General features: G+C 49.7%; 6 protein-coding genes and 1 long non-coding RNA gene across 12 annotated transcripts in view; 2 read left to right on the top strand and 5 right to left on the bottom strand.

The window, feature by feature from the left end:
• Positions 1 to 10,452: 10,452 nt before the first annotated feature.
• MAG (myelin associated glycoprotein) lies at positions 10,453 to 24,133 on the bottom strand. 2 transcript variants are annotated; one of them, XM_047709456.1, is made up of 12 exons: positions 24,063 to 24,133; positions 22,194 to 22,253; positions 21,631 to 21,699; positions 21,076 to 21,444; positions 19,589 to 19,885; positions 19,224 to 19,481; positions 17,801 to 18,061; positions 13,288 to 13,575; positions 12,828 to 12,924; positions 11,946 to 12,045; positions 11,644 to 11,682; positions 10,868 to 10,974 (listed from the first exon to the last, which is right to left on the bottom strand). In XM_047709456.1, the coding sequence occupies exons 3-11, from the start codon at positions 21,674 to 21,676 to the stop codon at positions 11,656 to 11,658; spliced, it is 1,743 nt and encodes a 580-aa protein (XP_047565412.1). In that variant the 5' UTR covers positions 21,677 to 21,699; positions 22,194 to 22,253; positions 24,063 to 24,133; the 3' UTR covers positions 10,868 to 10,974; positions 11,644 to 11,655. The 2 variants fall into 2 exon arrangements, with proteins under 2 accessions (XP_047565411.1, XP_047565412.1); XM_047709455.1 differs by lacking the exon at positions 11,644 to 11,682 and having other exon boundaries at positions 10,453 to 10,974.
• A 3,152-nt stretch (positions 24,134 to 27,285) lies between these two features.
• On the bottom strand, positions 27,286 to 28,947 carry HAMP (hepcidin antimicrobial peptide). Its single transcript, XM_047709671.1, has 3 exons — positions 28,633 to 28,947; positions 27,586 to 27,645; positions 27,286 to 27,500 (listed from the first exon to the last, which is right to left on the bottom strand). The coding sequence occupies exons 1-3, from the start codon at positions 28,717 to 28,719 to the stop codon at positions 27,399 to 27,401; spliced, it is 249 nt and encodes an 82-aa protein (XP_047565627.1). The 5' UTR covers positions 28,720 to 28,947; the 3' UTR covers positions 27,286 to 27,398.
• A 1,918-nt stretch (positions 28,948 to 30,865) lies between these two features.
• On the bottom strand, positions 30,866 to 40,855 carry USF2 (upstream transcription factor 2, c-fos interacting). 2 transcript variants are annotated; one of them, XM_047709595.1, is made up of 10 exons: positions 40,687 to 40,852; positions 40,371 to 40,417; positions 40,148 to 40,266; positions 39,812 to 40,012; positions 39,245 to 39,395; positions 39,030 to 39,117; positions 38,697 to 38,755; positions 31,916 to 32,010; positions 31,620 to 31,748; positions 30,866 to 31,511 (listed from the first exon to the last, which is right to left on the bottom strand). In XM_047709595.1, exons 1-10 carry the CDS (start codon positions 40,746 to 40,748, stop codon positions 31,422 to 31,424), a joined length of 1,041 nt encoding a protein of 346 aa, XP_047565551.1. In that variant the 5' UTR covers positions 40,749 to 40,852; the 3' UTR covers positions 30,866 to 31,421. The 2 variants fall into 2 exon arrangements, with proteins under 2 accessions (XP_047565551.1, XP_047565552.1); XM_047709596.1 differs by lacking the exon at positions 39,812 to 40,012 and having other exon boundaries at positions 40,687 to 40,855.
• A 1,083-nt stretch (positions 40,856 to 41,938) lies between these two features.
• On the bottom strand, positions 41,939 to 56,694 carry LSR (lipolysis stimulated lipoprotein receptor). 4 transcript variants are annotated; one of them, XM_047709453.1, is made up of 10 exons: positions 56,426 to 56,694; positions 54,271 to 54,615; positions 49,211 to 49,330; positions 46,856 to 46,912; positions 46,189 to 46,335; positions 43,491 to 43,652; positions 43,279 to 43,338; positions 43,048 to 43,179; positions 42,161 to 42,789; positions 41,939 to 42,070 (listed from the first exon to the last, which is right to left on the bottom strand). In XM_047709453.1, the coding sequence occupies exons 2-10, from the start codon at positions 54,524 to 54,526 to the stop codon at positions 42,035 to 42,037; spliced, it is 1,599 nt and encodes a 532-aa protein (XP_047565409.1). In that variant the 5' UTR covers positions 54,527 to 54,615; positions 56,426 to 56,694; the 3' UTR covers positions 41,939 to 42,034. The 4 variants fall into 4 exon arrangements, with proteins under 4 accessions (XP_047565409.1, XP_047565406.1, XP_047565408.1 ...); XM_047709450.1 differs by lacking the exon at positions 56,426 to 56,694 and adding an exon at positions 55,797 to 56,176; XM_047709452.1 differs by lacking the exons at positions 43,279 to 43,338; positions 56,426 to 56,694 and adding an exon at positions 55,797 to 56,179.
• Positions 56,695 to 65,872: 9,178 nt separating this feature from the next.
• Positions 65,873 to 67,860, top strand: LOC125088445 (protein FAM187B-like). Its single transcript, XM_047709642.1, has one exon. The coding sequence runs from the start codon at positions 66,338 to 66,340 to the stop codon at positions 67,052 to 67,054; it is 717 nt and encodes a 238-aa protein (XP_047565598.1). The 5' UTR covers positions 65,873 to 66,337; the 3' UTR covers positions 67,055 to 67,860.
• A 15,764-nt stretch (positions 67,861 to 83,624) lies between these two features.
• Positions 83,625 to 87,340, top strand: LOC125088425 (protein FAM187B-like). The gene is made up of 2 exons (XM_047709594.1): positions 83,625 to 84,429; positions 86,816 to 87,340. Exons 1-2 carry the CDS (start codon positions 83,717 to 83,719, stop codon positions 87,201 to 87,203), a joined length of 1,101 nt encoding a protein of 366 aa, XP_047565550.1. The 5' UTR covers positions 83,625 to 83,716; the 3' UTR covers positions 87,204 to 87,340.
• Positions 87,341 to 114,424: 27,084 nt separating this feature from the next.
• Positions 114,425 to 115,571, bottom strand: part of LOC125088478 (uncharacterized) — a 3,212-nt gene continuing 2,065 nt past the window's right edge. Inside the window, exon 3 of the long non-coding RNA XR_007123714.1 lies at positions 114,425 to 114,531. This is a non-coding gene — a long non-coding RNA (uncharacterized LOC125088478). The remainder of the gene's footprint in view (positions 114,532 to 115,571) is intronic.

The raw sequence follows: 115,571 nt of genomic DNA, 5'->3' as shown, positions 1-115,571 counted from the left end.
ACCCCTGACAAAGATTTTAAAGCAGCTATTATAAAAATGCTTCAGTGAGCAATTACAAACATACTTGAAACAAGTGAAAGAGAGTCAGCAAAGAAAGAAGATATAAAGAAGAATCAAAAGGATATTTTAGAACTAAAAAAATACGAGTGAAATAAAAACCTTAACGAATGGGCTCTTCAGTAGAATGGGGATTATAGAAATAACATCAGTGAAATGGGACATAGAACAATAGGATTTAACCAATTTGAACAGGAGAGAGAAAATAAACTAAAAAAAAAAAAATGAACAGAGCCTCAGGAGCATGTGTGGCTAGTATGACAGAAGATCTAACATTAAAGTCATTGGAGTCTCAGAAGGAGAGGAGAAAGAGGGTGAGGCTGAGAAAACATTTGAAGAACTAATATCCCTCATTTGATGAAACAAACAAACAAACCCATACATCAGATTCAAGAAGCTGAATTAATCTCAAACAAGATAAACCCAAAGAAATCTATGACAAGACACATAATAGTCAATATGTATGTAGGGATAGAAACAAAAATTTAAAAATTTTGAAATAATTAAAATCTTGTAGAGTATATTCTTTAATTATAATGGAATCAAACTAGAAATCAATAAGAGGAAAATCTCCAAAGAGTTGGAAACTAAACAGCACAATTCTAAATAATCTATGGGTCAAAGAGGAAATCTCAAGAGAAATGTAAAAAAAAAAATACATTGAACTGAAAGAAAACGAAAATAGAACTTATCAAATTTTGTGAGGCACAGCTAAGTTCAGGAGGGAAATTTATAGCATCGAATGCTTACATTAAAAGACGAAAAGCTTCAGGGGCACCTGCTTAAGTAGGCTCAGTAGGTTAAGCTTCTGAATCTTGATTTCATTTCAAGTCATGATCTCAGGGTCATGGTATTGAACCTACGTCAGGCTCCACACTCAGCAGGGAGTTTGGTTCAGATTCTCTCTCTACCTCTCCCTTTGCCCCTCCTCTAGCTCGCATGCTCTCTCTCTCAAATAAATAAATCTTTTTTAAAAAGAAGAAGAAAAGCCTCAAATGAACAATATAAGGTTCCATCTCTAGAAGCTAGGAAATAAGAGAAAAATAAACCCAAAACAAGCATAAGGAAGGAAATAGTAAATACAAAGGCAGAAATCAATGAAACAGAAAAGAGAGAAATAATAGAGATAATTAAATGTCTATTTCATGAAAAGATCAATAAAACTGACAAATCTCTAGTAAGGCTGACAAAAAAAAAGAGAGAAGACAAATTGTTAACATCAATTCGTCATGATAGGTCCTGCAGACCTCAAAAAGGTACTAAGAGAATACTATGAACAAGCTATGCACATAAATTCTAAAATAAAGATTAAATGGATCAATTCCTCAAAAAATAAAAACTACCACAACTCACCAGATGTCAATTAGGTAATTTTTGTGTTTTTTTAATATTTTATTTATTTATTTGAGAGAGAAAAAGCACAAGCAGGGCAGAGGGAGAGGAACAAGCAGATTCCCAGCTGAGCAGAAAACCTAATGTGGGGCTTGATCCCAGGACCCCAGGATCATGACCTGAGCCAAAGGCAGATGCGTTACCAACAGAGCCAGCCAGGTGCCCCTCAGTTAGGTAATTTGAATAGCCCTATAACTACTAAGGTAATTTAAAACATGAAAAAAAAATCTCCAGGCACATATGGCTTTACTGGAGAATTCAGGCTAATGTTTGAAGAAATAACACCAATTCAACATAACTCTTCCAGAAAATAGGAGAGGGAACACTTCTTAACTCATTCTCTGAAGCCAGGATTACCCTGATACAAACAAATAAACAAATATAAAAGACAAAACAGTATAAAGGAAAACTACAGACCAATATTCCTCATGAATATGGGGGACAAAAAATTTTACCAAAATACTAGCAGATAGAATTCAGCAATATATGAAAAGAATTATACATTATGACCAAGTGACTATTATTCCAGGGATGCAAGGCTGATTCACTATTTGAAAATCAAACAATGTAATATGTTAATAGGATAAAGAAGAAAAATCAGATGCTCATATAAATTGTTGTAGGAAAAAAAATTTGACAAAATTCAACACCCGTTTATGAAAAGAACTCTCTGGAAACCAGGAATAGAGATCCTCAACTTGACCATCTATAACTAACCTTAAAAAAAAAACACCAAGGATGATATGTCAACACTGAAAGACTGAATACTTTCCCCCCTCAGATTAGGAACAAGGCAAGGATGCCCACTGTCACCACTCTACTCAGTATAGTACTGGAAGTTTAGCCAAGTTACAGAATACACGATCAACACAAAAATTAGTCACTTTTTAAATATTGACAATGAGCACATGAAAGCTGAAATGTAAAATACAATTCCATTTATAATGGCTTTTTAAAAAGAAATAATTAGATGTAATAAATTTAACAAAACCTATATAAGACTTGTATACTGAAAATGACAAAACAATGCTGAAACAATAAAAGAAGACCTAAATAAATACCAGATTCATGAACTGGAAGACTAAATAAAATAAAGATGTCAATTCTCCCAAAGTTGACAAGCAGATTTCATGCAACTACTTTCAAAATCCCAGCAAACATTTGTGTAGCTATAGACAAGATTACTCTGAAGTTTATATAGAAAGAGAACTAGAATAGATTATTTTTTAAAAGATTTATTTATTTATTTTAGAGAAAGAACATGTGCATAAGCAGGGGAGAGGCAGAGGGAGAGAACCCTCAAGCAGACTCACTGCTGAGCATGGAGCCTGATAGGGGGCTCGATCCCAAGACCCTGAGATCATGACTTGAGCTGAAATCAAGAGTCAGTCATTCAACTGACTGAGCCACCGAAGCACCCCTAGATAGAACATTTCTGAAGAAGAATAATGGGGTGGTCACTCTACCCTTATTTCAAAGCTTATTTTAAAGTAAAGCCAGTAATCAAAACTGTGTGGTACTGGTGGGGGGAATAAATACATAGGTCAGCTGAATGAACTAGAGAACACACATGTGGCCAACTAATTTTTTATAAAGAAGCAAAAGGAATCCAGTGGAAGAAATGTAAGTCTTTTCAACAAATGTTGCTGGAGCAATTGGCTATATCCATAAGCAAAACATGAACCTCAACCCAAACCTCACACTTTATACAAAAAGGAGTTCAAAGTATGGATCACAGATTTGTGTACAAAACATCAAACTATAAAACTTTTAGAAGGTAACATGGGGAGAAATCTTTGGGAATAGGGCCTGATGAAGCATTCCTAGACACGACACCAAAAGCATAACCCCAAAAATCTATAAATTGAACTTCATCAAAATTAAAAATTTGTTCGGTTTTTGTTTTGTTTTGTTTTGCTCTGTAAAAGACCTTGTTAAGACAATGAAAGACCAACTACAGACTGGAAGAGAATATGTGGATATCTAGAATGCATATATATAAAGAACTCTCAAAACATTAAAAAAAAATCAATCAAATTAGAAGATGGTGTTAATCCTAAAAATAAACCAGTAAGTTGCTTTACCAGCAAAAATTAGTTTATTCGGGAATAACAGAATTGCAGTGTACAAGCAAGTTATGGTAAAACCACAGGCAAATGCAACAAACAAAGGAGAGGAACGTTATTTTATGGACAAGGAAGAAGTTAAAAGGAGTTGTTGGGAACAAAAGTCTGTTGGAGAAAAACACAAGTCCAGGGTGATAAACGTTTCTCATTGGATGAGTTGCAGTGGTAGTTGATTTCTTGTAGGATGTGAAATGCACATCTTTTCTCCACTTGGGGCCTGTAAATTGAGGATTCTTACCTGTTGAGAATTCTTCTTTTGGGGTTTGTAGTTAACCACGCTTTGTGTAATTGACATTGAGTTGTATGGCTCCCCCCTTTCAATTTCCCCTTCTAGCCTCCCTGCTCTGTTTTAGTGAGGTTTTTCTTCAATAATTTTCACAATGGGCAAAAGACATGAGGAAACATTTCCATGAAGATGATATATATAGATGGAAAATAATCATATAAAAAGATGTTCACACTGGGTGTTGAATGCAACTGATGAATCACTGAATTCTACCCCTGAAACTAATAATAAAAAGTAAATAAGTAAAATAAAAAGATGTTCAACAGTCACTAGCCTTTAGAGAAATGCAAATTATGACCAAAATGAGGTAATAGTACCACCCACCTATTATTGTTAGACAGCTAAAATAAAAAACAGTGGCAATATAAAATGCTGGAAAGGATGTGCAGTAACTGAATCTTTTATATATTGCTGGTAGGAGTGTAAAATTCTCCACCCACTTTGGAAAACAATCTCAAAACAGTTCCTCAGAAGGTTAAATGTAGAATTACCGTATAACTCTGCACTTCCACTCCTAGGTATATGCCCAAGAGAAAAACATAACCATCCAGAAATTTGAACACAAATGTGCATAGTGGCGTTATTCATAAAAGGCAAAAAGTAGGAACAGCCCAGGTGTCCTTCAAATGATGAATGGGTAAAGAAAACGTGGTAAATCCACATAATAAAATTTTTGTCAAGAAAAAGAAATAAAGTACTGATAGATACTACCACACAGCTGAACATGGAAACATTAAGTGGAAGAAGCTGATCACAAAAGGCCACATATTGTGCGATTCCATTTATATGAAATGTCTAGAAAAGGAAAATCTATAGAGATGCAAAGTAGATTTAATGATTGCCTAGAGCTGGGGTCGGGGTTCTGGGAGGAAATGGGAGGTGACTGCTAATGTGTATGGGTTTATTTTGGGGGTGATGAAATGTTTTAAAATTGATTATGGTTGGAGGTGCCTGACTGTCTCAGTCAGTAGAATATGAGACTCTTGCTCTCCAGCTCATGAGTTTGAGCCCCACGTGTGGCTTGGCGTTTATTTAAAATAAAACATTCTAAAATTGATTGTGTTGATGCTTGCACAACTTTGTGAATATAAACCACTGTGAGCATAAAACCACTGAAGTGTGCACTGTAAGTAAGTGGATTGTATGGGCAATTAGAAAACGGGCTAAAGTCTTGAAGAGACATTTCACCAAAGGGGATACACAGATGGCTAATAAATACATAAAGAGATGATCAACATCACTAGCCATCAGTGAAATGCAAATCAAGACCGTGGTAAGATATCACTACATAGCTATTAGAACAGCCAAAATAAAAAACTAGCAACAATACCATGTATCAGTGACAGATACAGTGAAACTGGATCATTTATACATTGCTGCTAAGAATATAAATGGTACAGCCACTCCAGAACATTAGGTTGTGGGGTTTTTGAAAAATGAACAAAATACATCTACCATATGACACATCAATTGCATTCCTAGGCATTTATCCCCCCAAAATGAAAACTTATGTCCACATACAAACCTTTACACAATTGTTCACAGCAGCTTTATTTGTAATAGCCAAAAACTGGCAATAACCAGCACGTCTCTTAGTAAGTGAAGAGTTAAATTGTGATCCATCCATACCATGGAGTAGCAAGAGCAGGGCATAATATTGATAATGATTCTGAAGGGCATTATACTAAGAAAAAAAAAGTCAACCTCAAAAGGTCATGCACCATATGATTCCTTTTATGTAACATTCCTGAAATGACAAAATGATAGAGATAGAAAACAGATTGCTGGTTGCCAGGGGCAAAAGGAAGTAGGTTTGACTGCAAGGAAAAGCCTTGTAGTAAGGGACAAATTCTGGATCTTGCTGGTTGTGATAGTCACATACATCTAGATATGTGATCAAAGGACTTGGAACTGTACCCACACTGTACTAATGCCACACTCCTGGTTTTCATACTGTACCATCATTGTGTAAGACATGGACACACAGGAACTCTATTCTATCTGTGCAACTTCCTGTGAATCTATAATTATTTCGAAATTAAAAGTACTATTTTTACAACTTCCTGTGATTCTATAATTATTTCAAAATCAATAGTTAAAATCCCCAGCAATCTCAATGGGGACTCCAGCTGGGGAACAGGGTCCCAAAGGTCTCTGACAGGAGACCCACTTGGGACTTAAATCCCTGATCATCACCTAGAAGGAGGGCCTGAGGCCTCTGCTGGCATACTCCAGGCATTGCTCAGTCTTCTAACAAGAGGAAACTGGGCAATAGGCTCACAGATGTGCCTTGATTTCTGGAGACCAAGGGCTAATGGAAGAGGCCAGGGTGGAAGCAGGACTCTGTAACTTTGGTGCCTTTACTCATCCTTCCATCTTTTCCTCCAAAGACGTAGATGGTCTCCATTTTGGGTGACCAAGCGTTCTAAAATACTTTCTGCAACTGGTGATTCCTTCCTGTTGATGATTCTTCCACTGAGGCCTGTAATTGACAATTCTTCCTGTAATTGACATTGGGTGGTATGCCTACTCTTCTGTGGTGGGTGACCACCATTTTGGGTGACATCCCCTCGCACCGGGGAAGCAGTGGAATCAGGCAACTAGGTACCCCCTGTGAGCCATGTGACCCCTCTAAGCCCCCTCCCCAGGACACAATTTGAACCCAGGAGATGGGTTCAAATCCCAGTCCTGCCAGTAACAGCCATGACATCCCTTAGTTTCTCTTCTAAGAGAGATGATGGGATTGGATATTGGCAGGATTGACCTGGTGGGTATGCCATGAGAAATCATGAGCACAGCAAGTCCTTTGCATGGTGGCTGTCGTGGAATGTGTGCTCTGTCACAGTGAGCTATTAGTATTATGGATATCGTCCCTTGTTCGGCTTGACCAACACTCCATGGTGGCTTTGAGTCACACACCTCTGGTTACTCGGCCCTAGCCTGGACTTGATGGAGAGACCCTATTGTTTCCCTCCCATTCCCCAGGGAAGATATTCCAGGAAGACCAGCCTCTGCGGTGGGATCTTCTGCTTGTCTGCCACCGTGTCTGTGAGGCCGGTGAGGCTGAGCTTGCCTCCTGTCCAGGGAGCAGGCAGGAGTTGGAAACCAGGAGGGTGGGGTAGAGAGAGGCTTGGCTGCTCCTGAGCAGTGCTGTGAGTCCCCTGCCCTGGCCCAGGGGGAGGCTTTGGAATAGCCCGCCCTGGCCTGGAGCCCTTTCATCATGAGGATAAGAGAGCTGCCTGCCCCAGACACTGTCCTCAGGACGGGATTGGGGGCCACCAATGGCTTGTCTCAGCCAGGGGGCACCTGGGAGGTTGGCGGGAGAAGAGGGAAAGGAGATCCATGTTGTCATGACCCTGGCCTGGTGCTCGGGCATCCTCCTTCCTACACAGGGTGGCCTGTCCCTGCCAACACAAGACCTGCTCACCTCTACTCGAGCCCAGACAGATGTCTTCTCGTGCACCTGTCCCCATCTCTCTGAAGCACTGTACCATGGGTTCTGACTCTTTCTCAGCTCATCATTTCCCAAGGGAGAGGTGCCAGCCGACTTTTCCTATTGACGGGGCTGGAGTAGAGCACACTTGTATTCTCCACCATCTTGTTCCTTCCACCATCTTTGGCAGCTGAGGAAGTGGCTATCTTGGACTCCCTCTTTCCCTCTCTCCAGCTTTAGCAAGCTCCATCAGTTCCTCTTACGAAAGAGGTCCTGACCTGTCCCCTCTCACCATCTCCACTTCCTCTCTCTTGGCCTTCTGAGCCCTCTGCCTGCACCTGCTGAGCTCATTATCCCCAGAGCTACAAGCAGGGTCCTAGAAACCTCAGCCCCTCCGAAACATTCCTGCGCATATCATCCTCCCTGACAGCCCAGTTCACTCTGAGTAAAAGCCTGAGTCCTAACCTACAGGGCCTTCTGTGATCAGGCACCCTTGGGCAACTGCTCTGTTTACCAGCCACCTCCAGGCATGCTGGTTCCCTCCTTGTTCCTGAGCATATCAAGTACCTTCCCATCATGGGCCTTTGCACCTGATCTTGGCTTTTCCCTGGATCTACATTCCCCAGAAAGGGACAGAATTCCCTCCCTTGCTTCCTTCTGCTCTCTACTCAAATGCTCTCAACTCTTTGTAAAACAGCAGCCTTGCCCAGCGCTTTCCGTTCTCGCCTGCTTAATTAATTAGCACTCTCACTATCTGACCAACACTTGTTTATCTGATTGTCATCTGTCTGTTCCACAGAATGTCAGCTCCACAAGGTCAGAGAGTGTTTCTTCTTGGTCCCTGTGATAGCCCTAGAGCCCAGCATAGTCCTGGCACAGAGTAGGTGCTCAGTAAACATGTTTTGCTGGAACAGATGAATTCTGGGGGAGTCCAGGAGAGGGGTGGAATGTGATACTCCTGAATTTTGGTCCTCCTTGTGTGTCATCACCAAAAGTTCATCCCTCCTATGAGATGGTCTTTGCCTCAGATCACTTCATTTTTCCTAAACTTTAGAGGTTTGCCTATGACCTTCAGGACTTTTGTCCTGTCTGTGAAACTTTATTTCATACATCTCTTTAAATCAATCACTTGACTGATTTTTAAGCTTAGTCTCCTCCTAAGCTTTTGTTTAAAAAAAAAAAAAAATCACCCGTTTGGCATGCTGGTGTCCTTTTGTTCTGGTAAGTGCTGAGTTGAACATACATATTCAGGTAAAAGTTGCTCTGCCCTCCTCCCGGGATCAGCGGGCTCATCAGCATGGTGCTTGGGTGGCGCTTTGGGCAGCACGGGGTTACTGGAGTCTCTCATTATTGACACTGCTCTGCTCCTCAGGGCGAAGTCCTTAGGAGCATTCCTCCCAGGCCAGACCTGCTGGAGCCAGGGTCTGTTGTCAGAAGACAGGTGTGTCAGGGCGGGGTCCCCGTGCGTGTGCGCAGGAGATCCGGTGGGGACTACTCCCGCAGCTGCTGGGCAGCCCCTACTAGGCTCTGCCCAATCCTGGACCACTGCTTGGCCTTATTTTCAGCGCCTGAAATTTTGCCAAATATGTTCCCACTGAGAGCCTTCACACACAATGTCCCTGTGGGATTTCCTGTCAGTGGGACACCTCCCTGGCTCCTGAGACCCCCAGACACACCTCCATTCTGTGCTCTGAAAGCCCCCCTTGCCCTGGTCCCGGGAGCAGGTGTCACGGGTTGAAGTCTGGCGTTGTGCATGAAGTCCTTGATTCAATGTCTTCCTCTCTATAGGATAGAGTCCCGCCAGGAAAGAGCCCGGGCAGGCCTTGGGGTCGGTCCCCTCCTGGCCACTCCCAGCCCCACTAGCACCCACAGCTCTTGTCCTGCAAGTCGACCTCCCATTCTAGCCGAGATGGCCTCACCGCCTTCCCTGCCCATGTGGTTTGGTGAGTCCTGTCCTCAGTCTCCACTGTGGCCTCTGTGGTATCCTCTGCCCTCTTCAAAACCCAGGGGAAAACAGCCCTGTTGAGGAACCACTCCCACATGGCAACTCTACTCTCAGGGATCCCTCAGTGCTCTCGGGCCAGTGAGCTCAGGTGCTTTTCACCAAGATGGCGGGGCGCACGGTGGGAGAGCTCTGGGCTCAAGTCAGGGCTGTGCAGTTACCACCTGGGGGACCTCAGCTTCTCTAGGTTCTCAAACATCCGTGCATCAGAATCACCTGGAGGACTTGTCAAAACAAGTTTTGGGTTCCTGCCGTCCGGCATGGGACCTTAAGAATGGGCCTTTCTTAATTTATTTATTTATTTGAGAGAGAGCACACATGAGCGGCGGGTGGTGGTGGGGAGAGGAAGAGGGAGAAGCAGACTCCTCACCGAGCAGGGAGCCCAAGGTGGAGCTCAATTCCAGGACTCTGAGATCATGACCTGAGCTGAAGGCAGACGCTTAACCGACTGAGCCACCCAGGTGCCCAAGAATGTGCCTTTCTAACGAGTTCCCAGTTGATATGGATGCTGCTGGTGTGGGACCCCACTTTGAGAGCCATTGTCATGCTAGTTAGGGAAGGGAAGGGGAGATTGATAATGTAGATCAGGTAGAACCATGGGGCACATAACAACTCTTAGTTATTAATATCATCCATACCAGAGAGTCTGGCCCTCTTCAGATTGCCAACAGGGGTTAGGGAAAAGAGAAGAATGGAGTCTAGGGCCTGGCCACTCTATTTCCTAGCTCTGGGGCCCTAGGAAAATCCCCTAGCTTCTCTGAGCCCCAGTGCCATCTTCGCGGCCTTGTCCTGTTCCTTACCCCAGATGGCCTGAGCTTCCTGAAGGGGCTCCGTACACAGCTGGTGCCTACTTAATGTTTCTTAAACCAAAAAAAGTAAAGTTGGGCAGGCTGAGGCTGTGAAATATGGCGTGAATGTGAGGGATGGCGGTCAAATCAGCACAGGCTCACGAAACACCCCGACCGGCAGGGGGCGTGAGGGGATGTGAGTGAGTGAAGGGGCCAGACCCAGCCCACAGCTGCCAGTCAGGGTGGTGGCCTTGGACTCGGGGCTAGAATTCCTGGGCCTTTGTCCCTGCACAGGACCTCGCAGAGGGCGAGGAGAGGGGTGGCAGGCTTCGCTAGGATGGATCAGGAACCATCAGGATCTAGACAAGTGGTTGGTTTCATGGCATTTATTTCGCGTCCCTCTGTACAGGCCCTGGGGCCGGGTATGGGGGCAGGAGACCAGGCAGGGGGTAGCAATAAATAACATGGACGGACAGACGGAGCTCCCCTCCAGACAGATGAGGTTAAAGGAGGTTAGAGAGGAGCCACAGTGTGGGGTGGGTGCTGGCAGGGCCGGGGACAGCTGGGAAGGAGGGGAGGCCAGGCCCCCAGGACCTCACTGTCACCTGCCCCCTTCCTTTACGGCCCCAGCCCCCACCACTCTGGGGAGCAAGGGAGCCCATAACCAGTAGGGGCCAGTGAGGGTCCTGAGGGAGGGGTGGCCGCACAGGCAGCCCCCAGCTCCCTCACTTGACACGGATTTCAGCATACTCGGCCAGCTCCTCCGTCAGGGTGTAGCTGTCCTTGGTGGGTCGTTTGCCCAGGTCCGAGTGAGAATAGCTCAAGTCCAGCTCTGGGGGCTCCCCGCGAAGGCCCAGCAGCCTCCTCTCAGATCCCAGTCGCCTCTCGCTCTGCAAACAGAAAGAGCCCAATAGAAGGGTCTTGTTCCACCTTTTCCAGGGCCAACAGCTGCAATCACATTCACCCCCACGGCTCCAAAGTCAAGTCCCAAAGCTCCGTGTAGACCTCCTTTCTCAAGGCCCGCCAGTGCGGCTTGGGGCCTTTGCCCATGCTGGTGCCCCCACGCACGACAGCCTCTTCATTGCTAAGCCTGAGAGTCACCCACAAATTCAGTGTGTCCAGGAAGACCTCTTCAACATAAGAATTTGGGGCACAGGCGATTCAACCCATAGCCTCTTGTCAGATTAAAGTCACCTGGTTGGGATCCCGCCTTTCCAAATGTGTAAGTGCCTGGTTCCATATGACCTTCCCCCTGTTTAGGTTTGGGGTGATTTCCCTCCTCAGTCTGGGAGATCCTGCAGGGGTGACTTCAGCTTCCCTGTCCTGTGCTCCACCCCGTCCCCACCCCTACATGGGGCCTTTGGACACAGACATGGGACAGTGGCCACAGACAGAAGGGAGCAGCAACAGGACAGAATAGACAAGGCCAGGAGAGCTGGGCAGGGCCAGACTTAGCCAGGGAACATCCTGGACACCTGACGAGAACGCACACACATGCACGCCAACCCCGAGGCCCACCAGGGCCCAGAGGCGGGCACACTGAGGTCCCTGGATCCTACCTCCTGGGGCGCTCATTCCAGGGTAGAGACCTCTCTGGACTATTGGAGAAGGAAATGCAGTCATAGACCCGGGTGGGGAGGAGGGGGCTGCCCTCTGCTGAGCCCCTCAGCCCCCATCCCAGCCTCAGCCTGAACACCCCTCCCAGCCCCGGTGCAGCCCGCCCTCCACGCTTCCTCCCTTTCCCTTCTGAAGGGGCCAGCCTCCCCACTGTCCCTTGGCCTCCCAGGCCCTCCCAGGCCCTCAGGGTCCCCGGCACCCAGGTTTTCCAGCTAGTCTGGAGCCACAGGGCTCCAGCCCTCACCTCATATTTCTCTGGTGCCCCAGAGATGCGGAAGTCGCTGCTGAACAGAACCGGGGGGTTGTCCCCCGCCGAGAAGCTGGGGCTCTCTGTCACGTTCTTTCTGCAGGGCAGGACACATCAGCCCCAGCAGGAGTCCCAGGCCTCCCTCTCTGCTCCCTTTCTGGACCCCATCTACCTGAGGAGTTTGGCTCAACGGACCCCAGGGCAGTTCCCACCCATCTCTCTAAGACGGCATAGATGGCCCTTCAGAATGACCAGCCTCTTCCTGTCCCCTGTGCCCATCCCTCCATCAGGTTCTTGGCCTCTGCAACTTTTGGGGACCCCAGCTTAGTTTCTTGGGGTTCTTCTCATGTGCTCTGGCTCTGTCCTCCCCTCTTGCTCCAGGACATGGAGCAAAGGGATGAATTTGTTTTCAGGGAAGCTGATGTGTGTGCCACAAGGAGGGAGAATAGCAGAGTTGTTGTGGGGGGTGGTCTGGGGCTGGGGAGTGTCCTTTTGCTAGAGATGATGTGTGTAATCACCCAGGCCCTGGAACCGACGGTGACCGGCCCCGTGGCTATGAGCCAGGGGTCGCTGGCTCTCCCCTACTGCACTGGAGCGTGTGCAGGAGGGTTCCTAGAGGGCAAGGGGCTGTGGCCACAGAACGTGGGGACCGGGTAACCAACAGGGGAAAGTGCCCGGCCCGGGGAACTGGCCCACCCCGAAATGTTAGCAGGAGCCCCTCTCCTCCATGCAGCCAAACATGCACAGAGCAGAATCACCCTCCCGAACACAGACAGGGCTGCCCTCGCTTGGCCACCTGCTACCTCTAACTAATCTCCCCACCTCCCCAGCCCTAGGAGAGTCCCCAACCCCCCAGATGAGCCCTGGCAAGCCACTCACTTTCTGCGTGTCTGGGTGATGTAGCAGACGATGGCAATTAGGATGGCAAAGGCTACCACAGCTCCCACGGGGCCGATCTTGGCCCACATCAGGCGGTCTGAGGACAGAAGATCCAGGCACCCTCAGGAATGCTGGTGGTAGTGAGGACACTCGGGGTCTTGGGAGATGGGCTGGGGCAGAGATGATGGTGAAAACGTTTCCAGAGCTGGCACAGCCTTGCACTGCCTGACTGGCCCAGAGGGCTTAGTGGCCAGAGGGTCCAGGAGAGGGCCCATGAAGCACAGGCAAACCCAGGGCAGCCTCTTCTTACCAACTGGAAAGGGCATCTTTACCACTTGCTCTACCTGCGTCGCCCGACCCGAGCTGGGTGGCTGATGGTCAGCCTCGGGGAGGGAAGCCTGGATCCAAGAGAAGCCCCCTCCACCCCTGTGACTCCCCGCCCCCCGACCACAGCACTCACGGGCTCCCTGAAAGGGCAGCTCCAGACTCTTGGTGCCATAGAGGTTGTGGACCGTGCAAATGACCCGGGGTGGGGCCTGGGCCTGCCCCCGCAGCGTGAGGATGCTGGTGAGCAGGAGGCCACTGCGCTCCGAGTACACAAACTCCCGCTCTGTCTCATTCACAGTCACGTTGCGTGAGGGCAGCTCGAAGGCCACGGACGGCTCCGGGTTGGATTTCACCACGCATAGGCACTGCACCGTGTCCCGGGCTGCTGCACAGTGGGACTCCAGGAGGATCATGGGGGCAACTGCAGGAGCAAGAAGTACCAGGACTCAGGGGACTGGCGCCAACCGGAGGCTGAGCCTCAGGGGACTCTGTGGCGGAGCAGGTGGTAGCTGTCTCGGAGACGAGCTGCATTTCCCCCTTCGCGCTACCTCTGGCCCCCTCTCTTTGTTCACCTTGTCAAACAAGTGAGATCACGAGGCTCCCTGCTCAAAACCCTCCTTCCGTTGCCCCCAGGTCACTGACAATGATATCCAAATTCTTTCCCTGGCTTGGCAAGGCCCCGCGGGACCCAGCCGCACGGGTCTTCTCTTGCCATGGCTCCTGACCTGTCACACTGGCCTCCTCGGTCTTTCTAAAGCTCATGGAGCTTCTTCCCAGCTCAGGGTCTTGGAGATTCTCCCTCACCCTGGAACACTCCCCTAACACCTGTTGAACTCAGTCCCTCCCTCTCTGCCCGGGGCTCTACTCAGGTGATATCTTCTCTGACCACTCACGGAAATTGTGCCTCGCTTCACTAACCATTCGCTCCCCGTCCTGTTTGGGTTTTGCTCCCCAGCACTTATCCCTACCCATGTGAGATACCCACATGGCTGGGCTCTTGCTGCCGTCAAGACCGGTTCTCACTCTGTCTACTCTCCATCCGCATCCTTAGAACCCGCCTTTCACATAGCGGAGTTCTGCGAAGACTGGCATGGGCTACTGAATCCTGCCGGCTCCCCTTCCTGGCCACCTGCAGATGCCCCTGCTGACTCCCTCAAGCCCCCTTGCACCCTGACTGTCCCTCCGTCCTGGGCTCTTCCACTGCCACTGACACCAACCCCCACCCTCCATCCAAAGTCATTGTGCTGAGCTTTCCTTTGCTGCTGTTCGTATTACAAAAATGGTACTGGTCTGGGTTTTGTGGGGTTTTTTTTTGGGGGGGGGTGTTGATTTCTTTCATTTTCTAAAATATGATAATATAATAGAACATCGAATGTTGCTTTTCAAAACTATGTTCTCTCCCCTCCTGAAGAATCCAGCACTGGAGCCTGCTCACTCTAGACTGAGCTCTGGTTCTCAGTTCTGACCGGAACCCCCCTGCACATGGCCAAAAGACCCTCGGGCCACCTACCCCCACTTACTTCCAATTTCCAGTAAAAAAAAGAATATGCAAGTAACAGTGACGGGCCAGGAAGTCACATGACCCAATTCGAGCTCAAGATGGTTCCAGCTGGAACCTCAATGTGTACTTGCATCTAAATCTAGTAATTTAAAAATATATAGCCCGAAATCTGTACAGGCAAACATGCACTATGTCTTGTTGTAGTGTTAACGAATTAGCACCCCGCAGAATAATGACAAACCCGAACCAACAGCTGTTACATTTTTTAGAAACCCTTTCATTCAAGACCACACCCCTCTGCTCCAGGGACAGCGTCTGCCCTCAACCCCTTGCCACCACCCTGCCTCCATGTTGCTCAGTATCTCTGCAGCTTTCCAGGCAGCGGGGGAGACCTGGGGAACCCTGACTGACCCTATACAAACCCCCAGTCCCACAAAGAATAGGGAGTTTGGGATGGGACAGCTTTGGCAGAGCCTAGCTCTGCCGTTTACTGGCCCTGATCAGGCCACTTGGCTTCGCTGGGCCTCCAAGGTGGAGTTTTCATCTGTGCAAATAGGAGTATTGGTCCTTTCTCTCAAGGGACTATGAGAACTTCGAAGGTTGGCTCACAAGTGTGTTCTAAAGGCTTAACATCCTTCCCAAGGATTCAGGATGAGATAAATGGAACCATTCCAGCAGGGGGAGCACGTGAGCAAAGCCTTGGCCGCAGGAACTCCGGGAGGGCCAGGAGCCTGGAGTCCAAGGGAGAGATTAGTGGGAAATGATTTTCGGAGCAAATGGTGTCAGGCACTGTGGGCATTCAGCATAACTTCCAGACTCTTCACAGCCTTCTTTGGGGTTAGTTATGGTTATCATATACCCGTTTTTCAGTGTAGAGGCTCCGCAAAAGTGAAGTCACTTGTCTGGGATCATGCTGCCGCACGATGGAGACAGAGCAGGGATTCTGACCCAGGTGGGTTCAGCTCTGTCTGGTGCTGGACACCAGCTCACACTTCGGTTTCCTTCTTAAACTGGGATGAAGAACAGTCCCTCACAATCATGTTGTAATGAGACCAAAATAGGTCAGCGTGCGCAGAGGGCTTAGATTAGTCCCCTGCGTGCGAGCACTCAGTAGAGGCGAGAGCCTTGCCGCATGTCCCTCACCATGCTGGGCCCCGGCTCAATGGGTGAGAAGGACGCCCCACTCTAGGAGCACCTGCCATTGTCAGTGGGCACCAAATCCCTGGTGAGAGGGGACATGGACTTCTGGGACAGAGAGGAGCCTGAGGGATGCCGTGGCCAGAAGCCTGAGGCCTCCCTGCCAGGGCACGCCTGTGACCCAGGCCTGGGTGAAGCTGGCAGGGCTCAGCAGGTGGGGCGAGGGCCGGTGGCGGTGGGGCACAGCTGCTCCTCGGCTCCAGCAGGCTGAAGGCCTTCCACTCCAAATCCGTTGGTTTGTTTCCAAAAAGAAGCCTGATTAAGTAAGTCCTTGGGCGCCGCGGGCTGCAGAGCAACAAAGCAGCCAGAGGTTTAAGAGCTGGGCCAGAGAAAAGTCCAGAAGACTCCTGGCTCTGACCGACCCTCCGAGCTACATGGTCTTGGGGGATTCTGACCTTTGTCTTCTGCTCCGTCAAAGAGGGGATGATGATAACGTGTACCTGCCTCACAGGGTGACCACACGGGCTCAGGAGAAGAACACTGCAGGGCTCGGGGTCCTGCCCAGAGGAGACCATGAATGACCGTTTGCTGCCGCCCCTCTCACTGTCCAGGAGAGCCTGTGACTCCAATGTACGTGAGACCCTATGGTGTTCAGGCTCAGGGGTTTCCACCCGATTCTCAGGGGGCTCTCTGACCCTCAGACTTATGAGGCCACTGGCTTGGGGTGTGACAGGGAAAAGGGGTGTAGCAGAAGGAGGAAGCTAGCCCAGGAGGGCGAGGATGGAGAAAGCAGAGCACCCCACAACGCATGATCACCTTGGGTACTGCGAGCGAGCAGGGGCTGGGAGGGAGCGTGCCCCAGAGTGAAAGGTTAGCACAGCGGTGCATGGCCATCCCTTTGCCTTGGAAAGTGGCACTCGAAATAGCCTGTCTCTGTCACCTACTGATTATCACCACATTCAGAGTACTGAGTCTAAGTGGTGCTCACTACCTTCTGGCAAACCTGGGGGGTGGGGACCACTGGAGGTAGAATAACGGAGGCAGGGACTGGTCAGGTTTGGAAACTAGTGCCAGAAACCAGGCCGGAGCTGAAGAGGAAGCAGAGGAGATGGCCACATGGGGGTGACATTCCAGAGGGAGTTGCTGCAGGAGAGGGAGTGGAAACTACTCGCTGGGGGCTACAGCCCTGCATGGCGGTGGGGGGTGGGGGTGGAGTGGGCGTGTTGGCGGTGTCATCGGTGAAGAGGTTGGGACAGCTGCTGGTTGCCAGTGGAATGATAAGCTTCATTTCCAAGACTTCCAAGCTTTCTACATGCATCCCTCCCATCCCATTTCTCTGGCTAAACTCCACCTGTTCGTCAGCTTGGTGTCCTCTTGGTCCTCTCCCCCACGTTCCCCACAGTCACACTGCCCTTGGCACATAGCAACAGCTCGATCAGTGTATTCTGATGTAACAACAGGATGAGGTCAACTACGGCGGAACAGTGAAGCCAGACTGTCTGGATGTGAACTGTTCTCTGGCTGTGTGACCTTGGGTAATGGCATAACCTCTCTGGGCCTCCGTTTGCTTCTCTGGAAACTGGAGACAGTAACAGCACCTCCCTCCTGGGAATGTCATGTGGTTGAAATGAATGTTTCCCCGTACAAAGCTTCCAGCAATGCCTGGTATGTAGCAATGCAACACAAGGGTTGGATGTCCTGGTTACTGGTGATTGCAAAGGGGGCAGAGGCCACAGGAACCAGAAATCTCCTTGGTCAAAAGCGCACCCCAGGATGTGGAAACACAGTACTCTCAGGTGGGACTTTCAGTTTGTTGCTGTGGATTCAGCTTCCCTACCTTGCCCATTCTCATCTGCTGGGGGAAAGCTGACCCTTGGCTGGAATGCATGGATGCTTCCCAGCAAACCAGGCGCCCCCACTGAACCACCCACCGAGGCGGGGAATGAGGAACGACATGAAGTCCAGCCCGCTTCCGGCAGGACAAGGGGAGAGGAGCGGGGGTACTCACACTCCACGGACAGGTTGAAGGTGGTGGCCCTCTGGCCATACTGGTTCTCAGCCACACACCAGTACTCTCCATCATCCTCGGGAGTGACGGCAGGCAGCTCAAGCTGCAGCTCGCTCTCGTAGATGACCGTGGCCAGAATCTGCTTCTCCTTGAAGATGGTGAGAATAGGATCCGGGTTGCTCTGTGTGGAGCACAAGATGGAGACCGTCTCCCCCTCCACAGCCACCATCGTCCCGTTCACCATCGGCTTCCGGGGTGCATCTGGGAGGGGCAGGACGGCGGGGGGAGCAATGGTCAGAAGCCAAGGGTGCCTCTTCTGCCAGCCAACTCCCATCCCCGATGTGACCCCATATATCCCAATATGAGCACACCAGCTCCGATGGTTCAGATAATCCCTGTCTGGCTATCCTGTTTATAAGAACAGAGGCTCTGTGGCCAGCCCGCTGTGCTCAAATCCCAGCTCCACCCCTTCCCAGCTGTGCGTGGACCCATGTCCTAACCTCTCCGGGCCTCATTTCTCTTATCTGCAAAAGGAGCTTAATAATAGTCCCAACCTCACAGGAGTCACGGAGAACCTAAATGACAGGAGCCGTATTAGCCTGAGCAAGGTGAGATGAAGATTCCCAACCGCGTGAGTGGACACTGTGTTAGTAAATAAATGTAGTTGGCAAGACGGGGATATGGGCTTTGGAGAAAAATAAACATGGTGATGAGAAATCAGGGTAGTTGGAGTTTTAACTAGGACGGTGAGGGAAGGCTTTCCCAAGAAGAGAAGAGGAGGGTCAGGGATAGCCGTGGGGATGTCTGGGGGAAGAGTATTTGTGGAAGGCACTCAGAAACTGCTGAGTGGATGCTGGCGGCAGCTCTCATTATTATTATCCACAGGCCTGGGCATTTTGCCTCAATAAATATTTGTGAATGAGTGAATGAATGAATGACCTCTCCTTGGTTCCTAACAAAGAACCCTATCTGACCAGCGGGGGGTACTCCAGAACATAACACAGTGCCGGCGAGGGGCTGGGTGAGGTCTGGGGTCCCTTGTCCCTTTGCCTGCAACTGCAACGGGGATCATTGGGAAATGCGGATTTCCAGGGCCCAGATCCACTCCCAGACCAGGCAAGGCTGGTCGGAGTTTCACCCGCATTCCTGCGCGGCAGGGACCCATCTGTCTTCCCACCTCACCCGGGGGAGAAGAGTGGTGCGCAGTAGGTGTTCATCAGATGCTTGTGGGACGCAGGAGGGAACGCCTTGACCTGCAGCCCTCCACTCCACCTTGGCCTCCACCTTGGCGGTGCTCGGGTGGGCCCGCCCCCGCTCCCGGCCCTGCCCCCGCCCAGCTCGGCAGGCAGGCGAGGCGCGGGTTTCCCCTCCTCTGTCCTTCCCCTCCTCTGTCCAGCCAGTACCGGACGCGGGGGCCACTCACACATGACACTGAGCCCCACGGTGCCGTTGTCCTGGCCATAGGCGTTCTCTGCCAGGCAGGCGTAGACACCGTCCTCCGCGGCGGTCACCTCTTCCAGATCCAGGAACAGGCTTTCGGCCACGGCCTCCCGGAGCACCGTGCCGTCCCTCATCCAGGTCAGCAGCGGCAGCGGGTTGCTGTCCGCCCCGCAGAGCAGGCTGACGTGTGAGCCCTCGATGGCCTCCACCGAGGCGTTCATTTCCACGATCACCGGGGGGTCTAAGGCCCGTGACAAGAGGAGGGGGCGGGGGTCAGCAAGCTCGGGCCGCAGACCGCGCCCCCGCCCCGCCCCCCACCTCACCCCCCCACCCCGTCCCCAGGCTCACACTTGACGTCCAGGCTGGCGTAGCCCTCGAACTGCAGGGTGGTGTTGGGGAAGGAGGCCTGGCAGCCCAGCCGGTGGCCATTGGCCTCCCTAGTGGGCACGAAGTGTAGCAGCGACACCTGCACCCAGGTGCCCTCGTCCTCGCGCAGCCGACCCAGCACGGTGGGCTCCCCCAGCCCTTCGTGGCCCAGCCAGCTCAGCTCCGGGCGCAGCTCCGGGCAGTTGTCCGGCACCATGCAGCTCACCTCCACTTCAGAGCCTGCCACCACCTCCGGGGGAACCACGATGTTGGGGGTGTCTAGATGAGGGGCAGGGAACAGAAGGGTCGAGGAAACGTTCTTGGTTCACGGTCCCCTGCCCAAAAGAATTCCCTACAACCTTCTCTCTTCCTGGATACCCTTCACCCGGAGGCCCTCCTCCTCCGACCACAGACGTGTAATAATGAAAATCACAGTATAATGGGCTGAATACTTGACAGTAGTTCCTTCGCCAGTCCTTCCGCCAAGCTAGAAGGTGGGTAACGTTAGTTTGCTCAGTTTTTAGATGATGAAACTGGGGCCACAGCTAGTGTGGAGTAGAACCGAGCTTCAAACTCACTCCGGCTTCATCCTCAAGAAATTTCTCTCCTTTCCCATGTCTGCTTTGGTTTATTTTCCTGTCACATATGTGAGTGTGCATGTGTGTGTGCGTGTGTGTGTGTGTGTGTGTGTGTGTGTGTGTGTGATGTCTTGGAGATCTATGTCTGGCTGTGCCAGTGGGGTCTCTTTCTGCACTGGGGCTGTGATCTGGCTCATGAGGACTCCATGCAGATGGGGAACCCGAATCTAGGGGCTCCATGCTATAGGGCCTCTTGGAAATTGGGTGGCGTGCCCTGCTCTGATTGCCAAATCTGGCCCAGAACTGCATGCTCTTTGGCCTAAATTTAGGATTTGTTTTTAAAAATCAGAATCAGCAGCCAATGTTTAGAAATTAGGAGACTGCGCAGAAAAACATGCAGTTCTGGTTTCTCTTAAAAATTCAGACTGAGAGCAGTATGTCCACGCTGTCCCCCAGCACTGGTCACCCAGAGCCAGGCGCAGCTCGGAGGACCCCACAAGGATTCACTCATTGAGCTGTAAGTGCTAGTCTTATCCCCATCTTACAGAGGAGGAAAACAAGGTCCAGCGACATTAAGTAACATGCTCGTGGTCACCCAGACAACCCAGGGCTCCAGAGGCCTTACCTCTAACCCCTGGGCCCCACTGCTTTCCTTCCAGTTGTTTTTAGAAGAAGAGGAAGAACCTTCATTTTTTCCTCTGAGGGCAGCAAGACTGTTTGGGGGCCCTGCTTTGTCTGTTTCTCTCATCTTCCTCCTCTGTGTGGGTGTGGGGGGTGTGCACCCCCAGCCAGACTGAGAAACCCCGGGCCTGGCCATCCCCAACCTCCCTGGAAAGGCGGCAAAGACTTGGTGCCACCCCCGCCCTCCGCGCGTGCGCTCTGGGGACTCACTGATGATATCCAGAACACTGTGCTCCGAGAAGGTGTACTGGTTGTAGCCCCCTAGGTCCCCGCGGAAGTAGTACTTGCCGCCCAGCTCCGGGCTGAGGCTGCTGAGCAGAAGGGTGCAGTTACGCAGGCCAAGGTCCCCCAGGAGGCGGCTGCGGCCCTGGAAACTCTCGTGCACGACTTGGGTTCGAGACTTGAAGACCACCGGGGGGTAGTTTTTTGGGTAGGGGCTGTTGAAGTACCAGACGCCATGCACCACGGCCGGCCGCAGCTCATCAGGGAAGTCGAAGCGGCAGGGGATGGAGACACACGTGCCCTCAAAGGCAGAGATGGATGAGGGCATCCAGGCACCCCAGTGACCACCGCGAGAGGCTGTGGGCATGCAGGACCACTGAGGTGGAGCGACATGTCCTTCCTGGGTCATCACGCCCCACCCCTCAATGCACACAACTCCTGTCACCTTCCACCACCCCCCTGGAGGCTGCAGGGACCCACAAAAACAGCCCCAGCCCACTCAGAGGCCAAGACCCCAGGATCCCCTGCACCCCTAGTCCTTACCTGAAATCATAATCCAAAACAGAGGCAGGGTCGTGAGGAAAATCATTTTGTCCAGCAAGTGAGCGACAGCTGGAGAGGGGAGAGGAGAGCACTAAAGGTGCGGAGAAGAAGTGAAGGGTGCCCCTGGTAAGGCTTCAGGAGGGGGCCTGTTCAGAAGTTGGCTACTGCTGGTATCATTATTTGGAATTACAAACATTTCTAATGTATTGACCATGCATGCCCCAGGCCCTAATGCTTGACTCCGCTGTATTATTCATTCGGTCTCTTTGAGATAGTGGCAGTTAGAACCCGCATTTTATAGCTGCAGTCCAGAGAGGTTAAGGAATTTGCCCAAGGCCACACAGCTGGTAAGTGGCAGAGTTGGGATTCAAACCCCACCTGCCAAGCTCCAGGTCTGCACACTTCATCATCACTTCGTAATGACATGCGGATAATTATCTTCATCATCATCGTACCCCCCCCCCCGGGGCATCTCCAGAAAGTAAGGACAGAGCCAGGGCTGGACCGGCTGTAGGAAGCAGGGGAAACCAGGGGGAAAGAGAAGTTGGAACCCTGCCCCTCACCTCAGTCTCCCTGAGTTGGGAATGCCTTCAGGTCTCACTTGAAGCTGTCAGCCAGCCGACCTGGAATGAGAGCCAGACAGGTGTAGCCCCGGCCAGCCGCCCTCTCTCTGCATCCACTCTGAGTGGTGGCCTGCTGTGAGGCTGCCCACGTGGTCTCTGCTGCCTGGGGACGCTGGGGACACTCCCACACAGCCTGGAAGCTACTCTGTAGTCATGGCCCGCCCGCCCCAAGTTGTGATGGTGAAGAACTTTGGGGAGGAAGGGGGAGCGGCAGCGTGTTGGGGTGGGGGGTGAAGTAGGCCGTGTGGTGAGTGGGGTGAGGGAGCAGATGTCCCACGGCTGAGGGCTGGGGGTGGCGGGCAGGGACCCAGCCCATCAATGACTGGGTTTCACAGCATCAGCATTCCCAACATGCCGCGGGAATTCCTGCCGCCCTCTCCCACCCCACAGATGGCCCCTGCTGTCCCCACCCTCAGCAGAGGCCAGGGCCCGGTACAAAAGAGCCCTGTTCCCTCAGGGTCAGGGTGCCTCATCCTGGGGGACTTCTAGAGGTAGGTGGGATGAAAGGAGAGTCGGGTGGTCCTGGTTGGGCTCGGAGCAGGGCCAGGAAGGACCCTGGGGTTGGGAGTTTGTGAGTCACTGGCACCCGGCTGCTCTGTGGGTCGCCCCAGGGTCAAAGCCATGGTTTCAAGTGGCTGCCTTGCCTGGCCTTCACCGCCCTCTTCCCACGGGCACGGATGCATGCACAGTCAGACACACGCAAATACCGGTCTGAAATGTGACAGATTTAGACCCAACCAGAAGGAACAGGCTCACACAACAGCGACACAGGCATACACCTGGGCAGGGCAGCGAGCCCCCTGCACCCACAGACTGCCCCACACACACAGTCCGGAAGCACCCCCCCCACTGCCCTGCCTCCCACCCCCACACCGCGGGGATGACGTGGGCACGCAGGCACACACGTGCTCACAAAGATGCACAGACCCGCACACACACACACACACACCAAGGGGGTGGCCGAGGACAGACCCACCCGGATGCAGGCTGATGGACACACTGTGACAGGAAAGGATGGGGCCCCCCAGGAGGGCCGGTTACAGGGTCTGGGCACACCTGGGATGCAAGCGGGAAAACCACCTGTTTGTAATGGGGGCAAAGACTGGTTCTTGTCTTAGCTGTTAGGGTGAGCTGTGACTCTCTGAAGGCCCACAGTTCACAAACACATACACTGTACGTCTGTGGTCGTAAAATTTCACGGTGGGATGGGATTAGGAAAGAGAGCTCTAAAATTGTGCCCTAGTGGAATATAATGAAAACAAGCCTGAGGAACGCTGATGTAGATGGAGGCTCACCCAGGGGTGGTGCGTGCGTGCACACGTGTGCGTGCACACACACACACACACACACACACCTGTCATGCGCCCCGTTGCTAACACGGCCTCACTCACAGCTCTCAGCCCCCACAGCTCTCTGCCCCTGCCCCCTCACAGATGGCAGGATCCCTACCCATCCCTCTGCTCCTCTTCCAGCCCCAGACCACTGTCTCCCCAAGTCTGCCCCAAATTCAGGAGCCCCAGGGCAGCTGTTCCTGCAGACCCCAGGGATGCTGAGAAGACCCCTGCGTTCTTCCTCTCTGTGGTTCCTTCCCTAAGCTCGGTCACTGTCCCTGCCACGGTCCCAGCTCATTCCTTGAGCTGTCCTGAGCAGCACCCTGCCCCATCCTAAACTAGTGGCAGCTCCCGGTACCCATCCATGGCCCAGAGCACCTTGCCTCGCACGTGCTTCTGGGCCCCCTTTGCCCCACCCTCTCAGCCCCGGTCCTCCGCTCTCCACCCCGTCGCCGGCCCCTCTCGGCTGAGTACTCACTTGGATGTTCTTGCTTCTGTCCCTCTGCTCCACCAGCCCCGCTCACAGTCCCCTGGCCTCCCAGGGTCCAGGCCCCCACTTGCAAGCCTGTCCCCTCCTCCCGGGTGCCAGGGGCCGCCTGCCTCCAGGGCCCAGCTCCTCCCTGCCCCCGAGGGAGGGGGGCACAAAGGGGCCCTTGTCACCACTGCTGGAACTGGGCAGCCTGATGCCTGGGTTCTACTAGCTCCTTCCTGGAGGGGATGGGGGGAGGCAGCCTCACTTGCTCTCCCTCCTCCATCACTGTGCACCCTGGTCCTGGGTCCCTGGGAGGGTCTTCTAGTATCTCGAAGTCTCAGGCTAAGAAACAAAAGCTGGTTCTCAGTGTCTAGGGAATCTTGGTGGCCGGGACAGGTATGACCTCAGTCCAAAGAGGCCACCGAGGAGCTGAGCAGGAGAGAGGACCTGCCCACTCTTGGCTTCAGCGTCTCTTCCACCCTCTCTTGAATCACGTCCCTGGACCACGTTTGGTGCCCGCATCCTGGTCTCTTTTCCAGACTCTTCTTGCCATCAGAAATGACCTTATGCATTGATTGTCTCCTCTCATGAGAACATGATCTCCAAGAAGATAAGGGCTTCGCCGGCTAATTTCTAACCTGTTTGTAGAATGGCCCCTGGCAGCAGGCTAAGCTTCATAACCACAGGGTGGGCGCACACATTGTTCCTCAAATAGCCAGCGGCACCTTCTGACTGGCAACTTGTGCACTTGCTCCTTCCTCCTGGACAGGCCTCCCCACCCCATCCTGCACCCCACTCTGCCACGGGCCACAGCCCTGCACATCGATTAGGCTCTCAGCCCAGATGCCACTTCCTCTGGAGCCTGCCCTGTCGCTCTTACCATGCCAGGCCCCTCCGTTCAAATACTGCCCTCTCCTTCCACAGCCCTCTGTGCGTTTGCCGACCACACTCCAGAGGCCCTCCTTCCCCACTAGTATGGGAGCTCCCAGAGGGCTGGGTTTCTGCCTGTCTGTCTGCTTTACCCTCTGTCCCCTAGAACAGTGCCTGGTGCCCAGGGGGGCTTATGAAGCACGATGCTTGACAGATTCCCCACTCTACAGTGATCCTCCCTCCCTCCAGCCCAACTGTTCCCCTTAGTCTTGACCTTTGCAAGGTGCTCGTGTGTGGGGGCGGTGGAGGGAGCCATGGTACTGTGATTAAGTGTAGTAATGGTTTGACCATGAGCTGCTCAGTCACATTGGGGTATCTTCTGTCCTTTAGGCCAGAGTGGTTTTTGGGGAGTTGGGGGGGTCCTTTCTCCCAGGGGAGAACCCGGCCGGGGTGGGGAGGGTGAGGGGCAGGGAAATCCCTCAGACCCAAGTGTGTGGATTCAGAGAAGGCTGGATGGAGGGGAAGGGGGAGTGCCACCCCCACCTCAGGCTTCATGATGTCAGACTCTGCCCGTGCCTTTCCCAGACAGAGACAAAGGCCCATTGAGAGTGGGGTGGGGCTTGAACGCCTGGGTCCTAGAGAAGAGAGGGCCCTGGTGCCTGGGCTTTGGAGGAGGCCACTGAGATCCTGGGGTACTCCTATGTCACAGCCTTCAACCTCAACGCCAACCCACTTGGAGTCATGGGCCTGCACAATTTGGGGGTCCATCCCCTCTCTAGGTGTAAACCGTAGGCTGTCCCTGGGGGCAGGACACACTGGCCAGTATGGGGCAACTGTCACTGAAATCTGCAATCCCAGGTCCCCAGGCCCCAGGAGGATGGGGTACTGGAGGCCCTGTGCCTGGCCAAAGGGGGAGCCACTGCTCCGATCCAGCCGAGCCTTTGAAACCAGGCAGGTGTGACAGGGTACCACAGACTGGGTGGCTTACAAAACAGAATTTATGGTCTCACGGTGCTGGAGGCCACAATCTGACATCGAGTTTGGCAGGGTTGGTCCTTCTGAGTGCTGGGGCTGGTGGAAGGATCTGTTCTAGGCTCCTCAGCTCAGCTTCTAGATGATGGTCTTCATGTTCACATGGTCTTCTCCCTGCAGACAGGCCTCTGAGTCCAAATCCCTGCTTTTTACAAGGACAGCAGTCCTCTTGGATCAGGGCCCAACCTACTGACCTCATTTTAACTTGACTATCTCTATAAAGACCCTACCTCTAAATCAGGTCACAGTCGGAGGTACTGGGTGTTAGGGCCTCCACATTTAAATTTGGGAGGGTGGGGGACACACAGTTCAACTCATAACTCATGAGCAGCGACATGGCCCAATGAGCTGAACACTGAAGACTCTTCTAGTTCTTTGGGTGTGACAAGCCCGTCTCCTGATCCCTCTCATGGTCTAACCCAGGCCTCCCCATTGATATTCCACACTGGGCCCAAATAGCCAAGGCCATTTATCACCTTGCTAGTGCTGACGTTTTCTTAGGCGCTAAGAAGACAGTGAAATGCATTGTCTCTGTTTCTGTCAAAAGTGGGGAAATGGGATACATTGATAGGGACATGGTTTCAAGAAGAACAGGAGGGAACTTAACCCCTTGGGGAGGTGAGCAGTCTTCTCCCGCGTGTCTCGCGGGGCGGTATGTCCTTACTGAGCGGATGCCCCTTACCGTGGTCCTCTGAAACCCAGCCAGCACCCTCATTCGGTCACTATGCCTGCCCGGAAAGCCAGTGGTTCTCAGACTTTTTGGTGTCAGGACCCCTTTCTACTATGCAAAATTATCGAGGACTCCCCCCAGAAATTTTGTTTACGTGGGTTCTATTTCTAGCTGCTCCACGTCTTAGAAACTCTTAGAAATGGAGAGCAGGATATTGGGAAAGTACAAGGCACACGGGCACATAGCCTGTTCCTGTCAGAGGGATGAGGTGGATCCCACGTCACAGAGCCTGTTGACCTGCGACAGGAGTGAGAAAGGCACATGACATTCTAGTGGTTTCCACCTGGTGGAGCCCTGCTGGGGGTTCCCTGGACCTTACTTTGAGAACCCTTGTGAGGACACTGAATTTGCCACCCTTGTTTTAAGAAGGCTTTAGGGAGAGGACACCTGGTTTAACTTCTAGCCCCTGCTGTTGCGACATCGGTTTTAGGTCTTCTGAAGAGGGGAAGGAAGGGAAGCGCAGGAAACAGATCTCCTTCGCCAAACCTCAGTGCTGACCCCGGTACCCACCAACCCCGCACACCTGGACCAGACAGGGGCCAGAAGAAGCCTCTGGCATAGGCCTCAGGCAGGAAGAAAAGACAACAGACACTCTAGTGTGGAAAACAACAGACAGAACCATTTTATTCCAAGTCTGGTCACAGAGGGTTGGAGGGCAAGGCAGATAAATACGAGGGTCGGGGAGGATAGGGGGGCAGGCTGGGGAGGCTCTATGTCTTGCAGCAAAACCCACACTTTGATCGCTTACAGCAGTTGCAGCAGAACAGGCAGATGGGGAAGTGGGAGTCTCGTCTCAGCCTCAGGAGCGTGGGCTATGGGGAAGAAGGGAGAGTGAGCAGACCTGGGGCCCAGGCAAGGGCTGGGGAGGCCTGGAAGGGGCGCTGCAGGTGCGCTTACCGTCAAGCCAGGCTCGGCTTCGGCTGTGTCCTGGGCTTGCAGGGCTGTAAGCTGTCTTGTCTGTGGGAGCAGAAGGGGTGGTGAGGATGGCCAGGGCCCAGCGGAACTCTCAGACTTGTCCCTACACACCAGCTCCTCCCCGAGGGTCAGTGTCCTGGGGCTCTGTGGGTATCCTAGGAGCTGCCCCGCCGTCCGGCCTTTTCTCCCCCTTGCTCACACAGCTCTTCCCATAGACGCCCCAGATCTGTCTCCTCTCTCCACAGCTACTCTCCTTGGGAACGTTGCCCTCCCTGGCTTGCTGCCATCCCCACCTGGAACAAGGCTTCCTGGGTCTTGCCCCATACATGGGTTCCCCGTGCCTTATCAGTTGGCTTAAAAGCCTGGGGGGCTCCCCTTGCACGTGGAGCAAAGTCAGTATTTCCACGGTTGTCCACAAGACTCGGCACGTCCCCTCCTCCATCTCCTCTCCAAGTACCGTCCCCTTCACTCAGGACACCTTCTGATCCTTGGGGATGTTCACCACACTTGCCCTCTCCCAGGCCTTTGCTTGCTGTCCCTTTCTCTTTTCTTCCCAGTCCTAGGTCAAATTTCTTTTTCTCACCAAATACTCCCGCTTCGCCGCCAGCCCTTCATCCCGTCTGAAGTCCTCCCCTGACCCCTCCTGGTCCCTCTAGTATCATCATCATTTTCTGTTATCCGTGGAGAGCATTTACCAAGACACAATGATCTCATTTATGTTTTAATGGTTCAGGGACTAATTCCCTGACTGGGATGTAAGCTCCGCAAGACGAAAACTCTACCTTGTTCGCGGGGCACTCCCCACTGTCCAGAATTGGGCTTAGCAAGGAGCAGGCACGCCGCCCGCTGTGGAATTAATCTGGGGCCTCCAGTCCCTGATACTCAGGACCCCCGCTCTGTACTTTGGGCAGCTCCCCGTCCCCCCTTGCCCTGCCGTGGTCTCCAGCTGCCCTCAGCACTGCCCGCCCCAAGGGCCTGGCTCTCCAGTGGTCTCGGTTGCTGAGCTGGACCCAGGCCCTGCAGACTCACCTGGTGCGGAAGAACCGAGCCACTGGCCAGACTGGCCAGGAGGAGGAACAGGAGGCCGGCAGCCTGGATCCGCGGGCTCAGTACCATCGTGCCGTCTGTCTGGCTGTTCGGCTGTCCTGCTGTTAGGTTCAGGACCGGCTGTGGTGTCTGGTCCCCCGTTTCAGTGGCTTTTATGGGTGCTTCTGGAGGAGGCGGGGGTGGTAAGCCCCCCCCCCCGCCCCTTTTGTCCTAACTCATTTCCAAGAAGGTGGTGGCGCCGACAAGACGGGAGATAAGCGGGAACAGAGCGACAGGGAACAGTGTTATGTCACCCTTAGCAGAGGTGTGTCTGGGGGTGGGGCAGACGGGCCACCGAGGAAACACTTTCCCTGACAGGGCATCACCCGGTTGACCTCAGAAAAAGAATTTCCCCCTTTGACCCAGAAGTTGAACAGGTCGATGAGCAGGAGTGAAGTGACCTCCTATTCCCCACCCTTTCTCGATGTCCTCATCCCCTGGGAGGCTGGCCGTCACTTACAGGCCACCCTGGGGGTGCCCAGTGTAATTCCTACTGCTTCAGGCTCCCCTCTCACAGGGCGCAGATCCCAGGAGGAAACACTGGGCAGCCAGACGCACGAGTTTATGTCGGCACAAGCCCCCAGCGTGCGGGTGATTTTCTGAGTATCAGAATTTCTTTTGGAACTTCTGCCTATAGGAGCCGGAAGTATTCGTTAGTTGCTAACACTGGACGCCGCCTCTTTTATGCCAGATGTACTGACCCACGTCCGAGGCACCTGTCCTCCATGCAGCTCCTGCCAGCCCTGTGCTGGGCTCTGCTCTGCATTCAGGGACCCCCGCTGCCTCCTTTGCCGCTAATCCCCCGAGGCCTGGCTGCCCAGACCCTGCTCCCTCTTAGCACAGCGCCCACCCGGTCATCTTCGCTTTCTAGGAGCTGCAGGAAGAGACTGGGGCACTGCTCAAGCTCTCCTGGTCGGAGGCCAGGGCTAGGGTTAGAGCTAGGCTAGAGCTAGGGTTCCAGCCTGAGCTGGCTGACTCAGGGGCCTGTGTTCTCACCATTTGGCTCTCCTGTCTCCCCTCAAGCACAGGAGGGCACAGGGGAGCGTGCTAGACTGGGCCCGCCCTGGCGCTGGGAATCCAGCAGTGGTGGGAGTATTTCAACCCTAGACATTGGCTGACTCTATAAACCTGGGCCTTTTTTCTTGAAAGCTGGTTCTCCAGCATGTCACCGATGGAGAGATGAGGCAGGTGACCTGACCTGGGAACCTCACTCCCACAAACTCTGAGCTGTCTCTGGGTGCATGTAGTCCAGGGAACCACAGCCCTGATTCCAAAGACAGGCCTCTGGCCCGCGGCCTCCCTGACTCACTTGGGGACCACCCAGGCAGGGTCAGCTCCAGCCTAAGGGCCTGTGGGCGATGCTGCCAAGGAACGAACACTCCTCCCAGCCCTGACCTGCTTGCCAAGGCACACTTGAAACCACAGAAGTGGGGGGAGTGGGGTCTGGGAAGTGCAGGCCGCCCCCTGCGCCAAACATCTTCGCTCTAACGGCCTCAGTCAGAGGGGTAAAGGGAGACAGGGCCCGTCAGGGGCCAGACCAGTTGGGAGCATCTGGGATGAGGAGCAGGTGGAGAGGTGGGCCAGGTGAGCAGGAGGACCGGCCTCCGTCCTGGGGGTTGCACGGGGCCTCGCTGCACACTCAGCCCTGGGGAGACGCAGCGGCATCCCCCAGCAGCCCCAGGGAGCACAGCATCGCAGCTGAGGCCAGGTTTCATCACTAGCCGGGGCAGGGGTCACAGTGCAGGCGCCAGAGCCACGGGATGAGGCGACAGGCTGCCGGGCCAAGCCCAGCTTCCTGGCCATCTGCCCTTCCTGGGGGTGGGGGGCTCAAGGCCAGGCTCCACCATTGGCTGGTACAGAGGGGAGGGCTTCAACCCTTAAGGGCAGGGTCAGAAGCCAGTGCTGTTTTTAGTAACAGATGACAGGAGAGACCCCAGCCTCTCCTCCGAAAACATGAGACACGTCCTTGACCCTAGTGCCCCATGCCCCCACACCACATATGCGCACCTGGAGCCTCAAAGGGGATAGTCCTTAATTTCTCCACCCATCTGACCCACCGACAGACCGGGGTCCACAGCCACACACACCGAGGCCATGCTTCCAGAGTTGCCCTCGCAGAGCTCTGCCTGGACGGTGGGCTCCCTCCCCACACCCAAGATGGACAGAGACACAGACAGACAAGGCGGGGCCACATGGGGCCAGTTTATTGCAGTTAAATACCTCTCTCTCTCTCTATTTTTTTTTTGTCCACTTTTCCATAAAGAAAATTAAAACACACACACACTCAAAGGGGAGCAGGGATCCAGAAACAAGAGGTGGGGTGGGACATGGCCTCCCTGCGTAGGTCCAGGCCCCGGGGATGGCCCCCTAAAGACTCCCCTCCTTCCCTAAAGCACCCTGTCTCAGTACCTCTAGAGATCAAGGAGGCAGCGGGATATGGCAGGGTCTCTGTCCTCTTCCCTCGTGCCTCCAGGCAAGACCACTAGAAGTGCTGGGGCTTCATGGGGGCCGGAGAAGGGAGACAGACAGAAGGGGGAGGGAGGATATCGTTTCCCAAGTTGAGGAGAGCAGTGGGTGCTTATCCACAGAAATGCATTATTTCTCCCCGTTTTGTTAAAAATCTACTATAAAAAAACGCAGCTGGGGGAGGGGCGTCTGTCCCTCTCTGTGCTAAGGGCTGGGAAAGGGGCGGCAGCGGCCGGAGGGTCCCCCGCCGCGCAGTGGGGTGGGCGTCACTGCCGCGCGCTCTCGCCCACCATCTCCAGGTTGTGCTGCTGCAGCTGGGCACGGAGCACGGCGTTCTCATTCTTCAGCTCCTCGATCTGGCACACATAACACGACAGGGGGACCCGCCAGGGGACGAGGAGCCAGGGGCTGGCTCCCCACACCTGGGCTGGCTCTGTCCCGGCCCCACCCATCGCGCCCCTCACCTGCTGCCTCAGGAGCTCATTGTCCATCTGCAGCCGCTCGGCCTCCTTAAAGGTCTCCTGCATGCGCTGGTTGGTCTGGCGCAGCTCCCGGATGTAGTCGCAGGCCTTTGACAGGATCCCTCCTTTACTCTGGGGGGTAGGCAAGGGCGCCAGTGAGCGCCACCCGCCAGCTGGCCCTGGATGGTGCCTGCCCAAGCCCAGGGGCCAGGCCAGGCTGACGTTCTCGAAGGGGCAGGGCCCCGGCCCAGGCTGGATGGGGGTCTGAAGGGCCAGGGTGGGAGCGGGGGGGCACCTACCGCTCCCGTCTTGCTGTTGTCTGCGTTACAGTCTGGAATGATTTTGGAAAGTTGGACGATCCAGTTGTTGATCTTGTCCCTCCGCCTCCGCTCCACTGCAAGAGGTAAGAGGAGCGTCGGCGGCAGTGCTCCCCGAACCTTCCTGCGTGCCAGGCACTCTCCCACCATCGTGGACGGGGGCAGCCCAGCAGCGCCCAGACGCAGGCACCTGCGCCCCACGTCCCGCTGCTTCTCGAGAGGAACAAGATCTGGCCTCAAGGGCCACGCACACACCTTTAGGGCAGAATCAACAGCTGGGGACGGCAGGTTCATTTTGTTGACCAGCCTGGCATATTTTAAAAATCGGAGCCAACATTTTAAATTAATGTTACGTGAAATTAAATTTCATGTTGTAATTGGCATCTTCTGAAAAATGGGGAGTTGTGGCTTGTGTTCTTGGGAGGCGGGAATGAGCCAGCGCCCCTTTCCACAGGACCCCGGCGCCTCCATCTGCTCCCCCCACAGCCGCTGCCTTCCATTTTTCAGTGCTCAGGCCTTCCTTTGGGCTCCCCAAGGTTGTTTTTCCTTTATCTTTAAAATCACAGGGACGCCTGGGTGGCTCAGTTGGTTAAGCGGCTGCCTTCGGCTCAGGTCATGATCCCAGCGTCCTGGGATCGAGTCCCACATCAGGCTCCTTGCTTGGCGGGGAGCCTGCTTCTCCCTCTGCCTCTGCCTGCCATTCTGTCTGCCTGTGCTCGCTCTCTCTCCCTCTCTCTCTGACAAAAAAAAAAAAAAAAAAAAAAAATCACAGTCTGACCATGTCTCTCCCCTAGCTAAAATCCCTCTCCAGAGCCCGGGCAGTGAGTCCCAGGCTGCCCAGGCTGGCACTTGTGGCTCTCGGGGGCCTGGCCCCACCAGGCACTGAGTCCCCCAAAAACAATGTGAATTCTACCTTGAAGGCCAGAGCTGACAGGCCAATGGAAGACGACTTCTGAAAAATCCAGACTTGTGATTTAATTCTCTAACACTCAGCAATCTCACCCAAACTCCGTCAGCTGACCTGAGTGGCAGGTACCCCATTCAAATGGGGCACGTGCCTTCCCTCCGGCTTCTCATCGGGCTCATGTGACAGCCTTACGAGACAGCTGCTCGGGGTCTGCCCTCACTGGCGCCTCACACCAGGGTTCAGGGCCCACAGAAGCAAAGCTGGGCTAGAATCTTCCTCACCTTCCAAGCGCAACCCTAGGCGCTGGTGTGGACACGCCCAAGAGGGCCCAGACACCTTCCCCAACCATCACACGCCCTCCTCCTCCCTCCTGCCAGGACAGCTCACAGACAGATGCCGCCTATAGGTGGGATGTGCAAAGCGGGGCAAAGGGGTATCTTCTCGGGGCTGGGCAGTGCTGGTGGGGGTTGCCAGAAGGGGTCTGGGCAAGAGTGAAAAAGAAGGGTGGGCCAGAATCACACCCCTCACTCCTCATGGGCTCTGAGGCTGGTCCCTGCTGTTGACCCCGCTGTTCTCACAAAACATGCCTGGCTGCTCATCGGCTAATCCCATGCTGGCTGCTGGCACTTGGCTCTGCCTGCCCATCTCAAGTCCCCTCCCAAGTCCAGGTACCCCCTGCTCCGGCTTGGATTATGACACCCTCCTCCAGGGAGGGACTCTCCTCCTCCCTGGTCCCTCTTCCTCCCGTGCTCTCCAGGACTCCACTTCAGCCACCGGTCACCCTGGGGTGAGTATGCAATGCCCGGGGCCCATCACTGCTGGGGAGAGTTGCAGCTCCCCACGGAGGATGGCCACGTCCTATAGCCTGCGAACTCTGTGGCTAAATACCTCAGTGGAACTGAGAGTCTGCCCGGGCCTGGCGGCGCTGGCCACCCCATCCCCGAATAGAGCAGTGCGCTCTATGTCCAGGGTTCAGCAGAGGAACGCAATAGCGGTCGGCCTCTCGGCTTCCTGCTCTCCCCTCATGCAGTCTGGCATTCTCAAGCCCGGGCACCAGGCTTCCTACCTTGGATTCCTCCCTTCCAGCCAGCAGAGGGCAGGGGTGTGGGGGTGGGGGGCAGGCACATCTTCTCCAGTTTGCATTCACTTTAAACTTACTGCCTGCCCGGGGCGCCTGGGAAGCTCAGCATCTGACTCATGGCTTCGGCTCAGGTCACAATATCAAAGGGTTGTGGGATTGAGCCCCAGGTTGCGCTTGTACTCAGCAGGGAGTCTGTTTGAGATTCTCTCCCTCTGCACCCCCAAATAAGTAAAATTAAAAAAAAAAAAAACAAAAAAACCAAACAAAAACCAAAAACCCCAAAACCAAAAAACCTTTCTGCCTGCCCGACTGTGTGCAGGGGGGCACCCTGCAAGCCCGGAGTCTGCGGCGGACTCTGGCTCCACCCCACTGGTGCTCGCGGCACCCCATGCGATGCGCGTGAACAGGGGACACGGATACCGCTGGCGTGTTAAGACTGAAGGTTGCACCACATGCCTGGGGGCATGCCAGGGTGAGCCAATGCTTTCTGCATGGCGCTGGGGCGTGGTGGGCCTTCAGAGAAAGACTTGGAGAGGGAACATGTGGGCTGGTTCTGAAGGGAGGGGCATCAGGCAGACAGGCGTGGAACATGCAGAAATGTCTGGATATACTCTGGGGGGGGCAGCTGGGGGTGGGAGAGGCCAGGTTGTAAAGGCCTCAAATGCCCTGCTGATGGGCCCAGGCCCTTTCACCGAGCAGGTAGTGCGGTGGGCAGGCCTGTGGCTAGGGAAGACCATCCTGGCACATTTGAAATAAGATGACCCATCAAGACCAAGGCCACGTCTATTCCAGAGACAAGCTTCAGTTACACCCATAGGATACTGAAAACTAGCCAGAAATGAAATCTTCCAGGAGAGGGGAGAAACGGACAAACTCAGAGACATGCTTAGAGACGTAATGTTCCTCTCTCAGTAACGGAGAGAACAAGCAGACAAAAAAGTCAGGAAAGAAAACCTGACAAATGGGGCGCCTGGGTGGCTCAGTGGGTTAAGCCTCTGCCTTCAGCTCAGGTCATGATGCCGGGGTCCTGGGATCGAGCCCCACATCGGGCTTTCTGCTCAGCAGGGAGCCTGGTTCCCCCTCTCTCTCTGCCTGCCTCTCTGCCAACTTGTCATCTCTCTCTCTCTCTCTCCGTCAAATAAATAAAATCTTTAAAAAAAAAAAAAAAAGAAAGAAAGAAAATCTGATGAGTGTCAACCAACTTGAGCTGGCCGACCCCGAGGGAACACTCCACACTGTGGTAGAGACACACATTCTCTCCAAGCACACATGGAAGCTTTCACAACACAGACCATATTCAGGGCCATAAAATGAGTCTTAACAAATCTCAAAGGACTGACATTATATACTAGGAGTGTGTTTCCGATCAAAACAGAACTAAATTAAAAATCAGTGACGAGAAAATATCCCGAAAAGCCACAGACGTTCCGAAATTAAGCAATGTACTTCTAAATAACCCAGGGGTCAAAGAAGAAATCATTAGGAAAATTGGAAAGTATTTTAAACTGAATGATAATGAAAACCAATATATCCGAAGGGATTCGGCTGAAGCAGCACTGGAGTGAAATTTGCAACTAGAAAGGCTTGTGTTGGGAAAAAAGAAAGGTTTAAATCATCTTGAAAGGCTAGGGAAAAAACTCCAAGCTAATTAAGCCCAAAGTAAGTAGATGGAACGAATTAGCAACATTGAGAGGAGAAACTAATGAAATAGAAAAAGCAATCCCACACGGCATTTGAAAATCAGATTTCACATAAAGATCTGGACTTCTGGCTCCTCAGAGGTCCCCGGTGACAGTGGGCCCAAATTCTGACCTGGCTGCAATGGGCTGGCCCCACAGGCTCCAGTTCCCCACAGGGCTTGGAGATGGACTCCGACGGTCCCAAAAAACAGTGGCAAAGAGGGGGAAAAGGAAAAAGAGAAGCCGATTTGAGGTCTACTTCAGCACAGAATCTTGGGATTTGTAGACGTGGGGGAAGGAGCCCAGGCAGAGTGGAGGGTGGCCCTGACTTTTGGTGCTGGCTTGGGTAATTCTAACAGGGGTGCCTTTTCCCTCTGGGAAAGGAAATGTTGCATGGAGCCTTTGGGGGTAGGGGTGGTGGGATGGACTTTGTTTTGGACAAGCGGAGTTATGAGGTGTCTCAAAGACACCCAGATATGAAGATTTTGAAGGGGTGGTTCAAATTATGGCTCTGGAGTTCAGGAGAGAAGAATGGAGTAGAAACAGCTTTGCACACAGCCGGGGCCAGGGCGACGGGGAGCCCTGGGAGGACTCCCCTTGTTCGAATCACTCTTTTCTGGAGCAATGATGAATGCCTACAACTGGGGACAGGTTTGGGGGACGCTGACCATCCCCGGGATGAAGCCCCATCCCGAAGGCTTCAACTCTCCTGAGGCCAACAGGAGACAGGCCAGACCTTTAGGGATACCAACAGTCAAAGCAGTTTCCAGCCTTGCCCAATGGGAAGAATCACGTGGATAACTTGTTCAAATCTGAGCTCCTGGGCCTTCCTGTGACTTACTCGTTCTAAACCTTGAGAGAACAGCCCTGGAGATCGTGACTGTTAACAAGCGTCCTGGAGCTACTAGAAAGCTCTGCTCTAAGCAGACTGGGAGGGAAAAGCAGAGTGCAGGAAAATGAGAGTGCACAGAGCGGCGAGGAACATTCCCGAAAGGAACAGGCAGGGTCAGAGTCTTGGAGCACAGACAGGAAAGGAAGCCAGTGGATTTGGCAATGAGGTCGTCATGGGTGACCTCAGACGGACCTCTTTTGGTAGAGGAATGAGCCAGATGGCCCAGGGTCCAGGGAGAGTGGGCAGAGGATGGATCAAAGACATGTGCCAGGTTGGGAGACAAGAAAATGGGATGCAACAGGAGTGGAAGGACAAGGTTATGAGAAAGACTGCTGACTGCTTTTTGCAGGATGAGAAAGATTCAAGACTTTGCAGGCGAGAGGCAGAGTGTGCAGAACAGGGTGGAGGGGGGCCCCGAGTCACAGGCCGCAGCCTTACCAGGTGGCCCACTGCGCGGCCACAGGCTTGTGTGTCTGCAGCGGCAGAACTGGCCATGAGCGTCGGGACAAGTCGAGCCAAGGCCATTTCACACACAACTCAACAGGTGCAGGGACTGAGAAGCAGCCCGACGTCACACAGAAGCAGCCGGGCCGGGACTGCGTGGGTAGCCTACTGGAGGCCCCTCAAACACACCGCACCCCAAAACCAAGCTTGGACCCTCCCCGCTTCTCTTCCAACCAACCTGACGCCACCAAGAAACCTTGATTCTCCAGCCTTGGAATCTTCTGCCCCAGGCACTCCCCTACTTCATGCCCTGTCCTGTCTCAGGCTGACAGCTACAGTCACCTCCTCTGATGTCCCAGCCTCTGTTGTCCTGTCACCTCCGTACACAGACCCCTCTGCTGGCTTCCCCTCCGACTAGAATAAAAACCCTAGAGTAGGGATGCTGTTCTTACAAGGCCCCGCGTGACCTGGCCAGCCCTCCCACAGCGCCACCAACTTCCTCCTTCCTTCTCTGAATTCTGCTCTTCTTCAAACACACCCAGTCTACTCTGGCTTGGGCCTGGGGGTCTGCACTTGCTCATCCCTCTGCCTGGGACTCTTCCTCAGGGACCTGGTTGGCCCATTCAGGCGTCTGCTCCAACGTCACGTCTCAGAGAGGCCCACAGAGCGCCCTGCCGCTATCACTCCCCAGCTTCTCGTGGGGCCTTATCTCCTCCTCGGGACCTGTGTGACCTCACATCACACCACAGCCTTGTGTAATCTGTCTCTCTCACCAGGAGGAACACTGTGAGAGCCAAGACCTCATTTGTTCTATTACCCCCAGGACCCGAGGGCCTAAAAGCCAGGCAGATATGGGGTGCAGATGTATTAGAGGCCAAGCCCAGCAAGCTGGACACCTTCAGGACTCTCAAGGCCACACCCTGACATTTAACGCTTGCCTTAGTCCTCCTCGGTCCCCCACCCCCAAGCACTTCACAACCTCTGTCTCGACCAAATCAGCACTCCCCGAAGCAGCCTCATCCCATTCTGCCTTCCCTCCAGCCAGTGTTCTCCTCTGCCTGACAGGTTCCCCCAAAGGCCAACTCTCTGTGAAAGTCACTAGCCTCCTTGATACCACAGACCAGGCTCCAGACCGGCCCAGGGTGCATGCCGCCCAGCCTCCATTCCAACTTCAGGGAACACTCCCAGAGGGATGACTGTCTAGGCATAGTGCTCCCCTGGACATGCATGCTACCATGACAGGGAGGAGGGAACACAGCAGAGGACGAAGGGACAGTATTAAGAACCAAAATGACTTCAAGGTGGGATCCAGTGTTTAATGGAAGGACTTGACGCACCAGCCTTGGCCAGCCAGGGGCACAGCTTCTGGGAGCTGCAATCTCTGACGTGCTCCCCAGCAGACCAGAGTGGCTTCTAGAAGTTAGGTGGGCAGGGGAACAGGGGAACCTGACAGACAAGAGCATGACAGCTGCCACATAGGAAGGCAGTCCTAGGAAAACCAAAGCAAACCAACTTTTCAAGAGAGGCAGAAAATCCCTAAGACGCTGACAGTGAGTTCAAGGTCACTAGCCAGCATGAGAAAACAACCTCCAGTTCACACCTCCTGCTTATCTGTTCCTGACAACGAACTTCTACCTGTTTCTACATTTCCAGCATTCACCAAACATGTCTTAAGCACTCATGGCGTGCTGGCGATCTATGACACAAAGGACCAGGCCTGGTGGTGCCTGTGGGGCCCAGAAACTCCACTCGGACTGTACCTTCGTTGTGCTGGGCCCTCCTCCTTTCATCTCGTGGTGTTCTGGTTCCATCAATTTTCCTAGAAGAGGAAAAAGATAGGCACAGGTTCTTTCAGGTCCCATTTGTCTACCCATCTATTAAGGAGTCAGACTTAAAAATTATCCCTGCAAAGTAAACTTCAGTGCAAAAAGAGGAAAAATGCTAATTCCCTTACTTACACTCAAGAAGCAAAAAGAAATTAGAAAATATACTGACTGATTATTGTGTGCACAACTGTCTGGCTCCCATTCCAGAAAACCTTCCCTTCCTTTGGCCCCCTCACACCAGCTGCTCCTGGGATCCCCTGCACGTACGGGGAGTAGGGGTGTGTCCGGGGTGCAATCGTCCTCTGCGTTCCTGTCTGAAGCACGTCTTGTGGTGTCATCATGACATAGAACTGGCCTGCAGGGAAAGCGGGGGTTAGTGCGAAAACTGGAGGGGAGGAGCAGTTAGAAACAGCTGGGGGAGGGGGCTTCCCTCCCTGCTAGCCTGCTGCCTCCCCTGCCTTCCGCCCTGGCCCTTCCTTTACCTCCGGCCTGCAAGCTCTGGTCTGTGGTCTGTACCGACACAGCTGTAGTATCTCCCACACTGGATGCTGGGAAATAGGCAAACCGGGCCTCCCCACTGACAGCCTCAGCTGCCGGGCTGCCGCCATTGCTGAAGGGATTTTGGATTACGGCCTGGGGAGTAGGAGGACACAGAGGCCACCCTTAGCCATCTTTGTTCACCAACCCATCCCCTTCTTGCCATGTTGGACGTTCCCCACGCCCTCAGGACCATGGGAAACCCCTCTGTGTGTGCCACTCTGCCTTGTCTCCTAGCCCGGGAACTGAGCACAGGCCCAGCAATCATTTGACAGCATGATACATTTTTTCTTTCCTTAAAATGGGGATGATGGTAACAGGGAAGTCTCCTAGACGTGAGAGTGTATTTCAAAGCTCTTGACCCAAGTTTCACCTTGAAGAACTGGGCTCTGACCCACCCCGCCGGATGGTCTAAAGGTAGCATCAGTGTGCCACCTGCCCCACCCTCTGGGGATTCCCAAGAACAGCGTCAGTGTCCCCTCTCCATCCCCCCAGGGCTTGTGGGCACCTACCAGTGGGAAGGGCGCTGCGGGACCTGGGGGCACAGAGGCAGCAGTGGGGCCAGGACGCTGGGATGCCCCATCCACACCCACCTGGGTCACAGCCTGCTGCCCCCCCGCAAAGGCAGCCGTAGACACGACGCTGACGGCGCCAGCCGTGTCTCCCTGGCCATCCAGCTGACCATCAGTCACCTGGACTACGCGGTACGTCACCTGCAGGGGGCGGCAGAGCAGCGAGATCGGCTCTGGGGTCCCGGCCGCAGCCAGGTCTGAGCCCCTCCCAGCTCGCCGGTCGGACCCTCGGCTCAACCCTCCGCTTGCCCGCGGGCTTCGGGCCCGCAGCTTCACCTGTCCTCCATTATTCTCTGTGCGGAACTGGTACTGGATGTTGTGGTCGCCAAACGCCGCCTGCTGGACGCTGGCGATGGCCACCGCAGTCTGCTCCTCCGCCCCAGGGCCGTCCCCGCCTGCGGTCGAAGGGGGGGCATGGTCAGTGGTCACGCGGCCAAGGCGCCCCCAGTCCCCTCCCCGGGCGCAGGCCGCGGCCCCGGTGAGACCCGCGAGCACTCACCTTCCTGCAGCTCGACGCCCTCCTCTGCCTCGGGTCCCTTGTCGTGACTGCGGGGAGCACGGGAAGAAGAGGGGGTCAGGGCCGCCCGCGCCCCCGCCCCTTTGCCCAGGTGCACGGCCCCCGTCTCGTCCGGCCCTGTCTGGAGCTAGGACACCGCTAGGACCCGGGGCCGAGGTTATTAGCGCGGGTCCCCCCTCCCTCGCAGCCTCCATTTTGAGCTGGGCCCAGCGGCCGCTCGGGATCATGGCGGCCCCGGCGCCAGGCCGAAGGGCCCGGGCCAGGCGCGCGGGGGCACGGACCAGTCGGGCACTCTTACCTGGCGGCGGCAGCAGCAGTGGCCGAGGCAGCGGGATCCAGACCCGGGTCCAGCATGTCCATGGGGGGGGTGGGGGCGGGGGGGGCGCGGGGCCCGGGGGGGAGGGGAGGGGAGGGGAGGGAGGGGAGGGGGCGGGCGGCCGGGGGGGGCCCCCGAGCCCGGCGCTCACGCCGCGCGGCAGGAGGGGACGGAGGAGACACGGGAGCCGCTCGCGCTGATCACGGGGACAAACAGTGGGGTCATGTGAGGAGGAGATGCCGCCGCCGCCGCCGCCGCCGCTGCTGCTCCTGCAGCCGCCGCCGCCGCCTCCGCCTGCCCGCCCGCCGGCTCCCGGCGGCTCTCGGCTCCGGGACGCGGCGCAGCCGCCCCCCGCCCGCTGCACGCGGCCCTCGGGCCTCCTTCCCTGAGCAGCGGCCGCCGCCGCCGCGACTTTTTTTTTTTAACCCGGCCCGCCCTGGATGGCTGCCGCCTCTTCCCTGGATCGCCGGCTCGCGAGTCCGCCGCCCGGCCTGGCCCAGTCCGGCGGCGGATCGCTGCTGCAGCCGCCGCTGCTTTCTATTTTTTTCCCCCCTTTTTTTCCTCCTTTACTTGAGCTGCGCGCGCGCGGCGGCGGCGGCGGCGGCGGCGCGAGCCCGGGGCCGACGCGCGCGGGGGGAGGGCAGCCCCCGGGGAGCGCGCGCGCTGTGTGTCTCCGATGGCGGGCGGGCGCGCGCGGGCCCGGGTCTCGGCGGGGCGCGAGGTCGCTGTTGCTGCCTCCGCGGCCGCCAGGCACCCGCCGGCGGGCCGCCCGAGTGGAACGCGGGCCCGGATAGAACGCCGGGGGACCCGGAGGAGGGGCTCTGGTCGCCGGGGACGAGGCAGGCTGCGGGGTTTGGAAACAGTAAAGTAGGTCGGAGTTGGGGGGAGGTGAACCGGGTTGAAGGGGAGAGGAGCGCGCACGCGCGCTCCCGGCAGCCGGTCGGGGGTGCGCGAAGGCGGAGGTCCGGGGCGCATGCGCACGTCCGGGCGGGGTCGGGGCGCGCACGCAGGGCCGGGCGGAGTCAGCGTGGAGCACGTACTCCTGGCCTGGGGTGGAAGGCAAAGCCGGTGCTTTCCTCCTGGCCCAGGATGCAAGTCCTGGGAGAAAGCTGGACACGAGGCCTTTTGCAGACTCGCAGGCATGCAACGCGCACACATAAACACACGACACAGCAGCTGCCGGGCTACCCACTTCGCGCAGCAAAAAAAAAACACCTCCATCTAGACACAGGCCTTGTGATCGAAAGTTTTATTAGTCTCAAGAGGGCAGATCAAGAATAAGTCCCTCAAATTAAAAAAAAAGTACAAAAGGTACATACAAAACGTGAGATCAGACGATTAAGCTTTCCCGACTCAGGGCCAAGTTCTGCAAGGGAGAAAGAAAATGGGTGTGAGCAGGGGAGGCCTGGAGGAGAGGATCCGGGAAGGGTCTTAAAGCAGGAAGGGTTGTTCTCACCTTTTTAAGCCTCCGTTCCCGTGACGCCTGGGAGTCCGTCTCAGAGTAAGGGGGAGGTGCTGGAGGGTAGTAGGGCTCCTCCTCATTTTCCTCCCTGTAAGGTCTCCTCCTCTCACCTGGCCCCTTTTTCCTCAAGGCCTCTTCCAGTAGCCGCCCATCATACTGGAGGTCCCCAGACCTGGGGCCATCCTCCCGAGGGTCCCGGGACCGGTGGTGGCGGGACCTAGGGTCAGCATGAGGGCGGTCTCTAGATCTGAAGTCATCATAGTGGGGATCCCGGGAGTGTGGAAATTCCCTTGGGTCATCTTGATCATAGAGGTCATCTCGGCTTCGGCTTCTGGGTGGTCCATAGGCTTGACCTCTCCTCCCCCTACTTGGGGGAGACCTCCTCCCAGATTCAGCAGAGCCGGGTCGGGTGAGGTCATCCAGAGCATCCACAGATCGGGCACGGGGCCGCCTGGCCCCCCAACCACTCCCTGGCCGCTCTACAGGGGGCTCTTGCTCCCACTGTCTGGGACTCCGAGGGGAGTGACAACCCCATTCCTCATCCCGGATTGGGGTAAGAGCAGGGCCTCGGGAAGGCCGGGATCTCCAGTCGTCCTCGTGGAGGGAGGTGACTTCACTCATGGCTGTAGGGAAGGGGGGATATCACTGACTGCTGGGAGGTCCGGAACTCCAGGGCCCAGGAGAGTCACCCTCTTAGCTCATATACTTTCTAGGGGGCCCTGGACTTCTTATCTTTCAAGTGTTGACATGCAGGGTGTTGTACACTTCTCACTGTGGCCATCGTAGGAAAGGAGGTACTATGTCCAGGATTTCCAGCAAGCATACCTGGAGCTGCTCCCTCCTTACTCAGAAACCCCTCAAACCACAAGGCTCCCACTCACCCCGCTCTACACGGCCATTGGCAGCACCGGGTCGAGAAGGGTCGAAGTTGGCCAGCTCTTTCTCCATGTAGTACAGGACCCGCATGGAGTCGTCCTGCTGGTTGGCCTGAATTCTGTAGCCACTGCGGACTTCTAAGGACACAAGATGGAGGTAATCAGTTTAGGAGGAGAGATGCTGACCCAGCCCCCTCCCATAAAGACACATCCAACCTTGTAACAATTGATTCTCACCAGAGGTCACACTGCTGTCTGTGTCACGAAGCAGGGGTACCTGGGAGCTGTGACCGCCAACTAGGGAAATTTGACTGTCAGTGGCCGCCTGCATGGAGCAAAGCCCTCCAGACCCAGCCTCCAATCCCCTTTCTTCTGGCTCCAGGCCCCTTAGTGCCCAAATGCCCGGCCTACCCCTGCCCCAGCCCCTTTCCAGCTCCCCGAGGCCTCACCTGAGCTGTTCCTGTCGAAGTCGCCAGGGTACCCATTGTAGATGGGGCCCATGGGAATCATGGCCGGTGGGGGTGGGGTCTTGGCAGGGGAGAGGTGAGCATAGGTGCTGGGGGCGTAGATGCTTGGGACGCCTGAGGTGGCTGCTTTGCCTGCAGCATACACTGGGGAGGACACACAGTATAAGAAAGCAGCTGGGAGCCATGCTACCCTTTGCTCTGTTAGAGTGTCAGGAGGGCCATGTGACTGCACCTTCCTCCCAACCCCTGAGCCATGGGGCTTCCCTAGGCACTTGGATTGGTTTCTGGAGGGTTACTGAGACTCAGGCCATCGACTTCATTGATTCCACACCTTGTTTGTGTTTCTTCACATAGTTTTTGGGCAGAGGGGGTTGCAAGCAGCCCATGGCCCCATCTGGCTAGCCACTCTGCTTGTTTGACTGTATGATGGTTTGCCCTCATTTGATGAGGTTTTATCAAAAATCCCAGCTCTCTAGCCACACCATCAGGAGAGGTGGCCACCCTGGCCCGAGTTCTTACAGAGCAATAGGGAGCAAAGATGCCCCTTTAGAGAAAGCCCACGTGCTGGACCCTCTAACCAGATTCCAGTATTCCCCTTTGGCAGCTGGGCCACCATTCCAGAAAATGCATCATCTGGGCAGGGGGAATTCCATGCCCACTCCCCTCTCATGGCAACTGGGTTCTCCAGGCCCAGATGCAGTGGGACTCATTCTGAGGCAAAAGCGTGGGAGCCTCAGCGTTCACTTCCTGTGGCCAAGCAGCCCAGCAACTCCTCAAAGTACCTCTACTGTTTCCAACCCCGGGCCACACCCACTCCCATCCCGCCCCCGCCTGCTAGGCTTGACAGCTCAAGGGCAAATCCTCCTAGCCGTCTTCCTCCCCACAAGAGGCCGGGTTCAGGTGGCTGCTCTCCTGTCAAAGTCACTGGGCCTGATGGAGCAAATCACTTCCTCCCTGGGATCGTGACAGGGAGATGGGAGTCCGGGGAAGCTACTTCCTCTGATTCAATTTGGAAGCAGGAGGAGGCTCAGGGCTCAGCAGCCCCAGGAGGGGCCCCTCAGGAGCTCGGGGGAGCTGGCATTTTATAAGCTGTGGGAGTTGCTGTTCCCAGCTGCCTCGGCAGGGCTGTGGCCCTGGCAAAAGTAACAGGGCCTCTGGCAGGGAGTTAATGGGTCCTCTGTTTGAGGTATCAGGGTCTCTGGATGGAAGGAGCATGGTCTTGGGACAGACACTGGACATCCCGGGCCCAGCCTTAATCAGTAGGGTAACTGCAAACTTGGTTGCAGATCCCCCTCCTGGGGTGGGGGTGGGGGTCCCTCCACACCTGTGATTGAGACCAGCGCCCACCGCCTGAGGCTGAAGCCCTCAACTAGAAAGGAGAGGAGACACAGGAGGGCCAGCATCTGCCTCCAGAGGGCAGTGGATTTTTCCCAGGGCAGCAACACTTGGCGGGACGGGGCTGTCCACTAGGGTGTTCAATGCTCAGGAAATTAGCCAGTATGCATCGAGCAGCGGCCCTGTGCTGGGTGCTCGCACACCGTCCTCCTTTAATGCTCACACCACCACGTGGGAACCCTATAAAGAAGGAAACCATCTCGGAGAGGGAGCTCTGCTTCTCTGAGATCACGCGGTAGCTGAGGCATGGTTCTGATGTGCTTCCTGGCCCTTGGTCACGACCAGTGCTGACAGTAATGTGGCCAACAGCTCAAGGGTGCAGAGCACTCATGCAGGCCAAGCCCCACACTGAGTGCCGGACGCACGAGGGGAAGTCACTGCCTGGGCTTCCCACGTGGGGAACACACCCAGCCAGGCCTCCAGCCTCCACCTGCCCAAGCCAACGATGGCTGCCTGGGATTTCACCCTGAAAGCCTCTTGGACTGAGCAGAGTTGTGGCCCTGCTCGGGCACTCTGGGAGGAACTGGCAACAAAGCCATCCCTGAGGAGGGGAAGTGGGGGCAGTGGCAAGAGGGAGACCCCGCCTTCTCCTCTGCTTCCCTCTTCCCTGTTCTGTTTGTTCTTTCCCCTTCATCTCTGGTCCCACTTCCACCCCCAGCCCCAGGGACCTACTCTGATATGCTAGAGATGTCCTTAGACCAGGGTGCTTGTGTGGATGAGGGATTTTAAAATTGTAAAGATTTTATTAGTGCTGTAAACCTTGTTTTCTTACCTTTTCCATTTAAGAGTTTATTTTTAAAGGGAGCTTTACTGGGGCACCTGGGTGGCTCAGTCAGTTAAGCACCTGCCTTCTGTTCAGGTCATGATCCCGGGGTCCTGGGTTGGAGCTCCCCTGGCCTCAGGTTTCCTGCTCAGCAGGGAGTCTGCTTCTCCCTCTCCTTCGGCCCATCCCGCCCCCACTCCTCTCTCTCAAATAAATAAGAAAAAGGGGAAAAAAAGGAGCTGTACGTCCCAGTGAATGATGTTGTATACTATTTGATAATTTCTCACCATGTGCATAAATGATGCTTTCAAAACACCTCAAAATAAGTGAAAGTTTAAAATGAATACAAAGTTGGAAGCATATGTAAATGATCACCTAAGACAGCAGATCCTCCTTGGCCCACTTTCTCCCAGGCTGATCACCCCATACCCTCCAGACTGAAGGCACCGCCCTGGGAAGCCGGTGCATGGCCATCTCCTGCCCTGGAACCCAAGGGGCACTTGGTAAGTGAGGGGCACTTACGGGCTTCCGGGCAGCAGCACTTGTCCGGGCAGCAAGGGCACCTGACGTAGCAGCAGCAGGTGTGGGGGCAGCACTGACACCAGCAGATGCCCAGGAGGAGGAAGACGAGGAACACAGCCAAGCAGACCACGACCACGAACAGCCAGTCTGCAGAGAGAGGGGAGAACAGGCCCTGAGCAGGAGGCCTGGGAGGGAACAGGAAACATGTCCCTGTTCATGGGGGACGCAGAGTCAGGGGGAGGGCAAGGTGATACTTGAAGCTTCCTGGGACAGCTGCAACACCTGCTGGATTCTCCAGCCAAGTGCAGGGGCCTCGGCAGGAGAGAGGCACCCTCCCCCCAGACCCAGGCCAGCCCGGGAGGGAACCCGCAAGCACGGGGCTCCCCCAGCCAGGCAGAAAACCAGAGGTGACCTGGCCGAAGCAAGAACAGGACGTAACTGACAGGAAGGACAGACAGCCAGCTGCCCGGATCCCACCCTCTAGAAGAGCACCGCAGGCACCAGTCAACAGGAGCCCCCTGTCTACACCCCAGGCCCCTCTGTAGCCAGCCCAGCCCACCCCAAACCCCAGAGCCAGGTCACCAGAGGCCACGGAGTTGGAGTCAGGTGGGGTTAAGGGGGTCCACACAGCGAGCGCAGTTTAGGATGGGGGGGCTCCACCCCGTACCTTCCATAGGCCCCGCCTGAAAACCAGGTAAGAGCTCTGCCACCCCCGAGGTCCTGCCTGGAGGGACAAAAGAGAGACAGATTATGCTGGCAAGGGCCAGCCCAGCCCGCCCCTACCCTGAAGCCTCGTTCCAGCCCTTCAGGGTGAAGGTCTGTCCTGAAGCGGTGGGGGGGGGGGGGGGGTGGCCTAGGAGGGTCCTAGCGCATGGTTCCTTCCCCTCCCTGCCCTCGACCATGTAGGTACTGTTTTCCAGAAGGCTTCCAGCCCATAATTCACCCACTCTCTCATGCCATGGGGAATTCTGTCACCCCAAAGTGTTCCAGAACACATCCCGTGGGTTCTGAAGGTTCAACCTCAAGTGTGGGCACCCCATCTTCTCCACATACACGGGTCCTATCACCCCCAAGGGCTCCATCTCCCGCGAGAGGGCTAGTCCTGTTCCATCAGGCAGGGTAGGCAGTGCCCTAGCACCCAAGAAAATGTTTTCGTTTTATTTCAAAATCTGAAGGAGAAAAATAGCAATATCGAATCCATAATAACGAGTGGTCTTGGCAGCAATGCAATGACAAAACATCTGATTTTTTAACACGAGGGAAGAGGCCCATGAAGGCAGAAGTGCTGACAGCCCATACAAGTCACAGTGTGGCCCAGAGTTCCAGCTCATTTCACGCATTCTGTCCCCCGCACAAATTCCGCAGCCCAGCTAGGGCCTCCCCTTAAGTGCCCCCAGTTCTCTGCATCCCACGAGCATTGTATTGCGGGGACACCCGGCTCTATGCCCGCAAAGCTCTCGCCAGCAGGGCTCACCTCTCTGCGCCACCTGCCCCTGGTTCTAGCATGCAAAGCAGGGGCTCCCAAAGCGCCTTCCTGCCCAGGAGGACAAGACCACTTTCAGAGGAACACCAAGTCCCATTTGCCTTTTTCGCGCTGCTTCTCCCATGGGTGTTCCAAAGGCTCTGTGAGGAGGGGGACGAGAGTGGATTGTGTGCTCTAGTGCCTTATGCTTTAGAAATTGCCTGCTCGGGGTGCCTGGGTGGCTCAGTGGGTTAAAGCCTCTGCCTTCCGCTCAGGTCATGATCCCAGGGTCCTGGGATGGAGCCCCACATCGGGCTCTCTGCTCAGCAGGGAGCCTGCTTCCTCCTCTCTCTCTGCCTACTTCTGATTTCTGTCTGCCAAATAAATAAATAAAATCTTTAAAAAAGAAAAGAAAAGAAATCGCCGGCTCAGGGCGCCTGGGTAGCTCAGTTGGTTAAGCAACTGCCTTTGGCTCAGGTCATGGTCCCGGAGTGCTGGGATTGAGTCCCGCATCGGGCTCCCAGCTCCACGGGGAGTCTGCTTCTCCCTCTGACCTTCTCCTCTCTGAAGCTCTCTCACTGTCTCTCAAATAAATAAAATCTTAAAAAAAAAAAATCGTCTGCTCTCCATTTGTAACATTAAGCAACTATCAACATCCACAAAAATGTATACACAAACTCTCTGAGATCCTCAAGAATTTTTTACGGTGTTAAGCAGGTCCTGATGCTGCGTTTTGGGAACTGCGGACGTAGGCTGTGCGTGTGGCCACACATGGAGTCCTCCAGGGCCCTGCCACTTGCGTTCTGTCACCCACACACAAGCTCTGTCATGATCAGAACACCCTGGTGCACGCCCCCCACCGTCATGTGTGCTCATTCACACATGCGTTTCCTTGCATCATGCATGTGATGATGGCAACGTCCAGCCCAGCAGCACCCACACAGCACGCGTCGCCCAAGACCATATGTGTTGGCTGAGAACAGAGCATCTGGCTAATGGCAGCATCCCAGCCACACGGGGCAGCGGGGCTCAAGGCCAGATGGGGCAGAGCTGCTGGTGGGTATCCCACCCTGCCCTTGAGCACGTGGCAGTGGCCTCACTGTGTCAGCCACACAATGCCAGCCCTTCGGGGCAGAGGGTGAGGTTCCTGAGTTTGGCCAGGGACGTGGGTGAGCTGCGGCCCCCAGGATGGGGCAGGGAGCGGGTTCAGCCTCCCCTCAGTGAGACCCACCATCTTCCCTCCCCACTCACTGCCAATTACCTCTGAAAACTTGGGGATTTTTATCAAAAAAGGAGCCTGGGGAGAGGGAGAGTCTCCCAATTCTCTCCACTCTCAGCTTGGCTCTGGCTTATTTGACATGTTGGAGGGAAGGCTCCCTGCCTGGGGTGCAGGGCAGAGAAGCCCCAGTGACTGGTGGTGCCGTGAGAGGAGAGCGAAGCAGGCGACAGAGTGCAGAGAGTGAGCAGAAAGGCAGAGGGAAGACGTACAGAGGTGCCTGAAGAAGGGCCCTGATCCCATCGCCAACCCCTTCCCAGGCCCTTGTGGCCCAACCCACTCACCCAAGACGATGAGCTCTGCATAGGCTTCATTGTTCCCCTGGAGGTCCTGGGCTGAGACCACAGAGCAGTAATACACACCACTGTCCCCCCAACCTGTCTGGTCAAAGGTCAGGTCAGCATCTGCAACAGGAGAGGGGTGAGGACACCTCGGGGGAGAGGACTGGAGCCCCACGAGCACATCAGAAGGAACGGGGCAGGAGAGTGAGGCTGCAGATGGACGGAGGGAGCATTCAATGATCTGTACCAAGGGCGGGCTACTTTTTAGGCTCGGTTGTAAACACTTACTTAACACAGGGTGTTTCAGCAAGTCTGTGAGGTGAGTCCTGTTACCTTTCCTGTCTTGTAGATAAGAAAAGAGGTCTGGCAAGATGACCTAATCCGCCCCAGCAGAGAATCCTGAATGGGGCTGATCTAGAGCCTGGGTGGCAGACCTAGAGCCATCGTTGTACCCCTTCTCACAGCAAAGCTAACTCCCCCAACATGAACCACCCCAGAGATCAGTATAGCCCCCGGGGCAAGGGGCCTGTGGTGAGGCAGACATAAACAGGCCAGATTCCGGAACCAGGTGCTGCCCAGGCATGGGAAAGAGTGGCTGTGAGAGGGAGCCTAGGGCCGCCCCAGCTCCCGAGTCATCGGCCTCACATTCTAGGTCAGGCGCAGGGCTTGGGACGCTCAGGCGGGTGAGGAGCCTATCAATTAGGGCAGTAATGAAAGTCAGCACATCCGGTTTCCTCTCTGCTCCTCAGGCCCTAATTAGTTAAATCCCTCTGGCCATCCACTCATGTGGGAGCGGGCGGGACTATGGGCAACTGCAGAGGGGAACAGGCCCAGGTGAGCACCCCCAGAGCTCCCCAGTGGCTCTTGCTCCCCGGCTCCGGCTGACCTGCCTCCCTCCCAGCCCCTCGCACCCACTGCCCTTCCCCACGGGGCTTGGAGGTCAGGAACTGGGTGCGCCTCTATCTGCACTGCGCTGCACCCACCAGGGCACCAGTCCGTTGCTGAGGGAATGAAAGAACAGGAGGGAGCCTTCTGCCTTCTTCGAAAGACCTCAGGACTATAGAAAAAACCTCTTGGGGCGCCTGGGTGGGTCAGTCAGTTAAGCATCGGACTCTTGATTTTGATTCAGGTTATGATCTCAGGGTCCTGAGATCAAGACCCAGTCAGGCTGCACGCTCAGCAGGGAGTCTGCTTGAGATGCGCGTGCGCCCCCGCTCTCTTTCTCTCTCTCTTGCTGTGCCCCTCCCCCACACTCACAGTCTTTTTCTAAAAGAAAAAAAAAGAAAGGAAAAAGAAAAACCCTCTGCCAATGTCTTCCTCCACCATTCCAAGTATGTAACCCCAGCCGGCAAGGCCCATGGCAAGATCTGGCTACTGGTTACCACACCGGCCTCAACCCTGTTCTCCTTTGCTCACCAGACTCCAGACACACCAGCCTCCTCACTGTCCCCCAAGATGCTGGGCCCACACCTGCCAGGGCTCGTGCTACTCCCTCTGGCCGGCACTGGTTCCCAGATGCTCACAGGCCTGGTTCCATCCTACAAGCATTGCCCCCACCCGACCGCTGAACTGTGTCCACCGGCAGAGGGGCTGACCTCCCACCTGGGAGAATGAGGGCCCCACGCAAGCAGAATCTGGTCTCTCTTGGCCAGTGCTGAGACCCCCGTGCTTGACACGGACACCTTGGCCAGGACCTGTAAGTAGACCCCTTCCCTCTTCATGCTCCCCTTCCTTCGCTCTTGCCACCTGTTCCAGCATTCTGGACACATATGTGGCTATATTCAAACAGGCACCTGATACACTCATTCAATATTCAATGTGTAATTCCCAAATGCAGCCTAGGTTCCCGGCAGTATGTGAGGCATCTGGTGGTGTACTAGAGAACAATGGTTCTCGAAGTCTGATCTATGGCCCCCGGGGTGCCCCCAGATCTTTTCGGAGCATCCTTGAGGTCAAAGTTATTATCATAATAATACTAAGATGTCATCTGCCTTTTTCATGGACACTCTCACGAGTGGGCCCTGAAGTCTTTCAGAGTCTAGTGTGTGCTGTCACCATGACCTGAATGCAGGAGCAGCTTCGAGAATCCACCTTTTCCTATTCAGGCAGATTTGAAGGAGACGTGCAAAAACATAGAGCTGAAGCAATGCCATACTTTTCATTGAGGTCTTTTGCTGTGTTCTGGAAAATAGGGTTATTTTTTTCATAAAAAGCATGTAATTTATGTCAACCTATAATGAGTTTGTTATTGTCATGTTGAATGTTTTTCAAACTTCCCTCAGTTCGCTAGTTATAAAAACAAGGTTCTTGGAAGAATTTAAGAGAGAGAGAGAGAAAAAAAAAAAAAGCGTAGTGATCCCCCTCCCCATGCCCCCGGGACTTTTGAGAAGCTGACATAAATCCCTGTTCTTACGGAGCTCAGATCCTAACTGGGAGAGAAAGACAAATAAAAAATGTCAACAGATCACATAACACATGGTGATAAGCAGTATGGAGAAAACCGATCAGGGAAGGCAGAGAGAAAGTCCCAGAGCGGAGCGGGGAGTTGTACAAATTTCAGGGGGGACTGGGAGAAACCTTCGTGGTAAGGTGACCTTCCAAGGAGCCATGAAGGGGCGGAGACGTGACTCCCCTCTGCGTCACGCATCCAGCCACCGAGTACTGAGCTGTCCCTGCGCCAGGTCCCCCACCCATGCACTCCTTCATCGAACCCTCATACAACATAGAACCACATGCTCCCCAATCTTTCTGCTTCTCTGTAACACCCCGCTGGCCCATTGATTTTCCACCTATATCCTTAAGTCAGACTCCAACCACATCTCTCCCCAGAGCTCAGGGGCAGGTCCCTGTGCAATGCTGAGGACTTTGATGGGAACCCCCTGCTCCTACAAAAGTTCTGAGGCCAGGAGTTGAAATCTGGGCTCCGGGACTCTTTGTGTTTTGTTTGGCCTGCATAATGTTTGCAAAACCCACACAAAATATGGCCTTCCAGCTTCTTTTGATCAATTCTAAGGCCCGGGCCACCTCCTTCCTGCAAGGCACACCCTGTTCCTGGCCTATGTCTGGTCCTGACATCACTTGGGCTGGGCATTGCCCTCATTGTTTCAGGTGCCAGGAGAAGATGCCGGGTCTTCCGCAGAGAACAGGAGCCAGGCCTTCTTCACAGCCCTGGGTCTCTGCTTCCTTATCTGCATAGAGCAGAGGCAGCCCTCACCTCAGGGGTCCCAGGAGACCCCAGCAGCCTGGCAAGGCAGAAGCATCCCAGTACTCCGCATCACCCAGAGCAGGGACAAATGGACACTGAGCGTGGGCACCATTATAGTTTGCCTAGGACAGCTTTCGGTTAAAACCTGGACAGATGGTGACCCAGGAATACTAGAAGGAGGTCCACTTTTCTCCATCCTCAAAGCTGAAATGCAGGAAGCTCTCTTGGCTCCCAGGCTTCCTGACAGGACGTACACACAATTGATATTTACAAATTATGGCCTGTATCAAACACAAGAGCACTTCAAGGCAGCTTGATCACCAAAAGCTGGGGGCCTCTGGAACACGGAGAGTCTACTGCCAGGAGAGCCTGAGGGTCACTCTGGAATTGTAGACTCAGCAGAGGAGGCATGATTTCAGCCAGCCTTCAAGGGCACTCTCGGTTTTTCAGGTTGTCCTGACCGGGCTGCTGGGCCGTCATGCCTGTCCAGGCCCTAGAGGTCACAGGGCTCTAGGAGAGGGGCCTGTACAGGTTGAACCCCCAAGAAGCTCTCTGACCACTGAACAGCAAGATGCTTTGGGCTGAACTGCTCAGGAAAATTAGGGGCAAGCAGGTCCAGTCCCTCCCCAAACACGACTAAAAGGCTGGGTCCCTGGAAGCCTGTCTTTTGTCCACTGTCTCTAGATGGAGTGAGGGAGTGTGCTCCACGGCCTGCCTGGTCCCTTGGGGTCTGCAAAGGGCCGCTCCCTTCCCCGCTCTGTCCCCATCCCCAAGATTAATACTCTAATCCCAGTGAAAGGCTAAATCCATTAAGGGGGTTGAGGGTTCATCACTTGCCCACTGCCACCCATCACCTTCCTCAAGATTCTTTAGACCCTGGTCCTTCTAAAATCACATTCACGGAAGATCTGGAAGTGTGCACTTCAGAGTCATTATTCCACACAGCACCTGGTCCCAGCTGGCTTCCTTGGTAGCCCTCAGTCCTCCCTGAAACTCTCTCTTTCTCTGCCTCTTTACAGCCTGCCTCACTAGAATGTCACCTTCTTGGGGGCAGGGACCTTGGCTGTCTTGATCACCATATACATCCCCAGCACCAAAGCTCCTGACGCTTAGGAGATGCTGGATAAATACCAGAAGAATGAATGAACGACTCCCCACTCTCCCCTTTGTCCCAATAGGCACTTAGTAACTCTCAGCGTTACAGCTAAGTACATGGCTTCTGAGGTCCGCCTGAGTTCAAATCCCAGCTCCAGCCCCTTCCTGCCTGTGTGCCTAGACAGCCACTTAACTTAGAATCCCTAGCTCTGTTCCTAGCTTTGCAACCCCGCACAAGTCTCTTTACCTCTCTGGACCTCTATAAAATGACCATAGAATCTACTCACACAATTACTGTGTGGTCTAACCTGGATGAGAGCCTGGCCCATAGGAGGCCCTTTTTAAGTTGTTCCTTACATGAATTTTACTTCTTGGTGTTTGTATTCCTATTATTAGAGAACCCCTCCTTCTCTTCATTACCCAATTTTATGTTCCAAGCACTTGACAGCGTGTGTTATCTTGTTCGCCTCCCTGCCTGGAATGTAAGCTCCAGGAGGGAGGGGATTTGATGAATGCGTCTACTGCTCTATTTCCAGCTTCAAAGAGCGCCTGCCTATCTTAGGTGCTCAATAAATCTTTGCTGTTCAATAAAGCACAAATGCATGAATGGATGGATATAAGGAAGGATCCCTCCCTTCATCAATCCTTTCAGGCACTGGTGCTCAAGGGCTGCCCGGTGGGGACACCAGGCAAGGGCACAAGGGAGCCATCAACCCCCCCAGCAAGCCCCGCCCCTCCCGACCCCCTGCCCCGCCCAACATACTTCCTGTGATGGTGATCCTCCGGCCCTGGTAGTAGTCTCCCAGGGTCACGGCATTGCCCTGCTTGGTGGCAACGACCCTGACAGTGCGCACGCTGTCCTGGCACTCCACATAGGGGTTGTAGCCTGGGTTACCCGCTGCCAGCTGGGCACTGAGCTGGTTGTCAGCACTGGCCGGGGAGAAGGCATCGGCGATGCGGTCCCGGCAGAAAGACTTGTACTTCCAGATGACTATGGGTGCCGTAGGGGTCGTGGTCATTTGGTAGGTGCAGGGCAGGGTCACGGGCTGGAATAGGATCACCACGTGGTAGGGGTCTGACACCGTCACCTGGATGGCGCTGGCTGGGGCTGAGGGCGAGAAGAGAGTTGCCAGGGCCTCTGTGAGCTGCAGCAGGAATGAGTGTCGCCCGCTTGACATTTACAAGTGTAATGGCTTTACAGAGTGCCTAGCACACATTGTTTCTTAATCCCTGGAACCGGAGAGGTAAGCTACGATAATCGTGCCCATTTTCTAGACCCATGGGGCTAAAGTGGCAAGTACAAGGTCACACAGCCAGATTTCTTGGAACATCCCGTCCATCCTTCTTCCCAGAGTGTGGCCTCTGAACCCAGCTCCCTCTTCCCTTAGCCATTCTTTCATGGAAAGGACCTCCCTCTGTGGCCTGTACAGGAAGGCACAAATGACCACCACAAAGCCACCCACACTCAAGGCCCAATCGCAAAAACAACCAGTACAGGTCCCAAGTTATGCGGGGCTTTGTGGATGGGGTGCGGTGGTGGGCGCGGAATTGTGGAATTGTTTCACTGAACTGTTTTGCCATGGAGTAGGTAAAGCTCCCATAATGCTCCAGCAGCGTCCCACCTCATCCTCCCCAAAGCCATCTCAAAGGAACACAACAAAAGTGCTTGGGGAGAGATAAAGTCCCCTCCACACCCCCATCCAAACAAACAAACACCCGAGCCAGGTGAAAGCTTGCCAACAGGATGGTTTCACACCAAGTCCATCTCACCAGACCCTTAAGCAGATACTTCGGGACATGGGTGGGGCTGGGGGCTGGGGACTCCCCAGTTCTACACCCACCTGAGGCCTGGGCATGGTTTCTTGAACTCTCTCTCCAGGAAACGTCTAATCCAGCCCTCAAGTACCCGCTCCCCGCTACCCCAAGACTTAGAAATCTTGGGGTGCGCCCAAGTCCCTATCCCGGCCTTGCCCAGTGATCGGGTGGTCCTTCACCCCTACACCACAAAGGGTCCTATTCTCCTTGCAGCTCCAGGGTTCGCGGTCCAGGGAGTTTCACTTCCTGCTATCTCTGAACAAGGGCGGGGGAGCGCTCCCTGACTCCAATGGGGATTTTCCCTCCCTCTGGCACCCAAGGGATTTCCCGAGACCCTGGGGATCAGAAAATCCTAATCTCGGCTCTCCCCCTGCCCCAGCTCTTTAGCCAGCTCGGCGGTGTAGAACTCCATCCATCCCCCTTCTATAGTGCCATCCCGCCGTTCCGCCGCACCAGAGGTCCCGCTCTCCGTACCTGTGCACAAGGTGGTGAGAAAAAGCCACACGAAAAAGGCCGCGCCCCAGCCCTGAAAGGCCGGGTTGGGGCCCATCCACCTAGAAAGCCCGCGGGCCACCGGCGCCATCGCCGCCGTCTGGGCGCGTCCAGCCCGCGAGTCCCCTACTTGGTACCGAGAGGGTAGGGGGCGCGGCGCGCACCAAGGCTGGGAGGGGTGCATGCTCCTCCCCTTCCCGCTTCCGTTCCTTGTCCCTATTCCAAGACCACTCTGCCCTGTTCCAGGACTTTAATGAGAGGAAATAACGTGGATAAGGAGCATCCTTCCAGCTTTCGGGGAGAAACTTGCCTGACCCGCTCTGGCTCTCCGAGCCATTCCACCCCCTGCGCACTCTTGGGAATGGATCGACCCAGGTACACTGGTGAGAGCAGAGGGTTGGGCCAAGGGGTGGGCGGCGGGAGGGGCTCCTCCACCTCCCTCCCCGGAAGTGGGCTGACCCAGGTGCGCTCCGGCCCCAAGGGTCGGAACCAAGTGACCAGCAGGCCGGGAGGGCGCGTGCAGACTGGGTATCCTGTCCCGCCCTCTCCTTCCCGGGTGAGCCGAGCAGAGTGTAACTCACGGGGACCGAGGCCCAACTGGGGTGATTCACCTGTTGAGGGGGGCGGGTCCCTCCTTGCACCTGTCTCCGCTCTGCCCACACCCCTCTCCCCGGCTGGCGATGGACCCGCCTACGTACACCCTGCGGGGAGGGGCGAGTCTAAGCGAGCTTTGGGCTGGGAGAGGCTCCCGTCCGGGGGGCGCCGAGTTGCTACGGGCCTCTGGTGCCTTCCACTTAAATGACTTGCAAGAACCGACTGAAGTTTCCGGAAAGGAAGCTCTGCCCTCTTAGGGACGCCGAGGGGAATCAGGCCCAGGAAAAGTTGAAATTCTCTTTCGGAAGTTTTCCCCGCCTTCCCCGCCCCTTCTCTAGTCGCGGTTCAGCCCCTGGGCATCCCTTGCTCTGGGCGCTTTGGTTCTTAAAGGGGCCGATTGGAGGCGCGTAAGTAGGAATAGGTTTCCTCATAAGGATTGCCGGGGCCTGGGCCACCTGCGCCCTAGGGCGGGGCATGTTGAGGCGCCGGAGCGCGGGGCGTTCAGCGGGGCTCTTCTGCCCCCCGAAGGCGGCGAGGGGAAGCGCCTCCTGGGAAGCCCTAGACGCCTTTTCTGAGAGACTCCCCGGAGGTCGCGAACTGGCCACTGGTGGCGGGTGCAGTGCCCAGGGATGCTTTGTTCGGCTGCATCCTGTTAGAATTCAGGTCAGATCGCTTACATCTGCTCCAAACCTTCCTGCGGCGGCTCCCTTTCCCAGAAGAAGCCAAACTACAGTGACCTGAGCCCTCTCTCACCGCCCCTCCTTTCCCTCCCCCCCCCCCCCCCCCCCCCCCCCCCCCCCCCCCCGCTCACTCAACTTCAGCCACACTGGTGCCCCCCCACCCCACCAACCCCCGCCCGGTTCTGGAATGTCTGTTCCCCTTACTACTCCCTCTGCCCGCACATCCTTCCTGCAAGTGGCCATATGACCTTCCATCTCCTTTAGGGATTTACCTAAAGGTCATTTCTTGTAAAATGTCAACTCTTAGACGTCCCTCCCTCACCTCTTTGTGTGTGTGTGTGTGGTAAAAAACACATACCATCACACTTACCATTTACCCACTTGTGAGTGCACAATTCAGTGGCATTTTTAATTACATTCACAGCCTTACCTAATCCTCCCCTACATGAATTCTATCAATTTAACAATAACTCCCCATTTCTACCTGCACCAGCCCTTGATAACCTCCTTTCTACTTTCTTTACCAAGTTGCCTAATCTGAGTACCTCATATAAGTGGAAAGATGTAACATTTGTTATGTCTGGCTGTAGAGAGCAAAATGGAGTCTCTCAGGTCAAGCAGAAGCCTGTGTCAAGTGATGACTCAAACAGGGAAGGTACCACAGCTAGGGGATACTCCCGGGACCAATGTCACCTGACACAACAGAACTGATAAGGAACAGAACCTGAGAAGGTCTGCAAAGACCCAAAACTGATTCAATCCCTTTGAAAAGGGAAGGATTTTGGCCAGTAAACTCGGACTCTTCAGACCTGACCCCTTTATATCTGACCACTTAAAAAGGCAGCTGCCCCCCAAAGGCTCTGCGCGATTGATCTCCGGACAGAACCGAGATCCTTCCCCGCTTGACCATCAGAAGCTGTGAGTGCAGAGAGCTAACCCGACCAGAATGAGACCCTTATCTCCACTATTTGTTGTGTGGCTTGTCTTCGGTCCTGCTTTGTGCGCTGCATAAGAAGCCAAGTTCAATCCCGTGCTGAGTTGTCATTGGGTTTGGAATCCTGAACCCGCTTTAGAGTTGTGGTTTAACTTTGCTTTATGATTGAACAGAGCTGACCTTGTGGAAAGACACAATCGCGTGTGCGCCTTCATAGTGTGCTCATGACCCTGGCTCATTCGTGTGGTGTTTTCAAGGTTCGTGCATGTTTTAGGATATATCACAATGGAAGTTTCCTCCCGTTTTATGGATGAATAGTATTTCATTGTATGTATATGCCACATTTTGTGTATCTGTTTATCTATTGTTAGACACTTGTGTTGTTTCCACCTTTTGGTTGTGGTTGTGTTAAAGATTGTATTTATTTGAGAAAGCGTGCAAGAGAGTGCGTGCACGTGAGAGAGAGCACAAGCCTGGGAGAGGGGCAGAGGGAGAGGGAGAAGTAGGCTCCCCGCTGAGCAGGGAGCCCTACATGAGACTCAAGTTTATTAACTTTACCTATCTCCAATTTGGATGAATGGATCCTCTTCTTTTTCTTTCTTTTTTTTTTTTTTTTAAAGATTTTATTTATTTATTCGACAGAGAGAGAGATCACAAGTAGGCAGAGAGGCAGGCAGAGAGAGAGGGAGAAGCAGGCTCCCTGCTGAGCAGAGAGCCCGATGTGGGGCTCCATCCCAGGACCCTGAGATCATGACCTGAGCCTAAGGCAAAGGCTTAACCCACTGAGCAACCCAGGTGCCCCTCCTCTTCTTTTTCTTGTCTGATTGCTGTGCTAGGATTTCTAATACAGTGTTGAAAAGCAACAGTGAAAGTAGGCATCCTCCTGACCTTAGAGGGAAAGTATTCAATCTTTCCCCACTGAGTGTGACGTTAGCTGTGGATTTTCCATAATACCCTTTATCAGGTTGAGAATTTTCCCTCTATTCTTGGTTTTCACAGAGTTTTTGTTAGTAAAGGATGTTGGATTTTGTCAAATGTCTTTTCACCATCAATTGAGATAATTGTGATTCTTTTCCTTTCATTCTTTTTAAAAAATTTTTTAAAAATTTAAAAAAATTTTAAAAATATTTTATTTGTTTATTTGAGAGAGAGAGAGAGAGCATGAGTGTGGGGTTGGGGGAGTTAGAAATGCAGAAGCAGGCTCCCCTCCAAGCAGGGAGCCTGACCTGAGGCTCTATCCCAGGCCCTGAGATCATGATCCGAGCCGAAGGCAGATGCTTAACCGACTGAGCCACCCAGACGCCCCTCTTTTCCTTATTCTATTAATGTGATGTATTACTTTGATTAGTTTTCTTATGTTGAACCACCCTTATATTCTTGGATAAATTCCACTTGGTCATGGTGAGTAGTCTTTTAATATGCTGTTGGATTTGCGTTGCTAATATTTTGTTGTGATTTTTGCGTCTATATTCATGAGGAACTTTGGTCTGTAATTTTCTTTTCTTCTGATGTCTTTATCTGGCTTTGGTATCAGGATAGTGTGGGCTACATAGAATGAGTTAGGAAGTGTTTCCCCCCTCTTCAGTTTTTTGGAAGAATTTGAGAAGGATTGATATCAACTCTTCTTTAAATATTTGGTTAATCTGTGACGTCATCTGTTCCTGGGCTTTTCTTTGCTGGGAGGTTTTAATTACTGCTTCAGTCTCTTTCTTGTTATAGATCTATTGAGATTTTCAGTTTTCTTTTTTTTTTGAGTTGGCTTAGGTAAAGTGTATGTTTCAAGGAATATGCCCATTTCTTCTAGGTTATCTAATTTCTTGGCATCTCATTGTTTCTAGTAGTCTCTTGTAATCCTTTTTATTCTGTAGAGTCAATAGAAATGTCCGTGCTTTCGTTTCTGATTTTAGTTATTTGTGTCTTCTTTCTTTTGTTCTTTGTCATTCTAGCCAAAGGTTTGTCAATTTTGTTGATATTTTAAAAAAAAAAAAACCTTATGATTTTGTTATTTTTCTTTTTTTCCCTATTCTCTATTTTATTTGTCTCTGGTCTACTCTTCATTATGTCCTTCCTTCTGCTAGTTGTGAGTTCAGTTTTGTCTTCTTTTTCTAGTTCCTTAAGGTATAATGTCAGGTAACTAATTTAAGATTTTTTTGTAAAATATAGGCATTAAAAGCTATAAATTTCTCTCTGCTGCATCCCACAAGTTTTGGTATATTGCATTTTCATTTATCTCTAAGTATTTTCTAATTCTCCTTGTGACTTTTTGACTCATTGTTTAAGAGTGTTTAATTTCCACAGTTGTAAATTTTCTCTTTCTTCTGTTATTGATTTCTTACGTAATCGCACTGTGATCAGAGGAGACAGTTTGATTCATATCTATTTTTTAAAATCTACTGAGACTAGTTGATGGCCCAACACATGGTATATTCTGGAAAATGTCTCATGTGCACTTGTATTTTCTTGTTGGGTAGAGTGTTTTGTACATGTCTATCAGGGCTGGTTGCTTTATTGTATTGTTCAAGTCTTTCATTTCCTTACTTATTACCTGTTTGTTCTATCCATTGTTGAAAGTAGAATATTAAAGTTTCCAACTGTTATTGTTGAACTACCTATTTCTCTGTGCAATTCTATCCACATTTTGAGGGTCTTTTTTTAGGTTATAGCTTCTTGCTCTGTTGAAAATTTATTAATAAATACTGTCCTTCATAAACAGACATTTCTGCAAAGAAGACATCCAGGTGGCCAACAGACACATGAAAAAGTGCTCCACATCACTTGACATCAGGGAAATACAAATCAAAACCACAATGAGATACCACCTCACACCAGTCAGAATGGCTAAAATTAACAAGTCAGGAAATGACAGATGCTGGCGAGGATGCGGAGAAAGGGGAACCCTCCTACACTATTGGTGGGAATGCAAGCTGGTGCAACCACTCTGGAAAACAGCATGATGATTCCTCAAAAAGGTGAAAATGGAGCTACCCTATGACCCAGCAATCGTACTACTGGGTATTTACCCTAAAGATACAAATGGAGTGATCTGAAGGGGCATGTGCACCCAAATGTTTATAGCAGCAATGTCCATGATAGCCGAACTATGGACAGAACCTAGATGTCCATCAGCAGATGAATGGATAAAGAAGATGTGATACACACACACACACACACACACACACACACACACACACACAAAATGGAATACTATGCAGCCATCAAAAGAAATGAAATCTTGCCATTTGCAACGATGTGGATGGAACTAGAGGGTATTATGCCAAGCAAAATAAGTCAATCAGAGAAAGACAATTATCACATGATCTCCCTGATACAAAGAATTTGAGAGGCAACATGGGAGGTTTGTGGGGTAGGGAAGGAAAAAATGAAACAAGATGGGATTGAGAGGGAGACAAACCATAAGAGACTCTTAATCTCACAAAACGAACTGAGGGTTGCCAGGAGGAGGCGGGTAGGGAGAGGGTGGTTGAGTTATGGACACTGGAGAGGGTATGTGTTATGGTGAGTGCTGTGAAGTGTGCAAACCTGGCAATTCACAGACCTGTATCCCTGGGGCTAATAATACATTATATGTTAATAAAAAATAAACAATTAATTTAAAAAAATAAATACTGTCCTTCCTTGTCTCTTGAAACCGATTTCAGTTGAAAGTCTATTTGTCTGATATTAGCATAGCCATTCCAACTCTCTTTGGTTACAATTTGCATGGAATATCCTTTTCCATCCTTTCACTTTCAACTTACTTGTGTCTTTGAATCTAAAGTGAGTCTCTTGTAGACAGCCTATAGTTGGACCATGTTTTCCTTATCTATTCTGCCAATCTCTGTCTTTTGATTTAAAGAAATTACTGATAAGGAAGGACTTATATTTGCCACTTTGCTGTTTATTTTCTGTATGCCTTATAGCTTTTTTTGGCTCCTCATTTACCCATTGACTACCTTCTTTTGTGTTTAGCTAATGTTTTTATAATAAAATGTTTGATTTCCTTCTCATTTCCTACTGTATGTGTTCTATGGTAATCTTATTTGTGGTAATCCTGGGAATTGCATTACACATAAAACCCTCTAGAGTTATAACACTTTGGTTTGAATTTATACCAGCCTAACATCAATATCATATAAAAACTCTGCTCCTGTCCATCTCTATCACCTCCTTTCCGTTATTGGTATCTCAAACTACACTTTATGTACTGTTTTCCCAATAGCAAAGAGTAATAATTATTTTATGGATTTTCTTATAAGTCATGTAGACCATTAAAAGTGGAATTATAATTATAACTATTATAATGAGCATTATAAAATGCTAGCTTTTATAATTGTCCATATATTTACCTCCGCTGGAGATCTTTATTTCTTCCCATGGCTTATGGTTACTGTTAAGCACCCTTTCAGGGTGCCTGGGTGGCTCAGTGGGTTAAGCTTCTGCCTTCGGCTCAGGTCATGATCTCAGGGTCCTGGGATTAAGCCCCACGTCAGGCTCTCTGCTCAGCAGGGAGCTTGCTTCCTCCCCTGTCTCTCTGCCTGTCTCTCTGCTACTTGTGATCTCTCTCTCTCTCTTTCTGTCAAATAAATAAATATTTTTTTTAAAAAACACCCTTTAATTTCAATTTCTTTCAGGGCAGATCTAGTGGCAACAAACTAACTCTCAGCTTTTGCTTATCTGGGTGTGTTTTAATTCTAATTGTTGGAGGACACTTTTGCTAATTATAGAATTCCTGGTTGTATTTTTTTTTTTTTTCTTTCAGCACTTTGAAAATTTCAACCTGTTACCTTCTGGCCTCCAGGGTTTCTGATGGGGAATCTGCCCAGTCTCTTACTGGGGAACCCTTTATGTAACAAGTAGCTTCTCTCCCTGCTTTCAAGTTTGTCTCTTTTTGGCTTTTACCAGTTTGATTACAGTATGTATTTGTGTGGATCTTTTGAGGTGAATTCTGTTGAAGTTCAGTGAGCTTCTGTGATTTTTAGATTTATGTCTTTCATAAAATTTAGGAAGTCTCTGGCCAATATTTCTTCAAATGTAATTTTGTAACAGCTCTCTCTCTCTCTCTTCTTCGGGGACTCTAACAATACGGACGTGGTCTGCAGGATCATCTTCCATAGGTCCCTTACGTTCTGTTCATCTTCAGTCTCCTTCCCTGCTGTTCCTCAGACTCAATAATTTCAGTTATCCTTCTTCAAGTTCACTGATTGTGTCTTCTGTCTCCTCACATCTGTTCTTAACTGCTTGAATGAATTTTTCATCTCAGTAGTTGTATTTTTCAGCTCTGGAATTTGTTTGGTTCTTTTTTATATTTTCTACATTTCCGGTGATATTTTCATTCTGTTCATGCATCATTTTCCTGTCTCTCACCATATCTTCTCAAGCTCCTTGAGCATTTTAAGACTATTTAAGTCTTTGTCTGGTATGTCTACCACTTGGGCTTCCTTGAGGATATTTTTTCCTTTGAATGAGCCATACTTTTCTGTTTCTTTATACTTTATGATTTTTTGTTGTTGTTGTCCAAAACAGACATTTGACTCTTATGATGTGGTAACTCTGGAAATCATATTTCCCCTCCCCTCCCCAGGGCTTGCTAGCAGTATTTGTTTTTGTAAGGTAACTCTATGCTGGGGATCTGCCTGAGGTGCAAACTTAGACTTCATCTCAGATCTCTTCTGAGTTTGCATTTTTCCCTGGGCTCATGCAATGACTTTCTAAGTTCCCCTACATTATGTATGGTTGCTTACAAATCTCCTAATCCCTAAATGTCTGGCTTCCAAAAGGGGGGAAAGCGGGAGAAAACCCAGAGGCTGTCCCTTTAAATCTCCTGGGAGCTGCTTCAGCCAATGAGGGTCAAACCAATGGTGGTCTGCTTCTGTGTCTGCACTTCTGTGATCAGAGGTAGTAATAGGCAACCAGAATATAGAACCCCGATATCTGGAGGACAAGGTCCTTCTTATGCATTCCCCATTTTATTTACAAAATCTCATCAAATCTTCAAAAGTGCCCTTTGGAGCCAGTACTATTAAAATCCCTATTTTGAAAATGAGGAAACCAGTTCCCAAAGAGAAAGCCATTTGATCAGGATTCCATTGTAGGAAGAGACTTCACTGCAGTTCTTTAAATGTCTGAGAAAGAGAAAAAAACAGCCTCGGATAGCTGGGAGATGACCCGACACTAATAACAGTGTCAGTGTTCCTAGAAGCTAGCCTAGGAACTAGATAGCTAGCCTAGCTATCTAGATCATGTTATGTTGTCGAACATAAACAATTCCACAACACAACAACATCACACAAAGCCTCTCTGTGACTATTGTGAACCAAGAAAAGGTGAGATCAATCTATAATCATGTCTGAAAAGACAAGACAAGAACATGGTCCAAGCCACAAAATACCAAACGTTCTCCTCTCCCAGGTCACATGAGTGACTACTGTCTTAGCTTCACCGCATTCTTCTCAGCTTCTAGATAACGTAGAATTACTCTCACCAAACAAGCATTCTCTTCTACATCTCTCCTATATACAAAGCCCTGATTTTGTTTGTCTTCAATGATTTCTGTAGTCAGAGAAGGTCACACCTCCCCAGTCCTAGAGACACAGTCTGATTGTTAAACCAATCATGGAAATTCTGTTTTCTCTTGGAGATTGGTGTGGGTCTGTACACGGGACCTAATCCTGGCCAATGAGACTTTAGGAGATCTGATGAGATAATTTTGGAAATGATCTCAACTTTATGATATAAAAGAACACTCCTTGTAGTAAACATCATCTGCAGTAATCATTACCGATTTCCTTTTGCCAAAGGTTTCCTGGGCGTGTAGAATTCTGTTTCCTTTGTTGGGTTGGTAGATTGGTGGTAGTGCCCTTTAACTGTTTCTGGTCAGTGGTTTGTGAGCAAGTGACAACTGTCATTTAAGGCCAGAGCATTTAATGGTAGACACGAAATCCTACAGATCTCTCTTTCTTCCTCCTCTGGCATGAAACTAGAAATGTTTGAGATGGCTTTGCTCTATTATCCTGGTTCCCTGAGTGATTATAATGCCAACCCACTGTGGACGAGGAGCTTGAGTGAGAAATAAACATTTGTTTTTGCAAGTCATTGAGATTTGGGGTAAGTTTGCTATAGAAGCAAATAGACTATCTTGAGTGAAACAGAAATCAGTGTCAGGACTGACATGCTGCTGTAACCAAAAATAAAATTGCATGGCATTGGCTTTGACACAGAGCAAAGGGAACAAGAAAATGTCTTTGAAAGCAGCAGGATGGAGACTGTTGCCTGAGATACTTTTAAAGGCAAAATAATATACTTCATGAACTTGCCGCTTTGAGGGAAACAGTTGGAATACAGAATAGGAGTGAAAATTCACTAAAACTGGCCAAATATTGGGAAGACCTTTGAGAGACAAAATCCAATTAGCACTTAGATTCTGCCAAGGATAAAATCAAGGGGACAGCCCAAATTAAATCATCATTAACCATTGTTAAAATCTCTGAATGAATTAAGATACTCCTGGAAAATCCTTAAGATACTCCCAGGTAGGCAAAAGGGCTGAGTGAGAGAGAGATGGAGAATATGGCTCTCCACAGATGCCTGATACAGTGTTTCTGCCATGACAGAGAAAGAGAGAGGGAGAGAGATGGGGAACATCTTTTTTTTTTTAAGATTTTATTTATTTGAGAGAGAGAGAGAGAGCATGAAAGGGGCGGGGGCAGAGGGAGAAGCTGGCTCCCCAATGAGCAGAGGGCCTGATGTGGGACTTGATCCTGGGACTCCAGGATCATGACCTGAGCCGAAGGCAGTCGCTTAACCAACTGAGTCACCGAGGTGCCTGATGGGGAACATCTTGAGCTAAACTGCGGATGTGGGTTTTTGCAATGGAGTTGGCTGGAGGCTTTTAAGAATCCTTAGATCCCAAACTTTGGAAGGCAGGGAGAAGGCCAAAAACACTGCTCATGAGGGAAGGAGGACACCTCTCTCAATGCCACCTCAGATGCAGCCAAGGTCAGTAATGGAAAAAGAGAGATCTCTCTGGAGACGGGAGACATGAGCACAGGGACCAAAGACTTAGAAAACACCTCCATCCCATCTCCATGAGCTGATCTGGTGCTATGCTAATGAAGCAGTCCTCCCCAGTTACGAGACAGGAGGACCTTGCTGTATTTCCTCAGTGGATTTTAGAAATGGTACAGACCAGTGATTTCTGTGTCTCCAGAAAGTGAGGCAGGACCAGGTTTCATTCCACTCAGGACTGAAGCCTGAGTTCTATGGGTGACTTCATAATGCCCAGGGTGGTTCCCAGCATCCTTTTGTAGCAGGCTACCATGTTGGCCTCCCTGTGGCTGCTTAGCCTTTCTCTCCCCACTCTGTGGGCAGAGATATTAATCAGATGTTCCTATAAGAGTCTCTGCCAGCAGGCCCTAGTCTCGGGCAATGATGTTGTCCTGCAATGTGACTACCCCAAGGCACTCTGGTACTTCTCTTCCATTTTGGGGGAAGATCCCTTCCTGCTCTCCTCTGTGCCGAACATAAAGAAACTTCCTGGGGGCAGCCTTCAACTGACCAACCCTCAGCCGTCCCAGACAGGCCTTTATCACTGCCAGGACAGTGACAATGCCCTTGTGGTAGAGTATGAGATTGACTTCCAAGATGTCAGCACCCTGCACATCACCCACAGAGGCCTGGGCCAGAAACCCCTGCAGAACGAGACCCTGAGTCTGGGTGGTCGTGTGCTCGTCTTTACCCACTGGGAGCCCTGGCAGGACTGTAACCGCTGTGGGGAGCCCGGGGAGCGGAAGCGGCTGGGCTTCTGCTACATCGAGGAGCCCCAGGAAAAAGCCATGCCGTGCTGGCTCTACCTGAGAGGGGAGAAGACCCGCTCCAGCCGTCTGCGGACCGAACTGCAGGTGGAAGCCTGTCTTGTACCCTGCGACCATGTCAAGGAAACCAACCAGCCATACTTCATCTTTGACATTTACCCATTGGGCAAGTTGACCAACAACATGTGGCTTACCTGCCCCTTGGCTTCCATCTACAGGTGATCAGACCAGGGCATTAGCCCTGCCTTTGATCCTTGCCTAGGCTCTGTCTCCTATGCCCCCGGGGCAGGGGTTCGCCTTCCAAAGGAAACGCAGGCTCTGTCTCCCAGCCCATAAGCATTCATGGTCAGTCTGTCCAGGAAGGGGTCTCTTCACTGGCTTGTCCAGAGGTTCATTCAGTAGGAACTGCTTGTGTCCATTCTGAGCCAGACTGTGGGCAGGTGGTGCTGGGGACACAGCAGGGACCGGAAAGGTTGAGCCTCTGCCCTCCTAGGCACCTGATATTCAGGAGTGACCAAATGTAAAACCTTGGCTTTGGTCATCCATGCCAACATCATCACTAGTGTTGTTTCTGTGTCCTCACTGGACTCTGACGGATACAATTTGTCTGTCCGTCCTTGCACCGATGTCACAGCATTTTTATTACTATACCTTTATAAAAAGTCATGATATCTGGTATTATAGATTTTCCAGCTTTGTTCTTCAGGATTGTCTTGATTATTCTTGGCCTTTTGTATAAATATTCTGGAATCAGCTTGTAGTTTCCATCCCCCCAAAATCCTATTTTTTAATAAATTGGAACTTCGTTGACTCTAAAGCTAAATTTGGGTAGAATCAATATATTACAATATGCAGATTTCTAATCCACAAACATCATAAATATTCCCATTATGTAAGTTTTGTTTAATTTCTCCCAGTAATGTACAGTTATTAATATAGAGATCTTATGTATATTTTATTATATTTATTCCTGAGTAATTGATTTTTCATGTTATCACAAATTGTATCTTTTTTATGGCTATTTTGCATGGTTTAATAAGTTGGTACATGAAATAAAATAATCCAAGGTTATAAACCGTGTTTTGACTATTGACAAAATTTTAATATACCTGATATTAAAATCCAATTCAAGTCATAGACATATATTATAAATACCACACACACATAATATATATTATACATAGTATTATAATAAAATATATGTTATTATATTATATGTTATATATTATATTATGTTGTACACCTGAAACTAATATAATGTTACATTATATTAGTAATTTGACATTTTGACTTTAACATTCAACCATCCATCACTACAAAATTACAAAAAAATTTTTCTTGTCATAAGAATTTTAAGATTTACTCTTTTTTTTAAAGATTTTTTTTCTTTATTTATTTGACAGACAGAGATCACAAGTAGGCAGAGAGGCAGGCAGAGAGAGAGAGGGAGAAGCAGGCTCCCTGCTGAGCAGAGAGCCCGATGCGGGGCTCAATCCCAGGACCTGGAGATCATGACCTGAGCCGAAGGCAGAGGCTTAAACCACTGAGCCACCCAGGCACCCCAAGATTTACTCTTTTAAAAGCTTTCAAATATGCAAAAAAATATTACTGACCTTTGTCGGCATATTGTGCATTACATCTCCATTTATTTATTTTATAACTGGAAGATTGTACCCCTTGACTCCCTTCACCCACTCCACCCACCCCTCAACCTTCCTCCCCTCTGCCAACCAACCATTTGTTCTTCATAACTATTTTGTTTGTTCATTTGTTTGTTCATTTGCTTGTTCATCAATAAATAAAAAAATCTTATTTTTTTAAAAGATTTTATTCATCTATTTGACAGAGAGAGAGATTACAAGTCGATAGAGAGGCAGGCAGAGGAATTTGGGGGAAGCAGGCTCCCAGCTGAGCAGAGACCCCGATGCAGGGCTTGATCCCAGGACCCTGGGACCATGACCTGAGCTGAAGGCAGAGGCTTAATCCACTGAGCCACCCAGGCGCCCATTGCTTAGTTTTTTAAATTCCATGTATAAGTGGAATCATATGGTATTGGTCTTTCTATCTGATTTATTTCACCTGGCATAATTCCCTTGAGGTCCACCCATAGTGTCGCAAATGGCAAGATTTCATTCTTTTTTAATGGCTGATAGTAGTCTGCTGTGCATATACACTATGTCTTCTTTATCCATTCATCCACTAATGGGCCTTTAGGTTGTTTCTGTATCTTGGCCATTGTAAATAAAGCTGCTGTGGACGTAAGGCTACATATATCTTTTCAAATTAGTGTTTTCATTTCCTTCAGATAAGTTCCTGGGGTGGAACTGCTGGTTCGTATGGTAGCTCTATTTTTAATTTTTTTTGATGAATCTTCATACTGTTTTCCATTGTGGCTGCACCAGTTTGCATTCCTACCAACAGTGCACAAGGGTTGCTTTCTCTGTACATTCTCACCACCACGTACCTCTTCTTATCTTTTAAATAATAACCATTCCAACAGGTGTAATGTGATATCTCATTGTGGGTTGGATTTGAATTTCCCTGATGATGAGTGATGTTGAGGCTCTGCCTGCTCACGGCCTGTTGGCCATATGTATGTCTTCTTTGGAAAAAGGTCTATTCAGATGCTCTCTCTAGTTTTAAATTGGGTTATTTGGTTTTTTTTTGTTTGGGTTTTTGGGGTTTTTTGTTTGGGTTTTTGGGTTTTGGGGGTTTTATTGTTGTTTTTGTTTGTTTGTTTTTCCTATTGTTATTGAGTTGCATAAGTTCTTTATATATTTTGGATATTAACTCCTTATTGGAAAAATATTTTTCAAATATTTTCTCCTATTCCGTAGGTTGCCTTTTCATCTTGTTGATGGTTTTCTTTGCTGTATAGAGCATTTTAGCTTAACGTAGTCCCACTTATTTTTACTTTTGTTGTCTTTTGCTTTTGGAGTCAAATCCAAAGATTTGTTGCCAAGACCAACGTCAAAGAGCTAAATGCCTATATTTTCTTCTAGGAGTTTTATGGTTTCAGGTCCTATACTTGGGTCTTTAATCCATTTGAGTTAATTTTTGTGTATCGTGTAACATAGGGGTCTAGCTTCATTTTTTTGCATGTGGCTGTCCAGTTTTTTCCAACAATATTTATTAAAGAGACTGTCCTTTCCTCATTTTCTATTCCTCTTTTAAGTTTTTATTTTGATGAAGTCCAATTTATCAGCTTTTCCCTTTTTTTTTTTTTAAGATTTCATTTACTTATTTGACAGAAGAGAGAGCACAAGCAGGAGGAGCTGCAGGCAGAGGGAAAGGGAGAAGCAGACTCACCGAGCAAGAAGCCCAATGCAGGGCTGGATCTCAGGACCCTGGGACCATGACCCAAACCGAAAGCAAATGTCTAACTAACTGAAACACCCAGGCACCCCTCCTCATTATATATTCTTGATCCTTTGTCATAAATTGATTAACCATATACATATGAGTTTATTTCTGGGCTCTCTGTTCTATTCTGGTGATCTATGTGTCGATTTTTGCCAATACCACACTATTTTGATTATGATAGCAGTATAGTTTGAAATCAGGGAGTGTGATGTCTCCAGCTTTGTTCCTTCTCAAGATTGCTTTGGTTATTTGGGGCCTTAGGGGTTCCACACAAATTTTAGAATTATTTGTTCTATTTCTGTAAAAATGCCATTGGAATTTTGATAGGGATTGCCTTGAATCTATAGATTGCTTTGGGTAATATGGATATTTTAATAATATTAATTCTTCTAGTCCATGAGCACAGAATATCTTTCTATTTTTTGGTGTCTCCTTCAATTTCTTTCATCGGTGACTTATAGTTTTCAGTGTACAAGTTTTTCACCTCCTAGGTTAAATTTATTCCTAGATATTTTCTTTTTTCTTTTTTTTTTTTTTAAGATTTTATTTATTTGACAGAGAGAAATCACAAGTAAGCAGAGAGGCAGGCAGAGAGAGAGGAGGAAGCAGGCTCCCTGCTGAGCAGAAAGCCCGATGCGGGGCTCGAACCCAGGACCTGGGATCATGACCTGAGCCGAAGGCAGCGGCTTAACCCACTGAGCCACCCAGGTGCCCCGATATTTTCTTTTTGATGCACATGTAAGTGGGGTCATCTTCTTAATTTCTCCAAAAATAGTTAATGTATAGAAAGGCAACTGATTCTTATACATTGATTTCATACCTGACAACTTTACTGGATTTGTTTATTTTAACAGTTTTTTTTTGGTGGAGTACTTAGGGTTTTGTATATATAAAACCATATTATCCATAAACCATGATAGTTTTACTTCTTCCTTTCCAAGTTGGATGTCTTCTTTCTTTTTCTTGTCTAATTGCTTTGTCTAGGATTTCCAGTACTATGTTGAATAAAAGTGGGGAGAGTGGGCATCTTTGTCTTTTTCCTGACCTTAGAGGAAAAGCTTTCAGCCTTTTCACCATTGAGTATAGTGTTAACTGTAGGTGTGTCAGATATGGTCTTTGTTATGTTGAGGTACATTCCCTCTATTCACATTTTGAGAATTTTTATCACAAATGGATGTTGAATTTTGTCAAATGCTTTTTCTGTATCTACTGAGATAATCATATCACTTTTATCCTTCATTTTGTTAATGTGGTATATTGCATTGGTTGATTTATGGATGTTGAATCATCTTTGCATCCCTAGAATAGATTTCACTCTATTATGGTTTATGATCCTTTTAATGTATTGTTGAATTTCTTGAGGATTTTTGCATCTGTGTTCATCAGATTAGCCTGTAATTAATTTTCCCTTTCTTCCTTTCCTTTTCTTTCCTTTCTCGTTTCCTTTCCTTTCCTTCTTCCCTTCCCTCTCTCTTCCTCCTTCCTCCTTCTCTTCCTCCCCCTTCCCCTCCCTCCCCTCATTCTTCTTCTAAAAATAAGTTTGGAAGCATTCCTTCCTCTTGAAATGTTTGCGAGAGTTTGAGAAGGGTAGGTATTAAATCTTCTTTGAATGTTTGGTGGAATTCACCAGCAAAACTGTCTGATCCCGGACTTTTGTTTTTTTGGAGGTTTTAGGTTACTGATTCAATCTCCATTCTAGTAACCAGTCTTTTGGAATTTTCTGTTTCTTTATGATCCAGTCTTGGGAGATTTTATATTTCTAGAAATTTATCTGCTTCCCCTTGGTTTTCCAATTTTTTGGCATATAATTGTACACAGTAGTCTCTCATGATCCTTTATATATAAACTTTAAAGATTTATTCATTTATTTTAAAGAGAGAGAATGTGTACAAGTGGGACAGGCAGAGGGAGAGGGGCAGAGAATCTCCAGCAGACTCCACACTGGATGTGGAGCCCCATGTGGGTCTCATTCTCACAACCCTGAGATGATTACCTGAGCCAAAACCAAGAGTCAGATGCTTAACTGACTATACCACCCAGGCATCCCATGATCCTTTATATTTTTGTGGTATCAGTTGTAACTTCTCCTTTTACATTTCTGGCTTATTTATTTGAGCCCTTTCACTTTTTTTAGTGAGTCTAGCTTAAGGTTTGTCAATTTTGGTTTATCTTTTCAAAGAATCAGCTCTTAGTTATGTTGTCCTTTCAACTGTCTTTTTAGTTTCCATTTCATTTCTTTGCTGCCCTGAACTTTATTATTTCCTTCCTTCTACTAACTTTGGGTTTCATTTGGTCTTTTTCAGTACAGTTAGATTGCTTATTTGAGATTTTCCTTTTTTTCTTGAGGTAGACTTGTATCACTTGTATTACTTGTGCACTTCCATCTTAGAACTGCTTTTTCTATATCCCATAGATTTTGGTATATTGTAGTCCCATTTTCTTTTGTCCCAAGATGTTTTTGATTTCTCCTTTCATTTCTTCATTGATGCACTAATTCTTCAGTACCATGTTGTTTAATCTCTACATATTTGTGATTTTTTTCCAGTTCTCTTCTTATAATTGATCTCTAGCTTCCTACTATCATAGTTGGAAAAGTTGCCTGCTATGATTTCAGTCCTCTAATTTATTGAGACTTGCTTTGTGGCCTAACATTTAATCTATCCTAGAGAATGTACCATGTGCACTTAAGAAGAATGTGTACTCTATTTCTTTGGATGGAATGTTCTGTTATATATCTATCAAGTCCATCTTGTCAATGTGTCATTTAATGTTGATGTTTCCTTATTGATTTTCTGTCTGGATCATCAATCCATTGATGTAAGTAGCATATTAAAGTCCCCTACTGTTGTTTTACTGTCAGTTTCTCCCTGTTAATATTTGCTTTATATATTTAGGTGATCCTGTATTGAGTGCATTAATATTTACAGATGTTATATCTCATTGTATTGAACTCTTTATCATTATGTAATGTCCATCTTTCTCTTTTATTGCAGTCCTTTAAAAAATATTTTATTTATTTATTTGAGAGAGAGAAAACAAACATGGAGGGGAGGGCAGAGGGAGAGGGAGAAGCAGATTCCCTGCTGATCAGGGAGCCCAACACAGGGCTTAATCCCAGGACCTTGGGATCATGATCTGAGCTGAAGGCAGATGCTTATCCAGCTGAGCCACCAGATGTCATAGTCTTTATTTTAAAATCTACTTTGTCTGACATAAGTATAGCTACCAGCCTTTTATTTATTTGTTTTCTTTCATTTGCATGAAACAGCTTTTTTATCCCCTCACTTTTAGTTTGTGTGTAACTTTACATCTGAAGTGAGTCTCTTGTAAGTAGCATATAAATGGGTCTGGATTTTCTTCTTTTTTTTAATCCATGAAGCCACTCTATGTCTTTTGTTGTTGTTGTTGTTGTTGTTGTTGTTGTTTTAGAGACAGAGAGAGAGAGAGAGAGAGCAGGGGAGGGGCAGAAGGAGAGGGATAGAGAATCGTAAGCAGGCTCCATATCCAGTGCAGAACCCAGCACAGGGTTTGATCTCACAACCCTGAATCATGACCTGAGGTGAAATCAAGAGTCTGATGCTTAACTGACTGAGCCACTCAGGTATACCCTACAACTTTCAACTGGAGAATTTAGTCCATTTAATGATTTAAAGTTATTATTGATATATACTTATTCTCATTTTGTTAATTGTTTTCTGGCTGTTTTTTTGTTTGTTTTTGTTTTTGTTTTTTTTTAACATTTTTAAATCATTTTTATTGGATAATCAAGGCTCTTGATTTTCATTAACAGATATTATATGGGTAAAAAAGTGAAAGATATTTCAGTGTGAAGTTAAAACATAATAAATTAGATGATGACATGCAGCACCTGGGTATGCTCAATCGGTTAAGCATTGACCCTGAGATCATGACCTGAGTCTAAGTGTCCAATGCTTAACCATCTGGCTATTTTGTAGTTCCTCTCTGTTCCTTGCTCTCTTCCTGTGTTGTTTGATGACTTTCTTTAGTGTTATGATTAGAATCCTTTCTCATCTTTTGTGTTTTTGCTTTGTAATTACCATGAGCTTCACATATAATGGCCTATATATATATAATAGTCTATTTTAAGGTGATAGCAAGCTAAGTTGAAAACATTTAAAATTTTTTTTAAGATTTATTTATTTATTTGAGAAAGAGAAAGCATATACAGGGGGAGAGAGAGAGGCAGACTCCCTGCTGAGCAGGGAGCCTGATGCGGGACTTGATTCCGGGACACTGGGATCATGACCTGAGCCAAAAGCAGATGCTTAACCAACTGAGCCACCCAGGTGCCCCAGTTGAGCACACTCTAGAATTCTGTATTTTGACTTCCATTTTATGTTTTTGATATCACATTCTACATCTTTTTATTTTTGTGTGTCCCTTAACTAATTATTATGAGTATAGTAATTTTTGCTAATTTTGTCTTTTAACCTTCATACTAACTTTGTGATTAATCCACTATGTTTTTATATATATCTTTACCAGTGAGATTTTTATTATCGTTTGTTTCATGTTACTAATTAGTGCCCTTTCGTTCCAGCATAAGGACTTTTTTTTAAACATTTCTCATAAGGCTGGTTTAGTGGCAATGAACTTCTTTAACTTCTGCTTTTCTGGAAAACTCTTTTTTTTCTCTCCTTCAGTTCTAAATGATAACATTCCCAGGTAGAGTATTCTGGTTGGAAGTTTTTTCATTTCATTTTGAATATATTACACCACTCTCTTCTGTCTTGCAATATTTCTGCCGAAAAATCTGCTGATAGTCTTATTGCGGGGGGGTCCCCTTGTATGTAACGGGTTGTTTTTTTCTCACTGCTTTTAAGATTCTCTCTTTAACTTTTGAAATTTTTGTTATAAATGTGTCTTCATATGGATCTCTTTGAGGTCGTCTTTTTTTGGAACTTTCTGGGATTCCTGGATTTGGTTGTATGTTCAAGGAAGTTTTCAACCATTATTTTCTTCAAATAAATTTTCTTCTCCCTTCTCTCTCTCTTCTCCTTCTGAGACTCCTATAATGTGAATGTTATTCTGTTTGATATTGTCTTATAGGTCCCTTAAACTATCTTTACTTTTCAAAATTCTTTTATTCTTTTTGCTGCTCTGTCTATGTGAGTTCTCCTGCCCTGTCTTCCAGATCACTGACCCTTTCTTCTGTTTTATCTAATCTGCTGTTGAATCTTTCTAACCCACTAGTGTATTTTCAGCTCAATTATTGTTTACAGTTCTGTGGCTTCTGTTTGGTACTTTCTTAGATTTTATTTATTATTAATTTTTGGTTGAAGTTCTCACTGTGTTCACCCATTCTTCTGAGTATCTTTATGCCATTACTCTGAACACTTACTCTATCAGGTATATTAATTATCTCCATTTTCCTTTTTTTTCCTGAAATTTTATCTTGTTACTTCATTTGGAACAAACTCTTCTGTTTCCCATCTTGCTCACCTATCTGTGTTTGTATCTAAGTATTAGGTGAAACAGCTACGTCTCCCAGTCTTGAAAAAATGACCTTGTGTAGGAGATGAACCTTTACCATTTAACTTTGTCCTAGTTCTTGGTTTTCTCTCATACCTTTGTGATTGTCCAAGCAATCTGCCTTATTCTCAGTAGGTCCCAGTTATTGAGGGTGTGCCAAGACCTGTCAGAGTGTCAAAGGGAGGAATCTCAGTCAGCACCTAGTTTCTCGCTGATTGGAAGATGGACCCTCTGGCAATAGCTTTTAAATTAGGCAAATTTATATAGTCCTATGGGGCTGCAATTGTAAATCCTGCTGACCTCTAGACTAGGTGATCTACAGGTGTCCCTTGTGTGAGAGTAGTGAAAGTTGGGGCTCCGGGTGAGTATATAATCTCCTTTCCGGAGGTAACAGTGAACTATAGTGAGACCAAGGGAGAGCACATAGTTAGTGTCACTTGGCCTACATTCCCTGAAAACCCCTTCATAGCTTCTAGATGTGTGGCAGACTAGAAGCCTGGCCCTCAGCCTAAAACTCTAGGATGAGTAAATAGGTCTTTTTCACAGGAAGACTGCATTGTGCTTCAGTCTGCTGTCTGTGGAGTGCCCTGGGGATAGTAGCCTGCCAAGAACTGTGTCTCCAATTGTTTCAGTCCCCTGGGACCCAGAAACACAAACACACACACACACCCCCTAACCAGCCACCAGGACTAGGCAATCAAGGGGAATCCCTTGTGTCAACTGTGTGTAGCTGCTAGCTTTCATGAGGCAGGCGGATCACACAGGGTGGGGAGCACCCATCAGCTCAGGCAGGGTTGCAGGTGAGTGCCTGTTACCTTTGGAGGAACAGCTAGAGAGAAAATTGTATCTTTTAAATTTCATGTTCTAATTGTTTGTTGTTGGTCTATAAAAATATATTTGGCATTTTTAAAAAAAGATTTTATTTATTTATTTATTTGTCAGAGAGAGAGCGCACAAGCAGGGGAAGCAGCAGGCAGATGAAGAAGCAGGCTCCCTGCTGAGCAAGGAGCCCAATGCCGGACTCCATCCCAGGACCCTGGGATCATGACCTAAGCTGAAGGCAGATGCTTAACCAACTGAGCCACCCAGGCATCCCTGTATTCGGTACTTGTATATGAATTTGTATCAAATTGTTTTGCTAAATTCACTCATCTCCAGTAAAATGCTGAGTGGATAACCTTATGGGAGACATGCTATGTTGTTCTTAATATTTTACTAGTAAATATAATACTGCTTTAGGTTTTTAGTAGAAAAACTGTCAGATTAATAAAATTCCCTTTTATTCCTAGTTTTCCAAAAGTTTTGACCCATGAATGAGTGTTGAATTTTATCAAATGCATTTTCTGCATCTACTGAGGTGATAATACAGTTTTTCTCCTTTATTATGTTAATATGGTGAATCACATTTATTGTATTCATATTAAACCCAACCCCGCCTTCCTGGGATAAACCCAGTGTGATCATGATATTTATTCTTTTTGTTTATTATTGGAGGAAATTTGCTAATATTTTGTTTAGGATATTGTGCCCTTGTTCATGAAAGAGATTGGCCTGATATTTTCCTTAGTTGTAATAACCTTATATGGTTTTGGTATTAAGGTGATGCAGCCCTCACAGTAGTTTGGAAGTGTTCCATCTTTTTATATTTCTGGAAAGATTTTGAAATATTGATGCCATTTCTTAATTGTTAAGAAATTTTTGGAAGAATTCAGTGGTAAAGTTTTTTGGTATTATACAGTTTTTTGTGCATAGCTTTTAAATTACAGATTCAATTTCTTTCATTGTAAATATGGAACAGTTCAGATTTTTTTCTTGTGCCAGTGCTATTAAGCTTTTCAATAAATGTATCCATTTTTTTAAAAGATTTTATTTACCTATTCAAGACAGAGAGAAAGAGAGAGAGAGCAAGAATGAGCACAAGCAGGGTGAAGGGCAGAGGGAGAAGCAGACTCCCCACTGAGCAGGGACCCTGATGTAGGACTGGATCCCTGGACATGGGATCATGACCCAAGAAAAAGGTAGACACTCAACAAACTGAGCCACCCAGGCACCTGTGAATTTTTATAAGTTTTGGTCAAAAGTTGTTTTCAATATCATCTGATTATCTTTTTATGCCTGTAAGATATATAGTAATATCTCTTTTTTCATTACTAGTATTCGTTGTTTAGGCCTTCTTCCTGCTTTTTTCCTTGATTCGTCTTGGTAGGGCTTTATCAGTCTCATTCATCTTTTAAAGAACCAGCTTTTCATTTATTGGTTTTGTTTATTATAGTTTTGTTTTCTCGCTAATTGATTACTGGTATTTGAGATACTTGCTTAGAACTCTAGTTTTTATCCTTTCCCTCCCCCCTCAAAATATGTATTTAGGCTGGAAATTTCCCCCCTAAGTAAAACTTACTTGCATCCTACAAGTTTTGATGTTAAATATCTTCTGTCAGTTAAAAATACTTATATTTTCAATTGCGATTTCTCTTTTGATCCATTAGTTAAACATTTCACTGTGTAAGTACCAAATATCTAATGATGTTCTTGTTATCTTATTGTCATTTGTGTCTAACTTAATTCTGCTGACCTAGAATGTGATTCTCTTCCTTTAACATTTATTGAGATTTGTTTTATGACCTAGAACCTGGTTACTTTTGGCAAATATTTCATATGAATATGAAAAGAAAGTATGCTCTGAAGTTGAGCACAGTGTTCTATATATATAAGGTCAAATTTATATCATATAGCTCAAATCTTCTATATTTTTACTAAATTTTTTTGATTGTTACATTGTGGATTTCTTTATTTTAAAATTTAGTTACTATAAGGTTTTGCCTTATATATTTTTAGGTTCACACAAACTTAAGATCATTATAACTTCCTATTGGAGTAAACCATCTTATAAAATGTTTCCTGTAATCTCTATTAATACTTTCAGCCTTTGTATCTACTTTCTGTTACCAGTATAGCTACTACACCAGTTTTCTTCTATTTAGTGTTTGAATGCTATTTTCCCATGTCTTTACTTTCAACTTTTATCTTTTACTTAAGATGAATCTCTTAAAAAGTATGTATTTAGATTTTTGTTTTGGTATTCTGTCTGAAAATCTTTGCCTTTTATTTTTTTTTAGGATTTTATTTATTTATTTGATAGAGACATCGTGAGAAAGGGAATACAAGCAGAGAGAGTGGGAGAGGGAGAAGCAGGGTCCCCACTCAGCAGAGAGCCTGATGTGGGGCTCGAACCCAGGACCCTGGGATCATGACCTAAGCTGAAGGCAGATGCTTAACGACTGAGCCACCCAGGCGCCTCAAAATCTTTGCCTTTTAATTGGAGTATTTAGTTCATTTACATTTAATGTAACTACTGATACAGTTGGGTTTAAGCTTACCACTGTCCTCCTTTGAGGACCCATTTTGAGTTTATTTTGGGGGTGGTTTAAGAAAGTTGTCCAGTTTCATTATTTTTTTAAGTTTTTTTTTTTTTTTAATTTATTTGACAGAGAGAGAGAGAGAGAGTGCATAAGCAGGGCGAGTGGCAGGCAGAAGAAGAATCAGACTCCCTGCATGTCCAGTTTCATTCTTTTGCATGTAACTGACTAGTTTTCCCAGTACCATTTTTGAAGAATCTGTCTTTTCCCTATTGGATATTTTTCCCTGCTTTGTTGAAGATTAATTGATCATATAATTGTGGGTTTGTTTTGGGGCTTTCTTTTCTGTTCACCATGATCAAATGGGATTTGTTCCTCAGATGAAAGAGTGGTCCAATATCTGCAAATCGATCAACATGATATATCGCATTAATTAGAGAAAGGATAAAAACCATATGATCATTTCAGTAGATGCAGAAAAAAGCATTTGACAACATCCAACATCCACTCATGATAAAAGCCCTCAACGAAGGCCATATATAAAAAACTCATGGTGAACATCATATTCTGCGGGGGAAAATCGAGAGCTTTCCCCCTAAGGTCAGCAACAAAACAAGGATGTCCACTCTCACTACTTTTATTCGACATAGTACTGGATTCACCAAGTATATTTTTTCACCAGATATTTTTTAATTATCCCATCTCCCCCTCTATTAGCTTATTAGATATGCATTCTTTTTATTTTCTCTAGAGATTACAAAACCAATTCTCACTCATTAGAACATTATATGAATTTGTACTTGCACCATTTCCTAGACAATGTAGACCTTATAACTCTTTAGCTCCCTTTGTTCTCCTTCCATCTGTTGTGCTCTTGATCAAGTATTTTTATTTTAAATATATTTTAAACCCCACAAGACATTATTTTAAAACACTCTAGATATTCATTTAATTTTACCCACATATTTACTCTTTGGTAGTTTTCATTCCTGCATTACCTTGCTTCCATTTTCCTGCTGCCTGGAGAATTCTCTTTAGTACTACTTTTAGTGTGCTCTGCTGTGGTAAATCCTCTCAGTTTTTTGTCTGAAAATATCTTTATTTTTTGCCTCTGTCTTTAAAGGATATTTTCACTGTGGCATATAGAAGTCTACATATAGAATTCTAGCTTGGCAATCATTTCCTTTTAGTGCTTTGAAAGTGTCATTCCATTGTCTTCTAGCTTCCATAACTTATTTGAATATTGCTTTATTTATTTTTTAAGATTTACTTATTTGTTTTAGAGAGAGAGAGAAAGAGAAAGAGAAAGAGAGAGCACTCGAGGGGAGGAGCGGAGGGAGAGGGAGAGAAGCAGACTCTCTGCAGAGTGCAGAGTCTGGTGTGGGGCTCAATCCTATGACCCTGGGATCATGACCTGAGCTAAAACCAAGAACTAGACACCTAAAAGACTGAGCCACCCAGGCACCCCCATCATTTCTTTTTAAAAGTCAATGTAGGATCATGATCTCAGGTCTTGATTTCAGGGTGATTTCAGAGTTCAAGCTCTGCATTGGGCTCCATGCTGGGTGTGGAGCCTACTTAATAATCATAATGATGATGATGATAATAATAATAATTTTTAAAAGTCAGTGTAGGGTCTTATGATTGTTACTTTGAAAACATGTCTCTTTTTCCTCTCTGGCCATTTTTATTATTTCCTCTTTGGTTTGTAGCAGCATTTTCCTATAAAATGCCTAGGTATGGCTTCATTTATATTTATCCTGCACAGGTTTTGAAGGCCATCTTGAATTTGTTGCTTAATGTCTTTCATCAGTTTTGGCAAGTTTTCATTCTGTGTCTTAAAATATTACTGATGTTCCTGTCTCTCCTTTGCTTCTAAGTCTCCATTTACATGAATGGTAGAACTTTTCACCATGTCTTATATGTCTCTTATACTCTTTTCTATATATATATATATTAAAGATTTTATTTATTTATTTGACAGAGAGAGACCACAAGTAGACAGAGAGGCAGGCAGAGAGAGAGAGGATGAAGCAGGCTCCCTGCTGAGCAGAGAGCCCGATGCGGGACTCGATCCCAGGACCCTGAGATCATGACCTGAGCCGAAGGCAGCGGCCTAATCCACTGAGCCACCCAGGCGCCCACTCTTTTCTATATTTTATCTTTTCTTTTTTTTTTTTTGCATGCTTCAGTATAGATATTTTTCTGTGCGCCCACCTTTCTTTTCCTTGATCCTCTTTTCTGTTGTGTCTAATAGCTTGCTCCCCTTTCTAGTGAATTCTCAATTTCAGAAATTTTATTTTTTAGTTCTAGTATTTCCATTTGATTCTTCTATATAGGTTCAAAATCCTCATCTTAATTAACCATATTAATCACAGTTACCTTAGAGTCTGTTGTTGTTGTTAGCAAGAGGATTAGTATGATATTAGCTTCTCAATTGTAGCAGTAAGCAGAAACCTCACCCATGCTATTTAAAGAATAGCAGGGAATCTGGATTCTCACACGAAATCTCTTGGATTTTACATGTTGGTCACTGATTTAAATATTCTAAAAACATCCTAGAGAGACCAGTGAAAACATTTATCCAGGCTGGATCCAGCCAATTTGTTGCTTCTCACCTAGAAGATATGAAAATCAGAAGTGGGGTATCGCACAGCCCATAGCCCTGTTTACCTGTTTAGAAAAGAGCCCTGGATGGAGGGGAGAGAGGGAGGGAGGCAGATGAAGGGGAGGCATCAGAAGTATAGATGTTAATATGTTTCAGGTAGAGGGACTTTATACGGTCCTGGGAAGCAGACAAACACTCCAGATAGGTTTAATAGATGTGAGGACAGAGGGGATGTGTGGCCCACTCCTGGGGTGAAGGTGGCAGCAAAAGGCCATAGAAGAAGTTCCAGAGCCTAAGCATAGAGCTTATCCCAAACACAGCCTGTAGAGGTCCCCTCATGGGACAGGGACACCACTAAGAGAGCCCCCAGCCACAGGAGCCAGGGAGAAAGGGAGGCAGGATGTCTTAGCAAAGACCTAAGTGAACCTCTGGCCTCACCCTTTGTCCACTACCCCTTAGTCACTCTAACTTCTATGTCCTTGAAATATGGCAGCTGTATCAGGGGTTTGGGAATCTTCTTCTTGGAATTATTCTTCCTTCAAATATCCACATGGCCCTTTATCTCACTTTATTCAAGTGTTTGTAAAACTTCACCCCTTCCATGAGTGCTCAGACAGGCCTGATCCCACTCCCTAAAATAGCTCACACCCACGCACCAACCTTTCATTCCCCATCCCCATTTCCTTGCTCTCTTCTTGTCTTTAGCAATTAGTGGGCAATCCTTATTATTCAAGGACCCATACCTGTGAATTCACTCACTCACTAAAATTCACTGGTAGCCCCCAGATCAACATCCACTGTGGTTTTGTAGTCATGCGCAGACATGCACAGAGTGCTGAAAACATTGAGCCCCCTACCGGTGCACACTCCCAGCAGAGATCCAACACCATGACACTGCCTTCTAGTTCCAGCTCTCCTACGATTAAAAGTATCCTTTTCATGGCCTGTTTAGCACCACTTTTTGTTATTGTTGCATTTTTGTACTTTTTGCGATTCTGCTATTTAAAATGGCTACCGGGCAGAGCTGAAGGTTGTCCAGTATCCTTAAAGCACAAGACGGCTGCGACGTGCTGCGACGTGTCTTTTGAAGAAAACAGGTGTCTCAGATAAGCTTTATTCAGCCATGAGTTAATAGCGCTGTGGGTTACAAGTTCAATGTTAATGAATTAACAAGAGAGGTCTTTAAAGAAAATACGCATAAAATAAGGCTATGTATTGAGCGGTTGACAAAAATGTAATGACCAAAGGCTGGTAGGACCTTAAACTTACATTAATCCTGGGAACAATGTTTCAGTATTTGCTAATTCAGCAACTTTATAGAACAGTTATAACTGCCATGAATAAGGAGAATCTACTGTATCTGATCTTATGTATTATATATTTGCTTATCGTCTATCTCTAGAGGGTAAGTCCGAAGGAGGAAGAGGCTTTGTCCAACCAGCTCAAGCTGCGATTAGAATAAGGGCCAGTGACAGGCCTTCAGTAAACATTTGTGAAATGAGTCAGTGATGGCGGGGCAAGCCCACACAATCATTATTTTTAATTTCAGGGCTGAGAAGGAGTTTAGGAAAGGATTTGGGAAGGAGACACCTGAGAAAAATATTTATTTGTTTAAAATGAACTGAACCAGGCAGCTATCTGTGGCAAGAGTCTGGGACCAGTGTGTGCCAAGGTCCTGAGGCAGGTGGAGCCTTTTGCTTGATAACCAGAGAGGAATTATTCACCTTTCCACACCCACCACTCAGAATTGGGCCCAGAACATAGTCGGTGTTTGGGGGAAATGCATCCAATGCTCACATGTGATATTTGAATGCCAAACCAGGGGATGGTAGAGAAAACCCTGAAGAGACAAATTAAGTTTCTTCCTATCCCAGCAGAGTAGAGGACTTAGAATAGAGATAAAAAAGCATTGTCACACTGTCACCAATCAAATGGGGATTGTGACCTCACACACCCATTCAGTGGACCCCAGGACACCTCCCCCTCGCTGAGGCTTGGGTTTCAGGGGTGACTTAACAGTGGCCAGGGGAGTGCCCTGCCCGCTGGCCCCAGTCCCAGTCCACCATGCTCACAACCCCATGGCTGCTTCTCAGTCTCGCCATCCCTGCGCTGGGCTTCCACACGACCTTCAGCTGTCCCAACGAGAAGCAATGCCAGAAAGCCCTCCTCTCTGACAATGACATCTTTCTGCCCTGCAACTCTTCTGGGGCACAGTGGTACTTCTTCTTCCTGCAAGACAAGGCCAGCTGGTCCAACAAAGTCTCTAGAGTTTCCAACATAGAAATCATACCCGGGACCGGCATTCTCATCCGAGACCCGGCGCCCTCCCAGACGGGCTTCTACCACTGCCAGGACAGGGACGGCATCCAAGTGGTGCAGTACGAGATTGACTTCCAAGATGTCAGCACCTTACACATCACCCACAGAGGACTGGGCCAGAAGCCCCTGCAGAATGAGACCCTGAGTCTGGGTGGCGCGGAACTCATCTTCACCCGCTGGGAGCCCTGGCAGGACTGTAACCGCTGCGGGGAGCCCGGGGAGCGGAAACGGCTGGGCTACTGCTACATCAAGGAGCCTCTACAGGAGCCCATGCCGTGCTGGCTCTATCTGGGGGATCTGAAGCTTTGGTCCAGCCGCATGCGGCCAGAGATGCAGGTGGAGGCCTGCCAGGTCCCATGCAAAATATCCACGGTGGATTTCATCACCTTCGACAACTTCGAGATCAGGGAGGATTTGGGGTCCGTGTGGCTCACCTGCCCCCGGGGATCTATCTACAGGTGACTCCGAGGGGGGCCATTTAAGAGAGGGGGGCAACTGCAGCCCAGAAGGGCACAGTCCTTGCCCAAGGGGAGCCATGTTGACCCTAAATCCTACACACTTGACCGTGGGGATACCCCCCACCCTCTGTCCCTACGGGCCTGTGACAGCCCCTCCCTTGGGAGGAGCCCAAGCAAACTCTTGGGGCCTCTGCAGCCACCTGCTCTGTCAAATACGGTCCCATCCCCTCCCTCTGGTGTTCTTTTCCTTATTCCCACTGTGACTGCACTTCTTCTCTTTCCTACACTCTCGTCTCCCTTCCTCCTTTTTTTCTCCTCCTTTACGTGTAAAAGTAGCACGTAGTCTCTGCAAAGACCCCACAGTTCGGGAAAGGGCACCCAACCCCGCTTTCTAGCCTGGGACACCTGCTCCATGTCATTTGCCAGACAAGCAGTTCCCGAGTGCCAGTTGTTGGGAACCCCAGAGAAGAACGGAGAGACATGGGGCACCTGGGCAGCTCGTTCGGTCAAGCATCCAACTCTTCATCTCAGCCCAGGTCTTGATCTCAGGGTCATGAGTTCAAGCCCCACATTGGGCTCCATGCTGGGTGTGGAGCCCACTTTATTTTTTTCAAAGATCTTTTTATTTATTCATTTGGGGGAGAGAGACACAGAGAGAGCACAAGCCGGGGAGCAGCAGAGGAAGAGGGAGAAGCAGGCTGCCTGCTGAACAAGGAGCCTGATGTGGGACTCGATCCCAGGACCTAGAGATTGTGCCTGAGCCAAAAGCAGATGTCTAACCCTCTGAGCCACCCAGGCACCCCAGGTGGAGTCTACTTTAAAAAAAAAAAAAAGAAAAGAATCAAGAGAGGTCACTGAGATTTCAAGGGCTGCCACGTCTTTAGGGAGCTGGGTAGAGTGGCATTCCGTGTGATGTTTATGTCTTGGACTCTGGATTCAGCCAGGACTGGTCTCCATACTTCCTGGCTGTGTGCTTTTGGGCCTGTGGCTTCTCTCTGGGCCTCAGGCTCCCCGTCTGTTGAATGGGGGTTGGATGAGTTTCCTTGGGCTTTCCACTGGGTGACTTAAAACACCTGAGATGTATTCTCTCACATTTTTGGAGGCCAGAAGTCCAGAGTCGAAGCGTCCCCAGGGCCCCATGTCCTCTGAGATGCTGGGTGAAACCTGTCCTTGCTTCCTCCTTGCTTCTGGGAGTGGTGGGCAATCCTGGGCCTTCCTTAGCTTGTAACCATGTCCCTGAACTGCCCATCACCACTTGGCCTTTTCCCTGTGTTTTTGTGTCTGTGTCTCCTCCTTTAAAGGACGCAGGTCCTATTGGATTTAGAGCCTGGGGACACTTCCGTCAGACCCCATCTTAACTGATCACATCTGCAACAACCCAATTTCCAAATAAGGTCACATTCTGAGGTTTAGAACACACACTTGGTGAGGACATTCCCCAGGTCAGTCTGGAGGTCTTGTGGGACCCTGGCCTCATGGGGTCATTGTGATGTCTATAAAGGTACTTACAACAGTGTCTGAGAAAAGTTCCACACTCTCAGAGGTGTTAGCTTTTCCTCGTAGGATTATTGGCCTCGTCAATATTGTTGATTGAGTGCTCCTCTTCCCCAGCCACGATGGCTGTGATACGGGCCTGATCTGCGCGTTCACTTACATGGTTCCACTGAGGGCTTATAAGCCAAACACTGTTCTTGGTACCGGGGATCAGGGGAGACCAAAACTGGGAAAGATTCCTGCCCTCATGGAGCCATGAACAATCGCATGAATAAAACATACAGTGTTCTAGGTGGCAGTGGTTAAGGGCCGGGAGGGGGAGATGGGAGTGGAGGAGAGGATTGGTTTAAAAACAGAGGGCAGGGAAGTCATCTGAGAAGTTGCCGAGACTGAAAGGAGGTGAGGGAGCCCTGGGCGCTGAGGGAGATCACTCCTGGTGGAGGGAGGGGCAAAGGCCCTGAGACAGGATGGGTCCCAGCCTGCTGGAGGTCCACCTGGGAGGCCAGTGCAGCTGGGGCAGAGTGAGAGAGAGAGGGAGAGCAGAGAAAATGAGGCCAGGCAGGGAGAGCAGGGGTGGGGCGTGGGGTCAATCACGTAGGCAAGTGTTCTGGCTCATTGCTCCAAACAGCCCTGTGAAACAGGCAAAATCTTTACATCCCCAGTTTTCAGATGACAATGTGGAGGCTCAAAAAGCTAAAGACCTATGTCCCTGGCCCATTTGGGGGGGGGGGGGAGGGGATAGGGCTCTGAGCTCCCTGCCAGGCCGGCCCTGCTTTCCCCCAACACTCCTGGAGGGCGTGCCCTGTTGACTGTTCCCGGCTCCACATCCTGTCCCAACCTCTGTCCCCCATGCAGCCCCAGACTGTGCAGCTCACCTTGTCGTCCTTTGCAGGCCCATCCTCTGGGAAGTCAATGACATCCCCCTGACCTGGCAGGGCCAGCTCTCCAACCAGGTCCTGAGCAGCATTCTGGAACCCACCAACGGCGGCAGGCAGCTTCAGGTCTTCGAGCCGGCCATTTACAAGTGCTTTGTGAAGCAGGAGCTCATGGCTCGCTTCAACCCCAGGCCCTTTCCGGACGTGCCGGAGACCCTCCAGCAAGAGGAAGCCGGACCACAGCTGGAGTCGAGGGAGGCCCGGAAGGGGAAGGCCAGGTCCGTCCTCAAGGGGCTCAAGCTGATGCTGCTGGTAGGCATCTTTCTGGGCCTGCTGGGCCTGCTGCTCAAGCTCTGCCACCCTTCCCAGCACAAAAGAAGCGACCAGGTGCTGCTGGTGAAATAAAGCGGGCCCCCGGGGCCCAGGACGGCTGGTCTCCCGCGTCCTCATCCCCTGAATGGTCCTTCCCACGACAGCTGGGGCGTGGGCCTGGGCAGGGGCACAAGACAGACCCACAGTTACAGCCGAGGCCGGTCTTCCCTGTCCCGGGTCCTGCTCCGTTAACTCATTAGCGATCTCCGTGCCACAGATGGGGAAGCCGAGGCAAAACTACGGTCTAGAGACTGGCGGGGGCTGGGGGCTCTGGTTTCCATTCTGAACTCAGGTTGCCTGGCTCACGTCTTGTGTTCCTCCCGCAGGGAGGGAGGGATGGAATGAGACCATGTGCAGGGTGAGTCTCTGGGAGTTGGTAAACTGTGGCCACCTTCCTGACTGCATCCCACAAGGACAGGGGCTGAGATGGAACGGGGATGGGGAGCCCCGAGACTCTGCAGATCTGCTCCGGGCTGCTTGCTGCCTTTCCATGCTTTTATTTTCCATGCCTTTCGCCTGCCCCCACTCTGCCCCCACGGTGCCGAGGGCCTTTGGGCTTAGCCATCTCTCTCTCCAAGGCAGAGGGTGCTGCCAGGGGAGTGGCCCAGGGCCGCTGGACACGTGTCACCCTTCCTGGCTCTTGCAGGGCAGAGAGCCCCCTCAGGCCCCTGAGAAGGAGACACCGACCCCTCTACCAGGACAAGGCGCCGGACCTGGCCCAGCTGGCTCACGGGAATCACCAAGCCTGGCTGTTCCCAGAAATTATACATGCTGTTCAGCAGAGTACAAGAGTGAGAAATCAAATATTAATGCCTTGTAAAATTCATTGCCCTGAGAGTCCATTGTGAAGCCACGACAGGACCAATCTGAAACTTCCAGAACTGAAGTTCTGCCCCTGAGTAGAGGGCAGAGCTCACTCCTCACTTACCAGACACTGTTGCCAAAACACTTGGGGCTTCACGCGGTGCCCAGAGACACAAAGATTCCTGCAGAATGGGGGGACATTGGTGGAGAACTAAATGGGGTCCATCGGGAAATAGAGGCAGAGAATCACAAAGACGGGAATGGGAAATATTTGTGAACTTTCTGGCAGGATGGGAACTCACACCCTTCATGAACATTATGTCCTCATGGCCTCCCAGGAGGCTGGGGTTCCTATGAACCTCATCTTGTAGTTGAGAACATCAACGCACAGGGGGTTCAAGCACCCGGCCTGAGGTCACACGGTGAACTTGGGAGGAGGCCTCTGGGCCCCTTCTAACCAGCTCCCCAGAAACCCCCAGTGTCCTGCACCCACAGGGGCACATTGTGTGGTAGCTGGGGGCAGAGGAAACGGAGCCGAGCACAGGCCTGTCCGCACAGCCTAGAAGTTCACAACCCACAGCCCAGGCAGTCGGTGTCCCGCCGTGACAGGCAGACCCTTAGGTGATCCCAGCAACTGTTGCCTCCTGGCCCCTGTGACTTGTTTCCAACCATATCCCTCTTCCCATTGTGAAGGTGTCAGAATGTCAGGCCTGGATTAGATTACATCACGTAAGACTCTGTCTTCACCTGCGGGAGCGAGGGAGGCCTGCTGGCCCGATGAGGTCCACGACTATGTTGAGCACATCTGCTTGGTGGGGACCGTGAACCGCCTCTGGGAGTGGCATGTGGTCTTTCAGACCTGAGGCCGCAAGGCAGTGAACTCTGCCAATGATCTGAAGAAGGTCGGAAGCAGGTTCTTCAGTCAAGCATCCAGATGAGAACACAGCCCAACCAACACTTCCATTGCAGCCTTGGGAGGCCCCAAGTAGAGGACTCAGTCCAGCCACTTTGCACTCCTGACCCGCAGACACCAGGGTGTCATGCATGCACGTTGTTTTAAGACCCTGAATGTCTGGTGGTTTGTTATGCCGTGGTAGGCAACCAAGACACCCCCCCACCCATTGCCCCAAGCCCACCCTGAGGTCCCCTGTAGCTTTAGCAGTTACGCAGATGGTCCATTGCACCAGGCATGGGCCAGGCTGACAGCAGAGCGCTTGGTGCCCCTTGGAGCCACCCGTACCCAGAAGGCATGGGAGTGGGAGCTCCAAGTCCAGGCCACATTCTACACATTCCCTCCGAGGGTCCTCAGTGACACTGAGCTTCCGGCAGGTGCGGCAGTGAGTGGCTCCATAAAGCACTGTGGATTGAGTTAGCCCCTTCCCGGCCTTGCTCTCCCTCCCTTCTGCTCCCCGAAATTAGATTCTTCAAATATTTTCTCCCCCCAGCATTCCCTCTCCTCCCCCAGGACTCCAAAGATATGGAGGTCAGAGCTGTTGTTGTCCCCCGCCCTCCTGAGACCATTGATTTTCCTCCCATCTTCTCTGCTTTGCAGGTCAGAGAACGTCTATTTTCTCTCAAGTTTGCTGACACCTTCCTATGTCATCTCCCTTCTGCCCCTCAGTCTGTCCGGTGAGACTTTTACTTGGGTTAATGTATTTTGTAGTTCTCAAATTTCCATCTGATGGTTCATACCTACCTCCTGCCTCCTCGTTGATACTTTCTATTTTCCTATTTGCTTTTGGGGGACCCCTAGCTGAGATGCCAGGGTTGCTAAAGCAGTAGCCTGCCTGAGCCAAGCAGAAACCATACACAAGGGGCAAGGCCTGGAGGGGGCTGTGGCAGTCGGTGTAGGAGATTTTATACTGGCGGGGCGGAGGGGTGGGGCGGCTGGGGCCATGCCAGAAAATTCTAGCTGATATCCACCAGGCACAAATGCAGGCCTCTCATTCCTCCGAGAGCTTCTCGTGCTTCTTGAAACTGAGATATCTGAGCGAAGCTGTTTCAACTCATAAAAACTGGCTCAAAAATGTTTTCAAACACAGCCCCAGCCAAATAAAACACATCAGCCCACAGGTGTTAGTCTGTGGGCTCTTGCTTCAACCTTTATCGGGGTCAACTGGATGTTTCTGTTTTCAATTATTCATTCAATAAATATTTATGAGCCGGAGTCGCTAGGGACAGCTTCTCTCAAGAGGTGACATTTCAGATGAGCTCAGATGAGCCTTGAACAATGAGAAAGAGCCAGACAAGTAGGGGTCTCGAGGCAGTGGGTATCGGGTTCCTACAGCTACTATAACAAATGACCATCAACGGAATGGCTTGAAACAACACGGATGTACAGTTGTACACTTCGGGAGGTCAGAAGACCAAAATGGGTCTGATTTGGGTCTTGACTGAGTCTAAAATCAAGGTGTCAGCAGGGCTGGATTCCTCTAGAGGCTCAAGGCAGGAAATCCTATGCTCGCCCCTCCAGCTCCTTCACAAGTCCTCCATCCTCAAAGCCAACAGCGGGGCCTTTTCAGATCTCTGTGCCTGACTCTCTGACCAACGATTCCAGGGTCACATCTCCTTCTTCGACTCTTTGACTCTCCTACTTCCCTCTTACAAGTCTTACAAGGACTTTCAGGATTACATCGGGCCCACCTGATAATCCAAAATAATGTCCCCATCCCAAGATCCTGACCTTAATCATACCTGCAAAGTCCCTTCCACCATGTAAGTAACATTTTCCACGGATGCAGGGGTTTGGAGCAGAACCCTTTGGGGAGCTGTCATTCAGCCGGTCCCAAGTGGTTCTGGGCAGAGGCAGTGTGTATGAAGGCTCCAGAGTGGGTATCTACTTGGTGGATGGGGCTGACTGGGGGAGGGAGCACAGCCAGATCCTGTAGGGCACGGTAGGCCAGGGCTTTGGATTCTGTCTGAAGTGAGATGGGAGCCACGGGAGGCTTTTGAGCAGTGGAGACCCTTGATCTGATGTCCAATTAAAAACGTGATTCTGGGGGGTGCCCGGGTGGCTCAGTGGGTTAAGGCCTCTGCCTTCAGCCCAGGTCATAATCTCAGGGTCCTGGGATCCAGCCCCACATCAGGCTTTCTGCTCAGCAGGGAGCCTGCTTTCCCGTCTGTCTCCCTCTCTCTCTGCCTGCCTCTCTGCTTGCTTGTGATCTCTGTCTGTCAAATAAATAAAATCTTTAAGAAAAAAAAAGTGATTCTGGGGCTCCTGGGTGGCTCAGTCATTAAGTACCTGCCTGGGGCTCAAATCATGATCCCAGGGTCCTGGGATTGAGCCCCATTTTGGGCTCCCTGCTTGACGGGAGGCCTGCTTCTCCTTCTCCCACCCCGCCCCCCGTTTGTGTTCCCTCTCTGGCTGTCTCTCTCTGTCAAATAAATAAAATCCTTAAAAAAATAAAAAAATAGGGGCGCCTGGGTGGCTCAGTGAGTTAAGCCTCTGCCTTCGGCTCAGGTCATGATCTCAGGGTCCTGGGATCGAGCCCCGCATCGGGCTCTCTGCTCAGCGGGAAACCTGCTTCCTCCTCCTCTCTCTGCCTGCCTCTCTGCCTACTTGTGATCTCTCTCTGTCAAATAAATAAATAAAAATCAAAAAAATAAAAATAAAAAAATAAAAAGGTGATTCTGGCAACATAGAGATCCTGACAGGTAAGGATGGGGAGTGGCAGCCACTCTCCATTCATTCAACTGGACAATGAGAAGCTTCCATCACCCAGTGGGAGAAGCAGTGAGGCCAGCCCTCACCACCTCTTCCCCCTACCTCCGAGTGCCGTGGAAGTTAGCACATGCCCCATATTCCATTTTTAACCATCCTGTTTTGCCCCATCATTGTTATATTGTTTTTTTTTTAACTTGTTGATTTTTTAAAAAAAGATTTCATTTATTTATTTGTCAGAGAGTGAGAGAGAGTGCACACAAGCAGGGGGAACAGCAGAGGGAGAGGGAGAAGCAGATTCCCTACTAAGCAGAGAGCCTGATGTGGGACTTGATTCCAGGACCCTGGGATCATGACCTGAGCCAAAGGCAGACGCTTAACCAGCTGAGCCACCCAGTCGTCCCTCCTTGTCCTATTGTAATTTTAAGACATTTTTTTTTTTTTGAGCAGTTTGAGGTTCACAGCAAAATCGAGGAAGGGACAGAGATGGCCTCTACTTCCCCTCCCCACTCATTATCAATCTGGTGAATGCCCAGCCTCTCCATCATCCACACCTGCCACCGGAGGGGTGCATCTCTCACAATCCGTGAGTCTGTATGGGCACAGCAGTATCACCCGAAGTCCACGGTTCACACTAGTGTTCGCTCTCGATGTGTACATTCTATGGATTTGGATAAATGCATGCATCATTGTAGTATCAAAGAGAGTCATTTCGCCATCCTAAAGACCCTCTGTGCTCTACCATTCATCCCTGTCTCCCAGCTAACTCTTGACAACCACTCATTTTTATCCCCTCTCCAGACTTTCCCCTCTCTGGAATGTCATACAGGTGGAATCGTAGAGTGTGGCACATTTTCCGACTGACTTCTTTCACTTGGACCTATGCATGTAAATTTCCTCCATGTCTTCTCATGGCTTTTGCTGGCTCGTTTCCTTTTAGCCCTGAATCCTCTTCCATTGTCTGAATCTACCACTGTTAATCCATTCTCCTATGGAAGGACATCTTGGTTGTTTCCAAGTGTTGGCACTTACAAAGAGAGCTGCTGTGAACATCCGTGTGCAGGTTTTTGTATGAACCTAAGTTTTCAACTCCTTTGTGGAAATACCAAGGAGTGCAGTTGCTGGGCTGTATGGTGAGAGTTCGTTTAGTTTTGTAAGAAACTGACAAACCATATTCCAAGACGACTGTGGGGTTCTCCATTCCCACCAGCAATAAATAGGAGATCCTGCTGTTCCACATCCTCACCAACATTTTTTGGTGTCTGTGTCCCAGATTTTCGCCATTCTGATAGGTGTGATGTGGTATCTCATTGTTTTAATTTGCATTTCCCTAATGCAATGACCTCTGACCCTCTTTTCATCTGCTTATTTGCCATCTGTGTATCCTCTTTGGTGAGGTGTTTTCCATCATAATTTTTTTTTTAAATTCTGAGGCTTACTTTTTAAAAAAATATAGTTACTAATAAATGCAATTCCAGTGTTCAGCCTACAGCCCCTCCCATCCACTAGAGAAAGAAAGGAGAATGGAGAAAGTATTCCCCTTTCTTTTTTTCTGACACTGCAGAAACACAGAAAAAGCTGCCCTTAGCCTACGTGTCCCCTTACTGTACAATTTTGATTGTGCTTCCTTCACATGGACACAGCCTCCTAGGAGGGTACTAGGTTGGTGAGTCGGGCACAGAGTGGATCCCGACCTGCCCCCTGGGCTGGCCACACTGCCCAGTACTGACCTACACAACTCCACAGGGCAACCTTGAATACAGACACCTTCTGTGTTTTGAAATTGCCTTTGCAGATATTACTTCTATTACAGGAGTCCTGTTAAGTCTTTCTGCAAGTCAGGATAGGCTAGGCTTTGCTACAGTAACAAAGAAACCCCAGAATAAGTATAAAGTGTTATTTCTGGCTCATGTTATGATCAGATGCAGCCCAGGGCTTCCTTAAAGCAGTGACTTAGAGGGTACAGGCTGCCCTCTGGAGCATGGTTTCCACGGTCACCACAGAAGGGGCAGAAAGAACTGGAATCAGGTACGGATGTTCAGGCCAGGCTTACAAGTGTCGTTCATTTTGTCCACATTTCACTGGCCAGAACCTATTCACACAGCCCCTACTTAACTTCAAAAGAAGCTTGGAAACCTGGCCTTCTGTGTCCCCAGAAAGAGGAGGTAAACTGGTTTGCATCTGGCCCGTTATTGCCACAATCCAGGCTTCAGAGATTGTGGCCGCGGCTTCTGAAGCAATTTTAACCCCTAAAAATAATCTGTAATTCTGACTCCTTATACTAATTGGTTGACCTGAGGGGAATATTTAAGTTGACATTTCTGAATTCCTAAAACTTATATATACTGCTCAATTTTTTTTTGTTCAGACATAAAAAGATCATCTCTTCTTATAGATAAAAATAAAGCTTTTAGCCTGCAACAGTCTTGGGAGACACAGAGTTTCAGGGGGCCCACATCTTTCCACAGCAGCTCAGGGCACCCCTCATTAGCCTTCACGAGAGTCCCTGGCCATGCTCTCCCTGAATGCTCAAGCAAATCCAGGACACCCTACATCTGCCTAAAGCCCCAGCAATGGCCATTCCTTGCTTCTAGAATCAGACTGACTACCTTCACGGCCTACCATGCCCGTACCAATGGGCCACTACACACTTCTCATCTTTCCTTACACTGTATGTCACCCCCTCTCTGGCTCCAGCCACACTGGCTGCCTTTTACCCTCCTCCCCAGGCTGTGGGCACCCTTCTAGAAAGCCCTTTCTTTCCCCCTCCTCTTCATTAGCCCCTCATATTGTTCAGGCCTCAGGTCAGGCATCTTTGCCCTCCTGAAAGCCTCCCCACAATATTTACATGTTCAGAATGGTCCCTAGTGCTGTTCACCAAATCTCCCTGGCTGTCTACCTTCCAACAGGGTAGGATGGTGCCCTTGGCCTCCTTGGGCCATGCAACCATCTCCGGCCAATGAGATGCAGGCAGAAGTAATCCAAGTCACTTCCAAGCTAGAGCACTTAATTACAGAGCGAGATGCTCTCAAGTCCTCTTTCCTCTGTGCAGAGCCCACGGTTCTTGAGATGGAGGTTGTTCTGCCAGCCCTGAGTTGTGATGTGAGCAGAGTTCCAGCTAACCCACAACACATTAGTAAGAAATAAATATTTGGGGGCACCTGTGTGGCTGGCTCAGTTGGCTAAGCACCTGCCTTCAACTCAGGTCATGATCTCAGGGTCTTGGGATTGAGCCCCTCATTGGGTTCCCTGCTTAGCAGGAAGCCTGCTTCTCCCTTTCCCACTCACCCTGCTTGTGTTTCCTCTCTGGCTGTCTCTCCCTGTCAAATAAATAAATAAAATATTCAAAAAAGAAAAAAAGAGAAATAAACATTTGTTGTCCCAAGCCATAAGACACGGGATGTTTGTTCCCACAGCATAACCCAGCCTCTCCTGACTGATACACTCTCCTTCCAAAACCCTTGCCACTTTCACAGTTTTTCACTTCTTTTGTCCCTGGTGGGTTAATTATTTTCTTTACCCACTGAACTGAGAGCTCCAAGAAGACAGGGATATTTCTGGTATGGTTTCCTCATTGTACCTCCCACTCACGAAACAGCTGGAACACAGTTAAGAGCTCAATAAATGTATGTCTGCTGATTTCAGGAAGGAATGAATGAGCAATCAGCCTGAGAGGTAAGTACAACTATCTCTATTTTACAGGGAGGCGATGGAAGCTCAGAAGGGCTGCCTTGGTTGCCCGGGGTCACATGGCAGTAAATGGCAGAGATTGGTCAGAACCAGTGTCTGAGTCTAGAACCTGTAACTGTTATGTAGCTACTTTTTCTGGATGGCCTCAGGGGCCAAGGACACCTCTACTCAAGGGTTTCAGCCTTACCTCCGAGGAATGTCTCTGTGTTGGTGACACTAAAGGATAAAAGGTGTGGGTATCTATGGGCCATGGGTCCTCTCTGGAATGATCGACAGCTGGCCAGACAAGGCAGGGAGATTCAAAGGGTGGGATGCGGTCAGCTGTCTCTCTATCCTTCAGTTTCCCTCCCAGCTTCCATTAATTGAGTGCTAACTCTCCGCCAGGATCTGTGCCAAAAGCTTTAGGATCATGAGCTCATGGCCTTCTCAAGACACATCCAAAGTGATTTTTATTTTTCGTAGGAGGACACTGAGGGTCAGAATGATAAATCTACTCACCTATTACAAACAGTCTATCAGTTATGGCAGCTAAATAAAGCACCCTCCCAAGTCAGGGATTTCGAATAGAGAGAATTTATGCTTACAAATCTGGGGAGGATTCACGGTTTTCTGCTCAGCAGTGGGCTGGGCTGGCTCTCCAGTGTTGGCTGAGGTGTCTTCCGTGGGCAGGAGTTGGCTGGCCAGGCTGGAGCAGATGCCATCAGCTGGTGGACCTGGGCTCTCTGCGTGGTCTCTCATCCTCCAGGAGTGTGAGCCAGACTTGTCCACAAGCTGGTGGCAGGGCTCCAAGAAACTGCAAGCCCTCTTGAGGCCCAGGCTGAGGCCTCACTGGACCTGGGACTGGGACAGAGCAGGCGTGGCTTGCCGTGCACCTTAAAGTCGAGGTTTCGGGAAGTCCCGTGGGCAAGGTTGGTTTAGACAGGCTGTATCTGTTATCTCCTGCTGCGTAAGAAACCACCCCAAGTGTAATGGTTTGACACAACAGTCATTTATTTCTCTCTCCTTTCTGTAGGGTGGGGACACAGGCTGGGCTCAGCTGGGTAGTTCTTCAGATCTTGGCTGGCCTCGTTCATGCCTCTGTGGTCAGCTCTGAGCAGCTGGATGGCTCTGCTTCCGAGGGTTGGGTGGCAGTTGCCTGGGAAGCCTTCAGTCTCCTACCCTCCAGCAGTCTAGCCTGGACGTGTCCACAAGGTTGCAGCAAGGGTCCAAGAGAGCCAGCGGAAGCTGCATAGGCTTCCAAAGCCTAAGCTTGGAACCAGCACAGTATCACTTTGTCCATGGCCAAAGGAAGTAACAAGGTCAGCCCAGATTCAAAGGGTAGGGAAATAGACTCATCTCTTTTTTTTTTTTTTTAAAGATTTTATTTATTTATTTGACAGAGAGAGATCACAAGTAGACGGAGAGGCAGGCAGAGAGAGAGAGAGGGAAGCAGGCACCCTGCTGAGCAGAGAGCCCGACGTGGGACTCGATCCCAGGACCCTGAGATCATGACCCGAGCCGAAGGCAGCAGCTTAATCCACTGAGCCACCCAGGTGCCCCTAGACTCATCTCTTGATGGCAAAAGTAGCAAAGTCACACTGTAAGGAGGGACATAGGGAGTAAAGGACTTCATCCCCTCTGTACTCACTTTATCAGAGGCAGTAAGGAACACAACTGGGATTCTAACCCAGGAGGAGGATGCTAACTCATCTGTATCACTTCTGTTCCTTTCCTTAGCTTCCCTTCTCCTCAGATGTCTTTCTGTAATTTGAGCCCCTAGTAGCCTTCCGTATTAGTCAGAACCCATGGGGCTGCAAGTAACAGATATCCAGGCAAAGGTGCTTAAGCTAACAAGGAGTGTACTGGCTCTTGGAATGGAAAAGCCCAAGATTAGGTCTGGTTTCAGGCACAGTTAGATCCAGGTGCTCGTGAGTGGTGAGGCTGGGAGTTGAACCCAACCAGGCTGCTCCAGAGTCCTTGCTCTTAACCACTTCACAAAAAATAGCAAGCCCTAGTCTGAGCAGATATTCTGTGCCTGACACTGTTTGGAGCATCAGGAGATAATGATAATAGTAACAGTAATAATAATACCCATTTAATAATTTAAACCTTCCAGCCACCCTATGGGGTAGGCATTGCTATTATGTTCATTTTGCATATGGGGAAACTGAGGCACTGATGGGATAAATATGCCTAAGGTCACACGTGGAGCAGCTAGGAACTGAACCCAGATGGTGGAGTCCAGAATTGGTATCTTCTGCCCCCAGGGTCTCCCTCCTGAGCCAGGAATGAGGTCAGCCTCTGAGAAGTTCATGAAGAAAGATGGAGGGAGGCCCCAGGACAGCCCAGTCTTTCCCCTCGCTGTGTCTGCCTCTCCCTGCTCTCCCCTCCATCCGCCGCCTGGCACAGCCTTCCCAGAACCCACTTGTGAACAGATTGACCTAATGCAGGCTGGGCCAGAGGGCTGAGTCCAGGCAAACAGGCAGGGGCCGGGCCTGAATCACCCGGCGGGGCTTGCCAGGGCCCAGAGTGGCGGCGTGAGCCTGTGCCAAGAAGGGCGTGGGCTCGTCGAGACAACACCTGGTGTCACTGGGCAGCTGTAGCTCCTTCTGAGCCCACGACCTTGACACCCCTTAGATCTCTGCAAAACAATCCTTGCCCACCACCCTGATGGGAAATCTGGGCAAGATGCCACGTCATTTTTAATGCATTTATGAGAAACCAAACATGCCTATTTATAGCCTTTTGATTTGTCAGCCAACTGAGAACTGGGTAAGTGTAATGACATCCCGTGAGCGGAATCCAGGCGTGGCTGCCCGGCCCTCAGCAAAGACAGCTAGCTTGCTTCATGGGCTCATCAGCCGCTGATACAACCTGTGGGCAAGGGGAGACTGAGGTTCAGTGGGGGAGGGTCAGGCGCTCATCGCCGCAGCTGGGATGCGGCAGGGCTGGAAAGAGATCCAGGATCCAACTCGGCAGACCTCCTCGGCTGCGTGGTCGGGACCCTGCCATCTACCCCCGGAAGGACAAAGCTCTTTGTCCAGTTGTTCGTGGGAATCTTTGGGAACACTCCACCTGCTGCCCGTATCTTCTTCCACACCCCACTTCCCACCTCACTTCCTTCCTTCCTCTTGAATGTGAACATGTTTTCCTCTTTCTTTTCCTCTTTCCTGCATTCTTGCCCCCTTCCTTCCTTCCTTCCTTCCTTCCTCCTTTCCTCCCTCTCCTTCTGTCAAGGCAATAATCACAGCGCTCACAACATCTGGCATTAGAGAGGCTCCGTTGTGCCCTGACTTCTCCCCACACGGAAGCTCCCCGGCCTCAGTGGATTCTCTAGCAAATGCCCAAATTATCGCCATTCTCCAGATGGAGGCCAGTGCCCGGTGGCTCCTCCATGCTGTGTCCCCGCCGGCCACCTACGCTCTCAGCACTTGTGCACAGACCTTGTGGCTCCCGCCGCTGAGACTGAAGCGAGGGCACCGGAAATGAGTGAGGTAGCTGTCCGCTTGGCATTTGTCTCCAGGGGTCCTTTGGGGCCGCCACGTCACGTGGGAGTCTCCAGGACAACGGCCTGTCCTGGGATCTCGCACCCCATGCCTCCGTGTCCCCTCCTTGTCCTTGTTGTTGGGAGGATGGAGTCAGCTGAGGCCATGACGTGCTTCACTGGCCCTGAGGCGTGAAAGACCAAACTTTCCCCGGAGATAAGGCCCGACTGCGTTCAAAACAGCTCCCACGGGTGCCAGCACATTTGTGCAGGGTCATGGAGACCTACCTAACCGCCGGGCACCCGCCTCTCCTGCACCCAGGCCTCCTCCCTGTCCCTGTTCCCGTAGCCTCCCCGTGAAAACCCTCTGGCTCCCCCTGGACGGGAGAACATGGCCTTGGGACTTCCGTCCACCGTCCTCCCAGGTTGCCGGCTTCCTGCATAAAGCAACCTTTCTTTTCCCGCCATCGCTTGTCTCTCAAGTATTGATTTTCGAGGGGCAAACAGCCACAGAACCTGAGTTTGGAAACAGTTCTTGGTCCTGTAACACTCCAAGCCTGGCCTGGAGCACAGGCTTCGGTGCTATTGTCTTCAACGGGGGCTTTGGAGAGCTGGCTTGTCGTCAGGACGGGTCCCCCGTGGGTGTGCCTGCGTGGACCACCCCGGCCTCCGGCCTCATGCTCCACCCGCAGCCTGAAACCTCCGCCGTGGGCTCGGATCATGCTGACCCGCATCCCACATACCCTCACTGGGTGGGCCCGCTCGCCTCCGTGGGCCATGCAGACGCTTGGGACCCGGGGAGCGCAGCCTGCCAGACTCCCAGATTCGTGGCTTCCGCCCTCCTTTCCTGCTGCGGCCACAGCACCGGCCACCCGGGGATCGCCCCCCACCACTTCCTCCAGAGGCAGGCAGCTGTCACGGCTGCTCCACACCCTCCGCCACAGTCTCCCCATCTCTTTACAAGATGTTGATGCCTCTGGGTTTTGATTCATCAGTGTTACCCACAAAGCCCTTCCTCGTTAACTTCCTGCCCCCGCCCCACGGGGGGTGGGGTGAGGATTTGATTGACACCAGTCCCCTCCCACCGCTGCACCAAGCTAGTATCACTCCTACCTGGGCCTCGGCTTCCACATCCATAAATGAGAACAACCAAGAACAGGTGGATGAATTCCTCTAAAGCCCTTGGGGCAGAGCCTGGATGGAGCTAAGGGCAGGTGTTGGCTCTTGTTCTGACAATTACCACTATCATCATTTTTGGTTTCTCTGTTATCTCTGTAACTCTCCATCTCAGGCAGATCTCTATGTCTCCTTCTGGACTTTCCCCTCCCTTGGCCTAGACCTAGAAGGTAGGACTGTGGGCAAGGACCACACCCTCGGGGATGCCCCCCGCAGGAGAGAAGGGCCCACTGGGCTGTCGCCAAGAAAGATCCAACACTGAAATAAGAGAACTTAAAAAAAATTTTTTTTTAATTAATTTATTTATTTGAGAGACAGAGAGAGACTGTGCAGGCGGAGGGGTATGGGGGGAGGGAGAGGGACAAGCAGACTCCCCGCTGAGTGTGGAGCCCCAACCAGGAACCCCTAAGCCAAAATCAAGAGTACATGGTTTAATGACTGAGCCACCCAGGGGCCCTTGTATTAGAACTGTCCAACCTACAAAGAAAGTGAATGAATTTTACCATAACCCCCAGGTACCCATCATCTAGATTCCACCATCCTTAACGTTTTCCTGTTTGCTTTATCACATACCCATCAGCCCGCTTCTGTTCATTCGTCAACCATATGATTTCTCCGTTGGATTTTTAAATGAGTTCAAGTGAAGGATTTTACAGCTGACATCAGCACTTTAAACTCATTTCAGCATGCACACATCACTAACAGGGATTTGAGGTCTACAGTTCTTTTTTTTTTTTTAAGATTTTATTTATTTATTTATTTGACAAAGAGAGAGAGAGAGAGAGAGAGACAGTGAGAGAGGGAACACAAGCAGGGGGAGTGGGAGAGGGAGAAGCAGGCTTCCCGAAGAGCAGGGAGCCCGACGCGGGGCTCGATCCCAGGACTCTGAGATCATGACCTGAGCCGAAGGCAGATGCCCAACGACTGAGCCACCCAGGTGCCCCTACAGTTCTTTTTTGAGGTAAAATTTGGATACGATGAAATGTACGTATTTTAAATGGATGTTGCTGAGTTTCCACTGGTGCACACACACGTCCCGATTCAGGGAAAGAACAGTGCCATCACCCCACGAAGTTACCCTGCCCAGGTAATCCCTGCCCCACTCCCAAGGTGGTCATGGTTCTGATATTTTTCTACTGTCATCGTCAGGGTTGATGACATGCATGCTCTGGGAGTAATCTTAGCTAAATGTTACGAGTTGGTGGCTAGAGTTAAAAAACAAAAACAATTACTGAGCCTTTCTGCAGAATACAGAAACCATAATCACTATGATGCCAGCAGTGACAGAGCCTGGAGGGAATGAGGGGGCTCTCGTGCGGACATCCAGGACCATGCCTGGTGAGGGCAGTGCTCTGAGCACCACATGGGCCATACTGTTGAAGTTCCCTTGCCGGCTCCTGTGCATCCCTCGCTCTGGGAGGATCATGTAGGATACTCCTGGCTGCAAGTAGGGGAAGAAGAGATGCCAAATATCTTTGAAAAAAAAAAAAAAGGCTTTTATTATTTTGCAAAACAACAAATCTCACCAAGATAGAGAGGTTCTACAAGATCATTGCATTTCTCATGGACTAAGAGTCCTTGCATGTGGGGAGTTCCTCCCTCAAGGTGGCAATATGGCTGCTACAGTTCCAGCCATCATTTCCTACAGATGCAAAACATTACAACTTTACTGTTTCTTTTGCTAAAATCTTCCTCTGCCCATTTTCCTCCTCCTTTTTAAGTGTTTGCCCTCTCTGATTTCACTCTTGGTACTTATAGGCTCTTCTAAGTGCTGGTTGAAGAAACTGCAGAAAGATAAGTAGAAAACTGATCTTTCTTTGCAGCTGTAGAAAATCAGACACTCCTCAGCATTATAAAACTCCTCTTGCAAATACTCTATCAAGCAACCTTTAACCTTCCAAATTCTGTAATTCTCATCTGTCTTACTTAATCATTTGTTGCCCTGGGAATAATACTTAGATTGTCATATAGATTGTGACAAGGCTAAATATTTGTAAGTTTTTTTTTTTCTTTGTTAAACTAGTCAAGTGTGATTGGCACTGCCTTTTTTTCTCCCACATGGATGGGGGGGAAAACCAGGCAGAGTCTGTTATGATTCTGCTTTGGATGAAGAGTTTGAGAAAGTCGAATCCGAGGTCAGTTAGTGCCTCCTCACATGGCTGCACTTTCTGTGGGAGGCACAAAAGGGAAGTTTCTTCCCCTTGCATTACTTTTTAAGAACAAAACCATTTTACCCCAGGAGCCCCGACATGTGAGTTTAAGTCTGGTGGGAAGTGGCTAGTCACAGCCTCTTCCAGAACCAGTCACTGACCAGGAGACGAGAGAACTGTGACTGGTTTACATACTTTCCCTGGACACATGGACGGAGCTAATAAAAACAAGCTAATAAAATCAGGGCTCAGCCCATCCAGAAGAGGGAAAGAAAATGGATTTGCTTATTAATAATGCAGATTCCCAGTTCCTGCTGCTGGTCGCGTGGCTGCTTTTGTAAGTCACCCCATGTCTTGGACTCACGCTTGGATTCTGCTTTTTTTGTCTCAGGTTGAGCGAACCACTCAGGCTTTGTAGAAAAGGAGCCTCTAGAGGGGGCGTGGCTTCTGAATGAGGGAAGTGCCTGCCCACATCCCTCACGGGTAAAGTACCTAAGCTTGGCTGCAGGTGTATCTTCAAGACTTTGTTACCAATTAGACTGTCTACTGCTACTGAAACCCAAACTAGCTTAAGCACAAAGGGAACGTACTGGTTCTTACAATGGAGAAGTCGGGGGGGGGGTTGGATTGCAGGTATGGCTGAATCCAGGTGCTCAAACAATTCACTCAGGACTGTGCATTGCTCCTTCTTTCACCTTTTCTGCCCTCAATATCAATTTCATTTTCAGGCAGGTCGTCTCTTCCCCCAGCAGCTCCAAACTTGCTGCCCACTAGGTGAGCAACCAGGGTAGGAACAAAGCTTAGCTTTTCAGGAGCTTCAGCAAAAGTCCTGCAGCTTTCTCATTGGCTTTACCTGGATGATGTGCTCATTTCTGAAGTGGGGGGACATGGCTGACACAAACAAATCATGCAGACAAAGAGAAGGGAAGGATGGTTCCCAAAAGAAAATGAGAAGGCATATTTATCTCTTGCATAGAGAGAGAGAGCCCCAGGAGCACCAGCCTACCCTGTTTCACCATGAAGCGCAGTACAGTCACTCACAGGGTGATAAGGGGCTAAATTAGCTGGGGGTGGTCAGAGAAGGCATCTCAGAAGAGGCGCCACTGGAAGCAGAGCCCTGCAGGATAAAAGACTGTTTCAGGCAGAGGAAACTGCGAAAGCAAAAGACTTGCAGCAAATCCACATTTGATGGACGAGTGGACAGAGGAATTAATGAATGGATGCCTGCAGGCGGGACTGCAGGCAAGAGCGCTATATTCCGGTTCAGAAGGAGCCCATGAGCCCTGCAGTAATGGGGGAGCTGGGATTGGGCTGTAGCTCTTGCAGGGGAAGTAGACAGCGCAGACTGCCCGAGTGGAGAGAGGGGAGAGGTATTTGGACTTGGGAGCCAGGAGGAGAAGATGGCACTGAACCCTGCCTTGGAGACCATGCCCTACATCCCTCCCTCCACTCCTTAAGGCTCCTATGGCTGCCTAGAAACCCCCTCCTCTTCCGAAGCTTGCTCTCCCCTCCTTCTCCACAGCCTCTCCCCCCACCACCGCCTTCTCATTCTCACTTCCTTTTCTCAGTTCCTCAAACACACCTAACTTGTTCCCATCTTGAGGCCTTTATACTTGCTGTTCCCTCCACCCGAAACACCTTTCCCCAAGAACTCTGCAAGCCTGGCTCCCTCATAGCCCTCAGGTCTCAGCCAAGTCCCCTTCTCCGAGCAGCCCTCCCTGACCACCCCGACATCATTCCCTGCCCCCTGCCCCACGACCCCTTCCCAGTCACGTCGCCCTGCTTTACTTTCTTTCCTTGAGGTTTTCAGGTTTGCGAGGCTGTAGTGGTCACAGCTGTCACCCCAGTGCCCAGCACAAACCCTGACAACAGAAGCTTGCTCTCCCCTCCCTGAGCACCTGCTAAGAGGGTTTAAGGTTCAGCTATGCTCCCTGTCTGCTCTTTCCAATGTGGTGGTGCCTTCTCTGTGCCTCGATTCCCTCCTCTGTAAAGGGGGCATAACAACAGACACGCCCTCTGAAGACAACCATCTAAGTCATACGGCTTGGCTCACATAGGTGCCCCATAAGGGTCAGCCACTATGGTCTCATTCTTACCATCCTAGGGTCGTCGTGAAGTCTTTGGGAGGGAGCTGGGCACCGCAGTCACCTGTATATGACTCTCCAGGGCTCAGATTCCAGCCATGACTGTGGCTTCCTGGCTGTGTGACCCTGTCCAAGGGATCTCTCTCTTCTGGAGCTGTTTCTCTCTGGAAAATGAGCTTTGCTGCTGCACTACCATGCTCTCTGCTCTCCATCATGGATGCGCACCCAAGCGGGCACACACAGCTGTGGGGCGGGTATAATGAACTCATGCAGATAAAAGTGTCCAGTGCAAGGCTCCAGGCATCAAACGGAAAGTGATTTACAATGTAATTTGTTCAGCCAACTACAATCTAGAGAGGGTTCATGGCAGGACGTGGGACTCCACCGATGGCCTGGGTCTGGCTTTATCTCCAATCCTCCCCCAACCCCGACCTCCGTTCTTAAGGGCCAGGTAGGGGCTGTCCCCTGCATGTAGAGAGGATTGGAACAGGAAGCATCAGCCTCATCGTGCTCCCTGCCTTGCTCATGCTGTGCCTAGGTGGGGGCGGCTAGATCAAAAAGGGTCCCATGACTCTGGGATGAATACTTATAACCAGGGTCATTGTGGGGGAGGTAGACCAGAATAGAAGTTCCCTAACCCCAAGCCAGACACCTTCCTATCCCTCTATCTATCTATCTATCTATCTATCAATCATCTATCCATCTGTCATCTCTCAGAGTTCAGTGGACTTAACCTTCTGGTCCCTGAGGTCTTGGGAAAGCTGGATTGTTGTTGTTTTTTTTAACTTGATACTTTTTTTCCCAGAAACTGGTAATATGTGCACCAAAAACATGAAGTCAGATATAGTATTCTTGCTTTTGAAAAAAATTGCAAGTAAGGACATGGAAAACAAAACAAGTCCACTAAATGAAAAAGCATTGTTATCTGATCAAAAAATGGACAAAAGACCTGAACAGACATCTCAGCAAAGAAAATTTACAGATGACAAATAAGCCTGTAAAAAGATGTTCGACACCATACATCATCAAGGAACTAAATCTGAGGTACTGCTGCATACCTATTAGAATGGCCAAAATCCAGAACACGGACATCACCAAATTCTGACGAGGACGTGGAGCACCAGGAACTCTCACTCATCGCTGCTAGAAATGCAAAATGATACGGCCACTTTGGAAGACAGTTTGTTAGTTTCCAACAAAACGAAACCTACTCTTACCACACAACCCGGCAACGGCAGGCCTTGTTGTTTACCCAGAGGAGGGAAAAACTGTGTCCACATGAAAACCAGCACTGATGTTTATGACAGCTTTATTTATAACTATCCAAACTTGGAGACAACTAAGATGTCTTTCAGCAGGTGACTGGTTAAGTAAACCATGGTACAACCAGACAATGGAATATTAGGCAGTAATAAAAAGCAGAGCACCCAGGATTTTAGGGCAGTGAAACTACTCTGTATGATATGACACTGATGGGTATATGTCATACATTTATCCAAACCCACAGAATGTACACTACCAAGAGTGAACTCTAATGTAAGCTCTGTACTTTGGGTGATAACAATGTGTTGTTGCAGGTTCTGTTGTAATAAATGGACCACTGTGGCAGGAGATATTAATAACAGGAAGGCTGTGTCTGTGTGGGGATAGGGATTTTATGGGGGAATCTCTGTACTTTTCACCCAATTTTGCTGCAAAATTGCTTTAAAATTGCATTTAAAATTGCTCTAAAAATAACATTTATTGATTTTTTTTTAAGGATTGCTTTTAATCTCAGTGGTTTTCAAACTTTCTTGACGCTAAAAAGTCACTTTACATCACAAGTCAGAATGAACACATGCTCACAAAAGAAATTTCCCAAAACAATACTTCCTGACAGCCCAGGACAAATCCTGGTATTCTGAAATTTGTCTTGTCTTCTACTCAATTTAAAAGATGCTTGTCATGACTTTCTAAATTGATCTCATGAACTACTAATGAGTCACTACTTACAGTCTGCAAAGTTTTAATTATAGGCAAGAAAGGATGCTTTAACACCAGGAAAAAGTGGGACCCAAAGAATATTCCTTTACGGTGAATACATTTTGCTTGATGAAAGCATCATAATTTTGTTTTTCTTTTTTTAAATCTGCAGTGGACTGATGAGAATGCGCTGCATACAAAGAAGCACAAATAGGGGAAGCTATATCTGTGGGATTAATTTCACTCATTCATTCATTCATTCATTCACTCATTCAACAAACCTGTTGTTGGGTGCTGGGATGTTAGCAGCAGTGGGGTTCTGGAGCTGGCTCATACCGGCCGGCAGGAGTCAGGTGTTAAAATGTTCAGCAGTTTTGGTTGAAATCACATTGATGGCTTGAGATGGGCCACACGAATCATGAAGAGCTATCAGTCAGAGTCCCCCCCGCATACACACACCTTACCCCTTTGAAAATTAATATAAGGAAACCCCAGGAAAGTCCAGTGGGAGGTTGGAAAGGGAAACTGAACCAGTCCTGTCAATGACAGGAAGAACTGTCAATTACAGACCCCAGGGGATAACCCCTAAGGGAAAAAATGATCAGCTGTAAGTCCTGAGAGGAGAAGTCATTGAATCTTCTGCAAGACATTGACAACTCAGCTGCTCAGCCAGTGAGGAACCGCCAGCAGCCTGGACACTTGTTTTCGCCAACAGACCTTCATTCAGAACAACCGCTCCCAACTTCCTCCTCCTCCATGAAACAGTATTCCTCTCCTTTGTTCTCCGGACTTGCCTATAGGTTTGCCGTTGTTTGCGTATTCCAAACTGCAATCTCTGTTATTCCCAAATAAACCCATTTTTGCTGGTAAGGTAACTGGCTTTTACTTTTAAGATTAACACCCCACAGCTGCTTGTTACACATTTGTGAGCATGACTGTGCTGGTCAGTCCACCGTGTGGACAGAGTTTATGTTCTAAAAGGGAGGGAACAGTTCACGGAAATAACCACAAAAGTAAGTGTAAACATGTAAATGCTGTGAAGTAACAGTAGAGGAATCCACAAGAGCATATGATACCAGGGGCTCCAAGAGGGCTTTTCAGAGGACATGAAATCTGAGCAGAGACTTGGAGGATGAGAGGATTTAACTAGATCAAGATTGCAAGGAAGAGTGTTTCAGGCAGAAGGAATAGCATGTGCAAATGCCTTGTGCCAAGAGAGAGAAGGGCCAAGGGGAGAGCAAGCGGAAGCAAGGTGGGAGGCGGGGAGATGTGTCTGCAGGTGGGGACATCCCAAGCAAGGTCTGTGGCAGGGCCAGGCATTTGGGTTTGATCCTAAGCACAAGTCACACAGGGCTCCTCCCATGGCGTGTGACGGGATGTTCCTGGAAATGCCTTCTTTCACGATTTCTCCCATCAGACTCTAGGAACGAGATGTACAGTACAGATTGTACGCAGCTGTGGGGCAGAGACGACAATTCCGTCTCTTCTGCATGTGCCTCTGGTTAATGATGCAGACTGGGGTTTTAAGAGTCAACCTCGGGCAGGTCAGATGAGTCCACGATGTGAGAAAACAGACCTGGAGAGCTCAGCATTTTACTGGTGCAAGGAAGGATGGGTTGGCCTGATGTTACTTAAAAACGATGAAGGGAGGAGCTTGTCGCCCCACACATGGAATATATTTTGAGGGCGGCCAGAACAGCCTGCAGGCAGCAGTGGAAGAAACCACAGTTGGTGACAGAGAAGATACAAGGCACAGGCAGCTGCTTCAGTACCACAGGTCTTGGCGTATGGGGATAGAGGGCAGAGTGAGAGGGCTTCTCTATACATCATTGTTACAGCAGTTATAAAGGGGTTCTTTTTTAAAAAAAGATTTTATTTATTTATTTGACAAAGAGAGATCACAAGTAGGCAGAGAGGCAGGCAGAGAGAGAGAGAGAGAGAGAGGAGGAAGCAGGCTCCCTGCCAAGCAGAGAGCCCGAGGCAGAAATGAATCCCAGGACCCTGAGATCATGACCTGAGCAGAAGCCAGATGCTTAACCCACTGAGCCACCCAGGCGCTCATAAAGGGGTTCTTGTAAGGGGGCAGCTAGCCTGTCCCCGTGTGGTCGGGATAGCACCTTTCAGTTTCCCACTCTTGGGGAGTCCTCTCTGTCTGCTGTCACAGAACAATTGCCGTTCCTTTCCCACTGATGCCTCTTGTTTGTTATGTAACTGGTAAGTGGCCATCTAAGCTGCACCACACCTAAAACATGGGGGCAATTGTGGTAGCCTCCTCAAGGGGTACTTCTGAGGACATTGAGATACCTGTAGTGTTTCCAGGGTACCTGGTACCTAGTAAGGGTTCAGCAAGTTTAGCTGCCAATTTTAACAGTGTCTCCAGCCTCCTGAAGTTCCTCCCAAATCAAACACACCTGAGATGTGAGGCAGGTGTAAACAAGTTCTTTTACTGAAGGGTCAGTTAATTAGTGTTGACTCTGCTGCAAGTGTCAGAACCCCAATCTCAAGTGGACTTAAATAGAACAACAACAAAGGAGATGAAACTTATTGGTACACGAAAATGTTTTCAGCTTCAGGCATAGTTGGATCCAGGTGCTCAAGACGACAATAGTAGGAGCGTATCTCTATCTCTTCTACCAGCTCAATGTACCTCTCTGTGGCCTCATTCTCAGGCTGACTCCCCCTTCCTGGGAGAAACAATGGCAACTTGAGGTTCACATCCTATTAAAAGGCTGAGTAACCCAGACAAAATATCGGCAGAATTCCCAGAATTGAATATCACTGGCTGACCCTAACCATATACCCATCCCAGAACCAATGGCAGTGGCCAGGGTATAATCGGCCAGGGCTAGGGCCTGTGCTCATTCCTGGAGCTAGGAAAGGATGTCCTAGTCCAAACTATAGGGGCTGAACACAGGAACAAGAATTGCCCAAAGGAAAATATGAAGGCTGTTACTCAAAGAAGAGAGAATGGTTGTTGGTCAGAGGGAAACCAGAGATGTCCTCTACAGCCACACAGATCTCTGCTTAGATGGCTTGGGGGTGTGACTTTATCCAGCTTTCTTACCTCCTTGAACCACTAAGGGAAATGAGCCACTGGGGCTTGTTTCTTGGAAGGGAAGATGTCTACAGTGAAATCTTTTCTCTTGTTGTCTCTTGTTCTATTCTCAAACTTCTCCCTATAGCTCTGCTTTCCAGCCTTTGAATCTGGCATTCCTCCCTTCTTCCCTGTGAAATTCCATCTTCCCATCTCTTGCAGTGGGGGAGTGGGGGGAAGCTTCAGTCAGATGCTAATAGAAACTCTCTTCTGGCCAAATCTCCTACACCCAAGGGGCCATGCCCACATTTTGGGCTCTGGTCCTGAAATCACAAGAATTTGGTGGGTGTATCAGTCAGGATTCAACCGGAGAAGCAGAACCACTAAGCTATACCTATAAATAGCTATGAAGGCACTTGTTCCTGGATCTGATCTTATGCAATCTGGGGAGCAAGTGAAGCAGTCTCTGTCAGGGGGTTGTATTTGAGTCTGATACATGAACTTGAAGTCCACAGGGCAGGCAGGCAGGAAGGGAAGATGGATGTCAGGTCAGGGGGAGCAAGAATTAACAGGAGCACGCCCCCCAGGCTGGAGTCTGTGAGGACGGACTGAGCCTATGTCAGTTCCTGTTGCCTCTGACAACTTGGTGGTGTGTGTGTCCTTCTGGAGTCAGAGCCCTTCATCAGAGGGCTAAATGCACACCTGGCCCAGGAGTTAGGCAGCTGAAGGAGAATCCAGGGGAAGGTGGAGCAGTTGCAGTACCAGTGGAGTGAGCCAGCAGATAAAGGCCAGGATGCATGAGCTTCTAGAAGCCTGCTACTTCCGGCTGCCCCAAATCTTCCATAAGAATCCCTCCTATGGGCTCAACCTTATGGAAACACAGAGAGAAGGGGATTCTGGGAAATGTATTTCAACGCAAGCAAGTTGCTACATTAGGAAACCACCACACACAGTCTACCCCTTGTCACCCGCATGTACGCATCTCCTTAAACCATACTTAACCTCCAAATAAAAAGAATAACAGAGTCATGCTTTAACTAAAGTACACATGTGCCAACTAACACTCAGAATTTGCTAGCCTTTTTCTAAGGAGACGATAGAGCACCTTTTTTTTTTTTAAATTATTGGTTGATGCTCATTCTTCTCATAGCTGATTCTCCACCTTTGATATCTTGTCATTTACATATTGAGCAATAAAGCTAACTGCTATGAACACATCTTATGTTAGCGAACAAGGGGAAAGAAGGAAAGAAGATAAAAATATGTGGTATGTATATATACACACACACACAAACATATTCATTTCAAAAAAGGGAAGAAGTAAGCATTTCTTTCTAGAAGTATAGCTACTACAATTCTTACTTCTGTACCTGCTCACGGCTGGCATTTATAATTATATTTATAACTCCCTTTCCCATTATCCATTTGCTATGGTCTCCATGTTTAGGGTCCCTCCCATTCATATGTTGAATGACCAATATGATGATACCAGGAGGTGGGGCCTTTGGGAGGTGATAAGGTCATGGAGGTGGAGCCCTTATGAATGGGACTCTTACAAAAGAGACCCTAGAGAGCTCCTTAGCCCCTTCCACCATGTGAGGATATAGGAAGAAGTCTGGACCCAGAAGAGGGCCCTTACTCGACCATGCTGATGCCCTGATCTTGGACTTCTAACCTTTAGAAGTTTGAGAAGTAAATTTCCATTGTTTATAAGCTACCCCTGCTTGTGGTGTTTTGTTATAGTGGCTGAATGGACTTAGAGGCCTTTCTATATTCACTCTGCCCTCAGCAGCCATCTTGTCTGGTCTATCTCTACCTTCCGTTCTGTCAGTTTTTTGCATCATATATGTTCGTGGTTTGTTAGATATGTAAAGGTTGATAATTCCTTTTTAAAAAGATTTTATTTACTCATTTTAGAAAGAGAGAGAAAGAGTGGGGGCGAGAAGAGCAGAGGGAGAGGAATGACCAGCCTCCACACTGAGCTCAGAGCCCAACACAGGGCTCAAACCCATGATGCTGAGATCATGACCTGAGCTGAAATCAAAGTCAAATGTTTAACTGACTGAGCCCTGCAGGCACCCCTAATGGTTTATAATTCTATCTTCTTGTTGAATTGAACTTTTTCTTAATACAGAATGTACTTTGTCTCTTGTAACATTTTTATTTAAAGTCTGTTTGCTCTGAAATTAGTAGAGACACCTTGCGCTCTTTTGGTTACTTTTTGAATGGAGTATCTTTTTCCATCCTTTTGCTTCCAATCTATTTTCAATGTATTTCAATGTATTTGTGAATTCAGATGATTTCAATCCATTCTACCTATTTCATTTTCAATCTGATTTTAGATCCAATCTCTTTGGGTCTAAAATGAGTCTCTTGTAAACAACATATGTTTTTGTCCCTCCTGCCAGTCTCTGTCTTTTCATTGGAGAGTTTCATTCATTCCCATTTATAGTAATTATTGATAAGGTGGGAATTAACTTCTGCCACTTTCTTATTTAATTTCCATATGTTTTACAGCTTTTTAGTCCCCCATATGCTACATTGCGAACTTCTTTGATGTTTAGTTAACTTTCTTATAATGAAGTATTTGAATTTCTTTCCCGGGGCGCCTGGGTGGCTCAGTGGGTTAAAGCCTCTGCCTTCGGCTCAGGTCATGGTCTCCGGGTCCTGGGATCGGCCCCCGAATAGGGCTCTCTGCTCAGTGGGGAGCCTGCTTCCCCCTCTCTCTCTGCCTGCCTCTCGCCTACTTGTGATCTCTCTCTGTCTGTCAAATAAATAAATAAAATCTTTAAAAAAAAAGAGAGAATGAATTTCTTTTTTCATTTACTTTGTGCATTCTATAGCTATTTTCTTTGTAGTTACAATGGGGATTATATTTAACATCCTAAAGTTGTAACATTCTGATTTGAATTTAGACCAGCTTAATTTTAATAACATACAAAAACTCTTCCTTTACAGCTCTGTTCCCACCCTTTGTGTTGTTGATGTCACAGAATTACATCTTTAAACATTCTGTGCCCCAAAATATAAATTAAGAATTCTTTTGAGGGGCTCCTGATGGCTCAGTGGGTTAAGCATCTGCCTTCCGCTCAGGTCATGATCTCAGGGTCCTGGGATCAAGCCCTGAATCAGGCTCTCTGCTCAGCAGGGAGCCTGCTTCCCCCTCTTTCTCCTTGCCTGCCTCTCTGCCTACTTGTGATCTCTGGTTGTCAAATAAATAAATAAAATCTTAAAAAAGAAAAAAGAATTCTTTTGAATGGATTAGTCTCAACATCATGTAGAAAAAAAAAATTGGTGTTAGAAACCAACATCATGGGCACCTGGGTGGCTCAGTGAGTTAAAGCCTCTGCCTTCAGCTTAGGTCATGATCTCAGGGTCCTGGGATCGAGTTCCATATCAGGCTCTCTGCTCGGCAGGGAGCCTGCTTCCCTTCCACTTTCTCTGCCTGCCTCTCTGCTTACTTGTGATCTCTGTCTGTCAAATAAATAAATAAAATCTTTAAACAAAACAAACAAAAAAAGAAACCAAGGTCATAATAATACTAGCCTTTTGACTAATAATTTTTTAAAATGTCTCTCAGATAATAGAGCAAACAAAAAGTGCATTTATAAATCATTATTAAAATAATATTAGCATCTTAATTGCCCATATATGATACTGTGATTTATAATACAAAATACACGTGTGGTCTCCATTTTCCATTCCTGACACAGAGCTTCTCAAACCCTCAGACAGAGAGATAAAGATATCTTTTGTTATGTTAATGAGGCGATCCTTGGACCATCCCTAAGGCAGAGATATGATTGTCCACGGACAATCATATGATTGACTAGAGATTTGGAACTTCGCATCTTATAACCCTAACTCCTGGGAAGGGAAGGGCCTAGAGGCTGAGTTGAATTGCCACTGGTCAGTCTTGCCCATGTAATGAAGCCTCCATAAAAACCCAAAAAGGTGGGCTTCCTAGAGCTTCCAGGTGGGTGAAGACATGGCTATCTGGGGAGAGAGAGCACAGAAGCTCCATGCCACCCCTACCCCACCCAACATCTTGCTGTCTGCCTCCCTTCTATCTGGCTGTTCCTGAGTTACCTCCTTTTATAACCAGTAATAAACCAGCATTCTGGTAAGTGCAATGTTTCCCTGAGTTCTGTGAGCCACTCTAGCTCACTCATTGAACCCAAGGAGGAGGTCGTGGGAACCTCTGATTTATAGCTAGTCATTCAGAAGCACGGGAGACAGCCAGGACCTCCCTCTGGCTTCTGAAGGGGATCCAGGCTTATAGGACAAAGCCCTTAACCTGTGGAATCTGATGCTATTTCAGAGTAGGTAGTGTCAAAATTGTGAAATTGTAGGACATCCAGCTGCTATTGGAGAATTGCTTGGTGTGGGGGAGGAAGACATTACATGTCAGAATTCGGTACAGAATCTCACCACATTTTAATTTTATTCAGATCTTCATTTCCTTAGGTATTTTCCAAGTGCTATCAAGCAGCTTTTCACATCACCCCACAAGACCACCCTAAGCATTTCTTGGGGGTGGAACAAGTTCCCTCGGTTTCCTTTTTAAATATGAGAATGTTTTGGGATGCCTGGGTGGCTCAGTGAGTTAAGCCTCTGCCTTCAGCTCAGGTCGTGATCGCAGGGTCCTGGGATCAAGCCCCACATTGGGCTCCCTGCTCAGTAGAGAGCCTGCTTCTCCCTCTCCCTCTGCCTGCCTCTCTGCCTACTTGTGCTCTCTCTCTCTATCTCTCTGTCAAATAGATACTTTTATTTGACAGTATTTATAAATAATAAATATAAATAAAATCTTTTAAAAAAATGAGCACTGGGTATTACAGGCAACTGATGAACCACTAAATTCTACCTCTGAAGCCAGTAAAAAAAAAAAAAAAAAAGGAAAAAAAAAAGAAAAAGCAGCAGCAGTCAGTGATCAGACAACTGATCCTCTATATTTGGAGGACAAGGTGCTTTTTGGCCATTTGGGTCCTGCAGGGGGTAATGCAAGCTGCTGTAGGAACATGTGCACAGGCACCTGCCACGGGTCTGGGGCCGAGGGCTGGGCAGCTGCTACTCTGCTAAGAGCTGAAATGGAAAGAAATTACCACAGTGCACCATCCAAGCCTTCCTCTGGAAGTTTTCAGGCTTCAGTCACCCCCATAGTTCCGAAATGAGTCTCCGGTGCAATTACCGTCCCGGTGGGGAGTCCCGGTGGGGAGTCCTGGTGGGGAGACAGATTCCTTGCGCCTCCCGCTCTGCCATCTCCCCAGAATCCTCCGGGGGTTCTTTGTCAGGTGATGACAATGTTCTAATATGGGTTGTAGTGAAGGTTGTGCATATCTGTGAATAGACTAAAAACTGTTAGCTGGTACACTTTAAAGATGTGGATTGTATGGTATGTGCGTTATATTACAAGAAAGCGGTTATTTATTTTTTTAAAGATTTTATTTATTTATTTGAGAGAGAGAGAGAGAGCATGAGATTGGAGAAGGTCAGAGGGAGAAGCAGACTCCCTGCCAATCTGAGAGCCCAGTGCGGGACTCGATCCCCAGACTCCAGGATCATGACCTGAGTCAAAGGCAGTTGCCTAACCAACTGAGCCACCCAGGCGCCCAAGAAAGCAGAAAAGAAAGAAAGAAAAAGTGCTGCTCTTTCCATGAGGGAAGCCATTCGATGCAATCAGCCTGCCATCACCAAGCTGACCGATCCGCTTGGGGACTGCTGCTGGATCAGGGGATTTAGTGCTGGTCTTTTCTGCTGGCAAACTGAGCACTTACCAGTGGCAGTAGCCAGATCAGCCTTTCCGAGCGGAAGTTCTGATTGAGGATCCCACGAGCAGCTCCGCTGGCCGCCCCTCAGCCCCGATGGTTAATGAGCTGGGTTGGTGATGATGGCAGTGGCTGGGCAAAGCGACTGACTGGTGTCCACAAGATGGCTTATTCTATCTTCCTAAAATCTTATTTTCTGAGTTCACTCTGGCGAGCCCGTGTAGGACACAATTCTCTTCCTCCTCTGGAGAGTTCTACTTATCTCTTCCCCAGACCTCTTTGTAGCAGTCTCTGACCATCCAGCCAAACCATTAGTCGCAACTGATGAATTGATATAGATCTGTATTTCTGGGCATCTCTTGCTGCAGTCAAAATGGACAACCGGGTGCTCTGTTCAAATTTCTGCCCATGGGCAAAGTTTCCCTTGACCCCCATCCTTCAGGGGTGTCCCAGGATGGCGCTATCATGATACAGCTGTCTACTTTTGGGTGGTGCCTCCATGTCCTACGTAATTATATGTAAACCAGAGTTTTCTGTCACTAGAGTTTTACTATCTGCAAAATCTGATTTTTTTTCTTCTCAGTCAACTAGTCATAGAGAGTTCCCCATGGG

Source organism: Lutra lutra, chromosome 17, assembly GCF_902655055.1.
Source record: "Lutra lutra chromosome 17, mLutLut1.2, whole genome shotgun sequence".
NCBI lineage: Eukaryota > Metazoa > Chordata > Mammalia > Carnivora > Mustelidae > Lutra > Lutra lutra.
Note: the sequence above shows the minus strand (reverse complement) of the source record. Positions and strands in the feature narration are given on the sequence as shown.

What these genes read in the sequence shown, in the direction of transcription:
- MAG (XM_047709455.1), bottom strand. Translation starts at nt 21,676, where the DNA reads ATGATTTTCCTCACGACCCTGCCTCTGTTTTGGATTATGATTTCAG. An exon ending in GTTTTGGATTATGATTTCAG is followed by an intron (nt 21,445 to 21,630) that starts GTAAGGACTAGG and finishes GCATGCCCACAG; the next exon opens with CCTCTCGCGGTGGTCACTGG. An exon ending in CGTGGGGCTCAGTGTCATGT is followed by an intron (nt 18,062 to 19,223) that starts GTGAGTGGCCCC and finishes TGCCCCTCCCAG; the next exon opens with ATGCACCCCGGAAGCCGATG.
- HAMP (XM_047709671.1), bottom strand. Translation starts at nt 28,719, where the DNA reads ATGGTACTGAGCCCGCGGATCCAGGCTGCCGGCCTCCTGTTCCTCCTC. An exon ending in GCTCGGTTCTTCCGCACCAG is followed by an intron (nt 27,646 to 28,632) that starts GTGAGTCTGCAG and finishes CTGCTCCCACAG; the next exon opens with ACAAGACAGCTTACAGCCCT. An exon ending in AAGCCGAGCCTGGCTTGACG is followed by an intron (nt 27,501 to 27,585) that starts GTAAGCGCACCT and finishes TCTTCCCCATAG; the next exon opens with CCCACGCTCCTGAGGCTGAG.
- USF2 (XM_047709595.1), bottom strand. Translation starts at nt 40,748, where the DNA reads ATGGACATGCTGGACCCGGGTCTGGATCCCGCTGCCTCGGCCACTGCT. An exon ending in CCGCAGCGCCCTTCCCACTG is followed by an intron (nt 39,396 to 39,811) that starts GTAGGTGCCCAC and finishes CCTACTCCCCAG; the next exon opens with GCCGTAATCCAAAATCCCTT. An exon ending in CGGACACACCCCTACTCCCC is followed by an intron (nt 38,756 to 39,029) that starts GTACGTGCAGGG and finishes TTCCTCTTCTAG; the next exon opens with GAAAATTGATGGAACCAGAA.
- LSR (XM_047709450.1), bottom strand. Translation starts at nt 55,998, where the DNA reads ATGCACCCCTCCCAGCCTTGGTGCGCGCCGCGCCCCCTACCCTCTCGG. An exon ending in TGCAGAGCTCATCGTCTTGG is followed by an intron (nt 46,913 to 49,210) that starts GTGAGTGGGTTG and finishes TTGTCCCTCCAG; the next exon opens with GCAGGACCTCGGGGGTGGCA. An exon ending in CTTCGACAGGAACAGCTCAG is followed by an intron (nt 43,339 to 43,490) that starts GTGAGGCCTCGG and finishes AAATTTCCCTAG; the next exon opens with TTGGCGGTCACAGCTCCCAG.
- LOC125088445 (XM_047709642.1), top strand. Translation starts at nt 66,338, where the DNA reads ATGTTGGCCTCCCTGTGGCTGCTTAGCCTTTCTCTCCCCACTCTGTGG.
- LOC125088425 (XM_047709594.1), top strand. Translation starts at nt 83,717, where the DNA reads ATGCTCACAACCCCATGGCTGCTTCTCAGTCTCGCCATCCCTGCGCTG. An exon ending in CCCCGGGGATCTATCTACAG is followed by an intron (nt 84,430 to 86,815) that starts GTGACTCCGAGG and finishes CGTCCTTTGCAG; the next exon opens with GCCCATCCTCTGGGAAGTCA.